Source organism: Ovis canadensis, chromosome 24, assembly GCF_042477335.2.
Source record: "Ovis canadensis isolate MfBH-ARS-UI-01 breed Bighorn chromosome 24, ARS-UI_OviCan_v2, whole genome shotgun sequence".
Lineage (NCBI taxonomy): Eukaryota > Metazoa > Chordata > Mammalia > Artiodactyla > Bovidae > Ovis > Ovis canadensis.
In genome coordinates this window covers 48,583,754-48,712,086 of record NC_091268.1, presented here as the reverse complement: position 1 = coordinate 48,712,086, position 128,333 = coordinate 48,583,754, and the positions used below count along the sequence as shown (strand labels likewise).

The following is a 128,333-nucleotide window of genomic DNA, read 5'->3' as shown; positions in this document are numbered from 1 at the left end:
CAGGCTTCATCTTGAAAGCAGGACTCCATCTTGGGCCGGACTGTGGACTTTAAGCTCTATGCCCAGTATCTATAGAAACGACATACCAACTGGAAAACCAGGGGCCCCCCGCAGGATGGAAGAACCCCAGGGCTCATACCTAGACTCTCCATTGCCTAAAAGAATACCCTAATTATCTGTGTAACCAAATAGAATCATAAATTTAATTATGCTTATTGGTATATGACCACAGGTCTATTGGTAAGTGCCCACTGTTAACTACCTAGGCTTAAGGCATATGAATCACGGGTTAGCTTTGTATCTTTCTCTTCCTTTGTTCAGACTAGTTTCAGGGAATTTGGGGAGGTGGGTTTGGGCATGCACACTTAGGGTATATAAGGTTTTCACAAAAACTGGTTTGGATCCTTGATTAAGAGATGACTCTACCTTGGGCCCGCCGGTATAATAAGCTGCACTCCGCTATCTACATTGTCCTGAGTGAGCTTGTTTCCCGGAACATGTGGCTAAAACAACCCCTACTACTTCCCACTGGGATGCTGTGTTGTTTTTCAGTCGCTCAGTTGTGTCTGACTCTTTGCGACCCTGTGGACTGCAGCACACCGGGCTTCTCTGTCCTTCACTGTCTCCCGGAACTTGCTCAAACTCATGTCCATTGGGTCGGTGATGCCATCCAACCACCTCGTCCTCTGTCATCCCCTTCTCCTCCCACTTTCAGTGCTGTGCCACCATCCAAATAGCCAGTTGGCCATCCTACATATCTTTTAAGGTCCAGGATAACTGCCACCTCTTTCTCAAACCTCTCCAGATTTCCCCAGTTGAAACTAATCTCTTCCACCCCATGTTCTCAAAGCATTTGTCAAGAGTCTGGCCTTCTATTTGTCTACCATAGGCTGGGGGTTCCTGGAAGCCCCAGGTTATGTTTTGTTCATCTGGTGCAAAGAGCAATAGTAATTTTACTTAATGATCATGGAGAGAGTCAGTTACACTAGCTGAGGCTTAGGTGTCAGTTCAGCTGGTGGCTAGGTCACCCCTTCCAGGACATGGTACCTGGGTCAGCCAGGGTTACACTGGCTTCTCCCCACCTCCTTAGGACAAGCCTGTTGGAGTCAGTACAGTTTCAAGCATCCTAATTACATGGCCTCATCAATGCCTTGCCTAATAAAGTGGCCCCCATCTTGAGCCAGCTGGTTACAGGCAGGTGTTTTGTTCTAATCTGAGGAGGGCTCTGAGGTCACTGGGGACTCTAAACACACCAGGTGGTGTAATCATTTGTTGCCAGCATAGTCATTAGGGGAGTGAGGAGAACATCTGCGCCCTAGAGAGGGGGTTGGCCTAAGGTCTGGGAGGGGTCCTTGGAGGAGAACAGGAAGGATGTTTTTCTAGAATTGGTGGGTAAATGGGAAGGGGGTTGACGTCATGTTGGTGATTCAGAAGCGTAACATTTCAAAGGTGGTTTCAAGTGAGTCTCCACCCCACCCCAGCCTGCTGTCTAACTGGGTAATCTGAACCTGGCCCTCAGCCCTTGACCATCTGCCTCCGGGCAGGGCCCTGGGCCCTGGGTCTAGGGGCAGAAGCAGTCTTGAGATGTTTCTGAGTCTTCGGCCCCAGCTGTATCACGTGGCCTGGCTGTCTGGCAAGCAGAAAAACCAGTTGGCTTGAGGTTTTCACTTGAACACTCCAGAAAAAGAGGAGAGGGGTGTTGGCTACCTCGGAGGGACTCTGCTGATGGGGTGTTGGGGAGGGGTCCACCTGAGGGCTGCCCACCCCTCCCTCCCAGCATGTCGGGAATGGGCCAGTGGACTAGCTGGTGGTTGGTGAGGGTCTCCCTCTTGGGGAAATGGCAAGCCCCTGATATACTGAGGCTGATGTAAGGGAAGAAGCGGGGTACAGAACGAGGATGCTCTGTGTCTGCGATGGCTCTCCACTTCTGCATCTCTGTTCCCAGTGGTCCAACCTCCCTGGGAAGGGAGAGGGTGTTAGCATCCTCATTTTACTGCTGAGAGAACGGAGACGCGGGTGGGTGAAGTGACCCACCTGCAGTCACGCAGCCCCCGCGTGGCCCAGCCTGAAGTCCTTCCCGGGCTGTGTGACTCGCAGTCAGTTCTCCGGGTATTTCGTCACCACCCATCTGGCTGGGGACAGAGAGCCAAGGGGGTGGGGCCTGCAGCGGCAGGGACACTGAGGTGTTGAATGGGTTAAGACAGGGAGGCAGCGGGTGTCCCTTAACCACACCTGGCCCAGTATCGGTCACGTGGCCGGGGTTTCACCTGCCCCGCTGAGCAGGGACAATCAAGCTGCTTGTTTTGCGATTGATCGCCATGGTGACAGGAGTGCTCCTGGGGAGGTCACCAGGGCAAATTCCTGCCCCCCCCACAACTGCCCCATAGGGTAGGGGTGTCAGTCAGTCAGGCTGGGGTCGCTGAGGCTCCTGAGAGACCCCTTACGGTTTCCCCTGGGTCTGTCCCTGTGGGTGCCCCCGCTCACCCTGTGACACCCATCCTGCCTCTTCCCACAACACTCCTCATCCTCAACCCAGCTTCTCTCTTCCTGGATTTTGAGCCCGAGGGTATTAAACTGTCAAGACTTTGTCTGGTTTAATCCACCCAGGAGCAGTAGTAATCCCCTGTGCCTCCGCCCCACCACACACACACACTCAGGGAACACTTTGAGAACATTTGCTCCTGCGTGCTTTCATTCAACAATCAACAGATATTCCTGGAGCCTCACGCCTTTATAGACACGGGCACTGTTCTAGAGACGGGGGAGGGTGTTTCCTCAGTGGCTCAGGCAGTCAAAAAAGATCTGCCTGCAATGCAGGAGAACCGAGTTCGATCCCTGGGTTGCAAAGATCCCCTGGAGAAGGGCATGGCAACCCACTCCAGTATTCTGGCCTGGAGAATTCCATGGACAGAGGAGCCTGGCGGGTTACAGTCCGTGGGGTCACAAAGAGCTGGACACGACTGAGCATCTAACACCTTTCTGAAGACAGCCAGTGAACTGAACAACAGACTGAGCAACCACACCACAGTGGATGTGTGTTAGTGAGAGCTTCCCTAGTGGCTCAGTGATAAAGAACCCACCTGCAATGCAGGAGACCCGGGTTCAATCCCAGGGTCGGGAAGATCCCCTGGAGAAGGAAATGGCAACCCACTCCAGTATTCTGGCCTGGGAAATCCTGTGGACAGAGGAGCCTGGCTGACTACAGTCCATGGGATCACAGAGTTGGACAGGACTGAGTGACTGACACACACGCCTGGTTTGTTATTTCTTTTCTTTGGAGCAGACGGCAGGGAGGCTCCTGGGGACCCATGTAGAGGAAAGAGACTGCATGTTATCCTCTAGTCCTGCTGTCCGGAACACCTCTGGGACACTTTCTGCCACCTCCAGGCCTGACCTGTAATTCCTCCCCTCTGAGCTTCCCGCCGGGCCCCAGCTCCCGCTGTCACTCACTGGCTCCTTGCTCTAGAAGCCCCGGCAGGCCCTGCTAACTCTTGTCAAAATTTTCCCTACCTCACGTGCAGTCACTGTACTCCCAATAACAGCCTCGTCACACACACACGGATTCTTAAAGTAGGTGGAGTGAGGACACCTCCTCTTTTGAGGGTGGAGGAGTCTGTTTTGAAATCCAGCAGCCTACACTCCCCTACACTCCCCTGGAGAAACAGCAGCCAGCATAACGCACACAAGCCTCCTCTGCTTGCATTTTGGAGCTTTCATTTCATTGTGGAGCCTTTTGTGCCAGCCACTGGAGATGCAGGGGAGAGCTCAGATCCACTGACACCCCTGACAGTGGGGAAGTCATGAACGGATGTGTGATCACACGCCCAGTAAATATGCAAAGGAGAGGGAGCGCATCAACCCGAAGAATGTGACTGGCCCTGCAGAAGTAACGCTTGGATGGAGATAAGAAGAAGGAGTGGGACTCAGTCAGGACTGCTCAAAGGACTCAGTAACCTCAGTGAAGAGGTTACAGTGGAGGAGGATGTTCCAGAAGTGGGGACTCCATGTGCAATGGCAAAGACATCCTGTTTCTCAAGATTGAATCAGGACTCATTCTTGATGCCTCCTTCCTTACCTCCTCCACCCCGAAGCAATCCCTCACCTACTTCTGCTGATTTTTATCTCCCAGATATCTCTGAGATCCATTGGCTTCTGTCCATCTCCAGGGCCCCATCACTCCCGTCCATCATTGTCACCTTCTCACTGGACTTGTCCATTCCAGTCTCCATAGTCATTTCCCTACACAGTAGCAAGCTTGATCTTTCCAAACCCTTATTTCTATGTTAATCCAGTTTTTTCCCTCCCGATTTTTTTGTGCTCTGGGTTCTGTGTTCAATGCTCCTGGGGATACATGTAGCAAACATTGTTCAGTTGCCCAGTGGTGTCTGACTCTTTGTGACCCCATGAACCGCAGCATACAAGGCTTCACCATCTCCTGGAATTTGCTCAGACTTCTGTGCATTGAGTCAGTGATACCATCCAACCATCTCATCCTCTGTTGCCCCCTTCTCCTCCTGCTTTCAATCTTTCCCAGCATCAGGATCTCGAAAGAATAGAAAAGCTGCTCTCTGTGTTTCAAAACCTGAAGTCCAGAGGGGAAGAAGATGCCTCAGTAGGGTTAAGTGTCTTGGCTAAGAATGCCAAGGCCACTTACCTCTTGGCAGGGTCCCCAGAAAGAAGTGGCTCTGGGGTTTACTAGGCAGGCAAGACCATAGGCAGCTTGCAAAATCATTCTCAGCTCTGACCCCAAAGCAGACACAGTGCAAACCACAGGACCAAAAAGGTCCAGGGGACAAGGTGGTGATGTTTTAGCAGGGATCACTGTTGCCTGAGGGCTGGATACTGTCCACCCTGGCCCCCTCCCAGCCTCCTCCCACATCTACCCGCTTCTCCACATGTGTGTGCTTGCTAAGCAGCTTCAGTCATGGCCAACTCTTTGTGATCCCATGAACTATAGCCAGCCAGGCTCCTCCATCCATGGGATTCTTCAGGCAAGAATACTGCAGTGGGTAGGCATGCCCTCCGCCAGGGGATCTTCCCAACCGAGGGACTGAAACTGCATCTCTATGTCTCCTGCATTGGCAGGCAGGTTCTTTACCACTACCGCCACCTGGGAAGCTCCCCCTCCCCGTCCACCATACCCCCAGCAAATCTGACCTTGCTGAATATCCTGGAATTGTAGCCCAGCCTCAGAAAGACTGAAGTTCAGCCTCTTTCTAACTGCCTCAGCAGAATGGAGCATCAAGGAAATGTTATTGCATGGCTCAGTTTATGGACTGACTTTCATAATTGCCACAACGCCATATACACAGACTTCCTTTATGAATCAACAATCCAATAATTCATTCCACAAATATTTACCAAGCACCTGCAGTTACCAAATATGAATTTTAGAGCCAGGGATGTGGCAATTACGTGGCCCTCTTCCTCAAGGAACACAAAAAGGCAACCCCCACTGCTAACCTATCTACTCTCAAGTGGGGAAGACAGGCCATCAACAAAGAAATAAGCAAATAAATATGTAAGTACAAATTAAGTTCAGCTGTGCTGTGTTCAGTAGTAACAGGGGTAGAGGATTTTAAGTAGGATGATAAGGAAAGTTCTCAGGTAAGATCAAGTTTGGAGTTTAAGAAGAAGGCAGTCATACAAACATCAGGGAAACGTGTTTTAGGCAGTGGGAATTGTATGTGCAAAGGCCCTGAGGTGCACAAGACTGTATCTTGTTAGAAGAACAGAGAAGAAGGCAGAGGAAGCTCAGGCAGAGAAAATAAGAGGAGAAAGGCATATATAGGAGGTAGGCTATGGTGGGTCCATGTACGGGTCCATTATTAAAGAGAAATGAGAGCCAGTAATGGTTTAAGTAGGCGTCCCTGGTGGCTCAGAAGTAGTACCATTCTGGTATTCCCATGGACAGAGAAGCCTGGCAGGCTACAGTCCATGGGGGGCACAAAAGAGATGGACACAACTCAGCCACTAAACAGCAACAAGGGTTTAAGCAGGGAGAGACATATTTTCCATTTTCTTTTATTTCACTTGTATTCTAAGACTGTGCCCTGCAGCATGCGGGATCTTAGTTCTCCAGCCAAGGATGGAACCTGTGCCCCCTGCATTAGGAGCACAGAGTCTTAACTATTCTGCTGCCAGAGACTCCCTTGGATGAAGAATTAGATGGGGGGAAAAAATGAATTAGATGGGTAGAGAGGGAGATGGTATGAAGGAAAAGGAAGAGATCAAGGACAACCCCGTTTCTGAGGGTAGTTGTGTCGTTCGTAGAGATGAGGAAGGCTGGAGAGGAATTTTTTCTTTTTTCCCCTCTAAAGCATACCAATAGTAAGGGAGAATCAGAGTTCCACTTGAGGTATGTTAAGTTTGCGAAGCCCAGGAGATACCATGATAGTTAATATGTACTGAGTTTAACATGCCAAGCAGTTCCCAGCGCTACATATTCACTGACTGATTTACCCCTCATAATGACAGTGGGAGGGTACGTGTATTATTCAGACCCTCCTTTAAGAGCTGAAAGAATGGAGCCGAAGAAGGGTTAATTAATCGCCCATGGTCACACAGCTTGGAAACTGCAGGGCCAGGATCCAAACCCAAATAGTTGGGCCCCAAGGGCCACACTGTTAACCACTGCCCTCCACTGTCGTTGCGGCATCTTGGGACACAGGTGATGCAGGTAGTGGGGGGCTTGGAGGAGAGGTGTAGGGGCTGGAGGATGTTAAAGGTGCGGGCGTGGGAGAGACACTCAGAGGGGATGATGGTGCACTGGAGGAAGAGAAGAGGACCGAAGACAGAGGATCTTGGGAAGGCGACAGGAAGGGATAAGGAGGAGATGTATAGGGGGAGGAGGAAGGCCAGGTGAGGCTGGAGTCACAAAGGCCAAGACAAGGGGGAATTCAGAGGAGAAGAGAGAGCAATCAGCTGTGTCAAAAGTTTCTGAGAGCATTTAGAGTACACTCTGGATAGAAAAGTTAAGTGACCGTTGTCCATGGCAACCTGGAGCCCTCTGGGACCTTGCCAGGAGCAGCTTGGAGTGGAGAAAGGAAGGGTGGGGGCAGGAGCAGACAGGAGTGGCCGATTGGCAAGTGGGGAGAAAGCAAAAGCAGGGGTGAGATACCTCTTGACATGAACAGAGAAATGGGCGGCAGCTCTTTGGAGACGTGAAGGCAAGGAAACATATTTTTTAAGATGGGAGATATTCAAATATGTTTATATGTTGATGTGAAGGATATAGCAGAGAGTGGGTGGAGTTTGACAATGCAAGAGAAAGAAGGTATTTCAGAGGGAGATTTTTTTTTTCTGTCTACATTTTTTAATTTAAAAAATTTATTTTCATTATTTATTTATTTAATTTACTTTGTTGGATCTACCTTTTAAAATTCTTCTAAATTTTATTTTGGCTGTGCTGCATAGCTTTCGAGATCTTAGTTCCCTGACCAGGGATCGAACCCAGGCCCATGGCAGTGAGAACCACTGGACCACCAGGGAATTCCCTGGCTCTACCTTTTTGAAAAAACAACACCTTTTTATAATGGAAAATTTTAAAGCATACCTTAAGGGAGATAAGATCATCATCACCCATCACCCAGTTTCAACAATTGTGATGAATTCAACAATTCAACAACTCAAGGACAATCTTGTTTCATTTGTCCCCATGTATCTCCTGTCCCATGTCTGCATTATTTTGAAGTAAATATCACACATTATACTATTTCATCTGTAAATAGTTCTAATGTTTCTCTAAAAGCTAAGGACTTATCTGTTTTTAAAACATAAATCACTGTGTCAATTACATCAGGGATCCCCAACTGCTAGACCATGGACCAGTATCAGCCTGCAGCCTGTTAGCCACATGGCCATACAGCAGGAGGTAAACGGCTGGCCAGAAAGTGAAGTTTTATCTATATTTACAGCTTAGCTCTCCTTCCTTAATGCGCTTGAATCATTCTGAAACCAACCCCTCACCTGTCCATGGAAAAATTGTCTTCCACGAAACTGGTCCCTGGTGCCCAAAAGGTTGGGGATGACTGATTTGTGTTAGTCCTTCAGTCATGTCCAGCTCTTTGTGACCCCATGGACTATAGGACTATATAGCCCTGCCAGGCTGCCCTGTCTGTGGAATTCTCCAGGCAAAAATACTGGAGTGGGTTGCCATTCCCTCTCCAGGAAGTCTTCCAGGGATCAAACTCAGGTTTCCTGCATTGGAGGTAGATTCTTTACTGTCTGAGCCATCAGGAACAGTAACTTATACACTTTAAAGAGTAATAATTCCTTAATGTTATCAATTATCCCCTCAATGTTCACTTTTCTAATTGTCTCACAAATGCCATACTTTATTTTAACAGGTTGAATCTGGAATCAGTTGAGACCCACATCTGTGGTTGGTTGATAAGTCTTTTGTTCTTTTTTGATCTATTGGTCCCTACACCTCATTTTCTTTTTTTTGTTTATTATTGTTGAAGAATCCATTTGTCTGGTAGAGTTCTCCGCATCTGGATTTTGCTGACTGTATTCTGTGTCTGTGTTCCTCTCTCTTTTGCATGTGCTGTAAATTTATCTTCTGATCAAGAAATTGACAAGATTTAGAGTTCATTTCGGAGAAAGCAATGGCACCCCACTCCAGTACTCTTGCCTGGAAAATCCAGCGGACGGAGGAGCTTGGTAGGCTGTAGGCCATGGGGTCGCTAAGAGTCAGACTTGACTGAGCAACTTCGCTTTTACTTTTCACTTTCATGCATTGGAGAAGGAAATGGCAACCCACTCCAGTGTTCTTGCCTGGAGAATCCCAGGGATGAGGGAGCCTGGTGGGCTGCCGTCCATGAGGTCGCACAGAGTTGGACACGACTGAAGCAACTTACCAGCAAAAGCAGAGTTCATTGATTTATTATTTTTAGTTTTGTTTTTCTGCTAGACTATGTAACAAGAGATGTTGAACTTGATTCTTCTTTTATGGCAGCCAAGTCATACTGGTTAGGACACCTTTGGCTGGAAACCCCAGGTCAAACTAGCTTAACCAATAAGAAAACCCACATCTCCCACAACTAGAGATCTAGAGGAACTTGAGAGCCCCAGAGAGGAGGCAGTTACTGGGTAGAAAATGTTTCCAGGGCTCCAGGTTCCTCCTCTCTAGATAGAGGTCCTCCTCACTGGGCTCAATTCTCAGACTCGTTCTCTTTGGGGTTCAAGTTGGTGATAGAATTCGATGTCACCACCTGCCTAAAGAACGTCTGGGGAAAGAGGGGAGTGATGTCTTTCTTAGGCAAGTGGGGGCTGCCTGCTGCCTGGCAACAGACCTTCCCTTCTGTCTCACTGGCTGCAACTGTCACATGCCCACTCTGAGCCAATAACCATGGAAGGAAGAGACCAACCGCCACCAGTTTAGGCTAATCAGGAGTTATCATTGAAGCTGGAGGTGGGGGTCTGTTCCGGTTGTCTAAAAATGTATAAGATGAATATCCTATATCCTTGGACACTGAGTGTTTCTGAACAACATTACTTAGAAGTGGAATTGCTAGATCTCAGACTTTTTATAAGGTCTTTATTTTTTATAGAAGTGGTCAAATTGCCCTCCAAAAAATCAGTTATTGTATCAATATATATACTGCACCAACCAGGGAAAAGGAAAACAAGAGTCAGAGGAGTGTAGTGGTTAACAACTTGAGTTCTAGCAAATCAGATACTTGGGTTCAAAGCCCAGCACCTCTGTGGGATATCTGTGTGAAATCTGGACAACTAGTATAACTTCTCTGTGCCTCAGTTTTCCTATCTGTAAAATGGGGATGATGATAATAATGCCACTTGCAAGTCAACACTTGCACTTAGAAATTGTTAGTTATTATTCTATCATGTGGGATATCATCAAAGTGCAGGTTACTGTCCCCCAATCCATTTTCTACTCTTGTCTGTGTTTCGGGGAGGGTCACCTTTGCAGGATGTATTAGCCTTGCCTTCTGGCTTCTGAAGGTGAGGAAAGAGGGAGATGCTGGCCTGTTTGTTTCCCCTGCTGCTCCCTGGTTTGCTATGGTTCCAGCAGAGGCAGTGACCTCCTACAGCTGTGGCTACTGTCCAGTAACCCACAGCTCCGTGTTCCAACCTGGCGCCTGTAACCCGGCTTCCTCCCATTGCTTCTTTAGGCTTAGGGGTGATAAAGGGTCCCCGCTATTGTTAGTTTCTTTCTTTTATTTTGTTAGTTTCTTGATACCTCAATATTCTTTACTAAATTCCCTAGCTCTATCCTTGCCTCTCTATACATAGCCCCTCAGTAAAGTCTCTTTAAAACACAGCATGTGAGACTTTCCTGGTGGTCCAGTGATTAAGAATCCACCTTGCAATGCAGAGGACTCGACTCCGATCCCTGGTCAAGGAACTAAGATTTCACGTGCCACAAAGCAATTCAGCTGGCGCACAGCAGCTACTGAGCCTTTGTGCTGCAACTACTGAAGCCCACAGGCCTAGAGACCTTGCTCTGCAACGAGAAGCCACTGCGATAAGAAGCCCATGCACTGCAACTAGAGAGCAGCCCTCCCTTGCTGCAACTAGAGAAAGCCTGAGCACAGCAAGGAAGCCCAGTGCAGCCAAAAATAAATACAAAATAAATAAAAATTAAAAATAAAAAAATAACAGGGAAAAATTGATTTCACTTAGAGAATTTAGAGAAATACCACTAAATAGGGAAGCTCTGCGTCCTTTCATACATTTATTAGGATAAATAGTTATTTTTATAGTTGCTGCTTCTCCTTTGCAGATTATTCTTTTGGATTGCTATACTTTCTCTTATTGTTTTGCAGGAACGCATTTTTTCTCTAATGAAAAGTTTTTTTAAATTAGAGGATAATTTCTTTACAATATCGTGATGGTTTTTGCTGTGTATCAACATGAATCGACATTAGGTAAACATCTGTCCCCTTGCTCTTGAACCCCGCCCCCCAACTCCCTCCCCATCCCACCCTCTAGGCTGTCACAGAGCACTTACTTTGGGAGGAACTCTTCATATTAGATATTTTAAACATTTTTTTTTCTGTTACATATGATGTAAACATTTTCTCCCTGTTTCTTGCTTATCTTTGACATTTGTTTTATTTTTCTCTGCTACATAATTTTTTTATTGTGGGAAAAATACCACACAATGTGAAATATACCACCTTCAGTTCAGTTCAGTTGCTCAGTCGAATCTGACTCTTTGCGACCACGTGGACTGCAGCATGTCAGGCTTCCCTGTCCATCGTCAACTCCTGGATCTTGCTCAAACTCATGTCCATTGAGTCTGTGATGCCATCCAACTATTTCATCCACTGTTTCCCCTTCTCCTTCTGCCCTCAGTCTTTCCCAGCATCAGGGTCTTTTTCAATGAGTCAGTTCTTCGCATCAGGTGACCAAAGTATTGGAGTTTCAGCTTCAGCATCAGTCCTTCCAATAAACATTCAGGACTGACTTCCTTTAGGGTTGACTGGTTTGATCTCCTTGCAGTCCAAGGGACTCTCAGGGGTCTTCTCCAACACCACAGTTCAAAAGCATCAATATACCACCTTAATCATGGGGTATAGTTCAATCATTTTAAATAAATTTATATTGGTGTGAAACATATATTCAGAACCTTTTCACCTGAAAATCTGAAACTATAATCATTAAGGACAACACCCCTTTTCCTTCTCTTCCTGCCTTTGGGTGCTCTCATTCTACTTTCAGATTTATCATTGAATTTGACTACTCCATGTATTTCATATAAGTGGAATCATACAGTATTTGTCTTTTCATGGCTGGATTATTTCAATGTAGCATATGCCCTCGAGGCTCATCCATATTATAGCATATGTCAGAATTTTCTTTGTTAAGGCTGAATAATATTTCATTTTATGTTTATACCACATTTTGCTTATCCATTCTTTCATAGGTGGACAATTGCATTCCATCTCTTGACTGTTGAACATAAGTGTGCAAATATATCTTCAAAACCCTGCTTTCAACTTTTTGGGGTATATACCCCGAAGTGGCAATATTAGATCTTATGGTAGCTTGTGCCGCCCCTGGCCTCGGGCGTTGGGTAGCTCCTCTCGGCTGCTCACAATAAACTGTGGAAAATTCTGAAAGAGATGGGAACACCAGACCACCTGACCTGCCTCTTGAGAAATCTGTATGCAGGTCAGGAAGCAACAGTTAGAACTGGACGTGGAACAACAGACTGGTTCCAAATAGGAAAAGGAGTACATCAAGGCTGTATATTGTCACCCTGCTTATTTAACTTCTATGCAGAGTACATCATGAGAAACACTGGACTGGAAGAAACACAAGCTGGAATTAAGATTGCCAGGAGAAATATCAATAACCTCAGATATGCAGATGACACCACCCTTATGGCAGAAAGTGAAGAGGAGCTAAAAAGCCTCTTGATGAAAGTGAAAGTGGAGAGTGAAAAAGTTGGCTTAAAGGTCAACATTCAGAAAATGAAGATCATGGAATCTGGTCCCATCACTTCATGGGAAATAGATGGGGAAACAGTGGAAACAGTGTCAGACTTTATTTTTGGGGGCTCCAAAATCACTGCAGATGGTGACTGCAGCCATGAAATTAAAAGATGCTTGGAAGAAAAAGTTATGAACCAACCTAGATAGCATGAAAATTTAAATTTTCATCTCTGAAAAGCAGAGACGTTACTTTGCCAACAAAGGTCCATCTAGTCAAGGCTATGGTTTTTCCAGTGGTCATGTATGGATGTGAGAGCTGGACTGTGAAGAAAGCTGAGCACCAAAGAATTGATGCTTTTGAACTGTGGTGTTGGAGAAGACTCTTGACTGCAAGGAGATCCAACCAGTCCATTCTGAAGGAGATCAGCCCTGGGATTTCTTTGGAAGGAATGATGCTAAAGCTGAAACTCCAGTACTTCGGCCACCTCATGCGAAGAGCTGACTCATTGGAAAAGACTCTGACGCTGGGAGGGATTGGGGGCAGGAGGAGAAGGGGACGACAGAGGATGAGATGGCTGGATGGCATCTCTGCCTCGATGGATGTGAGTCTGAGTGAACTCCGGGAGTTGGTGATGGACAGGGAGGCCTGGCGTGCTGCGATTCATGGGGTTGCAGAGTCTGACACGACTGAGCGACTGGACTGACTGACTGATGGTAGCTCCAGTTAAAGTTTCTTCCTCCCACACTGTTTTCCCCAGTAGCTGTACCATTTTACATTCCCACCAACAGTTCATAGAAGTTCCAATTTCTCCATATGCTTGCCAACAGTTGTTATTTTGTGGGTTGTTGGGGTTTTTTTTTTTTTTGAGTTTTAGGAATTCTCTATATATTCTGGATATTAATCATATATCAGATATATGATTTGCAAATATATTCCAAATCCATCCTGTGGATTGCCTTTTCATTCTGTCCATAGTGCCTTTTGATGCATGAAATATACATTTTCATCAAGTCAAATTTGTCTATTCTTTTGCTGCCTGTGCCTTAGATGTCACATTCAAGAAACTGTCACCAAATCCAATGATGCAAAGTTTTGCCCCACATTCCTCAAAAAGTTTTATTGTTTTACCTTTTATGTTTATGTCTTTGATCTAGCGTGAGTTAGTTTTTGCATATGGTGTTAGGCAAAGGTCCAACTTCATTCTTTCGCTTGCGGCGATCCAGGTGAAAAAATTGTTCTTTCCTTGTTGAGTGTTCTTGGCATCCTTATTGAAACTTATTTGAGATTTTTGTGTGTATATGAGCGAGTTTATTTCTGAGTTCTTCTCTTCTGAGTTATTTCATTTGTCTCTATGTCTGTCTTTATGCTGGTACCACACTGATCTGATTACTCTAATTTTGTAATATTTTGAAATCCAGAAGTACAGATCCTTCAACTTTGTTCTTCTTTTTGGCTATTCAGTTCCCTTGAGATTCCATATGAATTTCAGGATGAACTTTTCTATTTCTGTAAAAAAAAAAATTGGGATTTTTCATTGTATTGAAACTGTAGATCACTGGGTGACACGGATCTCCGAGCAATTATAAGTCTTTCAATTCATAAACATGGGATGTCTTTCCACCTATTTGTGCTTAATTTCTTTCAGCAGTATTTTGTAATTTTCAGTGTACAAGTCTTTCACCTCCTGGCTTAGGCTTTATTTCTAAGACTTTTATTCATTTTGATGCTATTGTAAGTGGCATTGTTTTCTTCATTTCCTTTTCGGATTATTTATTTTATATTTTTTATGCACTCTGATCTGATCATCTTTTCTTTCACTTCTGGGGTTTGTGTCTTGCTTAGGGAGGCTTTCCTCAGTGTGATATAAAAACACTGCATTGTCTTCTAGTTCATTTTCATTCGTAGTTTGTCTTCTTGTGTTAAACCCTTAATCCATCCAGATTTTCAGTGAATTGCCAACTCCCTGGTGATGATTAGAATGTGGACAGAAGGCAGAGTGGAAGGATAGGGACTGCAAAACATGTTGGTACTTCCCTGGAGGTCCAGTGGTTAAGACTTCGCACTTTCGTTGCAAGCGGCATGGGCTCGATTCCTGCACCGTGCGCACTGAGACCCTGCACCCTGCTGCACTGTGTTCCAGCCCTGCAGCCGCACACCAAAGAGTTACCCTAGAGACTGGATGGGGAGAGGGAAGGGAGGAGGAGCAGTATAGGGGCAAAGGAGTCAAAGGTACCAACTACTAAGTGTGAAATAAGCTCCAAGGCTATGCTGTACACCATGGGGAATATAGTCAATATTTTATAGTAATTACAAACGGAGTATAACCTTTAAAAACTGTGAATCACTATATTGTACACCTGTAACTTATGTCACGTTACTGTGCATCAGCTGTACTTCAATAGAAGAAAAAATGTGAGGGCTGGAACAACTCCAGGGGCTCCATTGTTGGGTCTGGGAAGGAGGCAGTGAAGGGCCTGGTATACAATACCAGCCAGAGAAATTTGGCTTGAATTGTAATTCCATGTCCCTATTCAATCTTTTCAATCTTTTCTCTTTCTGACCTGTATACAAATTTTCTACTTCAGCCAGGTTGGACTCCTGACTTCTGGCCTGACTCCATGCCTTTGTCCAGTCTGTGATTCCTGCCTGGAAAACCGTTTCCTCTTAGCTCTGCCCATCTAAGGCAGATATGTTCAATTAAAGTCATAAGAGTTAGTATCTTTAACATGTAAAAGTGAAAGTTTCGCAGTTCCATATAAATATAATAAATACATCAAATGAAAAGCAGGCAAAGGCTATATCAAGGCAAGTCATAAAAAGAAATAGTCTGTGTATCAGGCAGTCAATTTAGGTCTGCTTTGTAACCCAATTTGTATTTGTCAAGTTCCTGCTTCATAAAGGAACTCTCCTTTATACTTTACGAAGAATGCAAGGATAAGCAAGTCTATTTCCATGATCAATAAATTTTACAATCTAGAGAAGAGATAGGACAGTACACAGATTGACCGTAACAGACAAGAAACAAAAGAAGTCTTGAAAAAGGGGTCCAAGAAGAGAGAGATTGTGCAGAGTTCAGTTAGAAGAATTAATAAAGGGACTTTCCTGGTGGTCCAGTGGTTAAGAATCCGCCTTCAATGCAGGGGACATGGGTTCGATCCCTGGTATGGGAAGATCCTACATGCTGCCAGGCAACTAAGCTCATGCGCCACAACTATGGGGCCTGTGTGCCCTGGAGCCTAGGCTCTGAAACAAGAGAAGCTACCGCAGTGAGAAGCCCGCATAACGCAACTAGAGAGAAGCCCCTGCTCGCTGCAACTAGAGAAAGCCTGTGCTCAGCAACTGTGACCCAGTGCAGCCAAAAATGAATAAATAAAAATTTGAAAAAGATGGGATATATATAAACATAGAGCTGTTCACTTTGCTGTACAGCAGAAACCAGCATAGCATCCAGTAAGATGTTAATAAATATGCTCCAATATGGATTAATAAAAATTAATATGAAGTAATAAAAATTGATAAGAATTAATAAAATTACTGGACTGTGTTAGTCACTCAGTCATGTCCAACTCTTTGCAACCCCATGAGCTGTAGCCAGCCAGGATCCTCTGTCCATGGAGTTCTCCAGGCAAGAATACTGGAGTGGATTGCCATTTCCTTCTCCAGAGGAACTTCCCAACCCAGGGATGGAACCCTGGTCTCCTGCCTCGCAGGCAGATTCTTTACCGTTCGAGCTACAGGGAAGTCTCCTCCATCAATGCAGGTAAGTAGTTTTGATCAGAACATTGTCTAGATCTAACAAAACTCAATTAATGTTAAAAAAAAAAAAAGAACAGGGGAGGAATGAGAGTATCAAGAGGGAGTCTAGAGATGGGAGATCGTCTTGAGGCTGTTACAGAAGATGGTGAGAGCCTGGTTGGAGTCCCGGCAGTACAAGCAGGGAAGACAAGATGTAATGACAGACTGGTAGTGGGCAGGAGGCGGCAGGGCCTGCAGCCGAGCCTTGGGGGTCTCCTTGTGTAAGGCCTGCCTTGCAGAGTTCTTAAGGGGATCAAACAGAGGAGGGACGACATCCCCCTCTTTTACAGAGGAGGGCGAGAGCTGGCCAGTGACTCACCCAAGGTCCCTCAGCGGTCACCAGGGCCAACGCCCTCACTCTCTCTACCTGCTCTGCTGTGCATACTTGGCAAGGATGACCTTTCATGAAGCCCTGGCAGGGCAGGGAGAAGGAAGGTACTGTCTGTTCCTCCAGGCCTGCCGCAGACCTTGAGAGAGCCGCAATAAATGCTGTGTTTGTTTGATAAAGCACTTGGCTTTTGGTCTCAGTAGGAGGAAGAGCTAGAACAGGTGTGGCGAGCCCAGGGCAGCCTGCAGCGCAGGTGGAGGGTGGGGTGGGACAGAGCCCCAGGGCCTGGCAGGGGGCTCCAGGGGCCGTGGATTTTGAAGAAATCCAAGGACTTTCTCATGACCCAACCATCTCTCTCATGTTCCCAGACTCCTGCCTGGCAGAATACACCAAGATCTTTTTTTTTTTTCCTCACCAAAATCGTAAGGATACCAGCTCACACTAACTGAGGTCTTACTGCGTGCTTAGCTTTGTGGCAGGTGCTTTTCATGCACACAGACATGCCATCATTCCATAAGTGGGTGCTGACTGCACTGGGTGCTGCAGACAGAGGGAAACTTGGGACAGTGTCCCTGAGCCTGGGAGGTGACCTTCTGTAGAGGACATTTCACAAGAAACAGAACAACAACATAGTGTAGTATGTGCTGTGATGGGGTGAAACTAGACTGCTTAGGAATCCAGAGGATGGCTGAGCTAATCCTCAACACAGCATACCCATTTTGCAGATGAGGAAGCTGAGGCTCAGAGAGCGAACTGCCTTACTTATCTGGCTAGTTTGATTCTGACTTATTTTCTTCTTTAAAAAAATTTTTTTTAATTTTATTATTAGAATATAATTGCTTTATAATGTAGTGTTAGTTTCTGCTGTATGATAAAGTGGATCAGCTATATGTATACATATATCCCCTCCCTCTCAAGCCTCCCTCCCACTCCTTCCATCCCATCCCTCTAGGTCTTGACTAATTTTCTTCTTCAGGAGATGATACGGATAAAAACGGGGATGGAAAAGACAAGTTAGAAGCGGGCCTCAACCCCTATGTTGAAACGACGGGAAAACTGAGACCCAGGAGGGAAGGGAGTTGCGAAGAGTCACACAGGAAAAGGAGTGGATCCCACCTGACTCCCAGTCCAGTCACACCAGATGGCTTTCTCTTCTCTAGTGGTCTCAAGATTTCCTGGGACCCCCTCACACGGGACCCTTCCCAGCTTGTGGTTTGTATGCTGCACACTCTAACCTCTCTGTTCAGACTGGAAATTCCAGAAAGAATAAGAAGAGGTTGAGTTGGGACAGATCCAGAAGTCAGGCAAGGACGTGTGTGCATGTTGGGGTGGGAAGGGTACCTCACTACCCACCAGGGGATCCCAGTCTTGGGGAGAGACAGCAGGGGAAGATCTGATGGGGTCCGTCTCCCTCCTCTGCCCAGCTTGGGAGTGCCAGGACGGACCACGGGGGGCTGGTTGGCTCTGAACCTTAGGCTGCAGCGCAGCTGGGAGGCCTTGGGTCCAGGCTTCCCTCTTGAAGCCAGTGGTAAATGAATAACCTCGCTCCTGCCTGCGGGGCCCTCTGGGACAGAGAGCCACCTGGTGCCCTTCAGCTCTGGCTCAGTGCCCCTGGCCAGAGACCGTGGGGTTCAGATGTAAATCCCTTGGCCCCTTCTGCCTACATCCCCAAATCCCGTCCACATAGGCCCAGAGAGCATGTCTGCTCACTTCTTCCTGCCCCTCTTCTGCTAAGCCTCCTTCCTCTCTGAAACTTCACCCCACAAAGCCCCCCTCCCCTTCAATGACCCTCTTCTCTGGGTCCCTTCCCTCCCTTCCCCCCAACTCAACCCCCTTCCCCAGAGGCCTCCCCATGAAGCCCCTCCCCTCTTGCTAAATCTGTCCCATCTCTGAGCCCAGGTCCACTTCCTCCAGCTCTTCCTGGGATCCTTCTCCATCACCCCCTCCCCACCTTCATATTCACAGCCCTCTCCCTCTTTCCTTTCCCCAGGCCAGAGGACTGGTTCCCAAAGAGGCCTGGGTTGGAGAGAGAGTAATGCCAACGGCAAGCCCTTTCCAGGAATCTCCTAAGAATGAACACTCTAAAGCCAGGGTGCTCTTACTGTTTATAGTAACCTATTTCCTCTTCTTCTGATAATAAAGCACAGTGACTTGTCAGTTGTTGCTTAACGAGAGGAGAATATTTTGGACCAATATAAAGCATTCCGGGAGTTGGTGATGGACAGGGAGGCCTGGAGTGCTTCGATTCATGGGGTCTCAAAGAGTCGGACAGGACTGAGCGACTGAACTGAACTGAACTGAAAGCCTTCTACTGAAAAATCTGCCTGCCCCTGGGGCCTTTTGCTTTCTGCTTTGCTGCAGGTCAAGAAATTCAAGATACAATAACTTTCAAATAATTGCGAGCCTCCACAATCCCAAATAACTGTCCTGGGATAAATACCTGTCCTTGCTCTTTTGCAAGTTGCAAATCTCTAGGACGCATGGCCTATATGTTCTGTTTCTGCTTCTCATCTCCCACCCATTTGTCTGTCCACTGTGTGCGCTGTCAGGCCTCTTGCTAAGGCCACCAGTGACCAGCTCGGTGCTCTGAATTCTCAGGCTTCTTGCTTGACGACTTCCGCAGCCTCCGACACCATTGCCAATGCCCGCCTTCTTGAAACTCTTTTTTTTTTTCTCTTTGGTTTCTAGACTGACCTCATCTACTTCCCTGGTTTCGGTTGCCATATGTATTCTAACAACAGCAGTTTTACCACTCCTGAGTTCCAGATCTCTATATATGCCCTGTCTCTTCCTGGACGTCTCTGTCTGGAGGTCCCACAGGCTGGCCAAACTCTGTTCACTCACAGCTAAGCCCATCGACTGCCCCCAGCAACCTGGTCCTATTTTGGTAAATGGTACCACCATTCAATCACTGACCTAAGGTAAAAAATTTGGGTTAACCCAGCTTTTTCTGCTGTCTCTCCCCACATACCCAAATGGTTCTCCAGCCCGGCTCTGGCTCATCCTGCCTCTTTCACAGCACTCCCTGCCACCCTCCCCATCAGGCCTGGTCCCCCATCCCCCTATCCCTACTTTATTTCTGGGCTGCATCCTCTCACGTGATGACAGCTGCACAGCCTCTAAGACGGTCTCCTGCCTTCATCCCTCCACCTGAGTCCCAGTTCCGCAGGGCCGGCTGGAGAGGTTATTCTAGAGCAAAAGTCTGATCAGGTACCTCCCTTCCACAATTCCGGTAACAATCCAGTACAATCCAGGGTCTGTAATTCTGCACACGAGACTCCCTGTGACTTGGCCTCTCCAGGGACCAGGGCCCCATCGCCAGTTCCTCCCTCACCTTGCTCTCTACCCAGCCAGGTGAAATCCCACTTCCCTAGCTCTGGACACTGGGCCCCTTTCCCACTGCCTGAACCTCCTACACCTTCTCCAAGACACAAGTGCTTCCAGCCTTGTTTACCTGAAACATTAGAGTGTCACCAGAGAGTTCTGAGTACCCCCTCCCCCCTCCCTACCCTTCTGAGGCCCCTCTCTCTTCTGTCCTCCTGGGGACACAATTCTACCCAGTTTCCTTTGGTGGTGTGTTTTACCAAAACAATAGATCTTTTTGTTCTCCTTTCCCAAATATGAAATCATAGCATTGAATGTGCTCTTTCACATGCCGCAGGGTGATTCAGGCATTGGGGAGCGCTTTGGAGGGCCGGTGTCCCAGGCGCAAACCTGAAGGGGGTCCCTGACATCCCCCCACCTCCTCCATGCCCAGGAGTGCACCTGCCCACCCCTCCGGAGTGGGCCTTCCTTGTCTGAATCCCCAGTGAATAGGCCAAAGGACCAGCTAGCTAGTGAGTACCCAGCTCAGTTTACAACTTATTGAAACTCTCTAAGCTTCATCCCGCAGCTGGAGCGCAGAATTCAGCCAGGGCCAGTCCTTGGGGGGCGCACGCGGGGCGGGGGGTGGTGGTGGTTGGGAAGGGGAAGTTCTGCAAGTAGGTGGAGGCCTGTCTGCGCTCAGGACAAGGAGGCACCAGTAACTGCAAAACGAAAGATTTTTATTGAAAAATATCGTGGCCCCTTTTCAAAGCTGCGGGTCCCTGCGCAAAGAGAACTTTGTGGCCGCAGTCCGACCAGGCGGGCAAGTAGCGGTGGTCACCCCAGTTCCGCGCACCAGAGGGGCAAGGTTTCAAAGGTTCGTGCCAGCAGGCCCCTGGGCTCCACAGTCCCGCTCCCCGGGCCCGGGGAGGGCTAGCAGCTGGGGAAGGGGGTGCCGGGCGGGCCCCTCCCAGTCCAGCGAGTGAGCAGACAGGCATCTGGGGGGCGGGGGCTGGTCTCCGATGCAAGGCTGCACGCAGGACTGGTGGGCGCGCCAGCTTGTGGGAGTGGTCGGGACTTCCCGCGGTCACCCCATCAGACGTAGTCCTTGCGGTCGTAGGCCGTGCCGGTGCCCGTGACCGGCCCGGTGGAGCGCGGCGCCGAGTAGACGATCTTGGTCCGCGCGTAATTGTCGCGCGGCGGGCAGGAGCAACAGAGCAGCGCGCCCCCCAGCAGCTGCAGCGCCGACGCCGCCCAGCCCACGTACAGGGCGGAGCCCATCTCGCGCTTCTGAGCCTCCGGCACCAACGGGTTGTAGAAGTCCCGGATGATGGTGTTGGCCGACCAGGACACCGGCACAAGTGTCAGCAGGGCGGCCAGCAGGAAGAGCACGCCCGCCACGATGGTGATCTTGGCCTTGGCCGTGTCGTCCTGCACGCAGTTGGTGCACTGGGCGCCCACGAGCGCCACGAGGAGCCCGAAGACCGCCAGTAGGATGGCGACGACGATGAGGGCGCGGGCCGCCTGCAGGTCCTGCGGCAGCGCCAGCAGCGAGTCGTACACCTTGCACTGCATCTGGCCGGTGCTCTGCACCACGCAGTTCATCCACAGGCCCTCCCAGGTGATCTGCGCCGTGATGATGCTGCTGCCGATGAAGGCCGTCACGCGCCACATGGGCAGCGCGCAGCACACTATGGTGCACAGCCAGCCCAGCACGGCCAGCGAGGTGCCCGCGATCTCCAGGCCCATGGACATGGCTGCCGCGCCAAAGCCGGCTCTGCCGGGCGGCTCCACGTGCGGGACGACGAGGGGCCGGGGCCGCTGGGGCCTGGGCGGGAGCAGCGGTGCAGCCGACGGACTGACGCCCCGCTTGACGGACGGACGGACGAACGGACACAAGGGTGGCGCGCGCTAACGGCTCCGCTCTGCCGGTTGGCGCAGCGGCTGCGCCTGCACCTGCCTGTGGCTTTGTAGGCGGGCGGCTGCGACTGGGCTGGCCCCTAGGAAGGGGCCGGTTAGTCTTCGATCCCGGCCCAGCGCTCCGGCGGGGGCGGGAGGGGCGGAGCCGCGCTCTCCCAGGCCTGGGGACAGTGACGTGGCCCCTCTTCTCCCTTCACTAAAGTGCCCCGGGAGGAAGCACTTGGCCAGGAGTGGCTCAAGGCGCCAGGGTGCGGGCTGCCTAGAGGGCGGGGCCGAGACCTGCGCTCCAGCCCCTCGCTCCTGCCCACCCCGCCCTCGCCCCAGTGCTCGGAAAGGAATTCTCCGGGGGATGGGGTGAAAAGCACAACCTGCTTGACACTCCACCACTCTACCCGCAGCAAGGAGGCGTGGGGAGGCGGGTGCTGCCAGTGGCCCGGGATCCACCGGGAAGGGGCGGGCAGTGTGGGCGTGGCCAGCCAGCTGTGGACGTGGCCCAGAGTTTACGAGAGTGGGCGGCTGTCCTCCGAGCCGCGCACCTGCTCCTGGTCCCCCTGGCTCCTGAGGCAGCGCTCCTCCCTGTGCGCGCTCTCTGCCTGATCCAGGCCCATGGGACTGCCAGTCCTGGTCGTCTGGACTCAGAAGCGGGGGACAGCCCGCAAAGGTGCCCTGAAGACACGCCTGAGCCAGTGCTGAACTCAGTGCTGAACTCTCTAGCCTCTCCGCAGTTCCCATGTCTTCACCCTCACAGTGTCCCTGGATCCCTTTCGCTGAGCTGGCCTCGCCTCCTAGAAACACCGCACTCGCACCCTCCTCCCACAAAGCCCAGGTCCTAACCCGGAGGAGTCAGTACCCACCTTATTGAAACGATGGTGAGAGACTTTTGATCCCGGCAAAGGTGGGAAGTCAAAGACATTATCTCTAATGGCCTTGCTCCCACACCTGAGCTATCCCTCACCTTGCTCTCTTCCTACAGAGGTGACCTTGGAGATTCTGTCCCTCACTTCCCCTCTCCTCAGGGCCCCCACCCTTGCCATGTCCTCTACAGGGATAATGTAGAGACCACATGGCCCGTTCTTTCTACCTTTCAGCTTTTTGCTTCCAGCCAGGCCTTCCCCTGACCACACTATTTAAAATCACAGCTGGGAATTCCCTGGCTGTCCAGTGGTTAGGGCTCCATGCTTTCACTGCCATGGCCAAGGTTCAGTCCCTGGTTAGCACAAGGTAAGGATCCCCCAAGCTAGGATCTCACAAGATTCCCCAAGGGCCACGTGGCCAAAAAATAAATAGATAAAGAATTTAAATTGCAGCTATTCACCCCACAATGCCCTGTCCCCGTTTTTATAGTTTAAATTCCTTTTAGCATTTCACACTGCCTGTTATTTGCTTTCTGCTCTGGTATGTCAGCTCCACTGGGACATCCAGAATGCCCCCAACAAGGCAAGGGTTTCTGCTGGTTTTATTCACTGCCATGTCTCCAGTGTCTGGAACCATGTTGGGTCCTGAAGACAAAGTTGATGTAGTGACTTAAAAAAATTATTTTTTACTTATTTGGCCGCGCGCACAAAATCTTCTTTTCAGCAGGGGAACTCTTAGCTGGGGCATGCGGAATCTAGTTCCACAACCAGGGACTGAACCCTGGGCCCCCTGCATTGGGAGTGCAGAGTCTTAGTCACTGAACCACCAGGAAAGTCCCTGATCTAGTGACTTGAATGGAGGATAAGCATCACTTTCTTGCCTTCCTGCAACCTTGTCTGCCCCGGGGGGCCCCCTCCTCCTGGCATGAATGACTGGTGATGGGATATTACCCTGTTACCTGCCTTTGGAATCTAGTCGGAACCTTGGGCACTTTGAGGTGAGAGGAGGGACCTCATGGGACAGGGCCTAGGAGGTTTTCTGGTTTGTCACATCTCTCAAATTACAGGCTTGCATCCTGTGTCCTCCTCTGTGAGTGTCTTAGCCCTGGGGTGAGGTAAACAGGGTCTAGGCCCATGGAAACCAGGGTCCTACTTCTTGCAGGTGCAAAGGTCTTGGGCTGGGCCAGTTGGGGCTGGGCTGGGCAGGGCTGGGAGTGCCTGGCCAGAGGGCCCAGCTGGTGCTGGGTGGAGGTTGCCCTGGAGGAAGTTCTTGAAGTCCAGTGAAGTGCTGGTTATTGGGGTGACTTTGGGGCAGAGGGGTGGCAATGGGGGCCTGAGACCAGATGCTTTTGTCTTGAGAGTGGGCTTCCTACTCGTTGTGCTGTGAGCGCTATCTCTTGCTACCTGTGAGGCCAAGGTAAGTCACATCCTCCCTCCTCACCTCAGTTTCTTCTTCTGCAAAATGAGGAAACTGATGCCTTCATGATCTACCTCACAGCACTGTGATGAGTACAGAAGCAACGTGAGCATATTGCAAATTAAAAACAACCAGGGCCGGACAAGCCAGTGTGCAGAGAAACTGTGCGGAGAAGGTGTGGGGTTTAGATGGATGGATCTGAATTGGAGTTCACCTCCACTCTCACCAGTCCTGTGACCTTGAGCAAGTCCTCTCCCACCTGGAGCCTTAGTTTCTTCATCTGTGAAGAGGGGTTTATTCTGTGTTGCTTGGGTTTGGGGTACAGGCAGGAAGAGGTGCCTTGTTCCTGAGCCTGAGTGAGGTGGACCTACTGGGTTGGGCTGGGAAGAGATGAGGCCAGGACAGAAAGTTTCATGCCCAGAGGCCAAACTTCAGGGACTCTGCAAATAAGACTTTGCCTCTGGACAAATAGCTTCAATCAGCTTTTTGCTTAATATCGTCCATGGTCCTTACAACTCAGTAATAAAAAACAAATAGCCCAATTAAAAAAAATATATAGTCAAAGGATCTGCATAGACATTCAGAATAGACAAGGAAGATATTCAAATGGCCAAGGTGCACGTGAAAAGTTGTCCGACATCATTAGTCATCAGGGAAACACAAATCAAAACTACGAAGGGATACCACTTCACACCTACAAGGATGGCTAGAATCAAAAAGACGATAACAAGTATTGCAGAGACTGTAGAGAAACTAGAATTCTCCGACAAAGCTGATGGCATTGTGCAATGCTACAGCTGCTTTTCAAAACAGTCTGGGAATTCCTCAAAAGGCAGTTACGATTTGTTGTTTAGTCGCTAAGTCGTGTCTGACTTCTTTGCGACCCCATGGACTGTAATCTGCTAGGCTTCTCTGTCCATGGGATTTCCCAGGCAAGAATACTGGAGTAGGTTGCTATTTCTTTCTCCAGGGGATCTTCCCAACCAGGGATCAAACCTGCATCTCTTGCATCGGCCTGCAGATTCTTTACCACTGAGCCATCAGGGAAGCCCCCTGGCAGTTATACTATATGACACAGCAATTCCATTATTAGGTATTTACCCTAATAATGAGAAGTGGAAGATATAAAGAAGAAATAAAGAGAAATGGAAACATTTGTTTACCAAAGAATTCACACACGGGATTTCCTTGGTGGTCCAGTGGTTAAGAATCTGCCTGCCAGTGCAGGGGACATGAGTTCGATTCCTGGTCCAGGAAGATTCCACATGGTGCAGGACAACTAAGCCTTTGCACCACACTACTGAAACCTGGGTGACTAGAGCTTCGCAACAAGAGAAGCACCTGCAATGAGAGGCCTGTGCACCCCAACAAAGAGTAGGCTCCCACCGCTCACCACAACTAGAGAAAGCCCATACACAGCAACGAAGACCCAGTATAGCCAAAAATAAAATAAATAAATTATAAAAAACAAAACCAAAAGGGCTTGTGTACAAATGTTCAGAGCAACATTCCTAACAGCCTCAAAGTAGAAATGTCCTAAATATCGGTTGGTGAGTGAATAAACAAAAAGGAGTATACCTATACAATGGGATATTATTCAGTCATAGAAAGGAATAAAGTTCTGTGGTACAATGTAGATGAACCTTCAAGACATTATGGTAAGTGAGTTGCAAGGAATGGTGTGTATTATGTGATTTCATTCATAAAAATGATCCAGAGTAGGAAAATCTATTTGAGATAGAGAGTAGATCCTATGGTGCTGGGGTGAGGCACTGGGGGAAATGGAGATTGATTGCTAATGGGTACAGTGAGAATATCCACTCCAGTATTCTTTTTAGGGTGATGAAAATGTTCTACAATTGATTGTGCTGATGGTTGCATAGCTCTGGGAAGATACTAAAAAACCATTGGAGAAATTGGGAAATGGTCTATAAATCATTTCAATAAAGCTGTTAAAATAAAAACCACTATGCTGCTTGGGCTCCAAAATTACTGCTGATGGTGACTGCAGCCATGAAATTAAAAGACACTTGCTCCTTGGAAGAAAAGCTATGACCAACCTAGACAGCATATTAAAAAGCAGAGACATTACTTTGCCAACAAAGGTCTGTTTAGTCAAAGCTATGGTTTTTTTCAGTAGTCATGTATGAATATGAGAGTTGGACTATAAAGAAAGCTGAGTGCCGAAAAATTGATGGTTTTGAACTGCAGTGTTGGAGAAGACTCTTGAGTCCCTTGGACCGCAAGGAGATCAAACCAGTCAGTCCTAAAGGAAATCAGTCCTGAAACTCCATTGGAAGCTGAAACTCCAATACTTAGTCCACTTTTGGTGAAGAACTGACTCATAGGAAAAGACCCTGATGCTGGGAAATGTTGAAAGCAGGAGAAGGGGATGACAGAGGATGAGATGGTTGGATGGCATCACCAACTCAATGGACATGAGTTTGAGCAAGCTCCGGGGGTTGGTGATGTACATGGAAGCCTGGCATGCTGCAGTCCATGGGGTTGCAAAGAGTTGGACACAACTGAACAACTGTACTGAACTGAACTGATGGTGCTTGGGGCCCACAATATGTATTGGTGTGGTGTGTGTGTCCCCAGAAGGTGGGAAGGAGGATGGGATGAAGCTGTCTTTGTATGGAGAGTGCTATGACTCTGAGTAGTGGGGGAGTGCTGTTGAGAGGAGGGTGAGGTTTGGGGGCTCCAACACAATGCTTGTCTCTCCCTCCTGTTCCTGAGCCTCTTGTCCAGAAACAGCACCTTGACCCAAGATGGCACTGATGCTCCAAAATCCCTCCAGTTAGTGCCCTGTGACCATTGGAAGGAGAATACTGAGGCTGTCTTGATCTAGGAGAACTTCTTGTAGGAGGAGGTTGGGCGGGAGTTGGTGGATAAGGCTTTGCTTGGTGAAGGTGACCAGGTGTGTTGGAGTGAAGTGTGTGTGCGTGTGTGTGTGACTCCAAGAAGCAAATGCTAGAAAAAGAGGAACTGAAAGAAGAGTTTCCACAGCTAGGAAATTAACCTGTTCCCCCAGCCAGTGCCCAGCCCCCAGAAGTAGCCATCAGGGCCCCAGGGCTTGCCCCTCCCATACTGTGGCCGTGGCATCTTCCCCTTTCCCCACCCCCTCCCCCCCCAGCACATTCAGTCTGGCCTCCTCCTCTCCCCAGTGGGCACTCTGTACTGAATTATACCATTGGCTTTCTTGGTTCTTCAACTTACAGATGGCAGACTGTGGGATTTCTTGGCTCCTATAACTGCCTGAGTTAATTCCTCTAATAAATCCTCTTTTACATATTGTGGCTCAGATGGTAAAGGATATGCCTGCAATGCAGGTTACACGGGTTCAATCCTTGTGTCGGGAAGATCCCCTGGAGAAGGAAATAGCCACCCACTCCAATATTCTTGCCTGGGAAATCCCATGGACAGAGGAGACTGGTGGGCTACAGTCCATGGAGTCCCAAAAGAGCTGGACATGATTTAGCAACTAAACAACAATAACAAATGTATTCTATTAGTGAAACTTCACTATTGTGGTAGAATTCTTTAATTGACACAGAGTCACACCTTCTTTTATTGCACTTCACACTGCTGTGTGTTTTTTTAAGTTGAAGGTTTGTGGCAGCCTGCACTGAACAAGTCTATTCGTGCTGTTGTTTCAACAGTATTTACTCACTTGGTGTTTCTGTGTCATATTTTGGTGAAATATTTCTAACTTTTTCGTTATTATTATGTTATGATGATCTGTAATCAGTGATCTTTGAAGTTACTATTGCAAAAAGATTATGACTTGTGAGGCTCATGAAGGTTAGCCTTTTTAAGCAATGAAGTATTTTTATTAAAAAAATTTTTTTGCCGCACCTCAAGACATATGGGATCTTAGTTCCCCAACCAGGGATTAAACCTATGCCCCCTGCAGTTGAAGCAGAGTCTTAAGCACTGGGCTGCCAGGGAATTCCCAGCAATGAAGTGTTTTTATTTTTTATTATTTTTAAAATTAAGGTATATACACTGTTTCTTGGGTTTCCCAGGTGGCACTAAAGGTAAAGAACTTGGCTGCCAATGCAGGAGACATAAGAGATGTGGGTTTGATCCCTGGGTCAGGAAGATGCCCTGGAGGAGGGTATGGCAACCCACTCCAGTATTCTTGCCTGGAAATTCCATGGACAGAGGAGCTTGGTTACAGTTCATGGAGTCCCAAAGAGTTGGACACAACTGAAGCAACTTACCAAGCATGCACATTGTTTTTTTCAAACATAATGCTATTACACAATTAATGAATACAGTGTGGTGTAAGCATAGAGGCTTCCCCAGAGGTGCCAGTAAAGAATCCATGTGCCAGTGCAGGAGATGTAAGAGACTCAGGTTCGAGCCCTGGGTCCGGAAGATCCCCTGGAGGAGGAAATGGCGTGCCACTCCAGTATTCTTGCCGGGAAAATCTCATGGACAGAGGTCCATGGGGTCAGACAGAGTCAGACCTGATTGATCATCTGAGCACTATATAGTGTAAACATAACTTTTATAGGCACCAGGAAACTGAAAAATGTGAGTGACTCATTTTATTGCTGTATTCGCTTTACTGGGGAGTCTGGAACCAAAACTGCAGTTTCTCTGAGGGATACCTATATTTAGACTCTTTACATTTAAGGTAAATATTGCCATGTTAAAGCTTGGTCTAATATGTTCACTGCAGCTTTATTTACATTAGCCAAGATACAGAAGCAACCTACGGTGTATATATACAATGGAATGTTAGCCATTAAAAAGAACAAAATCTTGCCATTTGAGACAACATGGATAGATCTAGAGGGTATTATGCTAAGTTAAATAAGTCAGAGGAAGACAGATACTGTATGATTTCATGTCTGTCTGAAATCTAAAAAATTAAACAAATGAATTTACATAACAGAAGAGAAACAGTTATAAATACTGAGAACAAACAGGTGGTGGCAGAGGGGCGGAGGTTGAGGGAAGGAAAGAAATAGGTGAGGAAGAGTATAAGGTACAAACTTTCAGTTGCAAAAGGGATGAGTCATGCATGTGAAATGTACAGTGTGAGGAACAGAAGTCAATAACTTTGTAATATCTTTATATGGTGATATATCCTAACGACTTATTATAGTAGTCATTTCGCAATGTATCGAATCAGGGTATTGTGTAACAGAAACTAATACAGTATTATTATAGGTCAATTATATTTCAAAAACAAACTCATAGAAAAAGAGATCAGATTTGTGGTTATCAGAGCAGGAGCCGGCAGGGGGAATTGAAGGAAAGCAGTCGTAGCTCAGTTGGTAAAGAATCTGGCTGCAATGCAGGAGACATGGGTTTGATTCCTGTGTCGGGAAGGAATTCAATTCCCTGGAGAAGGAAAGGGCAACCTACTCCAGTATTCTTACCTGGAGAATCCCATGGACAGAGGGGCCTGGCAGGCTTCAGTCCATGGGGTCACAAGAGTCAGACACGACTTAGCAACTAAACCACCAGACCACCACAGTTAAAAGCACAAATCTCCAGTTTTAAGATAAATTAATCCTAGGGATGTAAATTACATAATAAATATAATGAATATCGCTATGTGTTATATATGAAAGTTGTTAAGAGAGTAAATCCTAGGAGTTCTCAACACAAGGAAAAAAATTATTCTCTATGTCTTTATGTGTCTATATGAGATGTTGGACGTTCACTAAACTTACTGTGATAATCATTTCACGATGTATGTAAGGCAAGGTTTTCCTGGTGGCTCAGATGGTAAAATAAAGAATCTGCCTGCAATGTGGGAGACCAAGGTTCAATCCCTGGGCAAGGAAGATCCTTTGGAGAAGAAAATAACAACCCACTCCAGTATGCTTGTCTGAATAGTTCTTTGGACAGAGGGGCCTGGCAGACTACAGTCCATGGGGTCACAGAGTCAGACTAGACTGTGTGACTGAGCACACTTATGCACATATAAGGCAGACCATTATGCTATGCGCCTTAAACTTACACAGTGCCAACATCAACCATATCTCAATAAAACTGGGAGAAAAAAGTTAAAAAAAACAAAAAGCTGGGCCCCTCACCACCCACCACTAGGAGGTTCAGGGCGGCCAGCAGGATGGTGACCACGATGAGAGCACCAGGTGTCTTTGGGTCCAGAGGTCCCGAGCTGCTCTACCTTCCCTCCACCTTTCAATCTTCTTATGCCTGTTTTATCTATAAAGTCCAGGGGTTTTGGCTGTACTTGGAAGAAGGAATAGGGCCACGTATGTCTATTTCATCTTCTCAAGAGTGAAAGTTCCTGGGACTTCCCTGGTGGTCCAGTGGTTAGGAATCTGCTTTGCAATACAGAGGACAGGAGTTCAACCCCTGGTCAGGGGACTAAGATCCTACATGCCTTGGAGCAACCAAACCCAAATGCTGCAACTCCTAAGCCCACGTGTCACAACTAGAGAGTCTGTGCGCCACAGCTAAAGATTCCACATGATGCAATGAAGACCTGATGCAGCCAAATAAACAAATAAATATTTTTAAAAAGGAGAGAAAGTTCCCAACTGCTGTTTTTTTTTTTTTTTTGCCTCACCATACAGGATCTTAGTTGCCTGACTAAGGATCGAACCCATGCCCCCTGCAATGGAAGCACAGAGTCCTAATCACTGGACTGCCAGGGAACATCCCCTCCCCTGTCCCCGCCCCAACCCGTTTTCTTTCACTTGGTTTTCCGTACACATATTCATTACCTGCTTGGCTCCTGTAACCACGTGAGTTTAAGACCCCTAAGTTAGCCTTTGTAGTTCAGTGTTTTGGCCTTGGGTCACCTAGTGGCAACCAGAATGAGAAAAAGAAAAAGAAACCGCAAGGAAGCTCAGTTGGGATAGGCTGGGGCTGGGGGCACTGCAGGAGAGAGGGCTGGAAGACCCCAGCCCCCAGCCCCTGCATGGTGCTCGTCATCCCCCTCACTAAGCCTCCCTTCCCGGGGACGGAGGGTAAAGGACTCCGTTGACTTTTAAGTTTATTTAAACCTTGGGGATCTTATCATATCTGCATCCTAACAGCACAAAGTTAAACAAAGCAGCTTCTGAGGCCCAAGGAAAGAGTAGTTGATTTAAGATAGGGCTCTATCAGAGGTTATTCAACTCTTAGTGCCTCCCCTCTTATCGCTGACAGGGGCCATGATCCCTGGCCAGGGCAGTCTCCTGGCATTCTGTGCTCCGGCTAAGCTCCAGCCCCAAGGGGAGTTTTCTGGGGAAGGAGCTCAAATAACTTTGTCAGCTGATGAACAGCCCTGTCGGTGGCAGGCAGCCTCTTTATCAGCCAGCCTAGTCCCTGCTCAGGGCACTTATAATGACAGCAGCCACTGTGGTAGAGAGGGAGGAGGTAGGAGGACACGCAGGGTTTTCTCCCACCAAGGCTGATCCCAGTGCCCATCGGCTGCAAAGCAACACCGATCCTGAATCCAGTATGGAGCCATCCTTCCTTAGGGGCCGGCCAACCCAATGTGACCCCGGTCACTCCAGACCCCTTTTGTGGTGAGGACGTTGGCCATTTGTTCATACACTTATTGACGCTTACTTGGGATCTGGATTTGTTTTACTTGAGCATCATGCTTCTGCCAATACCACCATTCTTGAACTTGCTCACGCCTCATATGCTGTTCTTGTGAATCTTGCAATATTGCTTCTGATCTAGAAGCTGCCATACAGCAAAACAAGTACAGGGAGATGTCCCAGGGGTCCTGTTTCATCATGAGCCCCACCATCTAGAAGCATCTGGCCTCGCAGGGGATGCAAGGATGAAATGGCCCTTTGAAGACAGCTGCGGTCCCCCTGGGAAACAACAGCGTGGGAGGTTGGACTGCCATCTCGAAAATGCCCTTATACGTGGTGCTGTTTCTCCTGTAGACAGAACACATGTGCATTCAGACTTCTCCTCTCCTGGTCTGCTAAAGAGGATTCAGTAATCGCACCAAGTTTCCCCTTACCCCTCCCATCTTACTGATCATAAGGAGAAAGAGTTGCTTGCTGGGAGAAAGGCATTGTAGATACATATAATAAAGGGTTGAGATGGACAGAGGAAGAAAAGAACTTTTTAGACTAGGAATGAAAGAAAGGTTTGGGAGGGCAGCTTCCGGAAGATCTGCTGAGGACCAACAGAGGGGTGTGGGGTGTGAGAGGAAAGGAAGGTACTTTTCACCTGTGTTGTGGTCGATCACATATTTCAATACCTATATCTTTCAAAGGGCAAGGGTGTGGTAGGGAATAGGGAGTGAAAGTGTTAGTCACTCAGTCGTGTCCAGCTGTTTGTGACCCTGTGGACTGTAGCACTCCAGGCTCCTCTGTCAATGGGATTCTCCTGGCAAGAATACTGGAGTGGGTAGCCATTCCTTTCTCCAGAGGATCTTCCAGACCCAGGGATAGAACCTGGGTCTTCTGCATTACAGGAGGATTCTTTACTGTCTGAGCTACCAGGGAAGCCCCAGTGGGGAGGGAGTAGGGGGTTCCTATGTACTTCTAGTTCAAGCTGTATAAATGTGACACTGAGTCTGGGCTGCTTTAGGATCTAGGATCTCAGTGCTATTTGAGGATCTTGGAACTGAGGGGCAAAAATGGGGGAGGCATTATCCTGAGGTACAACAATGACCCACTGTCAAGAGTTTTGTTTCCTGAACTCTGCTGAAGGGAAGATGCTCTCCTGGGGGGGGTTGCATGATAACAGGCCCACTACAGTGGAAGGTAGGGGGCCTCCTGACCATTTGGGGTTCCTTGGGCCCCTACAAGAACAGGCAAAGGAGGATTGCTACAATGGCTGAGACGATAGACTCTGACCACAGAGGGTAAGTGAAGCCGCCATTAAGAGATGGGAGCACGGGCAATGGTGTAGAGCTCAGGGACCCTCCTGGGTGTCTGCGTGGTGCCATCACCAGTGGTAAGTTATTCAAAGAAGACCACTGCCACCTCAGGCAGGACCACCAAGTACAGGTCATCTCTGTGGGAGAAGAACGCCGGCCCAGCTGAGGAGCTGCCAAAGTCGTGGAGTGAAGGAGGGAAGGTACAGCCTGGGATCAGCTATAGAAACCAAGATGGCATCCCACCATCTTGGAGTTATCCTGCAAAATGGCCCTCTTCCCTCGGAATATATTTTTTAAAATTATAAGGGGAGTTCCTTGGTGGTCTCGTGAGGATTTGGTACTTTCACTGCCATGGCTCAGGTTCAGTCCCTGGTTGGGGAACTGAGATCCCAAAAGCTGCGAAGCACAACTAAAAAAAAAAAAAAGAAGACACCCCACCAAACACACTGGAAAGTACAAAGAATAACATAAGAGATACCCAGGGGGCCCCACCACTCAGATTTAGCAAGTCATTACATTCTTATTCTTATTTATTTATTTTTGGCCCTACCACATGGCATGTGGGATCTTCCGGTCTCCCGCATTGCAGGCAGATTCTTTACCATCTGAGCCATCAGGGAAGCTCTATATTGTACACAGCATTTGGCAATTTCCTTTATTCAATGGTGTTATGGCTTTGAAATGTAAACAAGAAGCTCCAGTTCATTCAATGTCACTGCTGTGTGGTATTTCATGGTATTTCATGGCTGTGAGAATGTCACGGTTTCTATTCATTCTCCTCTTGGTGTGCACTTGGATTATTTCTGACTGTTTTGCTATTACAAACATGTGACATACATCCTTGTAAATGCCTCCAGGTGCCTATGCCTGAGTTTCTCTGGAAGTGGAATTGCTGGATTGTAGGGTATAAGCACCTTCCACCTCACCAGGTGTTGCGAAATTATTCTAGAGAATATTGCCTGTTAGTCTTAGACACTCCCTTCAGCACAGAGTTTCTATTGCTACACATCTCTGCTAAAACTCGGTAGCATTCAGATTTTGTTTTCTCTCATTCTGTCGATGTCAAGTGGCATCTCCTTATTGTTTTAATTTGCATTTCCTTATTTGTGACACTGAGCATCTTTCATTTGTTCATTGTTTATTTCAGCATTCTCGTCTATGAGCTACTCGTTGATGGAATTTGCCTAGTTTTCTATTGGAATGTTTTCCCCTTTTCTTATTGATGTGTTGAATCTTTTTATATGCTCTCAGTACCAGTTGATTGTTGGCTGTGTGTGTTAGTCACTCAGTCGTGTCTGACTCTGCAACCCCATGGACTGTAGCCTGCCAGGCTTCTCTGTCTATGGGATTCTCCAGGCAAGAATACTGGAGTGGGTTGCCATTTTCTCTTCCAGGGCATCCTCCCGACGCAGGGATCGAACCCAGGTCTCCTGCATTGCAGGCAGATTCTTTACCATCTGAGCCACTGAGGAAGCCCTGATTGTTGGCTAAAGATGGTGGTAAATATCTTCTCCTGGACTACAGCTTATCTCTTACCATGCTTAAGTTATCTATTGTTTCTCTTTTTTTGAGGCATAAAATACATTTAGTGAGGTCCTTAAAATGCACAAATCTTAAAAGTACAACTTGAAATTTTTACATTTGCACATTTCACGTGCCCACCACCCAAATCAAGATATAGAGCATTTCTATAACCCCAGAGGGTTTCCTTAAGTCCCATCCCCCTTCTCCCCAGAGGTGGCCATTTTCCTTTTCCCTTTTAATTTTTTTTAAAAAAGACATTTATTATTATTTTTAAATTAAATTATTTATTTTGGTGGCATGTGGGATCTTAGTTCCGCAACCAGGGATCAACTCTGCACCTCCTGCAGCAGAACAGAGTCTTAACCACTGGACCACCAGGGAAGTCCCATGACCAGAGGTAGCCGCTTTCAAACTCCTGTCCCCATGGATTACTTCTGCTTCTTTTTGACCTTTGTGGAAGTGGAATCACAGTGTGTACCCTTCTGTATCTGGTTTCACTCAGTACAATGTGTGTGAGGTCCACGCATATTGTGTGTGTCTGTAGTTTATTCTTTTTCATTGTGTATACCATTCCATTGTGTGACTCTGTCACAGTTCCTATCCATCCTTGTGAGCGTTTGGATGGTTTCTAATTGTTTTTCTGTTACAAACAAGATGTGGCACACGCCCTTGTCCTCCAGGCGTCCCCCTACACATACCTGAGAGTTTCTCTAGAATTAAAAATGATGGGTCATAAGGTGTATACATCAACCACGCTAACCAGATATTGCGAAATGATTCTCTAAAATTGTCCCAGCCAGCTCTTCCTTAAGCATGTTGGAAAGTTTCTGATGTACACATCTCTACCCACACTTGGTAGTGTTACTTTGTACTTTCGTTCTTCTGTGGATGAGAAATGGTAATTGTAATTTGCCTTTAGAAATAAACTAAACATCTACATGAGAAGAAAACTGTAAAACTTTTAGTCTCCATATAGAGACTATCTCTATTTCTTGGGGCTGGAAAGCATTTCTAAATATGATACAAAAGTATATAAAAAATTTATAAGTTCAAGTATACTTTAAAAACTGGTGTGATAAAAGACAATAAAAATTAAAAAAAAATAAGCTAGGTAGTTTGCCATTGTAATTTGCCTTTCTCTGATTGTTAGTGAGGTTGAACACTTTTATGTAGTCATCGGTCATTCCAGTTTCTTCTGTATATTGCCAATTCATAGCCTTGGTCTATCTAATAGGTTGCCTTTTTCTTTATAGATTAATAGAAATTCCTTACATATTCTGATTACTAACCATTTGTTGGCTATACAGATTTGATATGACTTATTTTTTTAAGTAGATATTTATTTCATATTAGTTTTTGCATGCAAGGTCTTTTTTGTGGCATGCGGGGCTTTTGAGCTATGGCATGGGGGATCCAATTCCTGACCAGGTGTCAAATCCAGGCATTGGGAGTATGGAGTCTTAGCCACTGGTCCACCAGGGAAGTGGTGCCTAGCTTATTTGTAAAAAAAAAAAAAAAAAAATTATTGTCTTTTATCATGCCAGTTTTTAAAATGTACTCAAATTTATCATTTTTTTCTTTTTAACATACTTTTGTATCTTGTTTAGAAACACTTTCCAGCCCCAAGAAATAGAGATAGTTCTGTTTTCATCTAAAAGTTTCATAGTTTTCTTCTCATGTAATGTTTAGTTTATTTCTAATATCCACATTGTTGTTATTGTTGAGTCCCTAAGTCACATTGGACTCTTTTGCAACCCCATGGACTGTAGCCTGCCAGGCTCCTCTGTCCATGAGATTTTCCAGGCAAGAATACTGGAGTGGGTTGCTATTTCCTTCTCTGGGGGATCTTCCTGACCCAGGGGTAGAACCCACATCTCCTGCATTGGTAGGTGGATTCTTTATCACTGAGCCACGAGGGAAGCCCATATATCTACAGGGAGACCTTTTTGAGAAGAGACAGGCTCTGCCCTGGGATGTCTCAGTCTGAGGCAGATAATCACACATACTGGGAGCAGATGTCACACCAAGGAACAAAAATGGCCCCTGTACTCAGGTGCTGGGGATTCCAGGGGCGATTGGAGAGGTAATTTTGCAGCTGGTTCTTGTTACATGGACACCTGTGCTGAGATACCACAATTTCGTGTGTTTTCTGAGATGGAGCCTAAGGCCAGGAAAACGATTAGGTGCAGGAGGCACCTAAGGAGGCAGTGAGAACAAGGGTGGTGGCATCTTAGAATCTTGTGATTCTTGGCCCTGGGCCGGTTAAAACCCGATCTGTCCTTTCTCTCCTCAGCAGCAAGGTTGGGGTCCCCCCGCCACCCTCGTTCGGCATCCCCTCCACCTCTGCCTCCCTCATGAGCCTTTTAAACTGGCCAACTGAGAAACCAAACTGGTTCAGGCCCAGCGGGTCAGACTCACCCACCCCCGGGTCTGGCTGAGTCTGTGAGCTGGTCTACAGGCGCACCTGGGGGCTGTTTGGCTGTGAGTGGTGGAGGCGGGCTGGGCCCTGGCGGCTCTGGGGGTTGCCGCCGGTGGGGAGGGTGTATTTATCTCTGGGTGGGGAGGTTTGGGTTTGGGTTTAGCCCGCGGGTGTGTGTCTGTGTGGGTTTGTTTGTTTGTGTGAGAGGGTGTGTGTTTCTCTCCCAGGTTGCCCACAGTTCCGGGCAGGGTCTGTCCCTCCCTGTGGGTGACGGCGACGGCAGGAGACCTGAGGTAAGAGTGGCCGGGGTGGGGTGGAGCCGTGTCCTCTAGGCCTGGCCTGGTTGGCTGCTTTGGGGTAATTCCCAGGCTCTGGGGTGTCATGAGCCTGGGAGGGAGGCATGAGTCACTCCTCCCCTCCCACTGCCCTAGAGAAACTTCTTCCCTGTCCCCGGGGCCAGGTTTCGCCAGAAGCCATAAAGAGGCCTGCGCAAGCCTCTTCCGTTTTCAGGTAGGTGGCTGAAACCTAGCCCGGGGGCTGCCTCGGAGCTGAAACGAGGGCGCCGCCCAGAAAGGACACAGCGGGCTGGACCCACCCCTCCGGCTCTCCCGGGTCTTTTCTGTGTCCTGAATATTCGGTCCCACTCCCGTAGGCCCGCCGCTCACTGAGCCCTCCCCTCACCGAGCTCCTCCCTCACGGAGCCCCTTCCCCTCACTGAGCCCCCTTCCCTCACTGAGCCCCCTCCCCTCACTGAGCCCCCTCCCCTCACTGAGCCCCCTCTCCTCACTGAGCCCCCTCCCCTCACTGAGGCCCCTCCCCTCAGTGAGGCCCCTCCCCTCACTGAGCCCCCTCCCCTCAGTGAGGCCCCTCCCCTCACTGAGCCCCCTCCCCTCACTGAGCCCCCTCCCCTCACTGAGGCCCCTCCCCTCACTGAGGCCCCTCCCCTCACTGAGGCCCCTCTCCTCACTGAGGCCCCTCCCCTCACTGAGTCCCCTCCCCTCACTGAGGCCCCTCCCCTCACTGAGCCCCCTCCCCTCACTGAGGCCCCTCTCCTCGCTGAGCCCCCTCCCCTCACTGAGCCCCCTCCCCTCAGTGAGGCCCCTCCCCTCACTGAGCCCCCTCCCCTCACTGAGCCCCCTCCCCTCACTGAGGCCCCTCCCCTCACTGAGCCCCCTCCCCTCATGGAGCCCCCTCCCCTCACGGAGCCCCCTCTCCTCACTGAGGCCCCTCTCCTCACTGAGGCCCCTCCCCTCACGAGGACCCCTCCCCTCACGAGGACCCCTGCCCTCACGAGGACCCCTCTCCGAGTCCACTCTCTGCACCTCGTCTGGTCATCACGCTCTTTCTCCCTGGGGGGCCACGGGCGTAATCGGGGGCGGGCGGGGCTCAGGGCAGCGATGGGTTGCGCCTGTGCCAGCTTGTCTTCCGTCTGGCTGGCTCTCCAACGCATCACGAACATGAGGGCCAGTGTTCCCGCCATCTTCCCAGGCCCAGGGGCTGGATGGAGAGGAGAGGAGACCAGGGGTCTGTGGCTGCCATCACCCTGGGGGGCTCCTGGACAGCCCCTGCCTCACCTCCCCTTCTTTCTCTCCCCTCGCACAGGCACACGCTCACCTGCCTACTCGTCCTCCCCACACACACCACCCTCCTCCGTGGAGGGCCCGAGAGAAGTCTTCCTCCTCACTCCTGGGCCCCTGGTTCTCGGGTCGGTCGGAGTCCTTAGTCTAGGCGCCCCCGCCCCATCCGACCCGACAGACCCCCGCGCGGCACCTGGGCTTTCCCCGGGGACTTAGAGGCGGGCTGCAGTAACGCCCGACTCCACTGGGGGGCCCTCCTCTGCTGCTGGGGCCGCAGCCGTTCATCAGGTATGGGCTACTCCCTGCCGGTGGACCTCACAGTCCTGCCCCGGATGGCCGCCTCCCCGGCCTCTGCCTCAGGGCCTCGGCCACACTGGCTCTGCCCTCCGCAGACACTCAAGGGCGTCCACCTCAGGCCTGTCCAGCTGGACCCTCCCTGGGGAAGATGAACCTCTGCCATGCATACAGCACTGATCAGCTTTTATCGTCAGAGTGAAAAAAATCTGTAAATCCTAGTGGTTCACCATTGAGCCCCTTCCCTTCGCTGAACCCCAGCTTAGGGGTACCTTGCATGGCCCCGTCACTTTTCTGATGGTCACAGCTCTTCATTCCTCCACCTTCTTTTGTGTGTGTGTCGATTCAAGCATGTCTGACTCAGGCTCCTCTGTCCATGGGATTCTCCAGGCCAGAGTACTGGAGTGGGTTGCCATACCCTCCTCCAGGGGATCTTCCTGACCTAGGGATCGAACTCGGATCTTTCACATCTCCTGCATTGGCAGGTGGCTTCTTTACCACTAGTGCCACCTGGGAAGCTTCCTTTGGCAGCTGGAATTTTTGAAATTCCCATCCACAGGGGGAGTATGCCTCAGAGGCTACAGTGGCCATAAGCAAACACATGGGGGCGACACCTGAGAGGGCCAGGCGCGGAGACGGACACAGCCATTGTGTCCCCCTCCACCCGACTACCCTCTTCTGACATGTGGCACCACGTCCAGGGCATCTGTCTCCTGGCTGGGCATCCCAGCTCATTCTGGACAGGGGGTGGGGGGAGAGGAAGTTGCCTAGGACAGGCACCCTGAATTTCCACTATCCTGCTAGGTCCCCCCACTCTTTACCCCAGCCCTGCACCATCTGACCGCTCCTGCGGGTCCGGAGCAGGACTGGCAACCCTTGAAGACAGGACCTGACGGTTTCTGAGTTTCTCTCCAGCTCCAGCAAGCTCCGGGTTCAGTCACATCTTGAAAACAAACAAATTTGAGTAGTCTTAATGCTTGTTGCAGTGGTTACACACACTGTTGTGGTTTCAGACAGTTCTGGGTTCAAATCCTGCCTCCACGAGCTATGTGACCTGGTGGAAGTCACTTTAAATGCTCTAAGCTTTGGTTTCTACATTAGTAGACTGGGACGATATCCCCCTCCCTCCCCTTTTTCAATGTTTATTTTTCAAAGAAAAACAGCAGCAGCCAATTGGAAACCTATGTATTCTTCAATTCCAGTTTTAATTTAGAAATGATTTACTGATCCACTGTTCTAAACGCTCCTCTTCCCTCTTGAAATATTTATCTTTTACTTGTGTTGAATTCTTCAAAGGAGATTGTTTCAGCATATATCTCCAGGTACTTGCTTTGCTACTTTTACCAAATACATAAAGAAAAATAAAAATGCAAAACGCAATTCCATCATGCACTCATGCACGCTAAGGGCTCCAATCATCAAAAATAGAAAAGAGGGGACTTCTCTGGTGGTTCAGAGACTAAGACTCTGCACCCCCTATGCAGAGGGACCTGGGTTCCATATCTAATCAGGGAACTAGATCCTACATGCTGTAACTAAGAGTTCACATGCTGCAACTAAAGATCCCACGTGCTGCAACTAAGACACGGAATAACCAAATAAATAAAAGCAAAATATTTTTTAAAAATAGACAAAGGAAAACTTTTTGGAACAGCCAGTTAAGTGAATTTTAAAAAAAGACTCACATGAATTTGGCTTTGTTGGGGCAGAAATCCATTCCTATTATCCATCACAGGGTTGTGCAGGGTAACAGAGGTTGTGTTGGGCCTTCCTGGCACCTGATAGACATTTGACAAGTGATCATTATTATTTTTGGAGCAGCTCTCCTGATAAATTGGGTTGGCCAAAAATTTCAATTTGGTTTTAAGTAAAAATAAAAGACATATTTTTGGGGACTTCCCTGGTGGTGTGGTGGCTAAGACTCTGAGCTCCCAATGTAGGGGGCCTGGATTCAGTCCCTGGTCGAGGAACTATATCCCATGTGCCTCAGCTGAGACCTGGTGCAGCCAAATAAATAAATAATACATATTAAAAAAAGACATAATTTTCATTTTCACCAAGAGCTTTATTAAGCAATGTAAAACTGTGGTGCTAGCGAAGACTCTTGAGAGTCCCTTGGACAGCAAGATCAGACCAGTCAGTCCTAAAGGAAATCTACCTTGAATATTCATTGGAAAGACTGATGCTGAGGTTGAAGGTCCAATACTTTGGCCACCTGATGGGAACAGCCAACTTACTGGAAAAGACCCTGATGCTGGGAAAGATTGAAGGCAAGAGGAGAAGGGGGTGACAGAGAATGAGATGGCTGGATGGCATCACTGACTTGATGGACATGAGTTAGAGAAAATTCCAGATACTGAAGGACAGGAAAACTTAGCGGAAAAGAGTGGGACACAACTTAGCAAGTGAGCGACAACAGTTCACTAACTGAACGAACATTTTGGCCAACCCAATAATTCACATACTATACAATCCAGTCATTTAAAGTGTATAATAAGGTGGTTGTTAGTCTATTCAGAGTTATGCAACCATAACCACAGTCAGTTTTAGAACATTTTCATCATACCGAAGAGCAACCCCGTGCCCTCTATGACCCTACCCCACGTCCTCTCCAGCCCTAAGTCACCCATCTATTTGCTGTCTCCCTAGATTTGCCTACTCTAGATGTTTCAGGTAAACAGAATCATGTACTATGTGACCTTTCTGTCTGACACTTGCATTTAGCGTGTTTTCAAGGTTCATTCACGTTGTAGCATATATCAGCACTTCATTCCTTTTTATGGCTGAAAAATAATTCCAGTGAATGAATATTGCCCACTTGGTTGATCAGTTCATCCTCTGATGGCCACTTGGGTTGTTTCCCCTTTGGCTATTGGAATCGTGCTGCTGTGAACATTCAGGTAGCTATTATTATTAATAATATAGATACTAGTATATAATACATTATCAATATATTGTATTATTAATATATTGTGTTATTAATAATATATTGTTAATTAATAATATAATGAGGCCTGAGCTCCCCAGACTGTCCAGAGCACAGAGAAGGGAAAGAGCCGGGGTGAGGGGGTGTCATTTTGTGCCAGATTTATCCCAGAGGGAGGTCCCGGGCCACAGAGTTACATGGGATGGGCAGAGGGTCCACCTCCCCATCAGCAGGGAAGCCTGGTGTATACAGATATGATTCAGGATATGAATGTGGAGAAGGCTGGGCCAGACTTTAGTACAGGGGAAGGATTGTTGGTGCCTGGGTTATACTTCTGTGGGTGGGTTGGGGTTGGGAGCAAGTGGGTATGCAGGGTGAAGCCTGTAGGAGGCCAGCGAGGAGGATGAGGAAATAACGGCTGGTGTGAGTGTGTGTGAGTGATTATTGCCACGTCAGTTTGCCTTTGCTCTCTCCCCTTCCCCACTCCCAGCAGCAATAGGTCAGGCTTGGGACTGGAGTGGGGTGGAAAAAGAGTCAAGGTCCTCCTGAGCTTGACTTTGAGGGAAAGGCCAAGGTCAAGAAGAGCTGGGAGTTGGTATTCTGGACTGGAGACAGGAGGAATGGATGTGGGAGAGATTCCTCCATTGGGAAGCAATGACTATGGGGTGTGGGTGACTTGAGAGTGTGCCCTGTCAGATAGAAAGTTCCTACTGTGTGCTCCTACTGTGCATCCAGCACTGTTCACAGGATTCACCTTTAGTTGACGACTGTAAGGTTCCTGGCCAGTGATTTCTGATGCCTGGGTGTGGCCGGGGAAGTCACTGAGCCCCAGGCCCTGAAGGGGCCATCCACACTGGAGCTTGGAGGTTTCCAGGGCAACCAGTGCTTGGCCTTGACTTATGATTCAAGAAAGCATTTCTCTCGATATCCTGGGATGTCTTGAGTTTCCCTGATCAGAGATGGAGCTGCAGGAAGATCTGAGGTTGAGAACATTTGCTTCGCATCGAAGAAATGTTAGCCAGCGTGGCAAAGAGCTGGAATGAGGTCAGTTAAAAGAAAATAAACACATGGGACACTTGGTGTACACACGCGTGTGGGGGGGCAGCTTCATGCCGATGTGTGTGGTCTGAGTGGGCCCTGGGGGTGGACAGCTGTGGGGTGATGCTGAGGGGCAGTGACACGAAGCCGGTGGCAGCTGGCCAGCGCCCTGGGCACCTGCAGTCCCTCAGCATCATCGGAGGGAGGCAGGGAGTGGACGGGCAGAGAAGGGAGGGTGGGACCGAGGGCCTTGCGTGAGCTCTCAGGCCCACGACAGAAGCTCAAACCATGCAGGTTAAGCCCTGCTATAAAAAGCACATTGAAAAGAAAAAAAAGTTCAAACTAACCACAAGCGTGGCTGCTCCCAGCTGATGGGGCAGGTCGGGGCCAGCTGCACCCTTCCCCAGGGCTAGACTGATCCAGAACTGGGAGCCAGCAGAGAATGAGGGCTGGGTCAGAGGGTATACCTGGCAGTAGCACAAAGATCTGCCCGATGAACTAGGCCCCAAGTGGGCCAGGGGTCAGGACCTGTGGGTGGCGTCTCCCCCATCCATGCCTGGAGGCGCTTGAACAGGAGGAAGGCTGGAGGGGCCAGAAGGCTGGAGGCTCCCAGGCCTTCTCGCCAGGAAGGGAGCACAATTACTATGATCACTGAGTCACCTGGGGCTGGGGCGCCACTCGTGATCCTTAGACTTCTGGTTTGGTCCCTGGCTTGTCACCACTGACTCACTGGCTACCTACCTGGGAGTACCCCGGTTGGCCTACTGGTTTCTCTCTTCATCTCAGTGTGTCATGGAAGCATAGATAGCTTTTTTGTAAGGTGGAGTCATCAGGTGTAAGCTGCCCAGGCTGCTGGGAGGGAAAACGTGCTAGGTTCCAGGGTCCTCTGGGGTCTCCATGGAGTTCTCATTTCATGTTCCAGAGGTCTCCACTGGAGGCATGAGGAGGAAGTGAGTCAAGGGGACCCCAGCCCATGGCTCTGTCCACTGGAGAGCTCAGTCTGTTTTGACCTGGGGCCAGCAGAGCTGCTGTGGGGTCAAGATGTCCCATAATGTCCTAAGGCTCCATCCATGTCTCTTCCCATCCAGTTAAGAAGTCACAGCTAGCTGGGCCTGCCCCTGACTGTCCATGACTCCCCTGAGCCTCCAAGCTTTGAGCTGGGTACTAGTGGTTTTTCCTGATGTGCCCAACTTGCCTTCCAGACTCCACAACCCCCCCCAAAAGGCACCCCTCAGTCTCCCCTGATCCTCTTTTTAGAGAACTCTCTCCTTTCCATAGACTTCCACGTTTTTATTTGCCTTTCACAGCTCTTCTTTCCCCTTTTCCCTCCTCCAGGAAGTCTGCCTGGGGCCTCAAGATGCTGCTGACTGTGGCTCTTCCAGAGACCACACAGAGTGACTTCTCTGGGCTAGGGAATTGTCTGTGTAGATCAGGGGGTCTCAAAGTCAGTTGTCATTCATTTGCTCATTTGTGTCCGACTCTGGACTGCAGCACACCAGGGTTCCCTGTCCTTTACCATCTCCCGGAGTTTGCTCAAATTCATATCCATTGACCTCAGGGTCAGGCACCAGCTCAGTTCCCCACTGTTCTCAATATTCCTGTGGCCCTGGAATGTCACCTGAGTTCTTTGAGCCTTAGTTTTCTCATCTCTGAAATGCCCTACATGGTTTTGTAGTGAGATATGATAACTTGTCATAATACTAAGGCACGTAGCCTACTGCCTGGCCCAACTCTTGCTGACCAGTGGGAAGAGAGACCTGGTTGGGAGGAGGGTTCTCTGGCTGGGGGGTCAGGGTGGGCAGGTATGGACTGGGCAGGACTGATCCCTCCAAAGGGTTATTGGGTCCTCAGGGATCCCCTGGCCTTTAGGTCCTCTTCTTCATCTGCCTCTGGAAGACAGAAATCTTACAACCAGGAGACAGGGGTTGCTCTGATGTGAAGTAGGGGGAGCAGGAGGGAGGGATGGGGTGGGGTGCGGGGGAAGGAGTTCTGTCCCTGCGATGGACCCCTCTGAGAAGTAGGGGACAGCTTGTGAAGAGCAGACATCAGGGTGGGACGGTGGGGATGGCTTCAGTCTTGCATAAATACGGGCTCTTTAAAACTGCCAGGCAGAAGCTCGACTCAGGAGGACTAATTTAATGGAAAGTAATTAAAAACCGCTGGCTCAGTGGTAAAGAAGCCACCTGCCAGGGCAGGAAGATGCAGGAGGGGCAGGTTACATCCCCGGGTGGGGAAGATCCCCTGGAGGAGGAAATGGCAACCTATTGCAGTATTCTTGCCTGGGGAATCCCATGGACAGAGGAGCCTGGCGGGCTACAGTCCCTGGGGTCGAAAAACAATTAAAAACTCATTTTCACCCTGTCTTTCAGTCTCCTCCCCTTCACAGAACCCTTCCCCGAATCTGAGCCCATCTCTCTCACCAAGCCCATTCAGAGCATTTGAAACCCCCACTCAGCCCCGCCTGGCTTGCATGCATTCTCTCTTTCTCTCTCTCTGAACCCATCTCCAATCCCACCCCACCCCTCATCTTTGCATCCTGTCCCCGGAAGTGCCAGCCTTGCCTGGACTATGGGACTGTAACCAGCAGCAAGGTCTTGCTTCTCCTCCTTGGGGATGCCACCCCACCCCTGCCTTCTCCCTCCACACACGTGGGGCCCAGCCTGGGGGCAGCACTGGCTGAGCCAGTCCGGCCAGGCTGGGCAGCTGGGCCTCTTGTGCAACCAGGCCTGTCATTACCCCCTCCTGGGCCAACTGGGGAGGATGGCCACTGGTGTGGGCTGCCAGGCCGCAGGAGGAAGGACTACCCTCTCAACCGAGGACCTGGCCTCCACTTCTGAGCCCAGAGCCTGTGGCTTTCTAGGGCCTGGGCTGGGCCCTCCAGACCCTTGTTAGGGCAGCCAGAAGAATCTCAGTGGACTAAGTGGGCCTTGATTCCCTGTTTTCACAGAGCCTCCCAGAGTCTCAGAGGGAGATGCTGTCGTCCTGCTTGCCTGGATGAGAAAATTGGGTGAGCGAGTTTGATTCTATTGTCCAGTATCACATAATTGGTAGTGACAGAGCTGGGACTCAACTGAAGGAGGGTTGAGGTCGTCTTAGGTGAGAGCTATGAAGGCACCACATTCTGCTCCCCGATTCCAGAAATACCAGCTGGGGACCCAGCCCTCCCAGACAGCGCTGGGCCTTCCCTGCTGAAATCTCCATCATTGCTAGAGCCATCAAGAGGTGGCCAGCGCACAGCGGCCTGGGTCTGGACATGAACACCCGTTTGCTGAAAGCATCTAAGAGATCCTGCTTCCGGGACAATCCAGTGAGATGGTTCACAAGTGACTCAGTGACACAATTGTTATACTCACAGGGAATTAGGACACCCCTTTGCAGATTATTTACTGAAGCTTAAACAAATTTTTAACTTAATGACATTGTCTGTGGTTAAAAAACAACAGGATCTTAACTTGTGTCCGTGGGCAGAGAAGTTAATGAACTCCTGCAAAAACAAGTCATTTAGAACCAACTTTCAGCTAGACTAATTTTTCAGCTGAGAGTGAAACTGCTTCTTTTTTCCTTCAAAAAAGCCATTTAGTTTTATACTGATCAAAACGTTATGTCTGGTAGGGGAAGAATAAACCTTTTTTTTTTTTTCTTGGCTGAGCTGCACAGCATGTGGGATCTTAGTTCCCTCACCAGGGATGGAAACTGCACCCCTTACATTTGAAGTGTGGAGTCTTTAACCACTGGATCGCTAGGGAAGTCCCAAGAAGAATGATTTTAAGCTGACACTGACTTACTGGCTTTGGAGTTCCAGGTCCCAGAAGATGAGTGAAGGGGCCAAGACCTGGGTCTGCTCGACCTTCAGAGATTCTTCTGGATGCCTGGCAGGGGTCTGGCGGACCCGCACAGACCAGCGAGGAACAAAGAAGGTTCAGAAGGCAGCAGAGAGCCTTAGGGTTGGATGAGACACTTTATCTGTCCCTTCCCCAGGGACACTCAGGGAGCTGGGCACGAGCACTGTGCACGCACGTGCGCACGCGCGCTTGTGTGTGTTTGTGATCAAAGACTTGGCTGAGCCCCTGGGGACCCTGGTCTCAGAAGTCCTAGTGGAACCAGAGCTGAGGGGCTGTTGGTTTGGGACACGAACTTGGCTCTTTCCTCCTCAAGCTTTTCAGCTCACAAAGCATTTTCATATCCCCATCTTATTTCACATCTGGGGGAGGTGCTAACGCCTTCAGTTTTCAAAGAGAGGTGATGCTCAGATGTGGGGCTGGCTTCTCCCAAGGTCACAGGGCTGGTGAGAGGTTATGGGCAGGGATGGGTGAGACGATCTGGTTAGGAAAGAGGGTTATCATAGATTTAAAAAAACAGCATGCGGTGGCTCAGTGGTAAAGAACCCACCTGCCAAGGCAGGAGATGCGAGTTTGATCCCTGGGTTAGGAAGATCCCCTTGAGAAATAAATGGCCACCCACTCCAGTATTCTTGCCTGGAAAATCCCATGGACAGAGGAGCCTGGTGGGCTACAGTGCATGGGGTCACAAAAGAGTTGGACGCGACTTGGCAACTCAACAAGTGTAAGATACAATTCTATTGGCATAAAATTAGTGTCTGTTGGGAGAAAGAAAAAGAAGTAAGTGTTAACCCTGCCCTCCCAGCCTCAAAAGCAAAAGTGGTGAATGGCAGACACATTATTAAAGTGTCACAGTGAAAGGTTGTCTAAGCTGTTGGGAGGACCAGGCTTGGGGAGCCGGAATGGGTGTAGCAGAAGTGTTCTGGCTTCACTGGTGGTTTTCCTTTTCCTGGGAGGGACCCAGCCAGTGTCTCCTGGCATAAATGAAGCATCAACAAATATCTCTCCAGCTCCACTCATGTGCAGAGGGTTCATGGCTCCCCCAGGACTGGCTCCTGATTCTCTTTCATACCTGGGCACCTCCAGCTCTGCCTGAGCTCCCCCGCAGAGCCCCCCTACCAACTCCCCCTCACATCCCTCCTTCGCTGTGTGCTCGTCCTCTGCTTGGGGCTCTCCTGCAGCTGTCAACCCCTCTAGCTCTCAGCCCCTCCCCCACCTCTGATGTGCTTGGCTGAGCTGGGTAGGGAAGGACAGCTTCTTAGTCACTTCTGTTGGGCCACACGTAGAAAGTGCTAGGGCCTGTGTGCTTCCCCACCCCCACTCCTGCTTCTCCAAGTGCCAGCTGACGGTGTCCCAGAACAAGAGCCGGAAGTTGGCGGGGGCTGTCGTGGGGTGAATGAAGGTCTGCCCATCTGGTCAATTCACTCCTGTAGGCAGAAACCTTACAGAAGGGCTGGGAAGACCGACCCGCCCCGTGTTGGGCAAGCTCTCCCCCTCCCCAGCCCTCTCTGGGCCTCAGTTTACCCGTCTGTGCAGAGGCAGTAAGAGTCTTTGCCCGGCTCACTGATGGGCAGGCTGTGATGAGGTCATCCCAGAGAAGCACTTATCGTGCATCTCAAAGGGCAGTTATCTCTGTTGCTCAGTCCACAGCCTGTTTGTGTGCCGTTCCTCAAAGCCTTGTAAGGAAAATGCCAGCAAGGCGTGGTCCTGGCAGAAACTATCCCTGTTTGTGTTGCTGTGTGTGCTTGGGAGTGAGGGCGGGGGAGGGGAACCGGAATAATGCCTCCTGCCTTACTGAGCAGCACCCAGTACGTGTCAAACCGTGCACTGAGCTCTGAGGTTGAATATCCTCAGGAGCCCCCAGAATCATCCAGCCCCAAGTCTGACGCCCTGGGGCGGAGGCTGGGTGTCTAATCTGACCCAGACAGTGTTGTTTGAGCTTCCTGAAAGAGAGCTTGCGTGACTTGGGTGGAAGCCTTCTGTGAGCTATCTGAAGCGTGCTGCTGGCCGGTGGAGCCCCCAGCCTTGTAGGGGAGACTGAAGTGTTTACAGCCAACCACAGTACAGGACTTCAGCTTCTCCATCAAGCTAGATGATCCCTGCCAGCCCTGCGGTTCCATGGGCCATCAGCACGCTTCAGATAGCTCACAGAAGGCTTCCACCCAAATCACGCAAGCTCTCTTTCAGGAAGCTCATGGAACACTGTCTGGGTTGGATTATACACCCAGCTGCCCCAGGGCGTCAGGCATGGGGCTGGATGATGCTGGGGGCTCGGGGACTAATGGGAGCCCTGGCGCCTGGGATGAGCTCCCCAGCACGTGGGGAGCTCTGCAGCACGTGGATCATGTGGGGTGCCCTTGATCCAGCCAGGATGAGCCCAGCCACTCTCTCTCACCTCCATAATGGCTGCTTCTTTAGGTTCCCAAAGTCCTCTGCCCTGAATCAGGCCCTTCCTGGTCCTCTGCCTGCTTTCATCTTCATTCTGTCTCCAGAGACTCCCCCTTCTTTTATTTATTCATTTTTTTAAATGTGGACCATTTAAAAATTCTTTGTTGAATTCATTACAATACTGCCTCTGTTTTATGTTAGGAGGCATGTGGGGTCTTAGCTCCCTGACCAGGGATCGAACCAGCACCCCCTGCATTGGGAAGGGATGTCTTAACCAGTGGACCACCGGAGAAGTCCCCCAGAGAGCCGCTCAGCCTGCATCCACTGCCTCCCTCTGTACACAGCCCAGGGCTCCGCAGTGCCCGAGGCAGAGATTTCTGGCTCTTTTGCTCCGGCCCCTCCCCCACACCCCCTGTCTCCGGTCAGACTGGATTCCTCTGAATCTGTTCTGGTTCCCAGAACTAGCTGCATTTCCCCACCTCGGGCACCTTTGTCCTTGCTGTCCCCTCTCTCTGTTCTCCTTCCCCTAGTTTGGCTGCCTTGCCCAACTCCAGGGGGACCCCTCCGTGGAGATTTCTGTCCTCAGAGGCCTCTGCTGCACAACCCAAGAATTCAGTGCCCCCTGGAGTTGAGCCAGGCAGCTCCCCCTCCCAATCAGGCCCTCTCCCTGGCAACCCCACCTCCAACTCCATCTGATTTAACCCTCCCCTTCAAAGTCTCGTGGGACTTTGCTCCCACTCTGGCTTTATCGGAGGACCGCTCTGTGTATCTTCACTAAGTAAACACCTGTTTGTTGGGCTGAAGTCCCCGCAGTCTGACCCATGGCTTTCTCTTGCTGACTTCCCCCACCACCTAGTTCTGGCCAAGCCAACTTAGCTCCAGCAGCAACTGGCTGAAACTTCTGATCTTGGGGGTCCAGGGGTGGGGTGGAGCAGGCTTCCTTCTCTCTTTGGCCAAAAAGGTGTCTCCTCCAACACCCATCCTCCGCAGGATTGGGAAGCCAGGTGATGGTGGTGAGAGAGGAGGAGGGCAGGTGAGGGACCCAGGAGTCCAGGCCCCCCCGCAGCCCCTTGCTCCTTAAAACTGGACTTCACCAGGCCAATGTCCAGATCTCAGGTGAGGATGGTGGCTGGTGAGACTCTTAGCTATTAATAATTATCAGGCCAGTGATGAAGCTGATACAGACTCTGCCAACAGTAATCAAGGTGGGGCTGCTCTTTGGCATTTCCAGGACTCTATCCTCAGACCCTCTCCCTGAAGGTGGTCACACAATCCTCCACTCCCACCCCGTCCATCCATCGAAGCCTGGAATGAGGGAGCCCTGGGACATGGGGATCCTTCTCTTCAGGTCCCCAAACCCGGCTGGGCCTGACTCCTCCTCCAGCCCCTCAGGGATGTCCAGGTGCTTAGAGGCTGTGACTCAGTGTCTGTTTCCTGGGTGACCTCAGCAGGGGCCTGGGGGCAGGGGGAAAGGGCAGTTTCCTCTGAGACTGGATCGTGATTCAGGGGCCCAGGGCTGGGACCTGAAAGTCCCTTTGTTGGCAGGCTCAGGAATCTAGAGGAACTGGTCAGGGGGCGGCTCCAGGGACTGAAACCCCTCCCTCGGCCCCCGCCCCTCCCGCGGAGCACCATATAACCGCTCCAGTTTTGAGCGCACGAGCTTGTGGCAGCTGTTGGCAGGAAGGGAACTGGTCGGGTCACACTCGCTGGGTTTGTACCTCTGACTCGCTCGGGAGAGACGCCTGAGCGGCTCCGCCTGGCTTTGCCCCCGGACTCCCTTCCGGTGTAAGGCCTTGCTGTGAAGTAGCCGTCCGCGGCTCGTGGACTCCTACAGCCTCCGGAGGCAGGTCCTCAGCGCCGTTTCAGGTCCTAGACGCGCCCCGCCTCCTCGCCGACGCTGAGCCATGGCTTCCATGGGGCTGCAGGTGATGGGCATCGCGCTGGCCGTGCTGGGCTGGCTGGGCGCCATCCTGAGCTGCGCGCTGCCCATGTGGCGGGTGACGGCCTTCATCGGCAGCAACATCGTCACGTCGCAGACCATCTGGGAGGGCCTGTGGATGAACTGCGTGGTGCAGAGCACCGGCCAGATGCAGTGCAAGGTGTACGACTCGCTGCTGGCGCTGCCGCAGGACCTGCAGGCGGCCCGCGCCCTCATCGTCATCTGTATCATCCTGGCCGTGTTTGGCGTGCTGTTGTCGGTGGTGGGCGGCAAGTGCACCAACTGCGTGGATGATGAGAGCCCCAAGGCCAAGATTATGATCGTGGCCGGCGTGGTGTTCCTGCTGGCCGGCCTGCTGGTGATGGTGCCGGTGTCCTGGACGGCTAACAACGTCATCCGTGACTTCTACAACCCCCTGGTAGCCTCGGGCCAGAAGCGGGAGATGGGGGCCTCGCTCTACGTGGGCTGGGCCGCCGCTGGCTTGCTGATGCTTGGGGGGACCCTGCTCTGCTTCAACTGCCCGCCACGCAACAACAAGCCCTACTCCGCTAAGTACTCCGCCGCCCGCTCTGCCCCAGCCAGCAACTACGTCTAAGGCACTGCTGTTGACTCTTCAAAAATTTTTTTTCCTTTCGTCTTTGTTTCTCCCTGGACTGAGCTCACTACAAATCTGTGACCCTAGGCCGATGGCCTGGCCATGGGCAGCAGGGGACCGGGTCAGCAGCCCCCAGAGCCTCCTGGCCCTCTCGGACACTTTCTCAAAGCCACCTCCAACACCAGCAAGGAGGAATGGAAAGAGACTCCTGGGCCACCCTCCTCTGAATGGCTGTGGATACAGGGGGCTGGCTCCTGCTGGCCAGGACAGTTCAGCCTTGACTTTGCTTGGGCTCTGCCTCTGAGTGGGTGCTCAGTGGACCGAGGGGCCCGCGTGGACCACCGTCCCCCTTCTTCAATCCTCCCTGCTCCCCTCTGCCAGCATTCTCTGGCTGGGCCAGTGAGCGCTTAGGCCGGGTCTTGCCCATGGAAACCTGGGGCCATGAGAACGGCCGCCTTGCTCACCTACCTGCCCTTGGAGCTTAGTTGCACAGAGTGGACAGACAGGTTTAGAGGGGAGGGGTGGAGGTACTACAAACTGGTTTCGGTAGTGGTGGGGGAGGAGGTCATAGAGGTGGCCCAAGCTGCCTGCACCCCTTCCAGCCCCTGACCGTGGCCCCCGGCCCCTTGACCCTGGCCACCTCTGGATCCTCCGCCCCTGCCAAGGTCACTGGAGCCTGGAGAGAGCAGGGGGAACACTCTTTCTCTGGCCCTCATCCCAGGAAGTCCTGGAGCTTTCCCCTGCCTCCTACGTGGTTTCTGTTTTGTAATTTAAGCTATTTGTCACGGTAATTGCTATTATTTTCTACAATAAATGGGACCTGTGCACAGGAATTCTCTGTATTGATCTGATTTCAGTTGTGGACATGGGGCGGAGGGGCAGGGTTGGAGGCCTGGGCAGGGGGTTTGTAAGGGGCAGGACCGCCATGGAGTGGCTGGGGTGGGAAGACTTAACAAAATTGATATTGGGGGATTGTGAGGCATGGAAACTGGCCCTGACCTTCGTAGCCACCTTGCTCAAGCCCTCTGTTTGTCAGTGTAAAGCCCAGGATCCTCGTCAAGTGCTGGGGACCCTAGAAGGGAGGACAGGTGAGAACAGCCAGCTCTGGGGGTTGGGCCACCTGCCCTCTCCCACTTTTGTTCAGGTTTGTCTGGGCAGCCAGGCTGGTCGGCTCACCCTCCAGATCCTTTCTCCCAGCCTGTGTTCAGGCTGTCCCTGCCCTCAGCCTGGAATGTCTTTTTTCCCTCCTCCACCCTCTGAATCCTGTTAGTCCTGAAGGCCCAGCCCCGCACCTCCTCTTCCATGAAGCCTTCCTGTGACTCCTGTATGGAGGAGTTATCATCGGCCCTGGGCACATCCCCACCAGTGCTGGTGCTGACTAGTCACCCAGGCCCTTTCACCTGCCCAGCTCTGGGGCAGCCTCCAAGCTACGCCCTGAGATCTTCCACTCTGCATTCCGATCCCTTTAGAGATGAGGAAACCGAACCCAGGACACGTGAAAGTGTTTGGCCAGATGTGTGAGCATGGGTTCCTGTGTGAGCGGGTTAGAGGGAGGGGGCCCTCCACGCTGGGAGGAGTCCTGGAGTCACGCCTGTGGCCCTGGCGTGGCGAGGCCCAGTGACAGCCAGGGGTGGGGGCCCTCTTTGTCCTGTTTCTTCTCTCTGTCTCCCACTGGGACAGACGTCACTCTGGCGGGGGGTGAGAAAAACCACAGCGATGCCCACTTTGGGTCTCATTTAATAGGCACAGCTCTCCTGGGGGCAGGGGTGACTCACTGGCTTCATTTTACAGGCAAAGCAGAGGCTGAGGCCACAGGAGGGTCAGAGGCCAGCTGGGGGCTGGGGGCCGGGCCTCCCTCCCTCAGCCTGGGCTGCCGCCTGCTTCTGGTACAGGTAGATGATGCCGGAGATGAAGCCGTCGCTGTCGGAGGTGCCAGGCCCCACCTCGAGCTCGGAGGTGGCCAGTTCCCACCGGTCTACAGTCCGGGCCTCCAGCCGTTTCCATGCCCCAGCCTGCTCCAGCCCATCCAGGGTGGCCTCCAGCGCCTCTTTGTATCGCAGGTTGGATGGGTTGGTCCTGGTGGTCAGACACACCAGCCCACCTGGGGAGGGGTGGGAGGGGAGCAGACGAGTGAGGGGAGGGCGGGAGCCAGGGACAGGGAAGTTGGTTTCCTTCCCACTCACATCCTCACAGGTGGAATTATCTCCCAGCTTTGAACCCAGGGCAGCTGTTTCCCATCTCCAAGCCTCTGGGGCTCACTGACCCCTCCGCCAGGCATACCTTCTGCTCCCCCAGCTTGATGGCCTCCTATGTACCCTTCAAGGCTCAAGCATCCTTTCCACTGGGAATTCTTGGTTGAATCCCCTTGACAGAGGGGGCTACCTTCTCACTGCTCACCCAGTCTGTCTGCTGGAGGGTATGGTTGTGTCTGAACGCTCACAGGCTTTGGACCTAGAGCAAGTCCCTTCACCTCTTGGCGCCTCAGTTTCCCAGCTTGCAAAGCGACGAAGGTTACCCTGTCTCACAGGAAGGCCAGCACACTCAATAAGCACTGGCTGAATGAATGAGTGACCTCGTCCCTCCAGGTCTTCTCTAGGCACCTACTGTATGCCCAGCACGGGCTCAGATATACTCAGGAGAGACAGGGGTCTGGAAGGCTTCCTGAAGGAGGAGGTAAGGAGAAGCAGGGTGCTACTGGTGGACAGGGAGCTTTGTAGACGAAAGGCTCTGAAACAGGAGAGCCTGTGACCATGGGCAGGCAGATTGGCCAGCTAAGGGGTCTGGCAAGCCCAGGCTGGGCGAGGTGGCCTGGTCTCCTTACTGATTCAGGTGATGGAAGTTTCCTGTCCCCCTGAGCCTGATCACTACCTCTCTCTGACCCCAACACAATGTCCTTGCCTCTGTCAGCCTCTGTGGTTCCCTGAGGGTAAGCCTGCCCGGGCCTGCCCTGATTTAACCACAGCCCCTGCTGGGCCCTGGGGGCAATGAAGCAGGCAGGAGTAGATGAGGTTTTGCTGGGATGGGGCACCTTCGGGCTTCCAGATCCTGTGCTTCAGCCAGGTCTGAACCACAGAATCCTCATACTTCATCACTCTCCTTTCTGCCTGGGACTTTGCTTAGACTGTGCACCTGCCTGTTACCCCCTCATGCCAGAAGTGGGAGATGCCTCTCTTCCCTGAATTCTCAGAGGATTGAACACCCACATTCCTGGGGCCCACCTCCAGCCTGGTCTTTTTCCCCTGGCCCCTTCCCAGGGAGTGTACGGTGTGTGTGTACCTTCTCCCCAGTCCAGAGGCTCCCATGGGGTAAGGCACACAGTAGGAACACAGTAACCACAATCCCCACCCGCACACCAGCCCCGTGTGTGGAGTTTATAGAAAAGGGCTTATATCTATCAGCTCCATTTCACAGATAAGAAAACTGAGGCCTCAAAAGTGAAAGAGACTAGTGGGGAAGCTGGAAGATGAGGGAACTGAACTGAGCCCCTACTACATGCCAGGATTGAAATGCAGGCCTTATAGACACCAAGTGAGCAAGTGAAAGTCATTCAGTTGTGTTCAGCTGTTGCAGTTCCATGGACTACAGCTCTTCTGCCTGTGGAATTCTCCAGGCAAGAATACTGGAGTAGGTAGTTATTCCCTCCTCCAGGGGATCTTCCTGACCCAGGGATCAAACCCAGGTCTCCCACATGGCAGGCAGATTCTTTACTGTCTGAGCCACCAGGAAGCCCTGATAGACACTGCTTCACCCAATTCTCACTGCACCGCTTGTGGGGAAGGGACTGTGGCGCTCTGCTTATTGGTGAGGGTACAGAGGCCAAAAAGGAGTGGAGCTGTTTCCGGTTTCCCAGTGGCTGAGAGGCAAGCTGACCACCTGGGTCTGTTGACGGTGGCCGCTGAGGCCGAGCCTGGTCTGGAAGCTGGTGGCTGAGATGCTAGGCTGTGTGACCCCAGGCACAACCCCACCCCACACCTCGCTTGGCCTGAGGGGTTCTGAGGCTTGTGTCTGTGCCTGTGGAGAAGGGAAGGTGTGCGTGGGCTGGTTGGATGGGCTGCTTCTCACCTGGCTTGGTAACTCGCAGGAGCTCAGGTATCGCGCTGCAGGGCACCTGGCCGTCACTGAGGGCACCCACCATCAGCACCGCGTCAAAGGTCCCTGTGTAGGCGTGCGGATATGGTGTGGTGGTTTGGCTTCAGTGTGGCCTCAGACCACCCTGGAGGACGGTGTTCATGGTGGGGACTAGAGAGGGACCAGGCCTGCTGCTGGGGTCTGCAGGACCATGATCCCTGGGGCTATATGGCAGCTGTGGCTCAGTCCTGGACTGAGATAAGGTCATGGGATGGAGGTTTCAGAGGAAGCATCTCAATGAGAGATTGTCCCTCAATGAGAGATTGAGGGGCTTGGTGTGGGAGGGGACTTGGGGAGGACTAGGCAAGGCGGATGGCGTCTTGGCAAAAGGAAGGGACTCTGTCAGTTGTCAGGTGGGCCAGGTCAGAGGGTGGGCCTTGGGCTGTCAAGGGGGGAGGGGAAGTACCTTCAGCGCTGGGTAGTGGCTCCTGGCCCAGGGTGCAGAGGCTGAGGCACTGGTAGAGGCCACGGGCCTGGGCCTGATCCAACATCCCTGGGCTTCCATCCACCCCATGCAGCTGGCGGAAGCCCTGAGCCTGCAGCTGGGGTGGAGGACCCACTCACAGTTCACACTTGCCACCTCCCAGCTGGGTCCCCGCACCTCGGGGAGGACAGCGGGCCCCACGGTGGATGTGGCCCCAGTGTCTAGAAACAATGAGTCTGAGCAGGCAAGTGGGGATCTGGGGCTGGGTTAGTAGGAATTTAGAAGTAGGGGCTGACGGGAGGGAAGGGGGTCTGGGATGGCCTCACCTCTGCAGCCACAAGGCCAGTACCACAGGCCACATCCAGGATCAGGGCAGCGTGGTGTGGACCCAGAAGGGCTTGGGTGAGGCAGTCAACTGCGAGGCGGGGAGCATGGTACTGCAGGGCAGCCACATCCTGGGGACAGAATGCTGAGCCAGCCACCACCCCATGCTCCAGCGTTCAGGGGCCCTTCTTGTGGGGTAGAGTCAGCCAAGCCAAGCTGTATGTGTGTGCTGGGGGCCCAGGATCTGGTGGAACTACAGTGAGGGGAGACGCAGGTGTGAGGTGCTTTTCTCTGCCAACGGGCCTTTTCTGTGGGCCTTGGCATCACTGTCTGCTTCATTGTGATCACTCACGGCACCTCTTCCAGGCAGCTCCTCTGCCTGGACTCCTGTACCTGGGTGAGGAGGTCTTGGCTCCTGGTCTCTAGGGGCTGCCAGTCTGGAAGAGGATCAGAGGGCAGGGCCACTGTGGTTGGGCTGAAGAGGAGTCGGATGGAGAGCAGACAGGACTGGAGGTTGCACCCAAATCTTACTTCACTCTCACATTCATCTCCCTGGGATGATGCTAGGCTTGCTTACTATTCCGGCTTTACAGACAAGAAAACAGGCCAGGTGAGCGGAGGAGAGCAGAGGTGAGGACATGGCCGATTTACCTGGTCATAGTTCGGAGCCCATTGGTCATAGAAGTGAAGCTTGTGGGCCAGGTCAGTGATGCCATGCGAAGCCCCAACCAGCGCACGCACCTCAGGCAGGCTCCTGCCCTCCGCCATCCTGCTGTGGAAACATGGCCCACCTCAAGTTCTAACCCCCTCCCACCCTCGTGCGCAGCAGAGGAGGCTGTCAGGACGCGGCCTCTGCCCGGCGAACAATGGAATCCCATTTCACAGGAGGGAACTCTTGAGCACAGAGAAGGCGAGGCTGGACACCTGGGGGCTTAGGGCTGCGGAAGGGGTGTTTCCCGCGGTGGGGGCCAGGGGGAGGACCTGCCCTCGTCTCCCAATCGGCCTTGGTGAGAGGGATTCCAGGATAGAAGGGCCCTTAAGACGTAGGTGGTCAGAACTCACCGCCAATCCGACCCGCCAGGGAGGTGGGTGGGCTCCGGAACGCTGGGCGGGGCCTGTACTGCGAGCCTGGCCCCGCCCCCATCTCCCTCAATGATTGGTTTTCCGCTAAGGGAAAATACCCAATCAGAGTAAAGCGTTGGCAACCCGTCCCTCCACCACCAGCCAATGAGTTCAAAGTTCTTGGGAACGCCTTCAGCCTGAAACATCCCAGAATCTTCACAGACGCTATGCCCGTGGAGGTGTATTTCTCTTTCCTCCCGGCTCCTGACGTCGTTTATGCTTGCCCAAAACATCAGCGTTTAGGCAGTAGGAGCCTTAGAATTCCGGCGGGACAAAGAGGGACGTAGGATCAGCCTTCATTTTTAGAATAGTCACCAAGATCCATGCGAGGCTGTCCAGTAGAACTGATGACGGCATTGTTTTATAATACACGCTGTTCAAATGGCTGTTGAGCACTTGAAATGTGTCTAGTGCTGCTGAAACCAAACAACTCAGACTGGGACTCGAACCCAGTTGTGCTTCAGATGGGACATGAACCCACAATCTCTGGCTATGGAGCAGGCTCTAAGCACCAGAGAAGAGTGGGTCCTGTAGATGGAGGAATCTGGGCCCTAGATTGTGTGGGGCAGTGTCCTCTCTACCAACCTGCATAGCATTGTAACATGAACAAAAAATAAACTTTCATATTGTTAAGCCACTGAGATTTTAGTATTTGTCTACTACAGTAACTATTTTATATATGATATATATATATGTATGTATGTATGAAAGAAATGACAACCCACTCCAGTATTCTTGCCTGGGAAATCCCATGGATACAGGAGCCTGGCAAGCTACAGTCCAAGGGGTCACAGGAGTTGGACACGACTTAGTGACTAAACAACAACAATATACATATGCTCTTTTTCATATTCTTTTTCATGATAGTTCACCAAAGGATATTGAATATAGTTCCCTGTGCTATATAGTAAGACCTTGTTGTTTATCCATTCTATAGATAATAGATTGCATCTGCAAATCCCAACCTGTCCTTTGGCAACCACAAGTCGGTTCTGTATGTCTATTTCTGTTTTGTAGGTAAGTTCATTGATGTCATATTTTAGATTCCACATACAAGTGATATCATATGGTATTTGCCTTCATGATGCTAAAGCTGAAACTCCAGTACTTTGGCCACCTCATCTGAAGAGTTGACTCATTGGATAAGACTCTGATGCTGGGAGGGATTGGGGGCAGGAGGAGAAGGGGACGACAGAGGATGAGATGGCTGGATGGCATCACGGACTCGATGGACGTGAGTCTGAGTGAACTCCGGGAGTTGGTGATGGACAGGGAGGCCTGGCGTGCTGCCATTCATGGGGTCGCAAAGAGTTGGACACGACTGAGCGACTGAATGAACTGAATGAAACAGGAGGGCAAGGGGGCAGGGCACAACTTTTAAAAGGATGACATAGCTGTCGAAGGCATGACAAACTGGTTAGAACCCACTAGGTCCAAGATGGCAGAAGATTCAACTTCCAGCGGACCTTGAGCCTCATTACATGCTCATTGTAATTCACTGTTGTTGTTCAATTGTGTCTGACTCTTTGTGACCCCATGGACTGCACATCAGGCTTTCCTGTCCTTCACCATACCCTGGAGTTTGCTCAAACTCATGTCCATTGAGTCGGTGATACCATCCAACCATCTCATCCTCAAACCCAGTCGTGCCTCACAGGGGACATGAACCCAGCTGTGCTTCAAATGGGACGTGAACCCACAGTGAACTGTATAATTCATTACGCATGTGTGAAGTAGCTCAGTCATGTCTGATTCTTTGCGACCCTGTGGATGGTAGCCTACCAGGCTCTTCCCTCCATGGGATTCTCTAGCCAAGAATACTGGAGTGGGTTGCCATTTCCTTCTCCAGGGGATCTTCCCAAGCCAGGGATTGAACCTAGGTCTCCCGCATTGTAGGCAGATGTTTTAACCTCTGAGCCACTGGCATAGACTATATGACACACCCATCAGTGAGATGACAGGTCTGAGGCTGACCATAAAAGGCCAAAAATGGACTGTGGCCCGATTCCTGGAAATCTCCTCCCCTTATCCAAAATAGTTGGAATAATCTTCCCACTCATTAGCCTATGAAGTTACCTAGCCCATAAAAACTAACCACCCCATGTATCAGGGCCTCTTGCCTTCTGAAATGGCCAACACTCTGTGGAGTGTGTTTCTCTCTAAATGTGTTAATTTTTTTTTTCCGGAATAATGCTTAATTGTGTTTAATGTGATTCGAAACAGTTTTGTTAGACTGTGACAGCTGCTGTATCAGTGTGCATTAAAAAAACATCAAAATTGGTGAATTGTTGTGTAGCCATTTTAATATTGAAGATGGAAGAAAAAAGTCACATTTTCTTCATATAATGCTTTATTATTTCAAGAAAGGTAAAAACACAATTGAAATGCAAAAAAAAAAAAAAAAAGATTTATGCAGTGTATGGAAAAGATGTGACCGATCAGACGTGTCAGAAGTGATTGTGAAGTTTCATGTTAGAGACTTTTTTGCTGGATGATGCTCCACAGTCAGGTAGACTGGTTTAAGTTAATAGCAACCAACTGAGACATTGAGAACAATCAACATTATACCATGCTGGAGATAGCCAACATACTCAAAATATCCAAATTAAGCTTTGAAAATCGTTTGTACCGATCCTTTTGTAGTTCATGAGCGTGATGATTGGGTGTTCACGCTGCTGTGTGACATGTGCCTCCCCGCAAACCTTGTTACGACACCGGCACATTACCCGTCTGACGTGAAAAAAAAAAAAAAAAAAAAAAGAAAATCGTTTGTACCAGCTTGGTTATGTTAATCATTTTGATGTTTGGGTTCCACATAACTAACTTGGAAAATACTTTCTTGACCATATTTCCACATGTGATTCTCTACTGAAATGTAATGAAAACCTTCTGTTTTTAAAGCAAATTATGATGGGCAATGAAAAGTGGATATTGTATAATAATATGGAAGAGATTGTGGGGCAAGTGGAATGAACCACCACCAACCATACCAAAGCCCGGTCTTCATTCAAAGAAGGGGATGTTGTATATATGTTGGGATTGGAAGGGAGCTCCTTCTGGAAAAATCAAGGGATTACTTTCAACAAGTACTGCTCTCAGATTGATTGAAAGCAGCACTCAGTGGAAAACATCCAGAATTAGTCAACAGAAAACACATAATCTCCCATTAGGATAAGGCAAGACCACATGTTTCTTTGATGACCAGGCAAAAACTGTTACATTTTGGCTGGTAAGTTCTGATTCATCTGCTGTATTTGCCAAACGTTGCACCTTTGGATGTCCATTTATTTTAGTCTTTACAAAATTATCTGAAAAAAATTTTAAAGTATTTATTGAATTTTTTACAATATTGTTTCTGTTTTATATTGTTTTGGGTTTTTTTTGATCATGAGACATGTAGGATCCACATGTAGGATCCCTCAGCCAGGGATCAAACCTGAAGCCCCTACACTGGAAGGCAAATTCTTAACCCCTGGACCACCAGGAAGTTCAGTTCAGCTCAGTTCAGTCGCTCAGTCGTGTTCGACTCTTTGCGACCCCATGAATCGCAGCATGCCAGGCCTCCCTGTCCACCACCATCTCCTGGAGTTCACTCAGACTCACGTCCATCGAGTCCGTGATGCCATCCAGCCATCTCATCCTCTGTCATCCCCTTCTCCTCCTGCCCCCAATCCCTCCCACCATCAGAGTCTTTTCCAATGAGTCAACTCTTCGCATGAGGTGGCCAAAGTACTGGAGCTTCAGCTTTAGCATCATTCCTTGCAAAGAAATCCCAGGGTTGATCTTCAGAATGGACTGGTTGGATCTCCTTGCAGTCCAAGGGACTCTCAAGAGTCTTCTCCAACACCACAGTTCAAAAGCATCAATTCTTCGGCACTCAGCCTTCTTCACAGTCCAACTCTCACATCCATACATGACCACAGGAAAAACCATAGCCTTGACTAGACGGACCTTAGTCGGCAAAGTAATGTCTCTGCTTTTGAATATACCATCTAGGTTGGTCATAACTTTTCTTCCAAGGAGGAAGCGTCTTTTAATTTCATGGCTGCAGTCACCATCTGCAGTGATTTTGGAGCCCAGAAAAATAAAGTCTGACACTGTTTCCACTGTTTCCCCATCTATTTCCCATGAAGTGATGGAACCAGATGCCATGATCTTCGTTTTCTGAATGCTGAGCTTTAAGCCAACTTTTTCACTCTCCTCTTTCACTTTCATCAAGAGGCTTTTTAATTCCTCTTCACTTTCTGCCATAAGGGTGGTATCATCTGCATATCTGAGGTTATTGATATTTCTCCCGGCAATCTTGATTCCAGCTTGTGTTTCTTCCAGTCCAGCGTTTCTCATGGTGTACTCTGCATAGAAGTTAAATAAGCAGGGTGACAATATACAGCCTTGACGTACTCCTTTTCCTATTTGGAACCAGTCTGTTGTTCCATGTCCAGTTCTAACTGTTGCTTCCTGAGCTGCATACAGATTTCTCAAGAGGCAGGTCAGGTGGTCTGGTATTCCCATCTGTTTCAGAATTCTCCACAGTTTATTGTGATCCACACAGTCAAAGGCTTTGGCATAGTCAAGAAAGCAGAAATAGATGTTTTTCTGGAACTCTCTTGCTTTTTCCATGATCCAGCGGATGTTGGCAATTTGATCCCTGGTTCCTCTGCCTTTTCTAAAACCAGCTTGAACATCAGGGAGTTCATGGTTCACGTATTGTTGGAGCCTGGCTTGGAGAATTTTGAGCATTACTTTACCAGCATGTGAGATGAGTGCAATTGTGCGGTAGTTAGAGCATTCTTTGGCATTGCCTTTCTTTGGAATTGGAATAAAAACTGACCTTTTCCAGTCCTGTGGCCACTGCTGAGTTTTCCAAATTTGCTACAAAATTCTGTTAATGGAAAAAATTTCAATTCCCTGGAAGACTGTAAGAGGCACCTGGAACAGTTTTTTTTTTGTTTTTTTGTTTTTTTTTTTAGTTTTGGGAAGATGAAATGATGAAATTGCCTGAAAAATGGCAGAAGGTAGTGGAACAAAATGGTGAATACATTGTTCAATAAAGCTCTTGGTGAAAACAAAAAATGTCATTTATTTTTATTTAAAAAACAGAAGGTACTTTTTGGTCAGCTCAATAAATTCACTTCTTACCTATCACTTCGTCTCTCCCTGAAATCTTTCTGCAATTAGACATAAAGAACCTGAACTTTATTAGGTCCTGAGACCAGGAGTGTGGACTCAACTAAGAGACAATGGTTTCTGGCTGAGTTTGAGTCCTGGGATGTGGGTTTAAACCCCAATCTGAGGTGCATGGTTTTATTAAGACTCAGAAAGAAACTTTGGGACTGCGCTGGTGGTCCAGTGGTTAAGACATCATGCTTCCACAGCAGGGACACAGATTTGATCTCTGGTTGGGAAACTAAGATGTCACATGCCTCTTGGTGTGGCAAAAAAAAAAAAGAAACTTTGACCTTCCCCCTAAGTGCCTAAAATATTTAGATAGCGCTATGGCCATAGATATCTGCAAAGAATGTGAGCTAGGTGTGGTGGGGGGAAATTCCAGGAAGTGCCTAGAGATCAGAGTCCTCTCTCTGCCCCATTATCTCTGCTTGGCCCAGCACACATTTGTTTACCAAACATGTACTTTTCTGTCGATATCAATGGCCTTCTTCCTTTTTTCTTAACCTGTTTGTTTATTTATTTGGCTGTGTTGGGGCTTTGCAGCACTTGGGATCTTTACGTAGCACACTCTTTTTGTAGGTCTTTCTGTTGGGTGCACAGGCTGTCCAGTTGTCACTCATAGGCTTAATTGCCCCTCAGCATGGGGGATCTTCCTTTCCCAACCAGGGATCGAACCTGAGTCCTCTGCACTGGGAAGCAGATTCTTAATCACTGGACCACCAAGAAAGTCCTGCATTCTTCCTTTTTGACATTCCAGACCCCTACCCTAACATCCTCCTTATCTTTAGCTGACGATGGTATTTAAAGCGAGTGTTTCAGCTGTTTTGTTGAGTTACTCCATTTTCCCGGGGTCTCTTCCATGTATGTTGTTGTTAGTCGCTCAGTCGTGTCTGACTCTTTGCTACCCCATGGACTGTAGCCCGCCAGCCTCTGTCCATGGGATTTCCCAGGCAAGAAAACTGGAGTGGGTTGCCATTTCCTTCTCTAGGGGATCCTCCCCACCCAGGAATCGAACTCACCTCTCCTGCACTGGGAGGCAGATTCTTTACCACTGGAGCCACCAATATATGTTATTAAACTTCTGTTTGATTTTTCTCTTGTTAATCTCATGTCAATTTACATCTTAGGTCAGCCAGGAGAACCTAGAAGGGTAGAGGAAAATTTCTTTCTCCCCTGAAAGAGTTCCCCTGCTGAGTTTATGATTAACGTCTATCCAAAATGTTGTTCTCTTTCTTGTCTCACATCCGCTCCCCTCAGGATTGAGGAGTTCCAAAGAAAAGCGGGGAATGAAACCCTCCTGAGTACAAAAGCCTCTCTGTGTTGCCAGGTTCCTGTTTATAGAAAATGGCTTTAGTCTCCTAGGCCTGCCCTGAGTTCCAAAGAGCAGGCACAAGCATTACTAACTAGGGAAGTGAGGAGACGTGAAACAAAGGAAAAGCAGTTAAGCGAGAAAATAATGACAATAATTCAGCTATAAAAGAGTCCCAGTTCCTCTTTAAGGGACAAACGTAATCATCTGACACGTATCTGGGAGCTGTTCTGCAGGAACTAAGGCCCCCACCCAGGTGGAGGATGGTGACTCCATGCTGAGACCAAAATGTAGATTGCAGATTGGTCAGTTGGAAATGGGGAGGTTGAGGATGGAGCTTGATGACATTCCTGGAACACCACCTCACCAACTAATCAGAAGAAAGTCATGCACTCTGCAGCCCTTTCCCCAAGTGTTGCCTTTAAGGACCCTTCCCTGAAAGCTATCAGGGAGTCTGGGTCTTTTGAGCACAAGCTGCCCATTCTTGGTGGGCTCTACAATAAATGCTATACTTTCCTTCCCCACAACCCTGTGTCAGCACCTTGACTTTGCTTCATGTGGGCCAGCAAACCCAAGTTTGGTTTGGTAACACCCTGACACCAGCCTTCCCTGGGGGCTCAGTTGGTAAAGAGGCTGCCCTCAATTTGGAAGACTCGGGTTCAATCCCTGAGGCAGAAAGATCCCCTGGAGAAGGAAATGGTAACCCACTTCAATATTCTTGCCTAGAGAATTCCATGGACAAAGGAGCCTGGTGGTCTACAGTCCATGGGGTCACAAAGGGTCGGACATGACTGAGTGACTAACACTTTCACTGACATCAGCCAAGATCCCAACCCTGACCTATCTTGGCCTAGAGCTGTACCGAGAACATGTGAACCTGCTGCACATAAGAGACCCCTGAGTGGCTCAGCTGGGAAAGAATCTGCCTGCAATGCGGGAGACCTGGGTTCGATCCCTGGGTTGGGAAGATCCCCTGGAGAAGGGTATGGCTACCTGCTCTAGTATTCTGGCCTGGAGAATCCTGCGGATTACAGTCCATGGGGTCGCAAAGAGTTGGACACGACTGAGCGACTTTCACTTCTGTGTACGTGTGGCTTCAACAGAGAGGGATTTACAGGTCTCAGACAGGAAGCATGGTCTGGGGTTCAGTCACACCATCAGGGACCCTGGCTTTTGTCCCCTTCTCTCTCCGCCTCCTTTTGTATGGAGGCCTTTGTCCTCATGTCTGTGGCAGTGACTACACCTCCCAATAGGACAAAGGGGAAAGGGCACAGAGCCAGGCCAGCTGAGTTTATTCTGTCACCAAAGCTTTATTAGAAGCCCCACCCCATGACTTCTGCATCCTCCTATTGGCCAGAATCATCACTGAGTTGGGGGGAGGTGGGGCGGAGATGGCTAGCTCAACCAGGTGACACCTGGGCCCCATCTCTGCAGCCTCGTGTGCCATTTCAGCCCATAAATATTTATTGTGCACCTTCTGTTTGCCAGGTCCTGGGCAGGACACTGGAGGCAGTCACAGAGATGACTCCACCCTTTTCTGGTGGTGATGGTGAGGGTGGGGTGTCTTCTCCCTTCCTAGCTCTGGTCACCCACCCCCTGCATGTCCAGGACCACTTCTTTGACTGGGGGTGGATGGGCGCTATGAGGGAATGTCACTGTGGGGAGTGACCCTTCACGTAAGGTGGCTGGCTCCGATAGAGGCAGCTTGGTTAGACCAGCAGAGGGTGGCCTTGGGTTGCTCTAGGAGAAGCCCTGGCTGGAGGGGGTGTCCCTGGTGGGGGCCGTTTGTCCGGTCTGCTTTTTCATGTGTGGTTTTTTGGCTGCAAGGCATACGGATCTTAGCTCCCTGACTAGGGATCAAACCCTCACCCCTTGCGCTGGAAGGCACAGTCTTAACCATGGGACCACCAGGGAGGTCCCTCCGGTCTGCTTTTGTAGCCCCTCAGTGCTGTCCTGCTCATCGGCCTGCACAGTTTGTGGGCACCCATGTCTAAGACTCCTGCTGATACAAGGGACTTGCCATGTAAAATGTGTGTGTGGGGCGCTGGTGAACTCTGGATACCACTCTGCTCCCGCCACTCAGGCATGGCCCCAGGCCTCATGGACTTCTCCCCCTGTAACCCACTCTATTCCTTCCCCTGTTCTAGCCTCGGGTGGGGAGGTCTTTTCTCTGACAACACATTTTTAACTCCTTTGATCGTTCCATCTCAAGTTTCTAGAACCTTTGCCCCAAACGATCTTTCCCGGGGCCATGGACACCACTGGAGGAAAGGGTCACTCAACAAAAAAACAGTTTGGGGGTGAAGAGGGGGTGGTAATGATCTCTGGTGGCCTTGGCCCGCAGCGGCCTGAAGCAGGGTTTCTGGTTCCTGGCCAGGGACTGAAATCCCGCTGTGGCAGTGAGAGCACTGAATCCTGGCCGCCAGGGCCTGGTGGTCATGACAAGGCCCGTCAGCTGTGTAGAAATGAATTTCCACATAGAAATGGAAAGTAGTGAAACAACTAAAGTGTTTATTAGGAGGAGAAAGGGTGCGTGTGGATAGACACATGGTTGTTTATCAGAGAGTTTTGCCCTCATGGTAGTTTGACTCACTGTTTTTTTTTTTTTTTTAAAGTTTCAGACTGTTAATCAGTACACCAGCATGCTTTCATGCATTTAGAGGGGAAATATTTCCTAGTTAAGTGGAAAATTGTGCAAATGTCTTCTGGAAGACCTTCATTCTAAGCAGCTTCATAGTGAAATGTTTCATATAGACGTCTGGACCTTCTTTCTTCAGTTTGCTATAACCTACATTCACAGAGTAGAACTTGTACTGACCATCAGGACCCGGTTTGTTCCAGTTGTTGTTGTTCAGTAGCTCAGTCATGTCCGATTCTTTGTGACCCCATGGACTGCAGCACGCCAGGCTTCCCTGTCCTTCACCAACTCCTGGAGTTTTCACAAACTCATGTCCACTGAATCGGAGATGCCATCCAACCATCTCATCCTCTATTTCCCCCTTCTCCTCCTGTTCTCAATCTTTCCCAGCATCAGAGTCTTTTCCAGTGAGTCAGTTCTTCACATCAGGTGGCCAAAGTATTGGAGCTTCAGCTTCAGCATCGGTCCTTCCAATAAATATTCAGGGTTGCTTTCCTTTAGGATGAACTGATTTGATCTCCTTGCTGTCCAAGGGACTCTTGAGAGTCTTCTCCAGCACCACAGTTTGAAAGCATTAATTCTTCAGTGCTCAGCCTTCTTTGGGCTTCCCTAAGAGCACTTTCATGCATTGGAGAAGGAAATGGCAACCCACTCCAGTGCTCTTGCCTGGAGAATCCCAGGGGTGGGGGAGCCTGGTGGGCTGCCATCTATGGGGTCACACAGAGTCGGACATGACTGAAGTGACTTAGCAGCAGCAGCAGCAAGAGTTCAGTTGGCAACGAATCCACCTGAAATGCAGGTTTAATTCCTGGGTCGGGAAGATCCACTGGAGAAGGGATAGGCTACCCACTCCAGTATTCTTGGGCTTCCCTTGTGGCTCAGTTGGTAAAGAATCTGCCTGCAGTATGGGAAACCTGGGTTCCATCCCTGGGTTGGGAGGATCCCCTGGAGAGGAGAACGGATACCCACTCCAGTGTTCTGGCCTGGAGAATTCCATAGACTGTATAATTCATGGGGTCACAAAGATTCGGACATGACTGAGCAACTTTCACTTCAGCCTTCTTTATGGTCCAACTCTCACACTTGTACATGACTACTGGGAAGACCATAACTTTGACTAGATGGACCAGGGTTCCAGTTTGTTCTAGGGTTCTGGATTAGTCTTCCTGGATGTCACAGGATTGAACAAGGCCAAGCGCAAGACATACAGCGCTGCTCTGGTACCTCCTGCCCCAGTAAATAGGAAGAAGGGGATCAAGCTAGGATGCTTCTTGGCCTGACCGACGGTCCGACAGATCATGGTTGTGAAAGAGGCCTCGAGTCCAAACAGAGAAAAAAATCTAACCCACAAGGCCAGGGATTAAAATTTCTACCTGAATCATTTTTTAAAAAATTATTTTTAATTGAAAGATAATCACTTTACAGTATTGTGTTGGTTTCAACATCAACATGAATCAGCCATAGGTTTACCCATGTCCCCTCCCACTTGAACTTCCCTCCCATCTCCCTCCCCGTCTCACTCGTCTAGGCTGGGACTGAGCCCCAGTTTGTTCCCTGAGTCATACAGCAAATTCTCGTTGGCTATCTATTTTACATATGGTAACGTGAAGAGATACCCCACGCCAAGGTAAGAGAAACCCAAGCAAGATGGTAGGTGTTGCGAGAGGGCATCAGAGCGCAGACACACTGAAACCATACTCACAGAAAACTAGGCAATCTAATCACACTAGGACCACAGCCTTGTCTAACTCAGTGAAACCAAGCCATGCCTGCGGGGCCACCCAAGAAGGATGGGTCATGGTGGAGAGGCCTGACAGAATGTGGTCCACTGGAGAAGGGAATGGTAAGCCACTTCAGTATTCTTGCCTTGAGAACCCCATGAACAGTAGGAAAAGGCAAAATGATAGGATACCAAAAGAGGAACTCCCCAGGTCAGTAGGTGCCCAATATGCTACTGGAGATCAGTGGAGAAATAACTCCAGAAAGAATGAAGGGATGGAGCCAAAGCAAAAACAATACCCAGTTGTGGATGTGACTGGTGATAGAAGCAAGATCCAATGCTGTAAAGAGCAATATTGCATAGGAACCTGGAATGTCAGGTCCATGATCAAGGCAAATTGGAAACAGTCAAACAAGAGATGGCAAGGGTGAACGTCGACATTCTAGGAATCAGCCTACTAAAATGGACTGGAATGGGTGAATTTAACTCAGATGACCATTACACCTACTACTGTGGGCAGGAATCCCTCAGAAGAAATGGAGTAGCCATCATGGTCAACAAAAGAGTCCGAAATGCAGTACTTGGATGTAATCTCAAAAACGACAGAATGATCTCTGTTCGTCTCCAACGCAAACCATTCAATATCACAGTTATCCAAGCCTATGCCCCAACCAGTAACGCTGAAGAAACTGAAGTTCAACAGTTTTATGAAGACCTACAAGATCTTTTAGAACTAATACCCAAAAAATTATAGGGGACTGGAATGCAAAAGTAGGAAGTCAAGAAACACCTGGAGTAACAGGCAAATTTGGCCTTGGAATGCAGAATGAAGCAGGGCAAAGACTAATAGAGTTTTGCCAAGAAAATGCACTGGTCATAGCAAACACCCTCTTCCAACAACACAAGAGAAGACTCTACACATGGACATCACCAGATGGTCAACACCGAAATCAGATTGATTATATTCTATGCAGCCAAAGATGGAGAAGCTCTATACAGTCAACAAAAACAAGACTGGGAGCTGACTGTGGCTCAGATCATGAACTCCTTATTGCCAAATTCAGACTTAAATTGAAGAAAGTAGGGAAAACCGCTAGACCATTCAGGTATGACCTAAATCAAATCCCTTATGATTATACAGTGGAAGTGAGAAATAGATTCAAGGGCCTAGATCTGATAGATAGAGTGCCTGATGAACTGAGGTTCGTGACATTGTACAGGAGACAGGGATCAAGACCATCCCCATGGGAAAAAAAAAATGCAAAAAAGCAAAATGGCTGTCTGGGGAGGCCTTACAAATAGCTGTGAAAAGAAGAAAGGAGAAAAGGAAAGATATAAGCATCTGAATGCAGAGTTCCAAAGAATAGCAAGAAGAGATAAGAAAGCCTTCTTCAGCCATCAATGCAAAGAAATAGAGGAAAACAACAGAATGGGAAAGACTAGAGATCGTTTCAAGAAAATTAGAGATACCAAGGGAACATTTCATGCAAGGATGGCCTCGATAAAGGACAGAAATGGTCTGGACTTAACAGAAGCAGAAGATATTAAGAAGAGGTGGCAGGAATACACGGAAGAACTGTACAAAAAAGATCTTCACGACTCAGATAATCCTGATGATGTGATCACTAATCTAGAGCCAGACATCCTGGAATGTGAAGTCAAGTGGGCCTTAGAAAGCATCACTACAAACAAAGCTAGTGGAGGTGATAGAATTTCAGTTGAGCTGTTTCAAATCCTGAAAGATGATGCTGTGAAAGTGCTGTACTCAATATGCCAGCAAGTTTGGAAAACTCAGCAGTGGCCACAGGACTGGAAAAGGTCGGTTTTCATCCCAATTCCACAGAAAGGCGATGCCAAAGAATGCTCAAACTACCGCACAACTGCACTCATCTCACATGCTGGTAAAGTAATGCTCAAAATTCTCCAAGCCAGACTTCAGCAATACGTGAACCGTGAACTCCCTGATGCTCAAGCTGGTTTTAGAAAAGGCAGAGGAACCAGAGATCAAATTGCCAACATCCGCTGGATCATGGAAAAAGCAAGAGAGTTCCAGAAAAACATCTATTTCTGCTTTCTTGACTATGCCAAAGCCTTTGACTGTGTGGATCACAATAAACTGTGGAGAATTCTGAAAGAGATGGGAATACCAGACCACCTGACCTGCCTCTTGAGAAATCTGTATGCAGGTCAGGAAGCAACAGTTAGAACTGGACATGGAACAACAGACTGGTTCCAAATAGGAAAAGGAGTACGTCAAGGCTGTATATTGTCACCCTGCTTATTTAACTTCTATGCAGAGTACACCATGAGAAACACTGGACTGGAAGAAACACAAGCTGGAATCAAGATTGCCGGGAGAAATATCAATAACCTCAGATATGCAGATGACACCACCCTTATGGCAGAAAGTGAAGAGGAACTAAAAAGCCTCTTGATGAAAGTGAAAGAGGAGAGTGAAAAAGTTGGCTTAAAGCTCAACATTCAGAAAACGAAGATCATGGCATCTGGTTCCATCACTTCATGGGAATAGATGGGGAAACAGTGGAAACAGTGTCAGACTTTATTTTTCTGGGCTCCAAAATCACTGCAGATGGTGACTGCAGCCATGAAATTAAAAGACGCTTACTCCTTGGAAGAAAAGTTATGACCAACCTAGATAGTATATTCAAAAGCAGAGACATTACTTTGCCGACTAAGGTCCGTCTAGTCAAGGCTATGGTTTTTCCTGTGGTCATGTATGGATGTGAGAGTTGGACTGTGAAGAAGGCTGAGCACTGAAGAATTGATGCTTTTGAACTGTGGTGTTGGAGAAGACTCTTGAGAGTCCCTTGGACTGCAAGGAGATCCAACCAGTCCATTCTGAAGGAGATCAACCCTGGGATTTCTTTGGAAGGAACGATGTTAAAGCCGAAGCTCCAGTACTTTGGCCACCTCATGTGAAGAGCTGACTCCTTGGAAAAGACTCTGATGCTGGGAGGGATTGAGGGCAGGAGGAGAAGGGGATGACCGAGGATGAGATGGCTGGATGGCATCACAGACTCGATGGACGTGAGTCTGAGTGAACTCCAGGAGATGGTGATGGACAGGGAGGCCTGGCGTGCTGCGATTCATGGGGTCGCAAAGAGTCAGACACGACTGAGTGACTGAACTGAACTGAATGTGTGTTTCCATGTTACTCTCGCCATACATCCCACCCTCTCCTTCTTGCCCCTCAGCTGTGTCCGTAAGTCTGTTCTTTATGTCTGTGTGTCCATTATTGCTCTTCCAACAGGTTCATCAGCACCGTCTTTCTAGATTCCATATATATGCGCTAGTATACAATATTTGTCTTTCTCTTTCTGACTTACTTCACTCTGTTTAGTAGGCTCTAGGTTCATCCACCTCATTAGGACTGACTCAAATTCCGCCCAAATTACTTTCAGGGGAGTTTCTTCCGGATTTCCCTTGGCCAGTCATTTCGGTTTGCCAAGTTCTGAGGCTGTATTTGGTGTATATCTCAGGGCCCTTCCATGTGTGCACGCACATCTGTTAGTCAAGATGGATTCTAGCAAAGAGCCTTATAGGTAGGTTGACATCACTTCCTATAGAGTGGTGCCCCCTACCTTTTTGACCTTCAAGGAGCCTTTCTGCACATGTGTAGTTAGGAAGGGCTCCTTGACCTCAGGAATGAGAAATATGTGGTCTCCATGTCTTATCTGGGCAAGGCTCGGCTCTTCTCTGGCTCCCGCTATCTCGGCTCATCTGTCTACAGGGCATGGCTGACTAGCCTGGGGTCAACGTAGCTCCTGCCTCAGTAACAGCAGCTGCTCATCTTTCAAAGCTACCGTCGGATCTCAGATGTACAAGCCACAGGTCAGGGGTTGCTGGTGGTGGAGGAGAAAGGCCAGAGTCATCTGTGGCCAGAGGGAGTGGGCCAGGGCGAGGAGGCAATGAAGGAAGACCTGGAGATGAGCTCTAGGGGAAAAGCCACTACTTTTCGGGGGTCAGGCATGTGAGGCTGGGTGTGCACATGCATGAACATATGGAGGTCAGTTGAGATGGTGCTTTTTTTTTTTGGCTTTCTCATCAATTTCATTGGTAAAATTCATACACCGCCAGTTGGATGCTTTCTAGTCTATTCCAATCTATATAAGCATCAGCACAGTTAATCTAAGACCATGCTCATCATCCAAATGGAAGCCCCAACCCTGCCAGCAGTCAGTCCCCAACTCCAGCTGAGAAGTTTCTGAGTGCAAGTGTCAAAACCACAAACTTGCCCGAGGTGGAGTAAGCAGCGGGTTGCCGTTTCCTCTGACAGGAAGTCCAGTGGTTAGCAAAACCAAAGCGCAACTGATTTCTCCCAGGACTCAAAGTCCATTCTCTGGTTTGCTGGTTTGTGCCGTGCGTTTGCTCTGGGAGCCCCTTCTGGTCCCAAGACAGTGACAGCAGCTCAGGCGCTCGTGTGTCCTCACAGACAAAACCCCAAGGTGGGCTGCAGAGGGCCTTGTCTCCTGGTCTCTCTCTTGTCCTTTGGGGGAAGATGTTTTCCCAGAAACTCCAGAGACCGGGAAAGCAAGGTCTGGTACTTCCAGGCTGGGTTGCGGGAGGCAAGCAGGGTGTCCAGGGAGGAGGGAGGGGGAATGGCTGTTGGTCCAAGTTGCAGGGCCTGCTTCTCGATGTGGGCGTATTTGCGGGTGGAGCAGCTGCCGCGTGCAGAACCCAGGCCGAGGGGAGCGCGGTTACCAGGCTGAGGTCTTGGTTTCTAACCTTGAATGAGTTGCAGGGAGTTACAGTGTCAGATCTGCGTTTGACAAAAATGGTGAGAGTGGGGACGTCCCTGGTGGCCCAGTGGTGAAGACTCTGTGCTCCCAAGACAGGGGTCCCCGGGTTCGATCCCTGGTCAGGGAACTAGATCCTACGTGCCCAAGCCGAAACTAAGAGTTCCCATGCCGCAAGTAAAGATCTTGCATACCTCAACTAAGACCTGTTTCAGTCAAAAATAAAGATAGTGAGAGTGGACACGGTGACTGCGAGGTCCGAGGCTGTTGCTATTATTTACGAAAGAGCTGGATTCTGAGCAGCATCAGGGACTGCCATGGGGATTATAGGTTGTGGAGCTCAGAGAATGAGGGGAGAGGAACATCCCTTCTCTGGTGTGTTCTCCTTCCTGAGAAGCTGCTTCTTCTGGTCTCCTTTCCTGCTGCCTCCTCCTCTCCTCTCGTCCACCTGTAATAGGAGGGGCCCCCCAGGCTTGTCCTGGGCCCTCTTTCTCCTCCATCAATACCCACATCCTAGGGGGTCTCTGTCATCCAGTCTCGTGGGTTTAAATGCTATTTATACGCCGTACGTGCGTGCTAAGTCTCCTCAGTCGTTTTCCAACTCTTTACGACCTCAAGGACTGTAGCCTGCCAGGCGCCTCTGTCCATAGAGTTCTCCAAGCAGGAATATTGGAGTGGGTTGCCATGCCCTCCTCCAGGGGATCTTCCCGACTCCGGGATTGAACCCGCAGCTCTTGTGTCTCCTGCATTGGCAGGTGGGTTCTTTACCACTAGCACCACCTGAGAAGCCCCCAGTGACTCCCAAATGGGTGACTGGCTCTGACTCTTCCCTGAACTGTGGACTTGTGTGCCTGACCTCTCCCTTCGGAGGGGGGCTCTCCTGGGCCTCCTCCTCCCAAACCCCTCCCATCTTCACAGACGCCGGAACCACTAGGCATGCAAAGACTCAGCCCAAATTTTCTCTCATCCCACATTCTGTCTGTGGGCAAATCCTGTGTCTGTTCCATTCCTCCCCAGCCCCTCCCACCTTCCCCAAACCCCTTTAGCGACCTCTAAACTGGCCTCCCTGCCTCCCCTTTGTCCCCATACCCAGTCCGTTTCCCTCACAGCCAGAGGTCATTATTATTATTTTTTAACTTCTAACGGGAAATTTCAAACACACACAAAAGAAGAGATTAAGACAATAACCTTATGTGTTTACCACTCAGTTTCAATTGTTAATAAAATATGCCCAACAAGAATGATGTCTTTATAGTATAAGTTTGGTGAATTTCCCCTTCTGCTTAACCTCAAATCAGATTCCTTACCAACCTCATCCTTAACCTTTTTCCTCTTCACTCCAGGATCCTGGCCTCTGCTGATCCTGAAACGTGGTATGGTGACCTCAGGGCCTTTGCACTGCTGGTTTTTTTTTTTTTTTGGCCTGATTACTCTTCTTTCAGATCTTTTCTCGCCTGGCTTGTTCTCAACCTCAAGGTATCCACCATTTGGAGTGAACAAATGTTAGTGTTCTGTCATTACGGCTTCTGAATATTTGAAAATAGAAAAAGAGGAATGCATTACAGGTGAAGCTGAAGTTCCCTCTGAGTCTCACCCTCCTCCATCTGCTGCTCTAGGGAACCAGCTACCATCACGAACGGGCAGGGATCTTCTACGTCTTTCTTTGGCCAGAACATGCAGCATGTGGGATCCTAGTTCCCCAAACAGGGATTGAACCTGAGCTCTGTGCTTCCAAGGCCTTGGAAGCACGGAGCTTAACCCCTGGACCACCAGGGAAGTCCCTAGGTCTTGTTTTTTTTAAAAAATATTTTCACTATACTTGTGTCCAGAACAGCATATAATACTGCTTAATGGGTTTGAAAAAATTACACACATGCTATCATTTCACAGCTATTACTCTGTAACTTTCCCCTCTCACGTGACGCTATGTTTTTCAGACCTGTCCATGCTGACGCATATAGATCACATTCATTTTAGCCACTGCTTAGTCATCCCTGAGCCCGATATACCCAGTATATTTATTCATTTTTCCTAGTGATGGAAAAAATGCTGCCGCACGCAGTCTCTCACATGCTTTTTCATTCACAGACGAATGCTTCTGGAAGGAGTGCCTTTCAGGCTGGGGTGTGCAACCCTTGAGGGGGTGGTTAAAAACAATCCAACCGGTTGCGAAGCAGGATGGAGAGAAAACAAAGGTGCAGTGAGGGTAGCTGCTATTTTGGTAACTTGCATTTCGGTCTCCCATGTCTGAGTAATGGGTGGTTTTGTACAGGACCCTTCTCACCACTCTGAGAGTCTGAAAAACCAACAGAGAGCTGTGGGCTCAGAGATGGGCAAAGTCCGATGCTCCGGTAGCCCCGTGAGCTCATCCATGCCCAGTGTAGCGTCAGACTTTCTTGGTTTTTGCAAATGAGATAGTATCTCATTGTGGTTTTAATTTTGCATCTCCCTCGCTAACTAACGAAGTCGAACGTCTTTTCCTGCATTCTTGGCTCTTTGGTTTTTTTTTCTCCCTCCTGTGACTTGCCTTTGCCTAGGTGTTCCACTGAGTCACTTGATTTTATCTGACTGATGTGTAGGCGTTCCTTAGATATTCTGTGAATTCTGGCTACTTGTCCTTGGACTGTTTCACGGGTTGCACACATTTCTTCCAGGCTGTCACTACCTGTTGGCTTTGCTCCAGCTCTCTCTACACCAGATCCAGCAACAAGGAGTTTATCAGTGACTCGGGCCAGGGCAGTGGGGCGGCATGGGCAGAAGCTGTGTGGCCAGTGGCTGGTGGCTGCACAACTTCTTTCAACAATATGGCTTAAATGATCAAGTGAAGGGGCAGTGAGGAACATTTTTCTTTCTTTTAATAAAAATTGTATACTTTTTTTTCCTTTTTGCTGAGTCGCACGGCTTGCAGGATCTCAGTTCACCAGGGATTGAACCCCAGGCCATGGCAGTGAAAGCACCCAGTCCAACCACTAGACCACCAGGGAACTCCCCAAACTGTATACACTTAATGTTTACAGTTTGGTGTTTTGGGATACCTATGCATTGTGAAACAATCTCCACAATCCGGCTAAACAACATTTCTGTCACCTCTACAGTCAGCATGTGTTGAGAAGATGTAATTAAACCTAGCCCCTTAGCAAGTTTCAAGTACACAACGCAGCATTGTCAGCTGTCATTGCCGTGCTGCAGGTTAGCTCTTTAAACCTTACTCATCCTGTATAATTGAGACTTCGTACCCTTTGATACTGGAGTGGGTTGTCATTTCCTCCAACCCCAGCCTCTGGCCACCCTCTTTATACTTTCTAAGAGTTCAGCTTTGTTAGATGCTGCATGGAACTGAGGTCAGGCGGTCTTTCTCTTTCTGTGTCTTGCTTATTTCTCTTAGAGTAGTGTCCTCCAGCTCCATCCACGTGGTCACATCTCACACGTGGAAATGTAAATTAGTGCGGTCATTCTGGAACACAGGATGGAGTTTCCTCAGAAAATTAAACTTAGAACTACCTTAGGATCCAGCAAGCCCACTTCTGGGTGTGGCTGCAAAGGAATCGGAATTAGGATTGTGAGGAGACCCATCTATACCCCAAGTTCACTGCAATGTTATTCACAGTAGAAATGGAAAGACCCTAAATGTCCTTTGATGAGTGTGTGTTTAGTCGCTTCAGTCGTGTCTGACTCTTTGCCACCCTATGGACTGTAGCCCACCAGGCTCCTCTATCCATGGGATTTTCCCATCGAGAATACTGGAGAGGGGTGTCACGCCCTCCTCCAGGGAATCTTCCCGACCCAGGAATTGAACCCACGTCTCCTCTGTCCCCTGCATTGGCAGGTGGGCTCTGTACCACTGAGTCACCCGGGAAGCCCCCTTTTGACGGCCAGAAGGAGCAAGTAGGGAGAGGAGTTGCTGAGGAAGCGTAGGGAGTGGGTGGGTGGGGGAAGATCCCAGAGAGAAGTCCAGGAGAGCCGGCAGAAAACAAGAGTGTGAAACACATTGGTTCTGCATAAATTAATAAATGAATGGGTGAAAATTATATTTTCCATTGTTGTTTTTTGTACCATGCAGTGTGACTTTACAATCTGTTGTGGGCGTTGATGTGCTTTTTGCCCCATTTATCCAAACTTTTTTTGGCGGGTGGTGATGAATGTTTTTCAACAATGGGATGGTTTCACAACTTCATATCCTTTTAAAGAACTCTGTTTAAAGCATTTTCATTTGTGCTTGTGTGCAATAAAGTTTTTGCATTAATTTTAAAGTAGCGATGATCCTTTTCAATATGGTCGTTTTCTTTCTTTTTTTTTTTAATTTTACAATCTAGTCTTGGGCTCCAAGTGAATTGTTTGAAAGTGGTTTGATTGCAGTGAATATTTCCACATATTGGTTTATAAATTAACAAAATGCATGCCCTCGGGGTGATTTTTTTGTAGAAATTTGTACACATTTGAAAGCAACTTGTAGCTTATTTTGTTTTTTAAAAAATCCTTGCATTCCTTCTCACCTGTGGACGCTGACTTCACTCACCCATGAGCTCCCAAGCATTGATGCGTGCCCAAGTGCTGGGCAAAGCATTTCACAGACATTATTTCATCGGCTCCTCCCCAAGGCCTCACCTGGCAGATTCTACATATAAACTATGTACCAGCTTTACAGATAAAGAGACCTGGGGCGGGAGCTTAGATTTATGATTAAGTGGTAGAGGTCAGTTCAGTTGCAAGTCTGTCTTATTCCAAAAACCTTTTCCCTTAGTCAGGATAGGTTCTTCAGCTTTCATCAGTTTTTAATGATGGTTTTTGCATTTTCAATCAAGCCATCATTAGAAAGTTAAAAAAAAAAAAAGGCAAGTCACAGTAAGTTTGAAGACATATTTATCAATTTTGCCTTCTTCTGAGTGGAAAAAAAAATGAAGATTTGAAATAAAGTGAGGTTTTCATGTTGGAACGAGGAAGAAAGACTATTCGTCCCCAACATTTCTCAGCGGTTTCGCCTCCAGCGACTCAGGCAGGATGGGACCTGCATCGGGCGAGCTTCTCGGCAGAACGTAAGTTGTCGCAGGCTGAAAAGGGACAAAATCAGCCACAGAAAACTTTGCATCAATTTGCGCAGCGCGCTCAGGTGCGTTGGGCCCCTGCGCCCCAGGTGTTTGCCGCCCCCTTGCGGTCTTGCCGTCGTCCTGCACCCTCAGGGAGAGTACCTGGCAGGCTTTGGGACTGGGAGGGAGGTGACTCTTCCTACATCTCTAGGCCTGAGTCGGGCCCGGGGAATGGCGCCGCCTGGCGTTTGACAATGCAGCGGTCACTGATTGCCTTATGCCACTTGGTCCTTCCTCTGAGGAAGGGGAGATGTGGTCTAACATCACTGAGCACAATAGTGCACGCATGGCCTTGAACCTAGGTGTTAGGCGGGGAAGAGAAAGGAGGGGAGGGCTCCCTGCTGCGGGATCCAAGGGCGGGGGCGGGCTTCTGCAGCAGCTCCTCTGCTCCTATTCCAGCCTGGCAAGTGGGGATATCTGAGGCCATTACTCACTCATTCATTTATTAATTCAACAAATACTGGGTTGCCCAGAAACTTGGTTTGGGTTTTCCTGTGGCGTGTGCGTGCATGCGTGCTCAGTTGACTCTTCCCGACCCCACGGACTGTAGCTCAACCAGGCTTCTCTGTCCATGGGATTCTCCAGGCAAGATCACTGGAGTGGGTTGCTATTTCCTTCTCCAGGGGATCTTCCCAACCCAGGGATCAAATCCACGGCTCCCACGTCGGTAGATGGGTTCTTTACCACGGAGCCACCAGGGGGCCCACACTTGAAGATCTAATTGGCTTTATTCAACAACTCATGAGTAGAGTAGCATCCCATCTAGCAATCAGAAAGGCACTCTGAGGAGCTGTACAAAATGGAAGGTTTTTATAGACAGAAGGGGGCAGGACACGGAAACAGACACAGTGGATGAGTTCACTTCAGTCACTTTGTCCTGTCCGACTCCTTGCGACCCCATGGACCGCAGTATGACAGGCTTCCCTGTCCATCACCAACTCCCAGAGCTCACTCAAACTCATGTCCATCGAGTCAGTGATGCCATCCAACCATCTCACGCTCTGTCGTCCCCTTCTCCTCCTGCCCTCAGTCTTGTCCAGCATCAGGGTCTTTTCCAATGAGGCAGCTCTTCGCATCAGGTGGCCAAAGTATTGGAACTTCAGCGTCACCATCAGTCCTTCCAATGAATATTCAGGGTTGATTTCCTTTAGGACTGACTGGTTTGATCTCCTTGGAGTCCAAGGGACTAGTTAGGCAGGGTTATCTTCCCTTAGGGGAAGTCAGGAAGTCTTAGGCAGATTTCCTTATTAGTGGCTCACCAAGTAATTCCAGACTGATTAGTTTAAAACACCACTCTTGAGAAAGGCTGAAATTATAATCGCTGTTTTTTAGTTGCTTAGTCATGTCTGACTCTTTGTGACCCCCATGGACTGCAGCACATCAGGCTCCTCTGTCTTCCACTATCTCCTGGAGTTTGCTTAAATTCATGTCCACTGAATCAGTAATGTCATCAGGCTAGGTAGTAAGCCTTGGTGGAGCTTAGCATAAATGACTCCATTTTGGACCTATTGTTTCTTTTCAACAATTCCACTTTGATCAAACTCTCAGCCTAACTGAGAAATGGGATAAAAATTTAAGGCATTAGCACCACTCACCAACTGCCCTACAGTTCTCACCGCTTTTGTTGATGCTGCTTTGTTGCTGAATCTTTGTGCTATTCACAGTTCACCACTCCAGGCTCACCATTTTTCAGTCAATCATTTGCTTTGTTCCTCTTTTGAGGTCCTGTCTTAGGGAAGTTTGCTTGGTGACTAGAGGCTGTGAATATGCATTTAAAGCGTTAGAGAGGCTATGCAATGTACCAGGGATATTATTTTAACTACAAGCGGGATAATTCCCAGTGTTAAGAGTGCACTTGGGAGCCGTGGGTCTCTAAGACCCAAACCACTCAACATCAAGATAATCAAAGGAAGACCCCATTGAAGCAGTCACCTTTAAAAGCCAATGGTTTGCTCAGGGATCTTATGTAACTGAGTTTTGGCTTCCCCAGAAGTATTAACTCTAGGTATGGTAGGTGATGCTGGCCATAGAAGAGCTCAGCTAAAAGATAACTCTGTTACCAAGAACAACTTTGGCCAGAGAGTCTAAGGATCTTTGCTGGGTAGCCAGTGTCTTAGAAACAGAATCTGAAATGTTTCAAGAGTTAAGGAGAAAAAAAAAAAAAAAAAGGGTTAAGGAGAGGGTTCTGATTGCCCATTGTATTTACTCCTAAGCCAGGGCTCCTTTGTGCTTCCCTGATGGCCTAGCAGGTAAAGAATCTGTCTGCAATGCTGAGACACAGGAGGCGTGGGTTCGATCCCTGGGTCAGGAAGATCCCCTGGAGAAGGAAATGGCAACCTCTTCCAGTATTCTTGCATGAAAAAATCCCATGGACAGAGGAGCCTGGTGGGCTACAGTTCAAAGAGTCACAAAGAGTTGGACACGACTGAGCAACTAAACACCTCCCCACCCCTCCACACAAGGGTCATTCAGGATTTTTAGTGCAGATGGGGGAAGAAACTTCTGGCCTGAAATAAAAAATTGTTCTGAATTCCAGAACTTAACCCCTCTAGCAATGGCCTGAGAAATGAGTGATGTCATTATCTTTCCAGGCCAATGGCAGGGTAAAGGAGAGGAAAAAGAGAGAGTTTTGTGTTTTGTTTTGTTTTGTTTTGTTTTTGACCAAGCTCTGTGGCATGCAGGATCTTAACTCCCCAACCAGGGATCAAACCTGAGTCCCCTACCTTGGGAGCTCAGAGTCTTAACCACGGGACTGCCAGGCAAGTCCTGAGTTTCATGTAAAGTATAAAGTCTTGATCTGGTGTCTTGAGTGGAAGCAATCTGCTTTGATGTCTAACTGCTTCTCTTCCTAGTCAATTTGATTTGGACATCCCCAGTGTTTTGCACAGGACCCACCGATTTTGCAGGTTTTTGGCTTCTGAGATTCCTGTTAGCCATTGTTTTTACTGGACCCTGTCCAGCTCAAGTTGGGCCCAGTCCAACTCCAGCTGGTAACCACCAAGAATTCCCATGGAACTCTGGAGTGGGGGAAAAGCCTTGAACAAAAGACCTCAGCTAAGTGAAGATGGAAGCTTGATTCCAAACAAATGGGGAACTACAGTGGCTACCGCATTTCCCGATGTGGAATTTGGGGAAGGATTTCAAAGAAGTGGGAAACTGCAGACTAAGTCACCAGCAATTCCCAACATGAAATCTGGGGGCACTATCAAGAGCTGGGGTTTCCAGGCAAAAGGGGAACTGACTAGAAAGCCAATTAGACCAGGCACTTGATGCAAAGAAAGCAGAGCTCATGACCACGATGAACTTCCTCTGGCCTCAGACATGTTGAGAAGACAGTACGGTCAAAAAGGGGTTTGCTGGCACCACGCCTGTCTTTCTCATTGTCCGTGAACGCCATCAGAAGAAGGTCACCTTGGATCCCACCACTGCCACCAAATCTGTTAAAAGTCAAAATTCAGTTGAGTACAGGGAGGAAGATGGGAAGGAGTTTCAAAAGGGAAGGATATATGTATACTTATGGCTGATTCATGTTGAGGTTTGACAGAAAACAGCAAAATTCTGTAAAGCAATTATCCTTCAATAAAAAATAAATTAATACAAAAATTCAGTTGAGTACATTTGATGATTGAATTGGCTTTATTCAATAATCTTGGACAGTCTGCATCCTGCCCAGCAGGTAGAGAGGAGCTCCAAGGAGTGGAACAGAAGTACAAGGCAGGAGGAGGGAAGTTAGAGGGTGAATTATTTCAAGTCAGGTGGCGTTCTCTTAGAGGAAAGCAAAAACTCCAGATGAATTGGCTTAAAATTCCACTCCCGGGAGAGGTGGAAATTGCAATTAAGATAAATATTAAGTCCTGGGCTTCCCTTGTGGCTCAGCTGGTAAAGAATCCATGTGCAATGCGGGAGACCTGGGTTCCATCCCTGGCTTGGGAAGATCCCCTGGAGAAGGGAAAGGCTACCCGCTCGAGTATTCTGGCCTGGAGAATTCCATGGACTGTATAGACCGTGGGGTTGCGAAGAGTTGGACTCTGAGTGACTTTCACTCACTCACTCACAGTAAGTCCTGGTGGGGCTTAGCACAAGTGACTCCATGTTGGGCCTGTTGTTTCTTTCTAACACATTACCGACTGGGGGATTTTTGCAGAAATTAACGCCTGTGGCTAGTGATTTGTTGTTGTTCAGTCGCTCAGTCATGTCCAACTCTTTGAGACTCCATAGACTGCAGCTCGCCAGGCTTCCCCATCTTTCACCATCTCCTGGAGCTTGCTCAAACTCATTTCCACTGAGTTGGTGCTGGTGATGCCACCCATCTTGTCCTCTGTCACCCCCTTCTCCCCCTGCCCTCAATCTTTCCCAGCATCAGGATGTTTTCCAGTGAGTCGACTCTTCCCATCAGGTGGCCAAAATATTGGAGCTTCAGCTTCAGGATCAGTCCTTCCAATGAATATTCAGGGCTGATTTCCTTTGATCCCCTTGCAGTCCAAGGGACTCTCAAGAGTCTTCTCCAGCACCATAGTTTGAGAGCATCAATTCAAATGTGGGCATTCAAATGTGGACATTTATTATTACAAAATCAACTGGTTTGATAAAGATAACCATCGTATTTTAAAATAACAATACAAATACAAGTTAAAACAACTGTAAACTGTGATTCTTTTTTAAAAATTAATTAATTTGTGCTGAGTCTTAGTTGCAGCATGTGGGATCTTTAATTTTGACCTGTGGGATCTAGTTCCCTGACTAGGGGTTAAACCCAGGCCCCCTACATTGGATGCAGCCACTGGACCACCTGGGAAGTCCCATTGGGATTCTTTTGAGTGCAAACTAATGGTCACCCAAAGAAGAAATAAACCTTGCATGCTCAGTCGCTCAGGTGTGCCTGACTCTGCGACCCGGACTGCAGCCGGCCAGGCTCCTCTGTCTGTGGGATTTTTCAGGCAAGAACACTGGAGTGGGTTGCCATTTCCTTCTTCAGAAGCACACTTTATGCTCCACCCATACTGAATTGCTGGAATCATGCAGTTCCTTCTGCCCATACCACCCTTCCTCCTCCGGAAAGCTCCCTCCCATCCTTCAAAACTTAGCTGAAGGAGGCCTTTTTGAACCCCAGCTTCCCCTCAGGGCTATAGCGTTGGGGGACTGTAGAGGGTGGTGGGGGAGGGGTAAGGGCAGCGGACGGAGCCGAGGGACTTTGCACCCTCCTCGAAGTGGACCCCAGCTGTCGCCCCGGGAGAGGACACAAATGGGCGAACGGGGCCCATCCTGGGCAGGGGTCACCTCTGACCTTCCAGGGACTCTTTATGGCGGGTTGTATCCTGCACGAGGGTCCTCGCGGAGAAAGGGAGTGAGACTGCTATTGTGCCCTGCACTCACGGGCCACCAGAGGGCGCGCTTTTAAAAAATTTCTAAGTGGCTTGAGAGCCTCATCCTTGGAGCATCTCTGGGCACTTGCTGGGACCCAGACAGCAAAGCATTGTAGGAAAGGCTGTGATCAAGGTTCTGCGTTCTCTCAGAATTCTAAGACTTTAACTCTGATCCACGGCTTCCAGAAACCTCTCTTCCAGGCAGCCTGTGGCCCCCCAGGGGTCTCGCCCAGTAAATTGCCCCCTTACCCTCTCTGAATGCCTTTCTCCAAGACGCTCTGAAGACTTTTGTGGGCACGTTTTCTCTCCCCTGCCCTCATCTGAGTCTTGGAAGCCACTGACGCATCACTCAGATCAGAGAATAAAGGTTATAGCTGACTTCTCTACTTTGTGATGAGACCAATCTTTTAGCAAAATACAAGAAGGATGAGAGGGGGTTAGGTAGGAGCTTTCAGAGTTGGGTGGTTGAGGCTTCCATCTGCCTGCAAGCGTCCTGTCGCCTGCGGCCCTGGGGTGAAGATCTCTGTCTCCTGGGTCTCTGGTCCTTTAGGCTTTGGAAGGAGGTGGGAGGTACAGCATCTTTGGGCTGCCTTCGCTGCCTGTGCCGGGCTGACCGGAAGTTTGTGGAGTTGATGTCTCTGGGAGCAGTCTCCCATCAGGAAGGCGACAGGATGTGGAAGACAAGTACCCCAGTTCTTGAGAAGTGATGGGGCAGGAGGCAAGGAAAGGGGAGACTTTCGTGGCAACTGGGTCCCCACGGTAACTTGGTCCCCACCCTGCGGTGTCTGTGAGGTCACCCTGCTTCTTCCACTGGAGAAGCGAAAGGAGGGCCAGACATGGAGGCAGTCCCTCCGGTCAGATCCAGCCTCTCGGGGACTCTGCTGCTGGTGGTGAAGCTGTCCACACTGGTGAGGGGGAGTTGATGAGGGCCAGGGGGGCGAGGGCCAAAGCTGCTGCTGGATGCCGCTGGTGAAATGAGGTGGCTGCCCTCCTCCTGGAGTAATCCCATAGCTTTCAGAAGCCTCACCCCCAAGCCGCAGAGCCGCAGAGTTTTCTTTAGAGCACTCCCGTGGGTTAAGCACTGACCTTCCCACCCCTCTTTTTCAAACATGACCTTAGTCTGGAGGGTGGTAAATAACCATTGAAACCCAAAGGAAAGGGAATTTCCTGGTGTTCCAGCGGTTAAGACTCTGTGCTTCCCCTGCAGGGGACATGGGTTCGATCCTTCGTCAGGGAACTAAGATCCTGCAAGCCACCTGGTGTGACTAAAAAAAAGGCGGGGCCGGGGGGGGGGGAACCCAGAGGAAAGAAAATCAAATATAATATGAGACACCTACTAAATCTCCCTCCTGAGAATGGAGTCCTTCCAAGTGGACAGATAAAGATCATTCATGAGGTGGGGGAAACAGGCCTTGAGAAGGGGAGGGCCTGGCACCGGATGGCCTGGCAGCCACACCCGCACCGTAAAGCCCGGGACAGTCAGGCCCCTGTGGCAAGTGACCAGCAACGGGTGACAACGGTCTCCCCTTCCTGTAGCTCGTCCAGAACCGGGCCCACCTCTACAACTTCCTGCTCCTCAAGATCTTCCTCTTCAACCACTGGCTGTCGGGGCTGACCCGGGAGGCCCAGGGGTCCCACCCACCCCCCAGGATCGCCGGCTGCCCCGTGGGCCGGGTTCTCCGGGCTGGGCTGACGCTGCTAGAGGTCCCTGTGTGCCTGGCCCTGCGGGTGCCCAGGCTGGTGTGGACAGGCCTGCTGGGCTGTGCCCGGGCCTTGGGCCTGGCCCCAAAGTGGCTGGGGGCCTGGGAGCAGCTGGGCCTGTCTGCAGCCACCTGGACGGACCTGTTCCTGTCGTGTCTGCACAGCCTGATGCTGGCTGCGTTGCTGTTGCTGCTGCTGGTCTGGAGACTGTACCGGAAAGCCCAGTGCTGCAGCCTGGGCTGGCTGCCCAGGAAGGTGGGTGAGGGCGGTTGCCGGCTGGGCTGGGGAGCTCAAACCTGGGACACTGGGCCTGGGCTGGGCTGGGGGGTCATGGGGGGGGGCACCTAGCGGCCAGGCAGTATGGCTTGTGAGCTCTGGACAGCCGCCTGCCCATCCACTTGCCCCCCCCCCCCCCCCCGCTGCCCCCAGGCTCTGCTGGAGAACTGCGTGGTGCAGAGGTCACTGGCGCTGCTGAAGAGTCTGTACTGGTGGGTGGAGAGCACAGTAGCACTCACCTCCTGGCACCTGGCCTACCTCATCACCTGGACCACCTGCCTTGCCTCCCACCTGCTGCAGGCCGCCTTTGAGCACACAGCCCAGCTGGCCCAGGCCCAGGAGGCCGAGCCCCAGAAGGCCTTGGGGCTCTCGCCTGAGACCCCGCCCCCTGGGTCCCCAGCCCCCGAGGCCAGGCCAGTCCTGCCAGAGCCTGGAGAATAAATGTATCCCCTGTGCCTCCCCTGTCTGGTCTGGCCTGGGGTCTCACCCCCGGTCCCTCTTCCATACTGGGCTGGAGGGGTGTGCGTGTGCGTGTGTGGGCATGCACTCACACGTGCATTTATGGGGGTGCGTGTGTCCTCTGTGTCCTCTGGGGCTTCCCGGGTGGCTCAGTGTTAAAGAATCTACCTGCCAAAGCTCTCGATCCCTGGGTGGGGAAGATCTCCTGGAGGAGGGAATGGCAATCCACTTCAGTATTCTTGCCTGGGAAACCCCATGGACAGAGGAGCCTGGCGGGCTACAGTCCGTGGGGTCACAAGGAGTTGGACAGGACTTGGTGATTAAGCCGTGTGTGCCCTAGGGCTTCCTCTAGGAAGGAAATCGCTTTCTGTGAGCACCCGCTTTGTGCCAGGTAACCCTCTCAGGCATCTTCTAAGGAAAACACAAAACAAAAAAAGACTATAGCCTGCCAAGCTCCCCTGTATATGGGATTCTCCAGGCAAGAGTACTGTTGTGGGTTGCCATTGCCTACTCAGGGAATCTTCCCCACTCAAGAATCAAACCCAGGCCTCCTGCATTGCAGGCAGATTCCTTACTGTCTAAGCCACCAGGGAAGCCCCCTCAGTCGCTTTACACACATAGTTTTGTTTAAATCACTTACCAGCGCAGACATCCAGATGAGATTGAGCCTAGAAGCTTAAACATCCATTCCCTCGGTCCCAGAATAAGTCAGAGCAAGAACCAGAACTGGACCCAATTTTTTGTTTGTTTGTTTGTTTCCTAGAATCCCTCACTTCATCTGCGTCCATGCGCCTTCTTCCTGAGACTGCTGATGCCCAAGGTTTTTAGGGACGATGGGTAGTTAGAGACTCTGGCCTCTGGGGGGTGCCAGGGCCTCACATTTCAGAGATTTAGAAAATTGAAGAAAGGAGTTATTCCTGAACCAGTCTGCAGCTGGCCTGTGCATCCATTTATACACTTGGTCACTCATGTCCCCACTCATCCATCCATCTGTCCACTCAAACACCTGTCTCTCAGCCTGTCTACCTACTCACCCACCTGTCCATCCACCCTGCCTGCCTGCCGGCCTGCTAAGCCGCTTCAGTCATGTCTGACCCTTTGCAACCCGTGGACTGTAGCTCCCCAAGCTCCTCTGTCCATCGGATTCTCCAGGCAAAAACACTAGAGTGGGTTGCCATGCCCTCCTTCAGGGGCTCTTCCTGACCCAGGGATCAAACCTACATCTCTTACGTCCCCTGCATGGGCAGGCAAGTTCTTTAGGACTAGCGCAACCTAGGAAGCCCGTCCATCCACCCTCTCACCCACAAGTACAACCACAGATCCATCTCCTCCAGGGAGAGGGAAACACCCAGTATCTCAGCCCTTGACCCCAGCTGCCCAGGTCCTGCTCAAGGGGTGGGGATGCTGTCGAGGCATGCTCAGGCCACAGGGGGTCAGATCCCCTATTCACCACCCTTAGGGCAGTGCTTCTGTGTGAGGAGCAGAGAGGTGGTTTCTTGGGAGTTAGTGATCGCTCCTTACTCATTCCCAAGCCTGGGGGCGATGAGTGTGGGAAGACATTCCAGAGAGCTCTGCTCTACATTCTTCTCCTCCATTCTGGCTCCTAGAGAAGTTAGGGCCAGATTCCTGCCCTGCCTCTCATAGAAAAACCTGCAGAAGGCCGGGGGGTGGATGTGGTGTGAACTTCCAGGCCCTGCTTCTGAGTCTCAGGTGCAGACTCGGCCTGCCCCTGGCCCGATGACTCGGAAGGGCTCCCTGCTGGCCAACCAGGCAGAACACCTGTAGGGGGGTGTCAACACAGCTGGGATTCTGGAACTCCCACCCAGCACGCAGGGAAAGCTGAGCGCAGAGGTGTGTGAGCTCGGCCCCCTGCTGAAGGTGGGGGCTGGGGGACAGGGAGGAGGCCCCAGAGCTCACCTGGGGAGTGGCCAGGGACCAAGATGGCACTTGATAGGGCTCTGGCCATGGGCCTGGGGTGCTGGGAGGGAGGGAGCAGGTGGAAAGGGGCCTCAAAGGCAAGAAGGCAGGGGAGGTGGCAAGTACCTGTGCCACCTGGAGAGAGAGGACCGGAGCCAGGATAGAGCTGGGAATGGGCTGGAGGCTGGGACCAGTGGTGGGGCCCATGGGCAATAAATTTTTTTTTTTTTAATTACCACAAGTACAGAGATGTTGAGAATTCCCTGGTGGTCCAGTGGTTAAGGCTCTATGCTTTCACTGCTAGGGCCCTGGGTTCAATCCCTGGTCAGGGAACTAACATCCCACAAGCCCCATGTGTGTGTGTGTTAGTCGCTCAGTCGTACCCGACTCTTTGCGACCCCATGGACTGCAATCCACCAGGTTCCTCTGTCCATGAGATTTTCCAGGCAAGGATACTGGAGTGGGTTGCCATTTCCTTCTCCAGGGGATCTTCCCAACCCAGGGATCGAACCCAGGTCTCCTGCACTGCAGGCAGATTATTTACCGACTGAGCTACAAGGCCCGTAGTGTGGCCAAAAAAAAAAAAAGAAAGAAAAAGAAAGAAAGAAAGAACAGGGACAGAGATGTGAAGGTAAAAATGTTTCCTTCTCTCTGGTTCTAAACTTCAGAGAAACAGAGTCAACTGTGTGTGGAACATCTTTCTAGTCGCAATATACATGCAAACCTGCGTGAACACACACGGCCCACCTACAGCCACCGATGGGGTCCACCCACATAATAGGCGTCACTGGGTGGCCCCTCTGGGCCCCGGTTTCCATGTCTATGCAGTGTCGGGTGACTGGGTGATCCTGATGGAACAGCCAATGTTGGGGAGGGGCCTCAGTGTCCTGGACACCCCAGCTGGGAGGAGGTCACCTGAACATCTCTGACAGGTCCTTGCTTGTGACACCCCAGCTGGGAGGAGGTCACCTGTACATCTCTGACAGGTCCTTGCTTGCTTAGTTGCTCAGTCATGTTCGACTCTTCCCGACTCCATGGACTGTAGCCCTCCAGGCTCCTCTGTCCATGGGATTCTCCAAGAAAGAATACTGGAGTGGGTTGTCATTTCCTTCTCCAGGGGATCTTCCCAACCCAGGGATCGAACCTGTGTCTCCTGCGCTGCAGGCAGATTCTTTACCTGCTGAGCCATAGATCCTTACATGAGCTGAGATCTGGCTCCACAAATGTAAGTGGCTCCTGGGCCTTCCAGGGGCCCTGGTGACCCGGGGCTAGGGCTTGGGAGAAAGAGGAGAAAGGCATGAACCTGCTCGTGGCTTTTTCTCACAGGCGGTGAGAAGATCAGAGGCCCTGGGGTCAGACAGGCTGCAGTTTGAACCCTGGACCGACCACCTCCCCTCTGCGTGACCTTGGGCAAGTTCCTTGACCCCATGAGCCTCAGTCTCCTCACCTGTGAACAGGTACAACCATAGCCTTGGGCCTCATAGGGCTGCACGGGGTCTGTGCACACACAGTACCCCACCAGGCCTGGCGGGGCGATGCTGGGAAACCCCGATCTCTCTCTCTGTCTTGGGCCTGCGGCCTTCCCAGCATCACGGGGGGTCTTGCTCTGAGGTCTGGAGGGCGGGCGGGCGGGTCTGTCTATCTCAGGCCTGAGAGTGTGGAGGGGCCCTGGCCTGCTGGAGGGAAAACAAGTTGGGGGGCGGTGGTGGTGGGGGTGCGAACAGGGTGGGGGGAGTTGGCTGCAGGGCTGGCCAGCGGCTCCACGCAATCTGTCTGCTATGCAGTCCCGGGCCTGGCCTGTATTTATTTATGCTGAGCGTGTATTTATATCAGCCCCTTTCTCATTAATAGGGCAGGAAATGGCTGGAATTGTTACATACCTGGCGGCCCAGGGGTCCCGCTCAGCCAAGACACACAGGGCCCTGGCGGCCCAGCCATGATTGTGAGGGGCCCCTTCCTCAGTCCCAGGCCTTTCGTTGACCCTGACCCCCCCACCCCCGACCCTTGCACGGAGCACCCATCTAGGTCCTTGTCCTAGTCACTCCCTGAGCCCACTGCCCTGGGAGTCAGGCCCCTTTTCAGGCTTCTCCTTGTCCCCAGGAGGGAGAGTGATGTTGGGGGCTGTCAAGGTGCGTCTCCGAGGATGGTGGGGAGTGTTGGTGCTAGGCAGACCCCAGGCAGAACAGTGAGAATATGAGAAATCAGGGCCCCCTGAGTTGGGGATGGGATCCTGGAGCCCCTGGGTGGGGCTCTAGCCGGAGGAGGAAGTGATGGATGCTAGAGGGCCCCTCCTGAGGCTTGGGGGTCATCCCAGGACTCTGCTGCTCAGCAAGCAGAGCTACCTGTAGGCTTGGACAGACCCTGCCGCCCAAGGGGGTGTCCCCCTGTGGCCACCCAATGGCGGCCTGATGGAGTGGAGGCTCACCCGGGCCTTGCCTTCGGGGCTACCGTGGCTAAACGGCTTCCCGGCTCAGGGCGGGCAGCCCCCTCCCCGGCCTTCAGGTGTCAAGCAGAATCAGGCCAGCATCTCTCCCCAGGACCCGACTCTTGGCCATGGGCCCCAGGTGGGGCTGTGGGAGCGGAGAGGGGCGGTCCCCTCCCCAGAGCGCTCGCCTGACAAAACCCGTTAGCGCCTCTGCCGGCTCCCGCTCCGCCTGCCTCCCCGCTGACCCTCTCTGGGCTGCCTCACCAGGGCAGGGTAAGAAGGCATCTGCGGGGGGACCAACAGCCCCCCAGGGCTGCTGTGCCCACCCCGCTCTCCTCCGCTCGGGCCCAGAGGCCGCCTCTAGGCTGAGATTCCCAGAAGCCACTGCGGGAGGTAGGTCTGACCTCTGACCTCTACCCACCGGGGCCGCCAGGCCCTCCTGGTTTAGAGCCCAGAGCCAGGGCCCCTGTGCAGACGTGAGGACTGAAGCTTAGAGGGGCTTTCCCAGGGCCCACCATTGGCCTCCGTCCTTGCCCTCTCAGCCCACTTGCAGGGTCTACGGGAAGGGGTGGAGAGGGGGCGGCTCTGGACATCGAGGAGGGGCTGCGGCAGGGGTCTGTGCTTCCCGAGGCGGTCCCACCATCTGGGCGGAAGTTCTGTGTAGCGACAGGAGGCTCAGGTCTAGGGAGGCCCCCTCTGACCCAAGTCTTCCTTAGGAAGGCTGTCCCCAGACACCGTCTTGAGCCCCCAGCCCGCAGAGCCTGGCAGGCCCGGGCCAAGGGCTGGTCCCCGTGCCCCTCCGGCCCTGCCTGGCCCAGCCTGGGCGCCTCTGGGACCGGCCATCTCTGAGATGGGGAGCCCGCACTCCGCACTGGAGCTGTGGGGAACCACCCTGGCTGGTAAGGGGCCTGCACACGGCTTGCATATGCTGGTGCTCAGGGAGCAGGAGCACCTCTTTCAGCTTTGTTGGCTGAGTGCCTGGGGTCGGCCGGGGTCCTTTGCCGAGCTGAACCCCAACCCTGCCACCTCCCCATGGAGCAGCCCCGTCTGCGTCAGGAGAAGGCTGGGGGGCTGCGTCCTCTGAGTCTCCTGGGCCTAGACCATGTGTCCGTCCACCCCGCGGACCCCACCTCGAAGGTCAGAGCTGCGCCTCCTCCTACTGCTCCCCCAGGGATGCCCAGGTCAGCCCAGTGTGTGGCTGACAGCGTCTGGGGAGAGGCTGGCCTCCAGTCCTGGAAACCATGCCACCCCGCCCCACCCCCAGCTGCCTGTGGTCGGAGGGACTCGAGACCCTTTGTTCCTGCTGGGGTCCCGCCTGTCCGTGGCTTGCATGACCCTGGGCAGGTCCCTGGGCTCTGTCCTTGCTCAGGAAATGAGGCCGAAGCCTCTTGGCTTGGTAGTTGCTGGGTCAGAGTTCTGTGAACCCTGAATCCCCTGAGGCCCAAGGGCTGGAGTGGTGGGTGGGCTGGAGAGGATGCAAACAGAGAGGCCCCTTGGCCCAGCCCTCGAAGCTCTAGGCCCCTGGGCCCCCGGGGTGCTGCCACTGAGTCCCACAGTCATCCCTTGCTCAGACGGCACACATCTGGAGCTGTGACCCATCCCCCCTCCCCACCCCAGGCCCACATCTGGAGCCCAAAGCCAGCTCGCCGGCTCAACACGGAGCATCTGGGCCCTGAGGAGCCTGCTCCCAGGTTAATGCAGCCCATCTGGCCCCTGGCGGCCGCTCTGGCCCGTCTGCAGGCTGCACGTCTGGAGGCTCCGATCCCCGTGGCCATCCCCTCGCCCCACGTCCGGCGGGGTCTGGAGTCAGTACTCCCTGGGGTGCCCTGCCCTGAGGTAGGATTCCTGTGTGCAGAGCCCCCGCCTCCACCTCTTCTTTTCTGGAAGTCACAGCTCCCAGGGCTTCTCCTGGGGAATAGCTGAGTTGTGACATAATGTAGACACACGTCCCCCGCTGGGAGTGGTGACAGCTGCCACTCTGCACCAGCTCAGCCAGCAGGCTTTTGGCATTGCTTGAAAGAGTCTCCGCCCTCCCCCCCCCCCGCCCCCCGCTCTCCTGCCTGCCCAGCCCCTCCCGAGGAGCCTAGGGCGCTGCAGGGTGAGCCACCCACGAGCTGATGGTGGAACTTCACTGGGTGCCTGTCACGGAGCACACCTCACATGATGTACCCACCTGTCACTTCCTTTCTAACCCAGTCTCTTGCCAGTACCTGTGCTTGGCAGGATGGGCTTAGATGTCTCCCAGAGGCCCCCGATTCAGAGAAGAGAGCCTGGCAAAGCAGGTGGCTGGAGGGCACTGGCCCTAGTCTGCAGGAAAGACCACCTCGGGGTGAGGGGCTCCTGGGGCAGAGATGTGGCATGGAGCCGTGAGGGGAGGAAGACAGGTCTGGGCTGGAGGAAACCTTCCAGCCGTGGGAACAGCCCAGCAGTGGCCTGGACTGTTCCTCCTCAGTGTGGGGCATGGCTCTTCTGACCTCACTGGGCATGTGGGACCCTAAAGAATGAAAGCAGATGGGATTCTCCTGGGATTGTGGTGGTGAGCTCCCCATCACAGGAGGGGATCCAAGCTGACAGGGCTGCTTACCATCAGGAAGATGGCAGAGGCTGTTCTCACCAAGAGTTCAAAAGCTGTGTTAAGATAGTTTTCCATCACTATACTCCAGCCCTGTAACTCCAGACATCCAGGGTTCTGAGGCTCAGCCGCCTATGACACGAGGCACAAACAGCCGTGGGTGGAGGCCAGATATTCGGCATGGAAGGCGGTGGCGGGCAAGCAGGGGAGAGAGGCCCTGGGAAAGCAGAGAAGTGTTGGCAGCCTGTGCCCTAGGACTGAGGGCTTTGCTGCCTCCCCACCCCGAATGGCCTCAGCTCTGGTGCTGGACTAGCCTTTGAGGCCTGGGGTGTGAGCCCACAGCCCGCCGATTCTGCATCCTGTGATCAAGCTTTATCAGAGCATCACTGGCCCCAACTGAAAGGAATCCTTTATAGCCGTAGCCTCCAGCTCAGAGGCCCTGGGAGCAACGGGCAGTTTAGACCACAGAACTTCAAGCCTTCTTCCGCACCTCCTTACCCACGGAAAATTTGAGTCAACAAACATGCAAGACAGAGACACAAATAAAAAATAATGAGGGTTAGCATTTATTGAATGTTCACCCTGGGCCAGATACTGCCCTGAGGCCTTTCCTTGTATTAACTCATTCCAGCCTCCCTGGGATGAGGTACTGTTGTTATTACTAATCCATTTTACAGATGTGGAGCCTGAGGCTTAAGGTCCACTCAGCCATTGGGTGGCAGAGGTGGGATTCAAGCCAGGTGGTTTGCCTCCCAAGTCTGTGTCCTTCCCCGCTCTCACTGCCGCTCTGCAAGTGGGATGGGTGGAGGAGACAGAGAGCAGATGTAGAGAAGAACTGGGGAGGAGGGTGGGGCCTTGGGGTCTCTGAGGCCTTGAGAAGGGCTGCAGCCCAGGAGAAGCAGACCAGCTGATTTACAGGGGCCTGTTCCCTAGAACTGCCCCCCAGGCCTTTAGATGAGGTGTCAGGCATGCAAGGGCGGTCCCCTGCCTTGAGCCTTCCAGACCCAGAGACAGGCTTTTCTAGGGTGGGAGCCAGTTCCCCTGATTCTTCTGGAAGGCGGGAATCTCAGGCTGCTGGGGCTGTGAGGGTCAGCCCTGAGCCGAGCTGCTCTGTGGCCAGCGTCCTCGGGGCACCCCTGCTCCCGAGGTGGGGCCGCTGCCTGGAGGGTCACCCAGAGCTTCCAGGGCTGTGGGCTGAGGGTCTCCATGGCTGTGTATCTGTGTGTGAGGGGAGGGTTTTCTGTCAGTCCGCCTCTGCCACCATCTGATCCGCCAGAGGAAAAAGCAGAAAGAAGGAGGAAAGGATTTTCTGGGGCCAGGGGTGTCATCACTGGACAGCCCAGACTGACCTGCCTTGTTCCATTGATACTTTCTAACAACCTCTCCCACCCGGAGCACTTTGCCACTCTTGGGCATGGACACGGCAGCCGTCCTCACTGGGTACTTCCTTTGTTCCAGGTACTGCCGTGAGGACATGGACCGTAATGTCATACTTCACTTAATTGCCACAACTGTGGCAGCAGGCTGTTAGCCTCACTCCCATTTTACAGACGGAGAAACTGAGGCTCAGAGAAGGCAAATCCCTTCTCCGCACAACTGACAAGCGATTCAAATCAGGCCTGTCTGACCCCCTAGCCCTCACTAAGCTCCTGATTCCCACCCCTACCAAGAGGGCTGGGAACACACCTCCCCCAATCCCCCAGACTCCTGGGGTTGGGCCAGGCATCCCAGAGCCCCAGCCCGACGCCCCCCATTCCCTAGCTGGGCTGGCCTCAGTGGGCCTTAGCCTGGCCTTTGGATTCTGACTGAGGGCCAAGAAGGAAAACAATGGGAGAGAAAGGAGCGGAAACCCTCTGGAGGTGCAGGGTAGGGGAGAGAAGCTGGGACGCGGCAGGGATTTTGGACACGCTGGGTCCACGGGGCAAGGGGCAGCGGTGGGGGTCGGCGTGCCCAGACCATGCTTCCTGTGTGCGTTTGAGGTCTTCTGGCCAGACTCTGCGTGGGGAGAGTGAGGAAGGAAGGAAGGACCCATGCGAGTCCCATCCTGTGATCTGGGGAGCAAGCTGCTGGTTGAGCCCGGACGGCAGCTCCTCTGCCTCTGGACAGGCTGAGCACATGGGAAGAAAGGGAGGTGGGCTCAGGCTGCTGGACCCCTGGCCGATCCAGCTTTCCTCTGCTCACAAGGTGGGCTTCCAGTATCCTTTCCTGGCCCCTCCTCGCCAAACCCTGGGATGCTGCCCTTGGCATCCCTTATGTTAACTTGGGGGAAAGCCCAGGTCAGCCTGAACCCAGGTCCCTTTTTTTTTTCTTTATTTGACTGTGCCAGGTCTTAGCTGAGACATGCAAGCTTTTTAGGTGAGGCATGTAAACCCTTAGTTGCAGCATGTGGGATCCAGTTCCCTGACCAGGGATCAAACCCTGGCCTCCTGCTTTGGGAGAGCAATCCCTTAGCCACTGGACCCCGAGGGGAATCCCAGAAACCAGGGCCCTTCTGCCGCTGCTTGTCAAGTTTCCAATGCCCTGACCACGTGTTCTGTGCCCACCCTGGTCCCCAGGACTGGATCTGTCTCAGCCTCGGCGCTCAGGATAGGAGATTGGTTCTCAAAGTGGCCTCAGACAGCTGTGATCCTGTAGCCTCAACCACTCAGGGCCCTCACCTTGACCCCCAGGATGGCAGAGTTCAGCCCTGGTCCAGGAGTCAGTCCCATCTGCGACTCTGTTCTGTCTGGTCGGCTGCCCCCAGCGGCTGGTCTGGGTGATGCTGCGGCTCTGTCTCCATTGTCTCACCTGGGGGTGTCCCTGTCTTGCCCCCTATCCCAATAGCCCCTGGCCTCAGTGCAGTTGCGTCTCTCTCCCCTGGGAGCTGCTCCCAGCCCTGGAGGAGCGGCTCTCACCATTCACATCTGGGGGGAAGGAGATACAGATGCTCAGGGTGCTGGGGGACCTGCTCGCCTCCTTGTTCTGCCCCCAGGGGCCCAGCTCCCTCTGTTTCCTTCCTCTGAGCTGAGGTTTGGGATGAAGGGCTTTGACCACACTCGCAATCCACCCACACTCTTGGGGGGTTGGTGCCGGGTACATGGAGTAAACCCTGATGATACTGTTAACAGCTTCTGGCACTTTGGCTCACTCGCTTCCTGCTTCTGGCCTCAGTTTTCCCCTCCGAGGAATGGGGTTGGGCTTGAGAGGTTGACGAGGCCCCTCCAGTTCTTGCTGGAGTGAAGCCAACCTCTCACTCTTGTGTCCAGGGTCCCCAGTCCACCCACACTCCCCAGGTCACAGGGCGCCCTGTGATCAGTCCCCCGGCTGTGACCGTCTCTGGCCCATGTGGGCCTGGTCCCCAACAGAGAGGGAGGGTCTTCCTGCTTCACCCCCTCCCTCTCTCTGCAGGGCCAAGTGGCAGGGAATTTATGAGGGAGCAAATCCTCCAGACAAGACAAACCAGGCCAGTCCACAAACAAGCGACCAAAACAACAAGGCGAGATTACGAAACCCAGATTCAGGGAAAGAGGCCACTCGGAGCCTCTCTCCGGGACAGGGGGCGGTGAAATTGGGCCAGGCCTGTGGGTCAGAGCCGGCCTGGCCCGGACTATTTTTGTACTGTCTGGGGGGTAGGGGCTGATGAAATCCCAGCTGCATTTCACCAAAACACTTTCCCCTTAAGCCCAGGGCTCCATGTGGCGCAAATTCATTGTCACTTAACTCATCACTCAGGGCTCTGAGCCGCACCCCTCCCCCCTCCCAAGAAAGCAAAAACACACAATCTCTGGCCCGAGGGGGAGGTGGGCGTGAGGGGCTGCGACAGGCAGACTGGCTGTCTTGACCTGAGCTGTCCCCGGCAGGCGGCCAGCCCCTCCATCTTCGTGCCTCCTTCCCTCAAAGGCAGGCTGCATGGCAGGGCAGGCCCCCCATGAGGGATTGGGGGGTGTGTAGGTGGGAGCCTGAGGTCACTGACATCTCCTTTTTGCCCCACCCCTGGCTGCTGGAAACAGGAAACTGATGAGCCCCTGCAGGTCTGTGGGCAGGAACCCCTACTCCCCTGCGGCAGGGGTCACCCCATGGCAGTGTCCCGTGCAGAGGCGTCTGCGCCAGCCACACAGGAGATTGCAGTCTGCTTTATCTCCTTGTTGTTTGCACGTTTTGTTGATTGGTACCTGGTGTTCCACACCTCAGGGCAAGGGGAGAATCAGACCGGATGGGAAGGGCTTTCTGGAGGGGAGGTGCCTCCAGTCTTTTATCAGACACTGCGGACATCGACCTCTGTTTTCACACACTGCCCTGACCCCTTGGCTTCCTGAGCTGGTGGCCACGGCCACGGGAGCTTGTGGCCCTCCCTAGCCCTTATTTGAGCTGACACCATTCTGGCTTTTCTCAGGAGGAATTTCAGCTGGGACAGAGCAGGCCCCCACCTGCCATCTTACTGCATTCCGGGGGCCCTCACCCTCTCTCTCTCTTCCTAGACAGTGGGCCTCTCCAGGGCAGAGTCGGGGGTGATCTACCCCAGATCCCCAGTGCCCAGCCTGGGGCTTGGCCCAGAACCCAATAAGCACATGCTTGTTGAATGAATTAATACATTTCTCAAGTCACATCAAAGTGCTATTTGTATTATCTTTAGGCCAGATTAATCCAGAGCCTGGGCTGTCCAGATAAATATTGACAATCTGGCTTTTGTGTATCCTGCAGTCGGGGACAGAGGTCCCTTTCTTTTTTTCTGTTCTTTATTTGACTTTATTTTTTTCTATTTTCTTTTTATTAGAGTATACTTACAAGGTTGTGTAAGTTTCTGCTGGACAACCATGTGAATCAGCTATATGTATGCATATACCCCTGTCCCCTCCAGCCTCTCTCCCACCCGCCGCCCCCATCCCACCCCAGAGCTCCCTTTCTGATTTGGGCAGGAAGGAAAAAACTCCAGTCCTTAGAGGGAGGTGACCCCTGAACTCTCCTCTGGCCACCTTGGGGATGCCCGTGACCCCCTTTGCTCTGGTAATAACCTCTCTGCTGGTTTCTGATCCCCAGACCAAGGGGGCCACAGGGTGGAGCTGGAGAATTTCGCTTTCCTGGGCAGGGTCAGGCAGTTCCTGAAGCAGCGGAGTTGTTTGGGTGCAAACATTTCCCTGTATTGTCCAGTTTCAGAAGGCAGCCAAAAGTCTAGGCGGGAGGGAGGGAGCTATAGCAGGATTTTCCTTGCCTCTGCCCCTAAGAAGACAGGAGCCTCAGAAGCTCACAGGTGGGGGTTGGGAGGTCATCTCAGGCACTGGAGGATGCAGAGGAACAAGGAGGAGACAGAGCAGGGGGCTCTGCTGGGCAGGACAGGGAGGCAGGTGGGTTGGTCTTTGATTCGTGTCCAGCCAAACGATGAGACTGTACCTGCCCCAGAGGATGCTGGGAGATGCGGTCACTCCCTTGCAGGCTGGCTTTTCCAGATTAGCCGTGGTTTTCTCTTCTGATGCAGCTGATGGCCGACCTCCCCTCTCAGCTAAGCTTGCCCCCTCCAACTGCGGCTTCTGTTCTTTGACCTCTTTTCTGGGGTCGGTGGCTCTGGAGGTGGGGCCTTCTGGAGGTGGAGACAGGGATGCCCATGCAGTATGTTATTTAGATCTCAAAAATGCCCCAGTTACAGATGGGGAAGCTGGGGTTCAGCTAGTAGCTGGGGGGGGGGGTGACCCTAGAGCCTCCTGCCACTGCAAGGTCCCAGTGCCACACCACCTGCCCCTGCAGATTTCCAGGGTCCCTGCTCTCTCTGTCTTGGGGTCTTTTAATAAGAAGCCCTCCCTCTCCCCATCCTCAGCGTCTGCTTTTCCTCCCAGGAATTCCAGAAAGAAGTTCCTCTGTGTCAAGATAGCAGTGGGAAATGTCGCTTTGCATTTTGGGTGGTTCCCAAGTGATGCTTCACAGAATGTTCTTTTGGGAGAGAAAAAAGGATTCTGGACCCAATAAGCTGGAGAGACACTGGATTTGACAAGTCAGACAGACTTCTCTTTCGTGGGACTTCTCAGAACCTTTGTCTATTTTGATCTATTAAGAAGGGGCTTCCCAGGTGGCTCAGTGGTAAAGAATTCACCTGTCAGTGCAGGAGATGCAAGAGATGTGGTTTGATTCCTGGGTTGGGAAGATCCCCTGGAGGAGGAAATGGCAACCCATTCCAGTATTCTTGCCTGGAAAGTTCCATGAACAGAGGTGCCTGGCAGGCTGCAGTCCATGAAGTCACAAAGAGTCGGACATGACTAAGCGAGTACACGCATACACCAGTATGCAGTGTTTCCCACGCTTATTTGATATTAGTGCCTTTTTTCTCCATGAAATCTTTCCTAGGACAAGCGGGACATACTCTTGGCCGTGCAGATTTTGAGGATATCTCTGGGCTTCTTGGTTTTCTCTGGTGGTTCAGACAGTAAGGAATCTGCCTGCCATGCTGGAGACCCAGGTTCAATCCTTGGGTCAGGAAGACCCCCTGGAGAAGGGACCCAGCAGAGATGGTGGCTGTGGCTAAGGATGCTTCTGTTTTCATGTTAAGTGGGAAGAGGTCAACGTTGGAGGAAGCTGGCCATGGAGGTTCTCTGGTGTCAAGCAAGTGGTGATCTGGTCACATGAATCGCCTGCTCTTCCTTGGTGCTGAATGGAGAAGAGCTGGCAGGTGGACAGAAGAAGGAGGTAGGGACATACCTTGTTTGTCTCGCTAATTTATTCTGAAAATATGAGTCATGATTCGGTCAACTGTAACCAAGTTTGGGCAAGACCCAGGCAGTTGGGAAGCTGGGAGGATTTCACTCATCCAGTTGGTGTGAAGTTCTGAAAAGGGCAATCCCAACTTCAGCAGATATCCGTCTCCAAGACCAGATTTGGGGACAAGTTACTAGGGATCAGAAGGTACCGGGTTCTTACCAAGTATCTCCCTGTCCCGTCCTGACAGCTGGAGTCCCTAGACTCCACGGGCAGGCTCAACTCTGCCACAAACTCTGGGGCCGGACCTGACCTCAGTTAGGGCATTTCAGAAGGAGCCAAGTTCAGTGTCCAACCTGGTGTCTTAGTTCTAATAACAGAGGTTCAACTTTGCTCCCAGGGCCCCTCTTATCAATTCTTCCTTGGCATGAGAGACTTGGACCCCAGCTGTATACTGAGGACCTTCTTGCCTGCCATTGGATGTTCCCAGCTCTGCTCTCCTGCTTGGTTTCCAGGTCCTAGGTTCCTGATGCTGAGTCCCATGGACCTGCTGGACCCCTTCTTCCCGTCAATTCTGGCTCCCCTTTGCATCTCCCAAGTCCCAGGCCCCAGGGCCTCTGGATGGGCTTTCTGCAGGTAATGTTGTTTCAGAGCCCGCTCCATCTCAGAGGGAGTCCAGCCACTCGGTCCTCTCTTCTTCCAGTCTGCAGTTCTCTCGGACACCAGCTGGGCCAAAAGGAATCATTCTACTCAAGCCTGGAGGTAAGACCAGGCCTCTTGAAACTCACTCCACTCCCTTGTTCATTCATCTGATTACGTATCATTTCTATCAACATTTGTGGACTTAAGCAAGGTCACACTCTGAAGTCAGCGGTGCTCAAGCTTGAGTGGGCAGTGTAGGCCTATGGGACTTATTAAAAAAAAAAAAAACAGGCTGTTGATTTCATAGATTTGGGGTGGGGCCCAGTCATTTGTATTTCTAACAAGTCTCCAGGTAATGTTGATGCTATGAGCCTGGGGACCACAGTGAGGACAGGTCGAGCTGTAGTCAGCTATCAAAGCCCACTTGTGGACTAGCTTATTGAGCCATTGAAATCAGAAGCTTCCCCAGGAGAGGTCTGGATGGGGATGGAGCAAGGCTGTGGACCTGAGAGGGGAGATGAAGCAAAAGACAGACAGAGGCCCATAAAGCTGGTTGGGGGCACAGAGGACAAGTCTGTCTCGTTCCTTGGCTGGGCTGGGCCTCAGAGCTCGGGGTCTGGGGACAGAGGGAGGCAGGCAGGCCTAGGAAGTCTGGGGCCCTGCTGAGCAGAGGCTGGGATTCGGCCCTGGCCCAGTGCACCTGACCTGTGGCTCTGGGAACAATGGCTGGCCCGGCACTGCCTGGCCTGCTGCCTGGCACATCTCTGTTTTCCTTCCCAGCTCCCATCTCCCGGACCTCTCCTTGCTTGCTCTCTCTCCGGCGGGCCCATCCTGTCCGCTGGAGCCTGGACAGCACATTCCTTCGTGCTGATCTTTTCCCGGCGGCTGCAAGTGCACGTTCTCACAGAGAGGCGAGGAGCGTGGCCAGGGACTGGGGTGAGGCATAAGGGGGCTCAGGCGGGCCTCCCTGGGGCCCTGATTCCCACATTCAGAGTCCGGGAGGCATATGGTGGGGAGAAAGGGGTCCCTCAGGACCCAGCCAGCCCAGGGAACTTGGACTCCTTCCTCCCCAACCTTGTGTATCCTGTTATTAGATGAGGACCAGATATTGGGAGCCCTATGCATAGCCACCCTCTGTTAAGAGTGGCCCTGATCCAGCTGGCCCCGGGTATGGTCTGTTCCCCCTGGGGGAAGGTTCAATGTATGGGGGAATTGTCCCTTCTGGAACAGGGCCTCCCCCGGGGCAGGCCACCATGCCTGCGAGTCCCGTATTATCTCTCCCTTCTCCATACCTTCTCCATGGGTGATCCCAGCCATTCAGAGGGACCTGCTGCCCAGCACAGCAGCAGAGGGGCTCACGTCCTGGCCTCCCTGGACTCTTTCCTGGGCTGTTTATGCCACGCCAGTCCTCTGCCTTGGGACCAGGTGCAAGGTTCACTTTTGGGGTCAGGGTCAAGATCAAGGTTTAATTTGGGCTTGAGATTAAATCCCCCAAAGCTCAGTCTGGGCTGGGCTCAGGTGGCAGCTTGTATTTCAGGTTGGAGTCCAGTCTGAGAGTGGAGTTGGGGTTCGATTGGATGCCAGGCTCAGTCTGGGGTCATGGCTGGGCTTAGCCTAGGGTGAGTATTAGGGTCACTCTGGGTTTGGGGTCAAGGCTTGGACTGGCATCAGACTGGGCCTTCAGTGTGATGGCTGGACTTGGGTGTGGAGTTGACTAAGGCAGGTACATGTTAAGGGTGACCCCTGGCCCATCCCCACCATCTCTTTTCCCCCACTGCCCACCCACCGCAGAGCTGTTTCCTGACTCCTGGAGCCTCTTAAAGGGTCCAGAGGCAGAATGAAAGCTGGAACCCAGCTTGGTGGCTAGGGAGGGCATCCAGTCTGGCTCTTTTTTTTTAGCAAAATGCACCCCAATGCCTGGGCTGGACCTGAGGACACAGAGGGTATTGCACAGCCCCTCAGGCCTCTCTGGGCCTCAGTTTCCCTGTCTCAGAGGCTCAGTGTTGGGGAGCTGAGCTCCAGAAGTTGGACACCTTGGGCAGCTATGTCAAGAGGATTAGAGGGAGGAGAGCAGGCTGGGGGGGAGGGGGGCGGGCGGGGAACCACTTCAAAAGCTCTGGCCTGGAGCGGGGCAGGGATGGGGGCTGCCCTGGGCAGGGGAGGAAAGAGGGGTGGGGAAGGACAGTTCTTCCGGGGACCCCACTGGGCAAGGGTCTGTGTAGTGCAGGAGGCATCTAGGGCCCCTTAGTGGCCAATGGTGCCACCTCCGTAGTCAAAGGGCCTCCTCTGGGACATGGAGCCTCCCAGACAAGAAATTTGGCTTAAATATTAGGGCTCAGGGGTGGGGTCAGTAAGGGGTCCCAGTGCAGCTGCTGACCCCTGATGCCCTGACACCTGCCCAGTAGATGACCCCTGCCCTGCTCATCAGCAGGGCCTCCCACTGCCCCCACAAGCTCTCTGGGCCCAGGAGGGCAGGTCAGCAGACCAGGGCTGCCCTCGCCTCTGGTCCTTCCCTTGCCTTTTCAGCTCGGCCCCCTAATCCGGCCTCCTTCCGTTGAAGCCGCAGACACAAAAGAGCAGCCCTGACTGGCGTCAGGCGAAGCATTCACAGGGCCTCTGTCTCTCCCAGAGATCTGGCTCCGGTGCCCGGTGTGGATGTCTGCGGTTTTTAAAAGGTGAAAATGGCCCCTAGCCCTGCTTCTGCGTCTCCACTGAAACCTGGCAGGGGATGGGCAGTCTGGGGGAGGATGGGCTCCGGGGTCCTGGTCCTACACCAGTGAGGGTTGGACTGGTGAGCCCCTTCCCTTCTCTGAGGTCCCCTCTCCCAGCCCCCATCCCTCTACCCTGTCTCCCACTCACTTGCAGACCCGGGCATCCCATGCTCCCCTGTGGGCCCCAGCAACTCCTGCCCCCTGGCCTCACCGCCCCTTCTCCTTGCCCCCAGCTCCTCTCCACACCAAGGCACGGATCCTTCCCATGCCGAGGCCCCACTGCCCAGTGTTCCTGGGGGCTACCTGGCTCATGGATCTCTGGGTGCCTGACACCCCCTACACCAGCCCCAAGACTGGACATAGTAGGTGCTCAGTGAGACTTAGCTGGCTCAGGTTGGATGAATTCCTCCTAAAACCTCCATCGTTTCTCATACTTTACCCCAATTTGATGTGGATATTTGAACCACTAATTTCTGGAAACCATTCCATGCCCTAACCAAGGGCTGCTGGGAGGAGCTGGAGAAACCAGATGGCTGTTGCGCCCTCGGTCAACTTGACCCAGTTCAGCCCAGAGGTGGCCCCTCCATGCAGAGGGCTCTGATGGCCAGGTTCCCTCAGGACCTGCACACAGTCAGCAGGCCAGTCCTGCCTCCTGATGCCAGCCCTGGGCACCACAACCCCCCTCTTAACATCGAGGGGCCCACAGTCCAGGACGTATGGGGAGAGAAGAAAGACTCAACCTCTAATTCTTGCTCAGAACCTTCTCGACTTCTGGTGCAGCCTCAAGGCCACAGACAGCTGTATGATGATGACCCCTTCCACGGGCCAATGGCCCCAGCTCCATGGTCAACCTGACCATGACCCTGCCTTACTTAATCCCCTTGTTCTCCTGTCATTTATGGAATATCATCCAAAAGCTGACGCCAGCCACCCACACCCATACTTTCTATTCCCTGTCCATTCATTGCTCCTCTGGCTCCTGCCAGGACTCTTCGTGTCTCTGAGACTTTACCTGGTCCCTCCTCAGGCCTCAAGTCCCAGCTAAGACAGGGATCACCTGTACCCCTGCCCTCCCAGGGCGCCCCACTAGAACTGGAGGGCTCCTGAGTGTGGTCAGGATTTGGGAGCCCGGGGCTGGTCCTCAGAGCAAAGTGGAGTCACTGTGTGATCCCATTGAAGCCAGCATCCTTTGTCCCCCTTGTATTAATTTGTGAGACCACTGAGGCCTGGAGAGGGGAAGTGACCATCCCAAGGTCACATGGGATGTACAGCTCACCTTCTGGTTCTTCTTTGCGACTTTCCTTTGGTTGATCTATTGCTGTCTCCACCTGGGATCACCTGAATGGGCTTCACAGAGAACCCAACTGTTGAGGAAAGCACCTCTTCCAGGAGGCCTTCCCACAATCTCCCAACCTTCCAAGCCTCGGACCCTGCCTGCTGCCTGGCATGATACCCAGGAGCATCCTCATCAGAATCTCACCTTCACCTCTGTTGTCCTCTGACCATGGGCAAGCCTTTGTCTTTCTTTTTTTTCCTGAAACCCCAGTTGACCTCATTAGAGAACCAAGATATTGAACTTGCTGATCTTTGAGGCTCTGCTGTTGGAGCTAGGGGTTGATCCGGTAGGCTGGGCCCAGGGTCTCGGTGGCCTCTTGCTGTCGGGACCAAGTGCGGCAGGAAAGAATCCAGAGTGGGAGGAGGCAGTCCTGGGTGAGAACGTGCACTCACCTCTCAGACACTGTGTGGTCTCAAGCAAATTCCACTCGTTTCCGAAGAAACGAGGAAACCTGCCAGGCTTGGCTTCCTGCAGGGGTGATTAAGTGTGACCAGGGCTTTGAAGGTGTTTGCTGAATCAAAGGGCCGTGCTCAGGTGCTCGAGCAGGCTCCCCCGGCCTGCAGCGCTCCTCCCGGGGGGCCCAGCTCAGAGAGACCGGGCGGATGAGCCCCACGTGGCGGGCTGCCGAGGGAACGTGGCAGGTGTCTGGACGCTGCGTCCCCGGGCGACTTGTGCGGGCAGCCTTCCCGGCAGCTCATGCTCTGTTCCCAGCTGGTCCCACTGCTGGGCAGCTCCCTCCTCCCCACCACCACCCCCCGCCCATGGATGGGAGGAGTGGGGGGCGGGGGAGCCACCTGGCACCGGCCCAGGTTGGCTGGCTTCCCACCCCATGTTTTGTTCACAGAGTTTGGAATGTCCTGGGACGAGGAGCCGGGCTCCCTGGGGAGACATGGGTGCCATCTCCTTGATCTCATCGCTGGACAGGTTTCTCGCTCATTCCAGCCTGGGACTCGGCAGCCTCCCAGCCCCAGCTGTTGCCAGTCCTGCTCTGTCTGTGTCTGTCCCAGCTCTGGCAGCCAGGAGCCGTGCGGCTGGGAGCCGGGGGGCTTCCCAGAAGGATCGGGGAGCGGTTCTCCCAGGCTGTCTGCCGTGGGCCTTGGGCATGCCTTGAACGGGCTCTCTGCAACCCTTTCCAGCTGCTTTTCTTCACAGACTTCTTTGCCTGTGATCCCCTGACCCTGGGGGGGTCTATTTGAAATGATGTTCTCAGGACCTAAGGGACTTGGGAAGGGGCAGAGTGGGCCCAACAGCTTTGATTTCTGGTTCCCTTGGTACAGGCTGTGCACAGAGTGAAAAGATGTGTGTGTGTGTGTGTGCGCGCGCGTGCGCGCTCATGCATGTGTGAATTCGCACGTGCACAGAGTCTTTTGGGATTCCTAGTTTTATGTATCCCTAGACTTGATTCATTGCAGGAAGAGGTTAGGGGGAAGGGCTAGGGAGGTCAGGGGTCTAGTTCAGGAAGGAGTCTGTCCTTTCCTGGACAGCAGATGCCTCTGGGTGGCTGGACACTCTGCACCCCGACTTGGGCCCACGTGCTTAGGCTGGATCCACCTGGCTGGAAAGAGGAACAAGTGCAGCTGATCCTGTTGTCAGAAATGTGCAAATATGTCTGTGTGTTCGTGCACACACACACCCAGGTCAGGAAGGAGATTCATCATTACTTAGCCATGAGATACTCCTGGTGTGCGTAGCTCACACCTGGCTGGGTTGTGGGGCTGGGGTATCCCAGTAGTGCAAGAGGAATCCTCACTGGAGGAACAGAGCCCCAGAGGGACCCCTGCGGTCTGTCCTCAGCTTGGGCAGTCCCTGGCTTGACGTAGGTCAGCACCCGCCCCAGGCTCGGGTAAATGCTCTTCTTTCCACATCATTAATGAGGAGACTAAATAAGTCAGTGCCTCTGGCAGGCCCCCGAGCCCCCCAGGCAGCCTGGCTGAAGCTATTAATATTCCCCGTGTTTATGACCCCCCTGGCCCCGCCGACGGGCTCCTCTCTCTTAGCCGTTGGAATGAATTTTGTGAATCAGAAGGGGGCAGGGTGGGGGGGGCAGCCTGTTGGAATCCAGGACCATGACATCTCCACCCCCTCCTGCGGCGGGTCCCACTCACTAATTCTATAAAACAGTCACCGTGCCCAGCCCAGCCCGGGGCCGCCTGCCTGGCCAGGACTGCCTCATACCTCTGCTATGCTCTCTCCCTCCCCCTGGGGTGGTGGTGGCGGGCTGGCCCGGGGCCCTGATGATTCAGGCCCCCTGACACCTTACACTGATGTCAGTGGGAACTGAGACCTCAGGCCCTGCGACCTTCTGGCCTGTTGCCTGGGCCCGCGCCCTGCACGGGGCTTGGCCCCTGCCAGTGCCTCTCGTGACCTTCCCATGGACCAGGACTGGCCGGGAGAGGGAGTCCAGGCCAGACAGCCTCTCCCTCACGCTGTCCCTTTTCTGAAAGCTGCCCGCCCTGGCGCCGGGCCGTCCCCCAGCCTCCTCGGGTTTCGAGGACTGTTCTAAAATTAATATGGGGGAATTCGGGGAATTTGCAAGCGAGTTCCCAGAGAACTGTGGCTGCCCTGGGGGCAAGGGTCCCTGCTTCTTCCCACCCTCCCCTAATTCTCCTTTCTGATTGCCTATATGGGCAGATCCCCATGGGAGCAAGCTCACTCCCTGAAGGGTGGGGTAGGTTGCCTGTGGTCTGTATCTCGGAGCAGGGTTATCCCCCTCCACACCCCCACCAGAGAGAAATCCTTCATCCAACATACTCTTAAGTCATTTGAAATATGATTTGCAAATATTTTCTCCCATTCTATGAGTCGTCTTTTCACTTTCTTGATAGTAATTTTTGAACCACAAAAGTTATTAGTTATGGTGAAGTCCAATTTATCTATTTTTTTCCCTTGTGCTTTTGGTGTTATATCCAAGAAACCATTGCCAATATCAAGGTCATGAAGATTTATCTCTATGTTTTCTTCTGTGAGTCTGATAGTTTTAGCTCTTACATTTAGGTCTTCCATCTATTTTGACTTAATTTTTATATATGGTGTGAGGTAGGGGGTCCAACTTTATTCTTTTGCTGTGGCTCTCCAGTTGTTCCGGCACTATTTGTTGAAAAGACTGTTCTTTCCCCCACTGAATGAAGTCTTGGCATCCTTGTCAAATATCAGTTAACCATCAACGTAATGATTTATTTCTCACTTCTGTTGCACCGGCCTCTATGTCTGTCTTCATGGCAGTGCTACAAGGTCTCAATTACTGAAATCAGGAAGTGTGAGTCTTCTGACTTTCTCTTCTTTTTTAAGATTGTTTTGACTATTTGAGATTCATTGCATTTCCATTTGGATTTAGGAAGTTTTTCCATTTGTGCAAAAAAAAAAACACCATTGGGATTTTGAGAGGGCTTGCATTGAATCTATTTTTGGTAACTTTGTCATCTTAACAATATCAAGTCTTCCAATGCATACGCATGAGATGTCTCCTCATTTATTTAGATATTTAATTTCTTTCCATGATGTTGTGTAGTTTTGGGTGTACAAGTCTTGTTCTTCTTTTGTTAAATGTATTTAAACATTTTATTCTTTTTCATGCTATTATAAATGGATTTTTTTAACTTAAAAAATTGTTTATTCATTTTTGGTTGCACTGGGTCTTCATCGCTGTGCGTGGGGTTTCTGTAGTTGTGGCTCATGGGGGCTACTCTCTAGTTGCGATGCATGGTCTTCCTACTGTGGCAACTTCTCTCGCTGCAGAGCACAGTTTCTAGGGTGTGTGGGCTTCAGTACTTGCAGCACTCCAGCTCTAGAGCGTGTGGGTTTCAGCAGTTGTGGCTCATGGGCTTAGTTGCCCAGCAAAAGTGGAATCTTCCCAGACCAGGAATCAAACCTGTGTCCACTGCACTGGGCAGGTGGACTCTTAACCATTGGACCACCAGAGAGGTCCTGAAGTTGTTTTTTTCCAATTTCATTTTTTTTCTCCCTCCCACCGACCTATTAATTTCATTTCTGAATCAGGTCATTTAAAATAGGATTTGACATAAAGCATCAGCCTAAGCATCGTTTACCACCCAACTTGTCGAGAACTTACTTATGTAAAATGTGAGACCTACCTGTGATTTTTAAGCCTAGGTCAGTGGCTCCCTAGTGCCTGATCTAGGACCCACCAGTGGGGCCCTGGCCTCTCAGGGGACATTTCACCCTCATCCTATGTCTCCCTGCCTCTGGTCTCTCACTGCCCAGGCCAGCCTTCTCCTCACTGCCCAAATGATTCTTCTAAATCTGATGCTGATAGCCCTTGTGGGTCTTCTCTACTGAGATGTCCCAGGTGCTGGAAGCCATCAGGTTCAAGGGAAGCTTGGGGATGCTACCAGATAGCTGTTCCTCCACTGTCTCCATCTCTACCTGCATCCTGTCCATCCTCCCTACTTCCCAGACACATCCTCCTCCTCCACCTCAGTTCCCTCCTTGCTGGTACCAAACCCTATAGATTTTACCTACTATGCTCTGTGTCCCTCTTCTTCATGGCCATCAAAGTTGGGCTCTATTCTGGCCGGTTCAGGTCTTTTCAGGTGGTGTTAGTGGTAAAGAACCCTCCTGCCAATACAGGAGGCATAAGAGACTTGGGTTTGATCCCTGGGTTGGGAAGATCCCCTTGAGGAGGGCATGGCAACCCACTCTAGCATTCTTGCCTGGAGAATTCCATGGACAGAGGAGCCTGGTGGGCTACAGTCCATGGGGTCGCAGAGTCGGACATAATGAAGCAATTTAGCACGCATGCACTGGCTTGTTCACAGGCATCAGAATGATCTTTCTTTCTTTTAAATTTATTCATTTATTTAGCTGCATGGGGTCTTAGTTGCATCATGTGGGATCTTTTAGCTGAGGCGTGAGGGATCTAGCTCCCTGACCAGGGATCGAACCCAGGCCCCCTGCACTGGGAGCGAAGAGTCTTAGCTACTGGACCACCAGGGAAGTCTCAGCCATCAGAATGATCTTTCTAAGCATGGGTCCTCCTTCAAACCTTTGATAAATCCCCCATGAGCATGTGAGCTTCAGTAGTTGCGGCACACAGCCACAATGAGGCCCATGGCCTCTAGGGACAGAGCCTGATGCTGATGTACTGACCTTGCTCACCTCCGCCCTCTCCTCAGGCCTGTCTGCCACCCTCTGTGAAACCCTCTGCAGACCCCCTGCCATCCCCCCACTTCCATGCCTTTGAAAGCTCTTCACCCAGGCCTGCCTGACAAATTCCTACCCCCTGCACCAGACTCGCTTCTCCAATACGGCATCCACACGTCCCAGGTGGAGTCAGTCGCAGCATCCGGGACACTCCGTCTGTTTCCCTCCCCTGGCCAGGACCACGCTTGGTTTTCATCCATACCACAGAGCCTGGCATGGACCTGGAACATGGCAGCCATCAGCCCATGTTTGCTGAACACTGAGAGGGTCAGGGTGGGGGGTGCTTGGGGAGACATGGAGCCACGAGATGCTTTGGAGGAAAGCTGGGTCTGGCACCCCACAGCTCATGTTTGAGCGCTCTGATGATCTGCGGAGTCACTGGTGGGTCTGCAGGGTGGGGGTGGGCGGTGGGGTGGGGTGGTGCTGGAGCCAGCATCCTTTGTCCCTTTGGATTCATGAGACCACTGAGGCCTGAAGAGGAGGAAGGGACATCTTGAGGTCCCTTCTGCAGGAGGGCTCTGGGCTCTGGGTCACCAGGTGGGCTTTGCCTGGGTGCTCCCCACCCTCCCAACACCTCCCACTCAGGACTCCCCCTGGCAGTCAGGCACCTCCCTGCTCCCAAGGCTGGGTTTTGATCACCTCCACTTCCTCTCCTTGTCCTCACCTCTCAGTCTACTCCAATTTGGCTCCACTCTACCACAGCGTGGAGACCAGGGGCCTCTTCACTCATTAATCTCAGGGTCTGAACAGTGGGATATAATCTCCGCCCCCGCCTCCCCACCTCCTGGTTTCCTTCATCCTCAGCATCTCTCCGGGAGCGGTCCTGGCCCTGCGCCAGCCCCACCTCACAGCAGGCCCTGCTGGACTGTCCTCAGGCACTTTGCTTCCCCACGGCCATATGCCTCCCCTGCTTGACGGGACAGCTCTCAAAGGCAGGAACTCAGTGAGTCTTCTCAGAACCTAGCAACAGGTCTGGCTCAGGAAAGGCTTGATAAATGGTTTAGCATGGAGTTTTTTGAAAAATTCCTTCTTCTCTGCTTTCCCCTTGCCCAGAGATGAGATACGATTTGAGGGGCACAAGAGCAGCCTCCCGAGGGGAAGGGGAGTATGTGATTGGATTTGGGGTGAAGGTGTTTACCTTACCATTAGGGGAGGTTCTAGGATCTTCTGGGGGTGGGGAGTAGCTATGTGGGACAAGCACCTGGAATCTTCCTTCCTCTGGACAGCAAGGTTATGGAGCGGATGGCAAGGGGGTCCCCCACCCTGTGTCCCATGCTTCTTTTCTGCCCTAGGGTCTTCTCTTCCCTGGGCGGGGGTGGGGGGTCCCACCTCTAGCCTTCTGGTCCTGTAGCACAGGAGCCTGGCTGCACAGCCTTGCCTGCAAACCAGCACAGCAGCCCCAGGCCTGTGGCAATGGTGCAGCTGGGAGAAGCCACCCGCCAGGGTCTGAGCTCTGAGCCCTGAGTCCTCACGCTTGGTTCCCATCTCCGCCCCCTGCACCTCCCGCCAACGCCTAATCACTTCCATCTGCCCCTCTGACTCACGGGGCTCCATCTGTCAAGGTTCTAAAAATTTCCAAATTCCTCCCCACCCTGTCCTTCCAGGCTGCTTCCCCAGCTCTGACCCCCTGGTGGCATCCCTGTATACCCATCCAACTGCTCACTCTGGCCACACCCAGCAGGGCAGCGGGTAGCAGAGAGGGGCTCTGTGAGGGGCTGAGCAGGAAGCATCTCTGGACCTCTCCCCCTCCACCCAGGGAAGGTCCTGACAGCAGCAAAGAATATGAAAGCTGGGAAACCAGGGTCAAAGGAAGCATCAGGACAAACTGTCCATTTTACAGATAAGGTAAACTGAGGCCCAGAGCCAGTAGCAGAGCTGGGTGTAAACCCAGGCCTTGGGACCCTGCTCCAGGGCTCTCCTCCCTCTGCTGTCACTCTTCCTCTCCCCCTAGCTTTCCCTCTGGGCCTTGGGAAAGGAACTTCAGCCCTGGCCCCACCTTCTCCAGGGACCAGGGTTACTTGGTGACCAGGAGGGGCCTCTTCCCAGCTGGCTTGCTTCTCCTTCCTTCCCCCAGGAGAGCTCCTGAAGAAGTGTTTGTACCTAAACAGTATTTCCAGGGTAACTTGCCTTCCAGGGGGTGGGGATGAGGAGGGTGGGGGAAGAACCGGTTCAGTGCTGATGGCACCCACCCCCCATGACCCCCCCACAGCCCCTCTGGGTTTAGAAAACTTGGGCCCTTGGAGACCATTTCACCCTTGATCTTGGATGGAGCCTCAGGATGACCGCGTGAAACACTCATTCCTTCTCTATAGGGCATCCTGCATGGATGGACAGAGTCCAGAAGTTCCTTAAGTCTAAGGAGGCAAAGGGGTGACCCTACAGTGGCTAGTCCTGGGGCCCCCTTTTCCTTCTCCTGCTCCTCAGGAGACCCTCTCCCTGGCAGTGCCTGATTACACATCTCCATGTGCCCCCCGACTTCTAAGATGAAATCCTATCCACATGGCAGCGCTTGCCAAGCTGTGTGTGGCAGTGCCTGTTCCCTTCTGCAGCCCTGACCTGACCCTTTCCCCTGCCATGCCTGCCACACACCTGCTCTTGGATTGCCCCTCTACTCCCGCAGCCAGGCCTCTTTATCTGGCTTCCTACTTCTTCAAGCCCAGCTTGAGGGTCATGCCTCCTCCTCCAGGCAGGCTTCCTTGGGCTGCCAGAGAGAACTGACCACTGCCTCACAGGCTAGCTCACACCTGGAGATGACCACAGCAGCTCGGGTCTCCGTGTGTATGATAACCTGGTTCTTAGCCTTCCGACTGCAAAGCCAAGCCAAGGAGGGGGTCCCTTTGCCTCGGCACTATGGCCTCAGAGCCTGAGCAGGGCCTGGAGCGCGAATCCTTCCCCACCTGGACCGCCCCCACCTTTGCGGACATGTCCTCAGAGAGGCCCCAGACCTCGAGCTGTTCTGTCTTGGATTCACTGAGGTCCCGGATGGACAGGGATGTGGCAGGGTAGTCAGAACCAGGCAGGCCGGAGGATAGAGGTACAACCTAGGGCGGGTGGCCCCGTGATAGCTGTGTGGGAGGGTGGGAGGGCCTGGGTGCCCTCTCCCATCACTAAGCCCCTCCCCTCTGTCTGAGCCCCCTCCCCGCCCTGCCCGCGCCCTCTTATTAGATCCGGTTGTAATTGCACTCTTTCCCCCTCCCTCCCCACCTCCCCTTGGGCCGGGCTGGCTTTGCCAGGCAGGTGGAACCCCAGCTGCCAGGGGGCAGGTCTCCGGTCGCCCCGGGTCCTGGTGATGCGGCCTCTTCCCAGGGTCTGGCCCGGAGCGAGGCGCTTCCCTGGGAGGCCTCGGGCCGCCCTCGCCCGTGGCATGCTGGGAATGCCGCCCCCCACTGACCGGCCCCCTCCGCCGGGGGAGAGGCAGTCCGGGCCGGTGGACTTTTAAGGACTGAACGGGGAGCAAGCTGTCTCCCTGGCCTGGCCAAGCTGTCCTCGGATCTGGCCCCGTCTTGGAGGGGCTTGGCCTGGTGCCCCGGTGGGGAGAGGTCTCAGATCAGGAATGGACCGGGCTTGGAAGCCTGCCGGCTCTAGCTGGGCCTGTGTGCCTTCTTCGTCCCCGCCAGGGCAGTGCTGAGGGCCGGGAACCTCTGTCCCTGACTAGCAGGGGCTCCGGGCCTGGTTTGGACCTTCCACCTGAGCCGGGGCCTCTGGATGCTTCTTAGGAGGCCTGGAGATGGGGAATAGGACAGTGCTTGTAGCCCCAGCTGCCATTTTCCAGTGCCGGGCCCTCACTTGACTTAGCCAGTGGCCCTCTTTTTATCGTCACTCCCATTTCATAGATGAGAGAATTGAGGCTCAGACACATCAAGTATCTTGTCCAGCGCCTTCTGGCTGATCTATGGTGCAGCCGGGATTTAGACCCAGTCTTTGGTCTTTCGGTCTCAGGGGACAGAAGATGAAGCGGAGGAAGAGTAATATCCCCACCCCCACCCCCTTTCCATGTCCCCCGTGATCATTCCTTCTTCCGGCAGTTTTGTGTGATTCCTCCCACTCTCAGGTTTCGCCCATGGATTCTGGGGCCCCATGCTGTGTCCCCTAGGCCCAGAGGCTGTGGCCCACCTGCTGTGATCCTTGGGGCCTTGCACCCGATCCCCCCGACAGGCCCAGTCTTTCCCCAGAGGCTGGGAATGGCCTCCCCTGCCCTCTTCCTTCTTGGGCTGGAATTGGGTCCCTGGTTCCCAGATGTGACCTTCAGGCCCTCCACTGCCCAGTCCTGCCCCATTGCGCTCTGGAGTTTGACATCCAGCCTCCTGCCTCATCCCAGGGCTCCAGGAGGGAGGACCATGTCTGGGGAGGACCCCGTGTAGGGAGGCCTTGACCAGGTGCTCAGCTGGAAACTGGGGAGGGAACGGGTGCCTGAGGAAGCCCCAAGGTGCTGGGGATTCCAGCTCCTGCTGGAGGGGGCCCTTCCCCCACCTCGGTGACCTGAGCAGTCCCTCCCAAGGCCAGCCAGCTCTGGCCCCGCCCCACCACTCTGCTTTGTCTCAGCCGCTTCCTGGAGGACCCTCGGCTGGACTCACATCCGTTGTTTCCTGTGTTTTGGCCTCGTTGTCACCTGGGGTTACCTGAGGCCAACGGAGGGAAAGAAGTCCAGCGGATTTCAGGCCAACTGTGTGTTTGCCAGGAGTCTTTGCAAATGTTGCCTGCTGACCACCAGGACCCCCAAGGTAGGGGTTATGGCCTTTGGAAAACACAGCAACACTCTGCCCTCCTCCCTTGCAAGCTGGTCGGGGTGGGGGAGGCGGTGAAAACGCCGCCTCGTCCTTCTCCGGGGCGCAACGGGGCTGTCCCCGAGCAGTCTTCATCCCTGACCTGGGGCTCAGAGACCCTGTGGGGGCAGAGACTAGAGTTCAAGCTTTGGGTCAGACCCACTTGAATCTATATCTTAGAGCCACCCTTAAACGACTCCACCTTTCAGACCCTTCTTCAAAGTCACCTTGCCGGGAACCCTCCCCTCCCTGAGGAGTCCAGCCCAGCCCTCCTGCCCCAAGTTGGGAACTGTCTATATCTGTCCTTGGCACAGAGACTCCTCAAGGAAGCAGGAGACCCTGAGGGTGGTTGGGGACCTAGCAACCTCCTTCACCTCTCTTCTCTGGGTGGCCGTTGACCCCCAATCCCACCCTCTCATGTCACCACTGAAAGAGAGATGAGACTGGGGAATACTGGTCTGATGGGGAGGAAGTGCAACCCTGATCTGGGATGACGGTCTGATGAGCTCACATCTCATCGTGTGTGTGTGTGTGTGTGTGTGTGTGTGTGTGTGTCTGTGTGTCTGTGTGTGTGTGTGTGTTGTATACAGCCTTGACTTGGGAGGCTTATTTTTAGAGACAATTAGTCTTCTGAAATGACAGTCTGAGGGTGGAGGCATGGTCCTAGAAGGGGGCATGGGGGAGGAAGACCTGAAGTCAACTCAGGGAGAAAGACAGGAGGCAGCTGAGTGTGTCTGCTCCTTGACCATCCAGGAGCAAGCTTTGGGATCTCAGCCAGGCGTGGGATCTGGGCAGTGGGGATGGAGTGGACCAGGCTCTGGGCCGGAGGAGTAGGTGTGGGGGTGGATAGGGACTCGTGGATGGATACAGGGGCTGGGTGTTCGGGTGAGCAGCCTCGCTTGCCCCGGACTCCTGGCCCTTCTTCATTCCCTGGACACGGAGCAGGTGGCGGCCTTCCTTGAATGTCCCCGCCCCATCCCCGCCGTCTGGGTTCCAGACGTGGCCTCGGCTTATGGGGCCACGTTCCCTCCCTGGCCAGCTTGGCAGCCACTTCAGACACGCTCGTGCCTGGATGCCCCCCGCCTCGCCGGGGACAGAGAACACAGTCTGCCTCCCCCAGCCCCAGCCGCCCCCGCCCTGCTAATCCCGAGCACACAGGCCGAGCCAAGAATGTCTTGCATACTCTGGCGGGCGGGCTAGCCACGAAGCCTCCTGGAGGGGCATGAATCACGGCCCCCGCCTGCCAAGTGCTCACTTGGGACGTGTTCGAGGCTGGCCGTGCCCAGAGCTGATGGGGAAAAGGGAGGAAGGGAGAGCTGGCAGCTGGTATGGGCAGACAGAGCAGTTTTGAGGGGAGAGATGTCTGCTGGACCCATCCCTGGTGGCAACACAGAAATTATGTTATAGGATTTAGGAGCCTGGACTTCTCGGAATTCCACGGGTCTGAAATGTGAGACCCGTGGAATGTCACATTGCACCCCTCTGACAGCACGCTGATGCCAAGGCCCCGTCCTGCAGGTGGGATGCCGAGGCTCCAAGAGGGCAGAAGGCTCTGCTCCAGGTCACGTGCGGAGTCAAGCATTGGGCTGGGCTGCACCCCGGCCCCCTGCCTTCGGTCTGACGCCCTTTCTAGTCCCATGGCAGTGTCCGTTCCAGCTCCTCTCCCAGCACAACCCTGTGCTCCCGACTGATAGAGAGGAGAGAACATTGGGGACCTCCTTCTCCTCCAGCTCCCCCATCACTCTAAGCACACAAGTCATCCCTGCCTTATCTGCAGCAACTCCCGTGCCCAGCTGGACTTCCCCTCCCTTCTGTCTCCATCATGAAAGGAGCCTGCCTGAGGCCCAAGCTTGCTCCCACTGTCTGTACTTGCTCACGCCCTTGTCCCAAAACTGCCCACCGAGTGCTAGGTGTCCTCCGGCCAGAGACACTGGGTGATCACCCTGCTCTCCCATGTCTGCAAATGCTCCCTAGCTTTTGGCGCATCACCATGCTTAGTCTCTCCCTCATCTGAAAGGAAAGTGTCTCTGGGTGCCGCCCACCCTCACCTTCACCCCCGAGCTTTCTCCATCAGTCCGTCCATAGTCAAGTTTCTTTAGAGGGTTGTCTACACTTCCCATCCCCTCCATCCTCACTGCCCACCCTCTCTGGATCCCTCTTCAGTCCTCCACAGATGGAGAGGGGGATGTCGAAGCTCTCATGGCTTATTGCTACTGCTCCCAACCATGCTGTCCGCCCTCAACTTCACCTGTCACAAGCCCCTGCCCACGTGGGTCCTTCCTGTCTCCCCCATTCCCTCCCTTGGGGCTCCTCCTTGAGTAGGTAATCAGCCTAGATCCCCTCCTCTGTCCTCTTTCCCGGGCCGGCAGTCTGATTATCAAACACTGGGGTTGATGACTGTCCCCACTGTCCCCGGATCGGATGGCCAGCTCCGTCTCCCCAGGGCTCCAGACCAGTACATCCAGAACCAAATTGATGTACCCACCTGGGTGAGCCACGGGCCCTCACACTTGGCTGTCCAGGGTTCCCACCTGCCCTGCTCCTCACCAGGGCTCCCCCACTTTCCATGAAGCTTCCCCCACCCCCACCTACCTGATTCCAGGTGGAGATGCGGGCATCACCTGAGACTCCTCCCTCTCCCTCATCCCCACCCTTGGTGCCAGGGATCGACCAAAGCCAAGCCATGCGATCCCATGACTTGGTTCTCTCCCTGCTGTAGTCGCCTTCGTTCTGAGCTCATCTTATCTGGCTCGGACTATTGCAACATCCACATCATTCATCTCTGGCCCTCCAGCTGGCCTTCCACCGGGAGCCAGAGGGTGCGTCTTTCCACGCAAACCTGCCCCTGCCCCCCAGGGTAACTCCCTTCCCTGGCTCCCCATGGCCCCCCAACCCCACAGGGCCCTCTACGTCTAGGTTCTTGGCCACCCCTCCGGCCTGACCCAACACCCCCAACCTTGTGTTCCATTCACCTCCAAAGACCCATCACCTCCAACCAGGCCGGACCGATTCTCCTTTCCAGTCTCTTACCTCCCATTTCTTCCCTTTCTCAACAGACTGGCCAAGTTGAAAGTCCCCTCGGGTAGGTTTCCAGTGGTCCTGCAGCCACTCCACTCACCACGCTGCACGCCATCCCTGCCTGGCTGTGTCCCCTGCTCCTGTGTGAACTCGGAGGGCAGAGCTGTGTCCCCTGCTCCTGTGTGAACTCGGAGGGCAGGGCTGCGTCCCATCCTTTTGGTCCCTCCACGGCCTGGACTAGAGGGTGTGCTCACCACACACATACTAAGCAAACGAATGAATGAGCCCAGCAAGGCCTCAGTCCTCCCCTTGGGGACCCTGCTGATCTGTTGCAATCCGAGGCCCCAGTTGCCCTTCTGGCTCTGAGTTCTGAGCACTCAGGTCTGAGTTCTGAGCATTTTTGCCACGGGCTGATGGCTGGTGTGTGGAGATTTATTCTCCTCTGAGATTTCTAATCCCACCGGAGAGGGGCAGAGTCGGGTGGGTGCCTGGGAAACCCGAGGGCTGGCGACAGTGGGAGGGAGGAGCAGGTGGGCTTATGCATGGGCTGGCACTTGGCTCTGACTCTGGGGGACCTTATCCTTGGAGGAGTTGGCTGGGGAGGGGGCAGGAGACCTGTTGCCTGCCCTTCTCCAGACCTGCCCTGGAAACCCAGGCTGAAAGACCAGTGGGTGGAGGAGCTAGTGGAGAACTGGAGTTTGTGCAACAGCCTTCAATATGTTTGCAATAACAGGGAAATGGAAAAAATGTTAATTTAATTTTGACAGTGCCCTGGGGATAGCGCTCATGGCTCAGAGCTCACTGACTGCCACCCTGTCCAGCCCTGCTCTGGAGACTCCAGGAAGGGAATGTGGGTGGTGAAGGGTGAGACGGTCGGGACTCCCCGTCCCAGGCTGTCCCCCCTGCTCCTGGTCACTGTGTGGACCCCTCCCTCCATGAAGCAGCCTGCTCAGTGTTTCGAGAGCCACGTGCCTTCAAGCCGAATGAAGGCAGCTCACCAGGGAAGTGGAGACCAGCTGCTCACTGCACATGCCTTCCGGGGGTGGGCCTGGGGCTCTGATGAAGACCCCCAGCTGGGAAGGGCCAGCCTCTTCTGCCTTGAGCCTGAATCACCCAAACTCTGATGATCCCTGTGTCTGCCCCCAGAGACCCGTGGGGAGGGTACAGCGAGGACCAGGGTCTCAGGAGACCTGGCTCTGGGAGCCAGCTCAGCTGTTTAGCAGCTGAGTGACCTTCTCAGAGTCACCTCCTCTCTCTGAGCCTCTGGGTCCTCACTAGGAATGTTCTGGTGCCTGAGTGCCTGGCTTCGGGCAGGGCAGGCGACCTTTGGGTGAAACTACCAGGGGCTCTGACCCCCCTTTCCGGCACTTAGAGCGTGAGGGTCTGGGATGCTCACCCCCAGATCTCAGGGCTGTTGATCTCCTTGCACGTTGGTTTCTGTATATCTCTCCATGTGCCATGTTTGGAGAGGGCGTAGGGGCAGCACCGGGCTCAGGAACATGGCCCCCCAGCTTCTTCCGGGGCTCTCGGGTGATGGGGGCTGGGTCACCCCTGGTTGCTGTCATAGAGGTGTCACAGGTGCATTGATTTAGGATCTCCAGAAAGCAGACCTTGAGAAAAGGTGTTGGCTGCAGGTCTTTTATTTGGGAGAAGGCCCCAGGAACCACAGGTAAGGTGATGGGAGGACAGGCAGGGAAGGGAGAAAGGCCAACGTGAGCAGGCAGCCCAGGGCTCCATCCCCCCAGGACATCCAGCACTGCCCAACAGAACACTCTGTGTGCTGGGGATGTTCTAAATCTATCCTGACCGGTATGGCAGCCACCGGCCGCATGTGAGGTACTGGGTGACTAGTGCAACTCAAGAAATGTATTTGCACTGGCTCAGATGGTGAACCATCTGCCTGCAACGCAGGAGCCCCGGTTTCGATCCCTGCGTTGGGAAGATCCCCTGGAGAAGGGCATGGCAACCCACTCCAGTATTCTCGCCTGGAGAATCCCATGGAGACGGGCGGGCTACAGTCCACGGGGTCACAGAGTTGGACACGACTGAGTGACTGAACAACAACTGTAGGCATTCCTGGGGAGGCCAGGATACTGACCTGCTCTTAAGGGGCATCAATCCCCTACAGCTCTTGGCAACACCCAGCCCACCCAGTTTTCTGGTGTCAGAGAGCCCTCAGGCAAACAAGGAAAAAGACAGAGGCAGTAGCTTGACGCCATCTTCATACCAGAAACAAGCCAGCAGCTGGTAAACTCGGGTGGACTGAGGGGTCTAGGTAGGGTGCCCACGGACACATCGCGTGGACAGATTGCTGACAACCCAGGATGCTGCGGCCTCTGACCCACCCCCTTTCTTTCAGCCTTGGGGAGTCTGCTGGGCAGGGAAGAGGGCAGGTCCGTTTCCTCTGGGATCTGCTCCATCTGAGGGGCCCTCAGCAGGGCTGTCGGGGCCCATAGCCGTGGCTGAGCCAAGTAAAGCCGCTTTCTGCTCCGGCCGTGGCTGCGTTCTCCCCAGAGTGACCCACGGACCGTGTACCGCGCGAGCCAATCCTTCAAATCAATCTCTGTTCAATTGGTCTTGTTTCTCTGGGGAACCCTGACTGATACATTACCTAAAAGTTCATTTACTAACCAAGCGTCTTTGTGCTTTTTTAAAATTAAAATTTAAACAGTTTTTTGGCTGTGCTGGGTCTTTGTTGCTGTGCGCGGGCTTGCCTCTAGTCGTGGTGAGCGGGGGCCAGTTTCTGGCTGTGGCGCGCGAGCTTCTCGCTGCGGTGGCTTCTCTTGTTGCCGAGCACAGGCTCTAGGGCGCGTGGGCTTCAGTAGCCGTGGCTCTCCGGCTCTAGAGCACAGCGCACAGTCTTAGTTGCTCCAAGGCATGAGGCATCTTCCTGGAGCAGGAATCGAACCCATGTCCCTTGCATTGGCAGGGGGATTTGTAATTACTGGACCGCCAGCGAAGTCCAAAGCAAGGCATCTTTGTATTCCTAAATATGTATCCAGCATCTGCTCAGGGCTAGACCAGTGATGGGCCCTCCAGAACCGGATGTGAGGAGGTTCCCTCCTGGCACTTCTCTTCTGTGGGTGTTGATGTAAATGTCACCTCTTCAGAGGAGCCCTGAGACCTTTGGAAAACTGATTGATCCATCCCATTATTATTCTGTTTCAATGCCTTCAAATCATGTTTTAAAATTATTTTATTAATATTCCTTTTTGGGGAAGAAGGATCTGTTTCTGTTTACTTAATAGAGGATCCAAGTGCCAGGAGGGACTTAGCATCCAGCAGACAACAAATCTTTATTGAATAAACACACGAATGAATGTATGGGAAATGCCATTTCTTGTGGCCAAGGCCCTCATACCCAGAGAGCAGTTGGTAGTGGCAGATGGGGCTTCAGGGTCCCAGGCATCTCCAGGAGCCAGGGTGGAGGATCTGGGGAGCTGTGTGTCATGGTGAGCCCAAGGAAGTCTTCATATGCGGCCCAACTCCAATGTGGGTTTCACACACGGACTTCCCACGTGGCCTGAACTCCCACCTATACGCCAGCCTGTTGGTCGACTGTCTCTCTTTTTAAATTAGTTTATTAAAAATATTTTTTATTTTTAAAAAAGCTCAACTTTATTAAGGTCTAATCAACACACAATAAACTGCATCCATTTCAAGTTGCATGGGCGTGTGTGCATGCTAAGTCACTTCAAATCATGTCCAGCTCTTTCTGCCAGGCCGCTGCCTGCCAGGCTCCTCTGTCCATGGGATTCTCCAGGCAGGAATACTGGAGTGGGTTGCTGGGCCCTCCTCCCGGGGATCTTCCCCATCCAGGGATCGAATCTCCTGCTTCACCAGGCGGGTTCTTTACCACTCAGCCATCAGGGAAGCCCATTGCTGAGTATATCAATAATTAATTCCCTTTCCTTGCTGAGTAGAATATCACTGGGTACACCATTTGTTTATCTGCTCACTTGTTGATGGACATCAGGGGAATTTCCAGATTTTGACTAGTTTGAATAAATAATATGTTCTAAACATAGGTGTACAATCCTTTTTGTGAGCACATGTTTCCATTTCTCTTGGAAATCTGCTTAGAAGTGGGATCACTGGGCCATATGGTAAGGGTATGTTCAAGTTTTTAAAAATTTTATTTTTAATTGGAGGATAATTGCTTTACAATGTTGTGTTGGTTTCTGCCATACATCAACATGAATCTGCTCAAACTGCCAAACTGTTTTCCAAAGCAACAGCACCATTTTACTTTCTCATCTGTAACAGATGAAAGAAAGCTCTAAATACTCCCTGACATTTGATATTAGCAAGTCTTTAAAACATTTTCTTTTTCATTGTGGTATAATTTGCCTACAGTGAAATGACGCAGTCTTAAGTATATCATTCAATCAGTTTTGACAAAGGCATATCAAAACTCAGAACGTTCCCATCACCTGTGAAACTTTCTGTGCTCATTTCACAAGTCCCAACCCCTCAGACGAAGAAGGCAATGGTAACCCACTCCAGTACTCTGGCCTGAAAAATGCCATGGACGGAGGAGCCTGGTAGGCTGCAGTCCATGGGGTTGCAAAGAGTCGGACAAGACTGAGCCACTTCACTTTCACTTTTCACTTTCATGCATTGGAGAAGGAAATGGCAACCCACTCCAGTGTTCTTGCCTGGAGAATCCCAGGGACAGGGGATCCTGGTGGGCTGCCATCTATGAGGTTGCACAGAGTCGGACATGACTGGAGCGACTTAGCAGCAGCAGCAGCAACCCCTCAGAATCAACTGTTGGTCTGATTTCTATCAGGCTCCCTTGGTGGCTCAGGCAGTAAAGAATCTCCCTGCAATGCGGGAGACCTGGGTTTGATCCTCAGGAGAAGGGACTGGCGACCCACTCCAGTATTCTTGCCTGGGGAATTCCATGGACAGAGGAGCCTGATGGGCTAAAGTTCATGGGTTGCAAAAAATCAGACATGATTGGGCATCTAACACCTTCTCTTATACTCTTTTCATTGTCTTCTATCACCATAAGTTGAGTCTGCCTGTTCTAGAATTTTATCTTTCATTTGGCATGATTTTGTTGTTGTTGTTGTTAATCATGCGCAGGAATCTTAGTTCCTTGCCAACCAGAGATTGAACCTGGGTCATGGCAGTGGAAGTGCTGAGTCCTAATCACTGGACCCTCAGGGAATTAATTCCCAGCATAATATTTTTGAGATTTATCCATGATGTTGCTTGTACTTTGTTGCAAATACTACCCCACTGTATGGACATACCGGTTTGTTTATCCATTCTCCTGTAGAGGGACATTTGGGGTTTAATAGTTTGGGGCTATTAGAAATAAAGTTGCTCTGAGCATTTGTATTCAAGCCTTTGTGTGGATATACCCATTTCTCTTGGGTAAATCCTCAAGAATAGGTAGAGTTTTTGGAATGTATGGCAGGTGTATGTTTAACTCTAAGAAATTGTCAAACCATCTTCCAATTTACATTTCAGCCAGTAACATATGAGAGTTTCAATGGCTCCATATCCTCTGTAACATTTGACATTATCAATCTTTTCCATTTTAACTTTCCTAAAAGGGTAGATAGTAGTATATCATTAGGATTTTAAGCATTTCCCCAGTGATTAGTGATGCTGATCACTTTTCAGTGTGTTTTGACTATTTTTGTACTTTCCTCTGTGAAATGTCTTTTCAAGTCTTTTGTCCATTTTTAATTGCCTTGTCTTCTTACTGATTTGCAGGAATTCTTTATATATTCTATGTTCAAGTCTTTTAAACACAGAATATATGTATGTTTTGTGAAGATTTTCTCCCAATTTTGTGGTTATTCTATTTATTTTCTTGTCAGTGTCTTTTTTTTTCTTGTTGGTGTCTTTTGAAGAACATATTTTTAATTTTGATAAAGTGTAACTTAAATGTTTTATTTTAAAAATATTAAAATACAAATTTTTTCTTAAAAACTTTAAGAAAAATTTTTAAGAAATGCTTGCCTACCTCCAGATTGAAAAGCTATTTTCTCGGTTTCTTCTAAACTTTGTAATTTTACCTTTTACTTCCAGGTCTAGAATCCATCTCAAATTAATTTTTGTGTACCGTTTAGAGAGAATAAAGGTTCATTTTCTTCCCCACGCAGATATCTGATTATCCCAGCACCATTTGAAAAGCTTTTTTAAAGAAACCATTGCCCAAACAGGTCATGAAGATTCTTTCCTATGTTTTCTTCTAAAAGTCTTATAGTTTTAGTTATTAAATTTAGATCTTTAATCAATTTTGAGTGAGTTTTTGTATATGCTGTAAGATAAGGGCTCAACTTTGTTCTTTTGCATGAGGAAAATCAGTTTTCCCATCACCTTTTGGTGAAAAAACTGTTCTTTCCTTATTGAACAGTGTTGGCACCCTTGTCAAAAATCAACTGACTATCACTGAGAGGGTTTAATTCTGGGCTCTCTATCTCCATCTGTCTTTATGTCTGTCTTTATGCCAGTGTTACTTTTTTTTTAATTGTAACTTTGTGATAAGTTTTGAAATTGGGAAGTATGTGGCTGCCTATCTTGTTTTCCTTTTTCAAGAGTGTTCTGACTGTTTGTGGCCCTTGAATTTCTATATGAAATTTAGGATGCAGTTTTCCATTTCTGTAAATCACATCATAATTGGGACTTTGATAGAGATTGCACTGAATCTGTTTTGGGTACTAAGTCAGTCTTCCAATCCATGAACACAGGCTATCTTTCCATTTATTTTGGTCCTTTAAAATTCTTCCAGCAATGTTTTGTATTTTACAGTGTCCGGGAACCTGTACCTCCTTGATTAAGGAGTTGCACCTCCTTGATTAAGTGTATCACCGAGAGGTTTTTAGTTGGTTTTTTTTTTGATGTTATTGTAAATGGAATTGTTCTTTAAAAGTCTTTTGTATTGTTCATTGCTAGTGTATAGAAAGACAACTGGTCTTTGTGAGTTGATTTTATGCCTGCAATTTTGCTGAATTTATAGCTTTTATAGTTTATGTGTTTGTGTGTGAATTCATTAGGGTTTTTTTTTTTTCTTTTCATATAAGACCATATCATCTGTGACTGGAGATAGTTTTACTTTTCTTCCCAACTTGAATACCTGTTATTTCATCTTCCTACCTAATTGTTTTGGCTTGATTTTCTAGTATTGTGCTATCAGGTAGCAAAATGGGCATCCTTGTCTATTCCCAGTCTTAGAGAAAAAGCTTTCAGCCCTTCACCACAGAGTGTGATGTTTGCTTTGAGTTTTACATACATGCCTTTATTTTGTTGGGGAAGTTCTATTTCTAGTTTATTGAGCTTTTTTTTTTTTTTTAACCATAAAAGGTGTTGGATTTTGTCAAATGCTCTTTCTGCATCAATTGAAATAATTATGCTTTAAAAATGCGTTCTATTAATGTGGTATTTTACATAGCTTCATTTTTCATATGTTGAACCACTTGCATCCTGGGGAGAAACCACATTTGGTCATGGTGTATAGTTTTTTAATAAGCTGCTGAATTCAGTTTGCTAGTATTTTGTTGAGGTTATTTTGCATTTATTTCCATAAAGGATATTAGTCTGCAGTTTCGTTTAATGTCTATGGCCTTGGTATCAAGGTAATACTGGCCTCATAGAGTGAGTTAGCAAGTATTTCCTCTGCTTCAATTTTTGGGGAAAAGTGTGAGAAGAATTGGCATGAAATCTTCCTTTGATTGATGGCAGGAGGAGAAGGGGATGACAGATGATGAGATGGTTGGATAGCATCACTGACTCGATGGACATGAGTTTGAGCAAGCTCCAGGAGTTGGTGATGGACAGGGAAGCATGGCGTGCTGCAGTCCATGGGGTTGCAAAGAGTCAGACATGACTAAGCGACTGAACTGAACTGAACTTCCATAAATATGTGGTTGACCACCAGTGAAGCCATCTGGTGGGCTCTTCTTCGTTGGGAGGTTTTCAATAAATAATTCAATCTCCTTACTTACTGTTCAGTTCAGTTCAGTCGCTCAGTTGTGTCCGACTCTTTGCGACCCCATGAATCGCAGCACACCAGGCCTCCCTGTCCATCACCATCTCCCGGAGTTCACTCAGACTCATGTCCATCGAGTCAGTAATGCCATCCAGCTATCTCATCCTCGGTCGTCCCCTTCTCCTCCTGCCCCCAATCCCTTCCAGCATCAGTCTTTTCCAATGAGTCAACTCTGCGCTTGAGGTGGCCAAAGTACTGGAGTTTCAGCTTTAGCATCATTCCTTCCAAAGAAATCCCAGGGCTGATCTCCTTCAGAATGGACTGGTTGGATCTCCTTGCAGTCCAAGGGACTCTCAAGAGTCTTCTCCAACACCACAGTTCAAAAGCGTCAATTCTTCGGCGCTCAGCCTTCTTCACAATCCAGCTCTCACATCCACACATGAACACAGGGAAACCGTAGCCTTGACTTACTGCAGGTCTATTCAGATTTTCTAGTTCTGCTTGAGTCAGTTGTTAGTTTGTGTGTTTCTAGGAATTTCTAACCATTTCAGATAAGTTTTCTGATTTGTTGGCATATAGTTGTTCACAGTATTGCCTTATAACCTCCCTTTTATTTGTGTAAATTCAGCTGTAATGTCCCCTCTTTCCTTTCTGATTTTAGTAATTTTTCTTCCCTACTCTTTTTCTCTCAGTCAAGCTGAACTGCCTCTTGAGAAACCTGTATACAGGTCAGGAAGCAACAGTTAGAACTGGACATGGAACAACAGACTGGTTCCAAATAGGAAAAGGAGTACGTCAAGGCTGTATATTGTCACCCTGCTTATTTAGCTTATATGCAGAGTACATTATGAGAAACGCTGGGCTGGAAGAAGCACAAGTTGGAATCAAGATTGTCAGGAGAAATATCAATAACCTCAGATATGCAGATGACACCACCTTCATGGCAGAGAGTGAAGAAGAACTAAAGAGCCTCTTGAAGAAAGTGAAAGAAGAGAGTGAAAAAGTTGACTTAAAGCTCAACATTCAGAAAACAAAGATCATGGCATCCGGTCCCATCACTTCATGGGAAATAGATGGGGAAACAGTGGAAGCTGACTTTATTTTTCTGGGCTCCAAAATCACTGTGGATGGTGATTGCAGCCATGAAATTAAAAGACACTTGCTCCTTGGAAGGAAAGTTATGACCAACCTAGACAGCATATTAAAAAGCAGAGACATTACTTTGCCAACAAAGGTCTGTCTAGTCAAAGCTGTGGTTTTTCCAGTAGTCATGTATGGATGTGAGAGTTGGACTATGAAGAAAGCTGCGCTCAGAAGAATTGATGCTTTTGAACTGTGGTGTTGGAGAAGACTCTTGAGACTCCCTTGGACTGCAAGGAGATCCAACCAGTCCATCCTAAAGGAGATTAGTCCTGGGTGTTCCCTGGAGGGACTGATGTTGAAGCTGAAATTCCAATCCTTTGGCCACCTGATGTGGAGAGCTGACTCATTGAAAAGACCCTGATGCTGGGAAAGATTGAGGGCAGGAGGAGGAGGGGATGACAGAGGATGAGATGGTTGGATGGCATCACTGACACAATGGACATGGGTTTGGGTGGACTCCGGGAGTTGGTGATGGACAGGTAGGCCTGGTGAGCTGCGGTTCACGGGGTCGCAAAGAGTCAGACACGACCGAGCGACTGAACTGAACTGAACTGAACTAAACTCTTTTTCTCTTAGTCAAGCTAAAGCTATGTCAATTTTGTCGTGATTCTATTGTTTTTCCATCTCTGTTTCATTAATCTCTGCTCTATTTCCTATATTTACTTCCTTCTGCTAGCTTTGGGTTTAGTTAGCTCTTTTTTTTTTTTTCCTAGTTCCTTAAGGTATAGAGTTAGATTGTTGCCTTGAGATTTTTCTTCCCTTTTAATGTAGGCATTAGCTGCCGTCAATTTCCCTCGCAACACTGCTTTCGCTACATCTCGTGTGGTTCAGTATGCTGTGCGCTCCTTTCGTCTGTCTTGGGGAGGGGGGCGGGGTCTGTCCACACATCAAGGCAGCCACCACGGCAGCCACTTCGCATTCTGGGGGAGGGCGGCTGGGGGAGTCTGGTACCTCAAGGCTTCCTCGTGTGTCACCAGAAAAGGCTTTTCTCATGCAGGGCGCAGAGTCGCCCACCCGTCACCTCCCTTTCCGGTCAGCAGAGGGAACTGGCGGGAGCCGGGGTCAGCGGTGTGGGTAAGCATAGGGCCTCACAAGGGAGGGGCCTCATTGGACAAGAGTGCCGGCCCCCTTCACATTGCCCAGCAAGGGGGCACAGGCACCTGCCTTCCTTACTGACCACAGCACCCCCACAACAGAGCTCTTCGCCTGACACACCACCGTGGTGGGGACCTGAGGAGATTGCTGGGAAAGGGAAAGGATGCTATCACTCGCCCTTGGGCAGCTGAGGGGCGACCCAGATGCTCCAGGGGCACCTAAGAGGGCCAGGTGGGACATGCTCACGTGCGGGATCCCCCACCACCCGCCACGGGGAGGGCCTCTCACGAGACATGCCGAGAAGGTGAGGTGAGAGTGCCGTGGCGTCAGCAGACACCTGTGAGGCGGGGGCTGGAGACTGAGGATCGAGGGCCGGCTGGTGCCCCACGCCTGCCCTCCACACACCGCCAGCGGGTGGGCAGGAGCCCCGAGGCCCGGCGGGCAGAGTGAGAAGGGTAGCCCCGGGTTGCCAGGAACCCCTGTTCCTTGTCTGGCACATCCTAGGCCCAGCCAGAGAGATTGGGACATCCCCACGTGGATAATCTGTAAGTATTTTCTGATTGGCCTTTTGATTTCTTCTTTGACCTATTGGTTATTTACGATTGTATAAATTCCCACATATGTGGCTTGTTCCCTTTTCCTTCTGTTACTGATTTCTAGCTTCATTCTGTGGTGGTGAGAGAAGATATGGTTTCAATCTTTTAAAATTTAGGGAAACTCACATTGGGCCCAACATATGGTCTATCTTGAGGGATGTTCTCTGTGCCCTAGAGAAGAATGTGTATTCTGGCTGTTGTTTACTGGAGTGTTCTGTGTAGGTCTAATTAAGTCTGATTGTTTTGTAGTGTTCGTGTCCTCTTTTTCCTTATTGATCTTCTGTCTAGATAGTCTAGACATTTTTTTTTGAAGAGCCAACATGTGGCTCTTTATTTATTTTTGGCTGCTCTGGGACTGAGAAGCCTGGTAGGCTACAGTCCATGGGGTCGCAAAGAGTCGGACATGACTGAGCAGCTTTCCCTTCCCTTCCTTCCCTTCTGGGTCTCCACTGCTGCCTGCAGGCTTTCTCTAGTTGTGGTGCATGGGT

General features: G+C 51.2%; 4 protein-coding genes, 2 long non-coding RNA genes, 1 other non-coding gene and 1 pseudogene across 7 annotated transcripts; 4 read left to right on the top strand and 4 right to left on the bottom strand.

Moving 5' to 3' along the window:
• Positions 1 to 20,550: 20,550 nt before the first annotated feature.
• On the bottom strand, positions 20,551 to 25,489 carry CLDN3 (claudin 3). Its single transcript, XM_069571483.1, has one exon. It carries the CDS (start codon positions 21,584 to 21,586, stop codon positions 20,927 to 20,929), a length of 660 nt encoding a protein of 219 aa, XP_069427584.1. The 5' UTR covers positions 21,587 to 25,489; the 3' UTR covers positions 20,551 to 20,926.
• Positions 25,490 to 37,158: 11,669 nt separating this feature from the next.
• Positions 37,159 to 48,182, top strand: LOC138429480 (uncharacterized). The gene is made up of 3 exons (XR_011252814.1): positions 37,159 to 37,299; positions 45,572 to 45,631; positions 46,427 to 48,182. It is a non-coding gene; the product is annotated as an uncharacterized lncRNA (long non-coding RNA).
• On the bottom strand, positions 38,830 to 46,592 carry LOC138429481 (uncharacterized). Its single transcript, XR_011252815.1, has 3 exons — positions 46,410 to 46,592; positions 40,346 to 40,438; positions 38,830 to 39,603 (listed from the first exon to the last, which is right to left on the bottom strand). It is a non-coding gene; the product is annotated as an uncharacterized lncRNA (long non-coding RNA).
• Positions 48,183 to 48,589: 407 nt separating the features above from the next.
• On the top strand, positions 48,590 to 52,218 carry CLDN4 (claudin 4). The gene has a single exon (XM_069571085.1). It carries the CDS (start codon positions 50,756 to 50,758, stop codon positions 51,383 to 51,385), a length of 630 nt encoding a protein of 209 aa, XP_069427186.1. The 5' UTR covers positions 48,590 to 50,755; the 3' UTR covers positions 51,386 to 52,218.
• An 886-nt stretch (positions 52,219 to 53,104) lies between these two features.
• On the bottom strand, positions 53,105 to 57,377 carry METTL27 (methyltransferase like 27). The gene is given in 7 exon segments (XM_069571524.1): positions 53,105 to 53,355; positions 53,357 to 53,486; positions 55,448 to 55,540; positions 55,920 to 56,055; positions 56,264 to 56,392; positions 56,913 to 57,033; positions 57,324 to 57,377. Coding segments are annotated over 6 exon segments (795 nt in total). The 5' UTR covers positions 57,030 to 57,033; positions 57,324 to 57,377; the 3' UTR covers positions 53,105 to 53,165.
• Positions 57,378 to 60,014: 2,637 nt separating this feature from the next.
• LOC138429830 (small nucleolar RNA U13) lies at positions 60,015 to 60,119 on the top strand. Its single transcript, XR_011252918.1, has one exon. It is a non-coding gene; the product is annotated as a small nucleolar RNA U13 (small nucleolar RNA).
• Positions 60,120 to 66,539: 6,420 nt separating this feature from the next.
• On the bottom strand, positions 66,540 to 67,799 carry LOC138929815 (cytochrome c oxidase subunit NDUFA4 pseudogene; annotated as a pseudogene).
• Positions 67,800 to 84,259: 16,460 nt separating this feature from the next.
• Positions 84,260 to 85,841, top strand: TMEM270 (transmembrane protein 270). Its single transcript, XM_069571403.1, has 3 exons — positions 84,260 to 84,331; positions 84,960 to 85,379; positions 85,554 to 85,841. Exons 1-3 carry the CDS (start codon positions 84,260 to 84,262, stop codon positions 85,839 to 85,841), a joined length of 780 nt encoding a protein of 259 aa, XP_069427504.1.
• Positions 85,842 to 128,333: the final 42,492 nt, after the last annotated feature.

Excerpts from the sequence above, each read along its gene's own strand:
- CLDN3 (XM_069571483.1), bottom strand. The coding sequence starts at position 21,586 with ATGTCCATGGGCCTGGAGATCGCGGGCACCTCGCTGGCCGTGCTGGGC.
- CLDN4 (XM_069571085.1), top strand. The coding sequence starts at position 50,756 with ATGGCTTCCATGGGGCTGCAGGTGATGGGCATCGCGCTGGCCGTGCTG.
- TMEM270 (XM_069571403.1), top strand. The coding sequence starts at position 84,260 with ATGGAGGCAGTCCCTCCGGTCAGATCCAGCCTCTCGGGGACTCTGCTG. Across the intron at positions 84,332-84,959 it reads TGGTGAAGCTGTCCACACTG|CTCGTCCAGAACCGGGCCCA; the intron begins GTGAGGGGGAGT and ends CCCTTCCTGTAG. Across the intron at positions 85,380-85,553 it reads TGGGCTGGCTGCCCAGGAAG|GCTCTGCTGGAGAACTGCGT; the intron begins GTGGGTGAGGGC and ends CGCTGCCCCCAG.